Source organism: Euleptes europaea, chromosome 10 (genome assembly GCF_029931775.1).
Source record: "Euleptes europaea isolate rEulEur1 chromosome 10, rEulEur1.hap1, whole genome shotgun sequence".
Classification (NCBI taxonomy): Eukaryota; Metazoa; Chordata; class Lepidosauria; order Squamata; family Sphaerodactylidae; genus Euleptes; species Euleptes europaea.
In genome coordinates, this window is record NC_079321.1 from 70,793,639 (window position 1) to 70,937,817 (window position 144,179).

Below are 144,179 nucleotides of genomic sequence, written 5' to 3' on the forward strand. Positions count from 1 at the left end.
TACTTTCTTTACAGGAGGCCAGCAACACAATTAGTAGGCTGTATGTACTGATGGAGGAGATACATGTATCTTTTAGGACTGGCTGACCAGAGCTTAGTTTCAGAAGTAACTGAACTACACACTGCTTTAATACATCTCCCTCCAAAACCACATGGTTTCCCTGGTGCATCCAGCATTTCTGAAAAATTTACCTTTTCAGCAACACAATCTATTTCTATTCTGCTTTGTATCTGGGAAGTTAGCTGTTAACGAATGACTGATCACAGTAAATCACTGTATGCCTATCATCATTCAAGCCACTTTGCTCCCAGAAGGTATCTTATTGGTGACCAGGGAAAAAAACCCTGTGCCTTCCCTCACTTTGACCTTGATCAGTCTGTTAAACAGATTTCCTATAAAAAAAACTTTATCATTGCTGTTATTCTGATTAGCAAGGACACAGAAAATAGATTTATACAAAGCAAAGCATTTAAAGCACTAACTTCCACCTCTCAAAAGTAAATAAAGCTGAACATGAATGTCTGAAGCATGGTACCTTTGAAATATTATGCTCTTCCCATTTTCACAGCATTACTTCTGATATCTATCAAGTCTTATAGTGCTAAATGAAATGTCTGAAATGGCATCCATCTTAAGGAACTGGTCTCCTCCAATCTCTAAACAGGATAAAGGCACAAAAGCACAAAGGACTCCACACATCAACCCATATTGCAATATGGAATTAAAGATATAACAGGGGAGTGATTTGTGCCTTCTGGTGCAAACTCACCAGAACTCCATTTGCACTGAGGAAACTGCAGGTTCATCAAATTCAAGGGCATGTCTAGAAGTCAGTTTCTATGGCAGGGGTGTTAAACATAACGCCTGCAGGCTAAATCTGTAAAGCTCTTATCCAGCCCGCAAGCCAGCCCCCAGCCCCAATCTGGGCTGGCAAGGCATGGCCCGGCCCAACCAAGTGACATTTATGTCATATCTGTCCCTCGTAACAAATGAGTTCAACACCCCTGTTCTATGGTTTTGGTTTGGTGGGTACTGGTGAAACTAAAAGTACAGGAACTAAAAAAGGAGGTATCAAATCTGTCTGTTGGTAGCATAGAGTTATGATCTAAATCAAAATTAGAAGTAGGTTTCAATTCTCAGGCTATGCAAGTTCACTTCAATACAAGCTGCAGTTTAATACAATAGTGACTGCAGACGAGATGAAAATATTTCTTCTGTAGTTTTCCTGAACAGTACATCTTCTTAAATATTCAAATTACCAATTAATGATAGACCCGCATAAGAAAAGGCTGTCACAGTTACGAGATTTGTCTCTAGTGATCCGTCAAACCACATTAAAAAAAGAATAAAAGAAAAAAGCTCTTCATACTTAATTCTTTATGGCTTTTTGCAACACAGCAAAGTATTACAGCTTAAAGCAGACATCTCCTCATAGAGGAGGAAAGAATTTTGCAGTCAAAAATAAAACTGGGAAAAAGTAACATGCTAACCTCTCTATTCTATTTGGTCTGATGCATATTGCACCCTAACAAAATACAGAGAGGACAAATCACTTTACTCCCCCTCCCTCGTCAGAACATAAATAAGATTAATTATCATTAATGCATATTTCAGTCCCCTGTTAAATAGTATATGGGTAAACATTAGACTGCAAAAAACTGGATCGAAACTCAAAAAATTACCCAGGTTTTCATAAATCTATAATGTGCTGGCCTAATCATGATTATTTTATCTACTTTCTTTTTTCCTTTTCCTCTTCTTCTTTGGAGAGAACTGGTAGCGGGTGTGCCTCAGTGTTAAAGACCCAGTGTTCAAATGGAAGAAGATCATCTTCAGAGAACAACAGGTATAAGTACCTAGGAAAGCAAACAAAAACCCAACGTAACATACCAAAAAAATAACCTCCGAACTACAAAGTTCACACAGGGATAGCAGGAGAGTCATTTGTACCTATTATTTCCCGAACTCTGTTATTAATCTATAACAGTAACCTATATTTACTTTAAAAAGGGGAAGTAAATACCTGGGTATGTTCCCAGCTGCATCTATGCTTGAAAATAAATGAAACTAAATGCTGAAGGAAATGAGCGCATAATCTGTCATTTTGAGCCAAGAATATGGAAAGACAGAAGGGACTTCATTTCATGGGGAAATGAATGTATCTGAAAAACATTAATTCTCAATGGCCAAACATTTCTGTTGCTAAGAAAACTCATACTCTTACAACTAGGACCATTGCAAGGGTTGCCCCAGTTCCTCCTTTTCTCTGTACCACAAAAGGTTGCGGGTGATCTGGAGCCAGTCACACACAGTCTCCCCATTTACTTTCCTCTCCTGTGAAAACTATCCATTTACTTTCCCTGTCCATTTTCCAATCTATAAGAGGTTACATTTTACTATTGCGCAATTGTTAAGTTTTTAAAAGCGCTTTTGATAAAGGGAATTTTGGTCTCATCACATTAAACTTCTCTTGACAGCACACATGCAGATATCGATGACTGTTGTCCAGTGTTTGGGGGTTAAAAAGTAGCTTCTCAACACGCAGCTCTGCTGGCTGTCCATTATGTAGATGATTGGGTCAGTTGATGTTCCCCTCAGTGGGTGTCCTAGCAATGCACGCTCTCTCCTAAGATGAGAGCAGTGTACATGCATGCGTTTCCCCCAAAGAATCTAATCATTAGTTAGGCAATAGTTATGCAATTTACCCTTAACTAGACATTATAAGTGGAAAAGTGGAAAACACTGAAAATAATAGACATAGGGAAAGTGAAAATGGCTAAATTTATGAGATGGCTAAGATTGAATTATTTACTTATGTTATTTAGAGTCCACCTTCCTTGGTGAGACTCAAGGCAGATTACACAGAATAAATCAATACTAAACAAGGTGGGACATCTAATAGACAATGCAGTAAGATTATTTAAATTTATTATTTAAATTTAGGCAAAAAGAATTTGAACTCCCTGGACATAAGAGAAACCTAAAAAAACAGAAGTATATAAGTTCAACATCTAATAGCAAAGACTTGCCCCCATCTGCGGATATCTAAATTCGCAGATTGAGGCCACATTGATAATAAACATATTTTTCTGCACACATAGGGGACCCCCTGGGTTTGCATAAAAATCTGAAATGTTAAAAAAATACATTGGGGTTTTAAATTGTCTGAAATTTAAAAAGTGTTCTCTGTGCATGCTAAGACAACACACATAGTGCTGGGAGCTGGAGATGGGCTTACTGGCATCTGAGGCAGAATACAGGTAGCCCAGCTGAGGGGCCACAGCAGCCAAGCCACAGCACACGCTGCAGCAGTGGAGCCTGGCTGCATCGGTACAGCCCAGGAGCTGATGCTGAGCCTAGCATTGACAGAACCCAGGAGCCACTGCTGGGTCTGTCCGCTGCTGTTGTGGACACCAGGAGCCGCTCTGGGCCTGGCCACGGCGTAGGATGCCAGGAATCGCTCCGGGCTTGCAGTGGTTTTTAGGCAATGCTGCTGCCAGGCTCAAAGGTGGGTGGTGGGGCCTGGAGCCATGCTAGGCTCAGCAATGGGGAGGGGATCCCCCCTGTGGCCCTGCCACTGCCACCAACACCACAGCTCCCAAGGAAGAGGGGGTGGAGAGAAAGAGAAAAAGAGGGGGGAGACTGTCTGGGGGAGAAAGAGAGGAGCAGACTGAGAAGGGGTAGGGGGAAAGAGAGGAGGGAAGACTGCAAGGGGTGAGGGAAGATTGATAGATAAGGGGTGAAGGCAGAATGAGAGAGGGAGGAACTTTGACAGGGGGAGAGGGAAGGAAGCAAAAGTCCCTCTTCGCAGGTTTCTTGCAGGTCCCCACTTGCATATTCTAATAGCCAAGTCATCCAAATTTGAGGATACTTAAATCTGGTGACTGGAACTGTGAATGGGCAGGACAGATCTTTCTACAAACCTGAAAAAATCCCCGTTTGCAGAAAAATGTGACATCTAAAATAATACAATGGGGGGTGGGGAGGCTTAAAAACCCTAAAATGATAAAAGGAGTGCCTGTAGCATTAAGAAACAGATTCCCTCCGTGGCCATTGCTAGGAAGCCATAGCATTCCAGGCTGTACATTGTGAAGAGCTGTGCTGGTCTATGACTGTTTTTAATAAAGATTAAGATTAAGCATTCCAGGCTTGGTTTCTCTAAGTAAAAGGTGAGGGGGGGGCGGCACCCTTTCCACGGCTGTTTTTGCCTTGAGGGAGAGCTCCTTGGGGCCAGGCCTGCACCCTGCAGCAATGATGACTTGATACTACCCAACTTGCATCACTCATCTAAGCCTGGCTTCTTGCCGAAGAGCTGTGCTGGTCTATGACTGTTTTTAATAAAGATTGAGATTGGCTGCTTGCCACTGTTCAACAGGTGCCACCCTATGAAAGCCAGTGTATTAGGGTTGCCATTTTCCAGGTAGGGCTTGGAATTCTCCCAGAATTATAAGTCATCTTCAAACAAGAGAGATTACTTCCCTTGAAGAAAATGGCAGCTTCAAAGGGCAAATGCTATCGTTTACCAAAGACTCTAGGCAAAATCCCTCCCAAACTCCCCCCCATAGGCTGCCCCCAAATCCACAGGAATTCTATAGACTGGAGCTGGCAACCCTACAGGGTGTTTAAGCAGTTAGAGGTTCACAGCAGGGCCTGGAAGCCCGAGGTTCAAATTCCCATCTTGCTGTGGAAACTTACTGGGTGATTTGGGCCAGTCACATACTTTCAGCCTAACCTATCTCACAGGGTTGTTGTGAGGATAAAAAGGGAGGACAATGTAAGCTGCTTTGGTCCCTACTGTAGAGAAAGGTAGGGTATAAACTCAACAAATAAATAATAAATATAGCTGAAGATGGGAGGCAGATGAAAGAATGTTGGTAAATGGCTGAGAAGTACAGAATGATGTAAGGAAAAGGGAAAAGATATAGGGGTTGCCAGGAGAATGGAAAGAGGAAATAATGCGGGGTTGGGGATACAGGGGAAAGTGAGATGTCCCTCACAAGTCCTAGAGGGTTTGTATCATGCAACTAGTCCTGGCCCTGTGGCCAGCACCACACAACTGGGCCATAGTTTTCCTGGGTAGAGACTGCTGGTGGGGTGGTGGGGGGAGAGGAAAAGCTGAAGACAGAAAGGCAGATAAATGGTTTGCTGTTGAGTGGGAAGGAGAGAAGGATGCAGGAAAAGGGCTATGGGAGGCTTCCGGAAAAAGGAAATAGTGGGGGAAGGAGAAATAAGATGCCCCCCGCAAAGTTCCCATTTGTGCATCATTAATGATGGCTAAGTTTTATCATAATTTTATATAGAGTGAAGGTCTTAAAATTCAACTTACTTGAGTGTTTCTGAAAGGAAGAAACTCTGCTGCACATCATCATGGCTTTGATGGCTGCTGTAAACATCTCTGACACCACTATAGCCACCATCTAATCTGCAGTATTTTTCCAATGCCTGAGTTACAAAGGAAAAAAGTTTGATAAAAATATGCATTTCTTACTGGTAAAACACTTATTACATATCTTCAGTAATTTATAACCTAGCATCTGAATGATATATATTGTTTTATTAAGTGTCTTTATAAAGTTAATCTTGTTTAAAACCTATTCTGCTTGCCAGTCTGAAGAATTAAAGAAATCATGACTATCTTAAGTCTATTAATTTCAGTCTCTGCAACAGATGAAGAGATTCTAACTTTTATAGTGTTCATAAAATATAAAAAGTCCTAAAAAGGATTCAAAATGAACTAATCCTATATCAAATGATATAGGATTAGATCAATTTTTTTACAAATGGAGCAAATCTGCGGAAGCCTTGGGTCCAACCTATGTTCTTAGATTTGTCTATTATAAGACAAATCATTTGAACTTCATTTAAACATCATCTCAGTTAAATGATGATGTTAAATAAATGATATCTACATTTCAATCTCCTGCACCACAAAAATTAAGTCAACCATTCTATTTTTGTAATTATCAGTTTTTTGCCATTCTTTCCTTGCAAGTGTACCTCTTAATTTATTTTACAGCAGTTTTGTTAAATGTATGTTTGCAGCTACAAATTAACTAGAAAACGTTATTCCTTTATTTTTCACATAGACACCATCCCAGTATCTTTTTTTAAATTTCAGTGCACAGCTACCATAAATGAAAGAAATGCGGATTTTCAGGATTAATCCATCCATTCCATGCATCTTGTTCAATTTAGGTCAAGTGTGCATAACTTAGATAAATCTTCATATTGACACTTGTTCAAATTTGAGCAATGTCCCTGAAAAACTTATTTATCGTGTTTAACAGGAAATGCACCTAACACAAAAATGATTTGGGTTTTTATGTGCTTTTATGTACTGGGTTTTTAATGGTTTTATTATATCAATACTGCATGTTTAAGACTTATTCTTTTTTATATTGTGAGCTGCCTCAAGCAGGTCTCTGAATTTGTTTTAAATAAATAAAACAACTCATTTCACCTTTCTAGTGGAGGAAGCAGCACCAGATCAATTGGTGAGGGGAATCAGAGAGGTAAGCAGGGCTTCCTCCCCTCTGCTCACTTGTCATTGAACAATCCAGCAATCACATTTTGAATTTACATTTGCATTGATGGGAACCATTTCTAGATGTAATTTACATCTAATCTGGATGAAACTGTAAAAGATTGCTCATCCAAGGGATCCTTCCTGTCATATTAGAGGGGGAGGAATGGGTTCCAGTTTTGTAGGCAATTAAAAGGCAGCGTACATATCAGAAAGAAGCAAAAGTTCGCCAAAATTGAATGCAAAATACAGACAAAAATGTGTTATTTTCCTTTCTTTAAGCAGCATGCTACTGGAAAAAAATTCAAGTTGTACAACTGCCTAAAGGCAATTTTGAAATTTAGCTTTGTCAAGTTCAAGACTTTAAAGACCCTCCCCAAAATCCATTTTACCTCTACAGCTTCCCAACCCCATTGCCGATATTTTGGGTCATGGGTGAATCTCCACATATACATGTAGGTTTCTATAACTTCAGGTCGCAAGATGTAGTATTTCTCATTCTGCCTTGTAGCAATTGCCTCAACTCCACCATCAAATCTAAAGGCTTCTGGTCCCAGCTTCATGCCTAGACACAATAATCAATATCAAACAGGATCAATACTCAGCATGCAGAAGAACCATCCTGAATTATTTGTGTTAGCTTATTACTACACTGCAGAAACATTTTTTTGCAGTTTCCCAACTCTAACTGGTAATGTGTGTTTCTACTATACAAACTTCTGTGCCTCAATGGAGAAAGTACCACTATTTGGAAAAAACATAGCAGGACCTACCCTTAATTTACTGACATTTTTGAGAGGACATAATTCAGGATGCAAATAAAGTATTTCCATAGCAAACATTAATAAGGCAAATTGTGGCCAAAACACATAGCAAATTCTTGTAACGGTGATGAACCATATTTGCTGGTTGAGTATTCTCCCAATCCATCTACTACATCTCCCACTTAAAGGTCTTCTCTTAACAGAGAAAAATATATTTGAGTTTTTTTTAAGCTGGGACATATGAAGCACTTATTTTGCTGAATACATTAATTGGTTGAACAGAGTTATCAACCCTTTTCAGACAGCTGACATTTAATTTTTCCAGCATTTCCACTGCCCCACGTCTGCAACTGCAAACTTTGCTGACTGGTCCTATGTATAGAGAGCTTATGAGCCAATGTTTATTTACATTATTTCTTAGCTGATTCTGCACATATGTGCCCTAAGTTTTTTCTTAGTTGAGAAGATTTATATGTTGACTCTCCAGAGACATCTTCCAAATGGTTCAAGACTAAAATACAACAGAACCAATTCATTAAAACAAGCCGGGGCATAAAGGCAGCTTAAAAGAAACACTGATCATCCTAAAGTGATAGTCATAGAACAGTCCTTAGCCTAGAAGCAGACCATAAAGTCTCTAAAAAAAGAGATGTAAAAATCCAGGGGAAAAACAAATATTTTGGCCTGGTGCCTAAAGGAAAATACCATAGGTGCCAGATGAACCTGAAAGGGGTGGGGGGGGGGCATTCCAAAGGCAAGATCATACCACTGAAATTATACCACTGTTGGTCCCTACCTCCCTCCTCTTTGCAAGCAGGGGCATAGACAGAAGCACCTGAGAAGAGGATCTTAACTGACAGGCTGGATGGTACAGGCATATAACAGTGCACACAAAAGTTGTAAGTGCATATCTATTTCCATGATCTCCCTTCCACACAACGAACATCCCAGCACTTTGAAGGTCTGAAAAGAACTTCTGTGCCATTAATTCTGGTCTCCCAATCTATGCACAATTTGTGTTTGAAATACTCTGTGTGTGAGTGCCATCAAGTCATAGCTGACTTACGGCAACCCCTGACGGGGTTTTCAAGGCAAGAGACCTTGGGAGGTGGTTTGCCATTGCCTGTCTCCATGTGGGCTGAGGGAGTTCTGAGACAACTGTGACTGGCCCAAGGTCACCCAGCAGGCTTCATGTGGAGGAGTGGGGAATCGAACCTGGTTTTCCATATTAGAGTCTGTTGTTCTTAACCACTACAACAAACTGGCAACTTACTCTTAAATTATAGTATAATGATATTACCTTTCCCTTCTGACTGACAGATGTTGCATATGCCTACAATGTACAGACAGAAGGTAGTTTATTACAGTGTTGTTTATTTACATATTTATTCTGCCCTTCCTCCAAGCATCTCAGGTCAGCATACATGGCCCTCTCCATTGTATTTTAATATCACCTTGAGGGGTAGATTAGGGTGAGAAGGGGTAACTGGCCTAAGGTATTCCAGTCAACTTTAAGGCACAGTGGGGGTATGAACCTGGATAGCTGGCACTAACCATTATACAAAACTGCCCCTAGAATCTGAAGATACTATTCCAACCCTACTGAAACACCAATACTAGTCATCAGTAAATGCAGAAAACATCTGAACATAGAAATGAAGAAATACTGTTAGAGAGTATGTGGCACCTATAAAATCCCTGTTGTAAAAATAAAAACTTCTAAAGAAATATGTCTGACAATATAAATGAGCTTTAGAACACTGCCTACGCTCTCTATGGATCCTGTTTTAACGGGGACATAAACAGGGGTACCTGCAAGTACTTGCAGGTTTTCAAATAACTTTTGGTGTGGGAGTTCTCTCCAGCTTTTCACGCATGCCTGTCAAAACATTGCAGGCACACAATTTCTATTGAAGCTGCTACAAATTTTGCAATCAATTAAAAATGATGACTTGCTAGTTGTGAGAACAGATTTTAGACTGTTATACAGCAGCTCTACTAGAGAAAACACTTTTTAGGATACTTTGTTAAAATTATGCAAGACTTTTTGTTCACACATGTTCACTATTGGTATTCTCAGTTTGCTTGTTTCTTATATAGCTTTTTCACACTGTTTATGTTATATACCCAACTGATGCAAAAATAATGTTAAAAATCACATACACTTAAGAGCTAGTGTGGTGTAGTGGTTAAGAGCGGTGGTTTGGTGTAGTGGACTCTGATCTGGAGAACTGGGTTTGATTCCCACTCCATCACATGAACGGTGGAGGCTAATCTGGTGAACTAGATTTGTTTCCCCATTCCTACACATGAAGCCAGCTGGGTGACCTTGGGCTAGTCACACTCTCTCAGCCCACCTACCTCACAGGGTGTCTGTTGTGGGGAGGGGAAGGTGATTGTAAGCCGGTTTGATTCTTCCTTAAGTGGTAGAGAAAATCGGCATATAAAAACCAAGTCTTCTTCTTAATGGGAAAAACGTGGCACAAGGAAACAGAAAATAGCTTGAAAAATAAAGACTCATAGGTTTGAATGGCAAAAGGAAAAAGCAAACACAAGATGGGGATCTTTGACTCAAAACAGCCGGACTGTAAAATTTGGTAACGTTGCCAAAAATTACTTATAAAAGCTCCAGACTGCTTCAGCTGGGTGGCTTACTACTGAGAAGGCATGAAAATGTTGCCTGCTAGTGAGTGGGTTGAACATATTTTTCCATTATCACAGCATTCCTATGACTTTCCCCCAAGAGCACAAAGCATGCGTCTTCTGGGTCCTTCTTCTCTTGAAGGAGTTCTGAACTCTTCCCATCCCATAACATATTATGTTAGGAATTACATGGTCTGCTTTGAATTTGTCACAAGTCCCATGGTATTAGGTGAAAGAAGAAAAATCCTCAAAAGCACTATCCATATATAGAGAAACAGGCAAGTCTGAAATAATATTCTGGAATAGAACTACTCAAAAGTTTATAATGCTTACTTGTGCGATCATAAGACTCATGACATGTGCGGGCAATTTCAGCTCCAAGTTCAATGTGACGTTCAGTTTTATCAGCAGGGGCTCCATCTGCACCCAGAACAAACATCCCTCCTGCAAAACAAGTCAGGTGGCCCATTTTGTGTTCAAGCAGGCCACCCTTCCACTCAGCAATGTACATCAAACCAGTGTTGGATTTCCTGATCAAATGGGTCTCTATGGACTGGAAAAGTTAAACATTATTGTATATTAGTATGCAGTTAATATAAAATAGATACCTAAAAACCCTTGGCTTGGATCTTGTATAAAATTTACACTGAAATGGAGTTCCATTCATGGAATAGGACTTCCTAGCCTGTCTCTTATGCAGTAGCCCCAAATGTCAACCATTATATTCCTGGTTGTCATGAGATACCCCCGCCCCAGGACAGCGGGAGGGGAGGAACTGGAGGTCTTCAGCATGAGGGGAGATTAGTGAAGTTTCCCTTCCTCTGCTAATGTTAATTTTCCACTGGATCTAACCTTTTCAGTCTAGCGCTACTTCAGCCACTTCTGTGTGGGTTAATAATTCGAGATCAGGAAGAGCAAAATCCTATCTTGATAATATCATAAGAGATTTTTGTTTCTTATTATATCTCAACTGGAATATGTAGTTTTTTAGTACAGTAGCCCTCAAATGGAGAATCCGGATATTTAGAACTGGATAATAATCCTGGGGATACAGACTTAAAAACATAATAATTTGATTAATGACTGTTTTATACATATGCACCCATGTTTTGACCCATGGTAGGATTTCTAGTAAGCCAGCAGGCTGCTAGCCTCTATTCCAACACAATTGGTTTGTGCAGATACTCCTTCCTGTTAATACTCCTTCCTGTCAAGAGTCTCTTACCCCATCCCTAAGAGGCTCAGTGGACTCAGAGTCCATGAGACACACTGGCTGAGGGAACTTTCTAATCAAGTGGAAGGTGCTTCACTAAACTTCCCTTCTACCTGGGACAAAGTAAGAATTGGAAAGAATCCTGACCAGCCCAAAGGCGAGCAAAGTGCACATTACTAATCTCCAGCAGCTGAATGAGCTGGAGGGGATTTGAGACTCAGATAGAGCAATCCTGAAGGGGAGCCGAAAGAAGTTTGGAGCCAGCATGACCCTTGTGCCAGCATTAGCACCACTTGCGCTGGCTGAACTGGCACTAGCACCAGCTCAGGGGTACTTGTGCCAGTGCCAGGAAGCTGTGTGATAGTGCCATGAATGGGTGCTGGCCCAGCCACTGCCACAGCATTTCTCTGGAGCAAGAGCTCACGTCAGCGCCAAAGGGGCATTCCCAGGGCAAAGATGACTTTAGTTAGCTCCCTGAGCCCTTTCGCCCTGGGAATGCCCCTTTTGGCTGGCCTGAACATGTGTCAGCAGAAATGGTGGTGCAGCCCTGTGAAACTGAATGGAGCAGTTTCATGTGGTTTAGGGAAAATAACATTTTCTGTTTGCTATGCCGGGGCAGCAAGCCACTCAGGAGGCGGTGAGACTGTGCTGTCCCTGGGCCCTCTGCAAATACCCCCCCCCCCCAGGATTGCTCTGTAACTCAAATGGCAACAAAGAACCATGCAGGGGGAGATGGATTCTGTCCGGGTGGGAAAACTTCGACAAAATATATGCTTCTTTGCTTTGTGAAAATTCAGGCTTAGATCTAGTGGTGGATTTCTGTGGATGGAAGGATTTTTACCCATCAAGTAGAACTTTCTTGCCTCCCTGATCCTGCTGAAGTTGAACATGCTCCCTACATTTCAGGAAGATGGAAGGCGAGAAAGTTGTGTTCCACAGGTGAAAATCCTTCTGTCCAAGAAAACTCTCTATGGGATCCAAATCTCAGAACAGGGAATGAAAGTAGGGGTGAGCATTTCAAACAATCCATTTTAATCTTAATTATTTCAGAAAGGGCATAATTATTCTTTTCCTGAAATTTTGGGAGTATTGGTATCATTTATGAAATCCACTTTCACTAATTTTTCCAGTTTCAGTAATGTTAGGTACTGGTAAACCTGGTGCCTGGATTCCAGTGGAAGGAAACCTGGCCTATTTTTCAACGGGAGTTAAATTGTAGAATTTGACCTGGCTTCTGGACTCTGGAAGCCACATATACAGAAAATAGCTGAATCAATCCCCAAAGTCCTAATTTTTTTGCAATAAATTTTGGGAATCCCAAAATTTCAGGAGTGCCTTGCTTCATTTCAGGTACTTTCAAAATGAAACAGAAAGTTTTGGGCATTGTTTTGGATCACCCCTAAGCAAAGGCAATGAACAGCTTCCTGAAAATTCCTTTCTGGACTTAAGATGGTAGCAGGAGGACAGGTCCGGCACAGAAGATGATGCCTCTGTGAATGTTACTTTGACACAGTATGGTGATAGAGCAATGTGGAGATTTCACTGGTGAACCGGGGTTTGGCAAATGGACAATCTAATTACTATCCTGAGCCATTCACTCTACATTTAGGTTGAACCCTTCTGTAAGGGTGTCTTTTGGGCGAGCCCAGAATTGAGGGGTATTTCGATTTCTGAATGTCATCTCTCACAAGCAAAGTGAGAACAAAGTGAGGAAAGATTATTGCTGCAGGTTTTGGAGCAGTTCTTTGGAAACACAACCACAAAATTAATGTTCACATATTTGTAATTCAACAGTAGGAGGAAGCCATTAACTATGCTTCAGTAGATGTCTGAACTGGAGAGGGCATAATATCCCTAAGCACTTTCCTCATTGCTGTACATTTGTCCTCATAAACAGGGTTCAGTGATCTCAGTGTTATATGAATAACTTGTACAGTACCCTGTAGGAACAGAGATAGGACTAGCAGGAGAGGCTGGTGAACTTGTGAATTTTGTTAAGGGTACCCTACCCTTTCCCCCCATAATTCTGGCATTGAGCCCAGCCATAGTTGATCAATTTGATTGTAACTGCTTAAAGAAATAAAGCCCTATTTAATATGCTTCCTTTTATTTGAGGATGAGAGCGGCATTAGTACATCATTTCAAATTATTATGTGTTTTTCTTGCTTAACCATAATGATATATCTTCATTAAACAAGTACAACCATAAAATATATATCTTAGACAACAGCCAGAGAGAGCTGAGTTTCAAAGACATAGATTTTTAGTATTCGGTAATTTCTGTTCACATAGCCATATGGGAAACAATGCTGCAAAGTCAATCTTAATTTTAATATACGAGATGTTGAAAGAGTTGTGCCATCAGAATGTCCTTAAGCAGAATCTTAATTGATAATTTTTTACACTTCCTCTAATTTACAGAAAGTCTCGTTTGCAAAGCAACATTGAGGAAAGAGTTATACATTTTGTGAGTTTTGCATTTCTCTCAGTAGATTGCTATGCTTAGATTAATGTTACAGTTTTATAGAAACTAAAAATCAGGCATCTGGACATAGGTTCATGTGAGAGGTACAGACTAAAGAAAGTTAGGAGCAAGTCATTCTTAGTGCAACTCTTTATTCTTAATTTATAAATGGAGAATTAGTTAACACTTGCATATGAACCTATTTTTAAAAACATTTAGAGGATAATAAATACAAAAGCTATTCTATGATTGAGATAATATGTTCCAGTTCTTAAACCTTCTCAGGCAGTCCCAATTATAATTTTTCTAGCTGTGGCTAATAACTTTTCAAATAAATTAGTCTCTTAAAACTACTTTACTGTTATGGAAACAAAAGTATACACACATTTTTAACCAAAGTCTTTTTCATTGGATTCATTAGGTGATGATCATAAATTGATTTATATCTCATTTACCTGAACAGCATCATAATACATTTGCTTGCCTTCTTCATCAGTCTTATCTGACATCAGCCATGCCTTAAGCAAATATTCATAGAAACTGTCTCCAAGCCCTCCAACTGAGACATGATCTGAAAAGCAAAAGAAGAGGATCAATTGTAATTCCACTTTTAGTTTAACCAAACACAGCTACTTGTGATGTATGGTAGATTAACGGTAATATAACTTCCTGTACCTGCAACATAACTTCTTGTAACAATTCTTTAGCAGAGATTGAAGCCTCAGAAAATTCTGTTACTTGGTTCTATCATAAACCACCCACTCGTCTTCTCCTGCCTCCCAGCCTCAGGCAGATCAAGAGGGACCAGTCCAAGTTTTCTTTGAGACCCAAACTGCAACCTATGAGACATCCCCCGCCCCCAATCCCAGTAGCTGCTTTTGGACAATAACTTCCCTTCTTGGTGACTTGTGACCAATTCTTGGGACTTGTATTTATGTCCCCCCCCTTGTGACAAAGAGCCACAATGGGCTTCCCTTTCCTTGCAACTAACCCTGTGACAGCATCCCCGAATGGCTGGAGCCATTCTGGAGCTTGTTTCTGGTTTCAGCCATTTGTCAGACTAATGGGATGCATTTCATGAGCCAAACCATAAGATCAGATGCATAGTACAGTATCTGGTGAGAGTCAAACAAGCCTGATCTCAGGAGCACCACCATGATTTACCTCAGGGGCGGCTAGCTATAAATAATGCTAAGCACTGGAAGGCCAATAACCAAATATTTCTTTGGCCTCTTTCACAGCAGTGTGGTGATATGATGGGGAAGTATTGTGTGGGCAGAATAGCTCTCAGTTAATCACAAAACAAAAAATGATGGACACTGGCATGGGACTGACTGGTGGTTTACCCCCCAAAAAATGTTTTGGCGCTTGCTCTTGCACCCCAGCTCATCACAGTGAGGTGTGCTATTTCCCCAACAGCACAAGATCTAGGAACATATGATATGGTACAAGTTTTTCCCCCATGAACACACTGATCTCCCCGTGGCATTAGCTATACTTTTTATAGATGGAAGACCTATACAGTTATCCCTTGTGGGGGGGGGGCGCTCTCTTGGATTACAAATAAGCACTTTGATTTCTTCTGCTATCCTTAAAATTATTTTTTAAAACTTGCTTTTCCATGTTGAAACCAAGTGAGCACAGAATCTTCCTCTCTTAAAGGTCTCAACCTTCCAATATGCTTTTTTCAATATCCTGTGACCTGGTATTTAGGTCTCTTAAATGTTAACTTTGCTGACCCTTTCAAAGAAACACACCGATGGCAAAATAGGATTATGATGGGCTAATAAAATAGAACACTTAAAAAAATAAAGAAATACCTCATTAATAACATGAGTGTTTGCAATACATAAAGGAAAGTAGCTTTCTCAAAAGAATGAGAATGCTCTGTGATGGAAGGCTGATCTCTGAATAGCAGCATTTAAATGACCTTTACAGTTTCCTAAATGAATTACCTCAGAAACTCTTGACATTTGCAGACTAAATAGCACAAGCAGAGTCTCATCAATAATAAGTCCTGCTATTATATCCATTATTGCTAGAGACAAATCTAATTGACCCACTATGTTGCAAATCACTTTCAATTTACTGCAAAAATAACAAAGACTAAAGAAATGCACAGGAACAATAGTAACAGTCCAGTGGTGACCTTCAGGAATTATAGTGCTGCTTATTTAAGGTTGCAATCCTACACATATTTACTTGGCAGTAAATGCCACTGAAGCCACAAGGATTTACTTTTGAGTAAAAATGCTTAGGATTGTACTGGAGCAGTAATAAAAGATATTTGCCCACTTGCAGTTTGTATTTGTATATTACTGTCCCTTTAAAATGTTCAAAGTGGTTTACATAAAACATATTCAGTATATAATAAAGTCAATATTGAAATCAAAGGCCCTCCTGAAAAAATCTGCCGTGCACCTTTTTCTAAATTGTAAAAAGATATAGCCACCATTTCAAAAGTACAGCACTTTCCATAAAGATGAGGCTTCCACAAAAAACGCTCTTGATGGAGCTACAGCTGTCCCAATCTCTTTTCAATAAGGGAATCAAAATCAGGCCTGGGGGAGGGGGGGAGACAGTAGGGTCCGTGTGGTGAGAATTCTTTAGTATTAAAACATTTTTTTTTGTTTGTGTTAAGAAAGAACCAATTCTATATAGCCTAGAAGCCTCACCTCTGCCTTAAAGGGTGGCATTTAGTAGGAGCTGACTAAAACAAAGCACACGAGTTGCTTGCAATTATGTTTTAAGGGGGAAATGGACATTTAGACCGGTAACAAGCTATCTGTTAGATTGAGGGAATTTACTTGGGCACACAGGCTTCACAAGCAGACAATTGACAGAGACTCTTTTAAACTAATTAACTTATTTAGGAACAGGAAAAACCAAGCAAGATAAAACCATGATTTGTGGAAAGCTCATCCTCGGGAGAATTCGCAAGGAGGGGCTGTTTTAAACCCTCTCTCTCACAGTTTAGCCTATAAAACGTCTTCCAAGATTCCAGTTCGGGGTCCTTCTAAGAGAGACCCCCATTTTCTGTCTCTTCCTTGGAACGACCTCAGAGATCTCTGACTAACTGTTTGTCTGTCAGTGTGTGTGCTGTCATATATATCCAGTTAAGTATTGTTTTCTCCTTTGCTTTATATTCTTTTGTAAGTATAATAAAACTGCATGGTTTACCTTTATAAAAGTTTTGTGTTCTAGGTAAGAGTGTCCCTTTGTACATGGCCTGTGTTTCCCTATCACCTTCTCTGGCCATTGCTTTTGGTGAGTAGAGCAGGCAGGGAAATTCCAATTCAAGAACCCAGGGGACAACTAAAAATTCTCCCGTCAGTCCGCACAAGCTGACACAGGAAGAGACAGATCGAAAGTCATAAGCTAGCTCCCTGAATTGAAGCCAGAAGCAAACTGGTACCCAGGGGCCTGTAAAATTTAACTTCTTGGTCCAGTCATTTGAAATTTGGGTGGGGTCTTTTGTGGACATGCAGGACTAGGTTCCCTGCAATGGCATCACTTGACTGATAAACAGCCACTCCAGCCCCACTAAATAAATACCCCACAGGGAATAATGGAACACAAATAATTCTGGAGTCCCAGAAAACACCAAAGCTGAAACAGTATCAGGGGACCCCAATACTGGTATTTATGCCCTTCCCAAAATGTGAAAAATACCGGTTTTTTTAAAGGTGCACATCCATATGTACTTTACTACAACTTTGCTGCCCACACTGCCATGTCTTCTCTGCCCATGGGCAATCAAAATATCATTGTGATCTACCACCCATAGACCTCACAACAGAGCCCAGTTCATCCTCCTCAATCACCAGCAGCCCGCTCCATTTATTCCTTCTGGAACTTTACACACCTTCCACTCATCAACAGTGCAAACAAAAAACAAACAGGGCCAGAATGCTAGAGTTCCCCGCTAGAGGGACAATATTCTCTGGTGTTGCTTTGGTGGCTTTTTCCAGGGGAATAAGGAAGCCCAATCACAATGGATGTCTCATAGGACCAACCCGGAACATTCAAAGCTGGTTCTGGACTCAGGCAGAAGGTAGTGGCAAGTGTCAGCCAAAAACACACGCAGCCTGAAAGGGAAGTCACAGGTCCACAAAGGAGAGAAAAAGATAGCACCAAAGACCTTTCTCACTATCTCACAAGCTACAAAACTAACTTTCTCATTATTTCACAAGCCACAAAACTAACTTTGGAGAGTATTTACATTGCAATCCTAAGGAGAGTTACTCCAGACTAAGCCCATTCATTTCAATAGGTTTAGACTGGAGTAACTGTGCATAGGATTGCACTGTTAATCTAATGAATTTCAACACCTGTTAGAATTAAAACCTATATTTAGAGAAAACACATGAGCAGGAAGCAAACGTGTCCTTAGGTTACATCCACTGCACTGAAAATTAGGAAACAATGTACTTTTTGGTACAAAGTACACCATTATTTAATTTTGGCATTAACTCAAAGACAAGCATATGAAAAGTTCACCAGCTGAAGTTATAATTCATTTCCTTCATCAAGTATAATAAATGTATACTCTTATTCTTTGAAATAATCAAGCATTTGTTAACAAGAATGACAAAATGAACTGATGTACTTACGTTGTCCCCACTGGCCACTATTAGGATTTAAGTAGTTCGGATAAAGGCCTTCTGGTTTATCTAGCTGATTTAAAACTCTTCGAATGTTCATCACCTATAACAAAACACATCCATTCTTTGTTGGAAACATATAATTATGAAAGCAAGGCTTTTCAAGCTTATACAAAATCTAATTATTTCAAGATTCTTATAACTGCAATATAATTGCAGATACCTAGAGTGACAAGAGTTTTTTTTTGGATGCTTTAGTCTATTGCTTTTAAACGGTAACTTTTAAAAATTATGATACACAAGCCACCTTGAGCCATGAAGAAAGACAGGATGTAAGTTTGTAATAAAATACTTTTCCCACACTTACTTTTAAAAGACTGCCACTCTACACTAGGGTGGACACTACCCCAAACACACTTGTCTATGGCCTCTTTCTAGAAAGTTCCTTTTTCATAAGACAGAGTTTGGATTCTATTGTCAGGCTCCAGTACTCAGCGGTTAAGCCAGATGGTATTTCAAGGTCGAACTGTTATTCGGATCTAAGGTTGTTGTGTCTTGCCCTACCCTGGGAAGAGCAAGTGTTATCAGGGGTTTGCTGTAGCAACCAGGAATCCTCCAGAATGTTCACTCTCCAGAATGTTCACTCTTACTATATATATTCTGTACCCTTAGAGTTTCCCCCCATTAGTGTCCTTGCTTATTTACACATCAATTTCTGCATCTCGCTGTATATTTCTCAATAAATCATCTTTCTATGGAAGACCTGCCTAGAGGTTGATTTGTGGGATTTGTCAAGTGGGCCCAGAGCTGACATCTATCTATCATTGCTACAAGTGGTAAACAAATATGGCTACATACATTAATGCCCGAGAACCTGTTTCTTTTTTTAAAATAATTTTTATTGTTTTTTCAAAAATACAGAAAAGAAAAGGGATAATAGGTAAAAGGGAAACATAATATGATATGATAACATTTTGTGTGTGTCCTGTGACCCTGACATTACTCATTTTTGTAATCAAGTATTTTCTTTATCATTGATGAGTCATTATATCACTATATTTCTTCTGAATTAAAAAAAAATACTTTCCATCATTATATTTCTACACATAATTCTACACCGTATTTCAATATATGATTCTTATATACACAAGTCTTGTTAATTACCAAATTAGAATAAAATCACCTAAATATAAACAATCTTAACCATACTTATTGTAGAAGGGTTGCCATTTCAGTTGATGTTCTTCATGTTGTCTTCCTTGTAACTGATTAGTAAGCTTTGCCATAGTAGCGAATTCCGTCATTTTTGTAATCCATTCTGTCAGACTGGGTATCTTTGTTTTTCCAATATCTTGCGTAAACAATTCTCGCTGCGGTGGTCGCATATTGAAAAAATTCTTTTTGTACAGCTCGTAACTGAGCTGGGATCATCCCCAAGAGCATAAATTTAGGATTTAAGTCAAAATTCGTCTGAAGAGTTGTCATGATCTCATTATGTATTTGCTTCCAGTATCCCTGAGCATTTTTACAAGTCCACCATTGATGAAAGAAAGTTCCTTCTGTCTCTGAGCATTTACAACAATTCGCTTGGTTAGATTTATACATCTTTTGTATGTCTTTTGGCGCAAAGTATAATCTGTAAAACATCTTGTACCAATTTTCTCAGACATGGAGAATTTTATTTCAGATTTCCACATTTTCTCCCACTCAGCCACTGGAATCATTTCACCGAAATTTTGCATCCATTTAACCATACATGTTTTTACTTGTTCCTCCACCGTCTCCATGGTTAATAACATCTTGCGATTTCGTTATTATTTGTTCAAAGTTTGTCAAATTGTCGACTGGGTGATAATCAGATTTTAACCCATGTACCACTTGATGATATGCCAGCCATGATATTTTGATATTTTCTTCTTTCAATTCTGCAAGAGATTTGATCTGACCATTCTTTTTTATTAAGTCTCCATATCTCAAAAAGTCATTGGATTTCCGACTCTCAAAGTCCATATATGCTTCTGTTGGAGACATTAGTCTAGGAGCTTTCGGGCTAAGAGATGGTTTCAATAAACTCCATGTTTTAATCAAATCGTAAAAAGTAGATTCCCGAGACACGTTCTTTGGTAAATTCTTGGTGTCTTTAGACCAAAGCCAGTAATGGAATCCTTTTTCCAGGGAGGCTTTCTCCAATTTAATTGTTCTACTTTCAGGTTGGATTATCTGTCACGGCCAATAGTGCAGCGGGGCTTGATAGTACGGAAATAAATTCGGTGAGAGTCCTCTTTCTTTAGCATTTTGTAAAACTGTAAATTTACCTCTATATTTTTTTCCAAACAAACTTATTGATACTTCTTTGCCATTTTGTTATCGTTGCTTTATTGATGTCAATTGGTAATGTCTGAAATAAAAAATCCATTCTTGGTAACACATTTATTTTGTTGAAATTCGGCCTAGCCAAGATATTTGAAGTCTGTCCCATCGTTCCAAGTCCTTCTCTATTTTCATCCAAGTCTCTTTGTAATTTAAATCTAACAGTGAGTCATTGCCAACTGGGATTTTGATTCCTAAATCCTTAACACTTTTTTTGGAATTGGGCATTGTAAAATCTCAGATAATTCTGATTTTTCTTTATTTGACAAATTGAAGGAAATATATCAGTTTTTTGTTAATTTAATTTGTATCCCGAGTAGTAGTTGAATTGATCAATTTGATGTTTTATTTCAGCCATAGACTGCGTTGGATCTTGGCATATCAGTACTACATCATCAGTGTAACTCCTGAGTTTGTACTCCTGATCTTCATATTTAAATCTTTAATTTTACCATTGAGTCTTATTTTATTGGCTAGAACTTCCATCGCCAAGTTAAACAGCAAAGGTGATAGGGGGCAACCTTGTCTTGTTCCTTTCTTGATTTCAAATTTATCTGTTAACATTCCATTAATCAATAGTCTTGCGTTCTGTGTTTGATAAATTGCCTTTATCCCCGTCATAAATTCTTTCCCATAGTAAAAATAGGGTAATACTGCAGTTAAGAAATTCCAAGACACGTTATCAAATGCCTTCTCTGCATCCAAGAATAACATAACAGCCTTTTTCCGGGTCATTTTGATGAAATTAATGGCAGCAAGTACCACTCTTACATTGTCCTTTAGTTGCCTTTTCGGGATGAAACCTGTCTGACAGGATGTATTATTTTTTGAACACATTTTTGAAGTCTCTCAGTTAAAATGGATGTTAAAATTTTATAATCCACATTGAGCAAGGATATCGGCCTTCGGGGAGTGTTTCTCTTTTTCGTCTTTAGGAATTAAGGAGATGTGTGCTTCTTCCCAAGAACCTGGTATCTGACCCTCCGTGATTATGTCGTTGTAGACTTTTTAAAGAGGTGGAATCAAAATATATCTTGAAATAATGGCAGTCAATCCGTCTGGACCAGGAGCTTTATCTAGATCAGTGGTTTTTTTTGACCAGGGACCACTAGGACTTTTTTGTTTGGTGCAGGGTCCCCAAAGTTCAAAATAAAAATTCCGAGAATTTGAAAATAAACTTTAATCATAACTGTTAGTTAAACATTAAACTTAGAATAATATTTGAATATATATTTTATAATAGAGAACTTTTAATTGAAAATATTAATTTATTATGGGTTTATAACTTTGTTTCGCAGACCTTAATTTAATTCTCGCGGACCCCTGGGGGTCCATGGACCCCCGGTTCGGAACCAGTGATCTAGATTCAGTTTTCTGAAAGCATCAACTAGTTCTTGGGTTGAAATCTTTTAATTCAAAATTTTTCGGTCATCATCAGAGAATTTTTGCAAATGTGCAGATTGAATTTTTGCAAATGTGCAGTCTTCTAAACCAATTTGATTGGTGTCAGTGTTTTGATAAAGTTCTGAGTAAAAATTCTGGAAAACCTCTTGTATGTCTTCTTTATTGGATAAGCCATTTTCTTTTAGAACTTCAACAATTCTTTTTTCAGATTCTCTCTTCAGTGTATTCGCTAGCAATTTACCAGGTTTATTAGCTTGTTCAAAGTATTTTTGTTTTACGAATCTCAACTTCTCTTGTAAGTCTTCAGATTCCTTTGTGGCAATGCTAAATTTTAACTTAGAAATTTCTTGAAGGGTCTGTGGGTCACCTGAAACATGATGTTTCTCTTCTAACTGATGTAATTGTTGGTATAAGTCATTTAGTGTTTGTTCTCTCTCTTTTTTCAATTTAGATGTTATTGCGATTAGTTTTCCTCTTATGTAAGCTTTACTCGTGTCCCATATGGTTCTGTGCTTAACTTCAGAAGTCGTATTTGTCTCAAAAAAGAATTTCAAGTCCTTTTCACATTGCTCCAGTACATCTTTTCTTTGCAAAATATTATCATTCATCCTCCATCTTCTCAGTCCAATCCTAGGACTCAGCAAACTAAATTCCATAGGATTGTGATCTGCGTATGTTGCAGGCAAAATGTTGATTGCTCCTATTCGATTAAGGAGCTAGAAATCCAAATCATATCAATTCTCGAATATGTCTTGTGTCGATGTGAATAGTAAGTATAGTCTTTTTCTTTTTGATGCATGTATCTCCAGGCGTCTATGAGTTTCCAATCTTCCATATATTGAATAACCACTTTTGGTAATTTTCCTCCTTTTGTGGAACAGATTTGTCTAATTTGATATTCATCACTCCATTCATGTCTCCAGCAATTAATAATTCTCCTTGTTGAAAATGATTGAGTTCTTGAAAAAATGTGATGAAGAACTTTTCTTTGGCTTGATTTGGTGCATAAATATTGGCTACAGTGAATTTCTGTCCATTAACGCCTTGCACAAGTAAGATCAAATATCTGCCTTTATCATCTTCAATTGAGTCTATTACTGACAGCTTGTTAGTTTTGATATATATGGCTACTTCTCGCTTTTTGATTGGTGAAGATGATGTATACAAAGTTCCTAATTTTTTACATTTTAAAAATCCAATGTGTGGTTGTTTGATGTGTGTCTCTTGAAGACAAATTATGTCTGAGGCAGTTTTGAGAAGTTTATGAAATATTTTCTTCCTTTTGGATGGAGAGTTTAACCTGTTGTTTCCATGGAATACATACATAAACTACTGTGGAAAGAAAATGAATCTGCTAGACACTTCCACATGATATTTTGTAGATATTCTTTCTGATCCAGAAGAGTGTTGTGGCAGTTACAATGGAAGCATGGCATGTGTAAGACATGGCCTCTAATTGTTGATACAGCTCTGCATTGCATTTTGCCATTAGGTTGTACTTGTACTATAAACAAGGCAAATTCATTTAATTTTGCAGTGGAAGCAGGATGCTTGGACAGGAGGGGGCAGCAGCTGAAGAGCCATTTCTAGGCCAAGGATTTGGCTTCTAAGCCCTGATCCCTACCTTCAGAAGTGAGTTGGGTGGCAACTAGGGATAGGGCATTTTTAGTGATAACACTTCGTCCTTTGAATGCCCTTCCATTGAGGCTGATCTGGCACATACCAGGCTGTCTTTGAGGTGCCAGGACAAAATATTTCTTTTTTTAAAAAGGTAAAGATCCCCTGTTGCAAGCACCAGGTCATTCCTGACCCATGGGGTGATGTCACATCCCGACGTTTCCTAGGCAGACTTTGTTTACGGGGTGGTTTGCCAGTGCCTTCCCCAGTCATCTTCCCTTTACCCCCAGCAAGCTGGGTACTCATTTTACCGACCTCGGAAGGATGGAAGGCTGAGTCAACATTGAGCCGGCTACCTGAAACCAACTTCTGTTGGGATCGAACTCAGGTCGTGAGCAGAGCTTGGATTGCAGTACTGCAGCTTACCATTCTGCGCCACAGGGCTCACTATTTCTTTTTTTACTCAGGCTTTAATCTTTTTAGTTGTTTCATGGTCTGAGGTCAGTTTTGTGGATTTTTAGGTTGTTCAATGTTATATGATGTTTTTCTGTCAATGGCTTGTTTTGTTTTTATATTGACTTTGGGTCCCTATTGGGGAGAAGAGGAGGATAAAAAATGCTAAATACATAAAATATATGCACAGATAAGTTGTTTAGCTCAACTGGAAGAGATACAGCTGCTAACCTGGAATTTCAACAGTGTGCGCACTCAGCAAAAAGCAATGGCCAAAATTAAACAAACATTGGGAAAATGATTTACAAGGTAGTTAGGCAAAGTACAGCAACAGAAAACTCCCTAACATAACTAAAATTGAGCTTGTCCCTAGTTCACTGGGAAACCTGTAAATCTGTTCCTTGGATTCAGCTAGCAGGGAACATGCTTCTTGTATAGGGGCAGAAACTGCACTGGCAGCAGTTGTGACTAACGCTTTCCCATATAGGCCCTGCACTGTGCTACCTGTTCCCATTCGTGCCAAAATGTGAGCACTTGTCCCCGTGGTAATCCCACAAATAGCATCCACAGACAAGGAGTCCAAAAGAGAGCTGATTTATTGGAAAACATACAGGTTTGCAGAGCTTACAGGTACATTGGCACGAATGGGAACAGGTAGCACAGTGCAGGGCCTATATAGTCACAACGAGTCACGGCAACCCCCCTCCCAACGAGGAGCCGTTCCCACGGGAGATAGCGCTGGAACAGGAATTCAACAGTTAGCAGTCTCGACCTTGAGAGGCACCTGGTGGAATCGAAACTAAAACATTCTCAATCTGACAGGCTGCTGAGAGCAGAGGAAAGCAAGCCTGACAGTAGAGTTGCCAACCTCCTGGTAGTGGCTGGAGATCTCCTGCTATTATCACTGATCTCCAGCCGATAGAGATCAGATCACCTGGAGAAAATGGCTGCTTTGGCAATTGGACTCTATGGCATTGAAGTCCCTCTCCTCCCCAAACCCCACCCTCCTCAGGCCCCACCCCAAAAACCTCACGCTGGTGGCGAAGAGGGACCTGGCAGCCCTATGTATGGGCAGGGAGCTAATCATGAGGTTTGAATTTTACATGAGAGGTTGAGGGCAAAAAAGAAGGATTAACAAGTATTCCACAAAAATCTTAATTAAGTACAGTGCTGCTGGGTTGTGGCTTATGCACCAGAGAGGCTGTTTTGAGTGTCTAAGAAGGTCACTCCATGAAGGAAATTGGTGCAGGTGGCCAGAAAACAACAACAGTAATCATCATAATGAATTGATGTCATCCATGCACATAGTTCATGGTAAAGTAAATGAAGTCTCTAGCATATGGTCATCCTTTATACAGCTAGACAAATAAACAATTAAGAATAATGCTAGGAAATCATTTGTACTTGGCAAGTTATATTTTGAGATGATCAAAACAGGTTAAAAGGAACAAAAACTGGCAATATTTCAGGCACTTTGCAATCACTTGTCATATTTCCAGAAGTGTTGTGCTAAGTGCTTCATGACAAGCTCAAGTTTTGAATCTAACCTTTTCAGTAAATACTGGATTTCCAGATAAGTAGCTTAGATGCATGAACTCCAAATGCAGAGTTCCAAATTCCGCCAAAATACTGCTTCCTCCTGAAGCCCAAGGCCAGTTTCGACCTCTGCGACTGAAAATGAAGAAAAATAAAGTGAGATTATGATGCATAAAACTATTCCAATATCATGAAACAGCTTGACAAGAAAATAATAAATCCTGAAAAACTAGTTAACCTATACTAGGAGGAAGACCAGCTAAATGTTGTCTCATTAGAGCAGTCCAGTGGTCATTGGCTTCCATTCCCTAACAATGCTGTTAAATAATCAGACACAATGGCACTAGGTTAAGAGTAGGCCTAATTCAAAATCCTCAAAGTTGCATCACCAAATTGTTTTCCAATGATCAGTGATAAAGCCATTAGCAAAATACTGTCACTTCAATGGGGCTGTTAAATTGTCACTGACAACCACCCTATTTGTGGCTGAAACAAAGCAAGACAACAATTAGAATGCTATAAACTCAAATTATGAAGTTTCAGTCCTGAAGACACTTGATTGAATTTTTCAATTCTGTCGATGTAGTTTATAAACCTGCAAATATCTCAAGATTTTCTTCAAGTTGTCTACAGGTGTGTTTTCTTTTTTTATATATACATTTTTATTATTTTTATAATAAGAAAAAAAACAAATTAAACAAATCATAAAAAAGAAAACAGAAAAAAACATAAAAAATACAGAAATACAAAAAGAGCACTTATACAACCGTCAAAATTACACCATATAATATAAATTGTAAAATACACAGTGCTCTAATACCCACCACCCACCTTAATAGTGTGTCCCACCACCAATAGACCTCCGGAGAAGTGTTTTGACAGTATTTAAAATTACCTTATACTATTATTATTATTATTATAAAAAACATTACATTTTATCTATAATTCATTAACTATACTTATAAAATTCATTTTCGACAGTTTATCCCAAAATGCGATGGCCTTTAACCATGTTTTTTTAAACTCTTCCATATCTTTACCGTGTAAAGAATCTGTAAATTTGGCCATCCGCATATACATCCATAATTTCTCTCTCCAGTCCTTAATTGAAGGTTTATTTACTTGCTTCCAGGTTTTTGCTATTATAATTCTTGCTGCCGCAAAGCTGTATTGACATATAACTCTATCACATCTATCCATACTGTCTTTAGGGATTCCCAATAGACAAAAAGCAGGATCTTTTTTTTACTTTTATATTAATCAAATTATTAGTTTCCTTTAATATTAGTCTCCAAAATCTCTTAATTTTTTTACAAAACCACCATGCATGCATAAACGTGCCTTTTTCGGTTCCACACTTCCAACATAAACCCATATCGTCTTTCTTCATTTTACTTAGCAGTACCGGGGTTATGTACCATCTAAAAAACATCTTATATAAGTTTTCTCTTATTTCAGTAGTAATTGTAAATTTATATTCCCTCTTCCACAAGTTTTCCCATATTTCCAAATCAATATTATAACCTAACTCCTTCATCCATTCCACCATCACTGGTTTTATCCTTTCTTGTTCTAAATTCACTTCAATTAGTAACTTATAAATTCTTCCTATCAGTCCTTTATTTCCCTTAGTTAATATAATTTCTAGTTTAGATTTATTTTGATTAAATCCCCTCAAATTATCTTTATTAAATATATCCCTTAGTTTATAATACATAAACCAGTCATTAATTTTTAGCTCTTCTCTACTCTTCAACATCCAGACCCCTTCTTTACATTCCATGATTTCTCTATAAATATCGATATCCAGATTTAGTTGTACACCTCTCTTCATAAAAGCTTCTACAGGGTTAATCCAGCCAGGGGTTTTACATTCCAAAAATCCTTTATATTTCTTCCACGTTTGACGTAGACCACCTCTAATAATATGGGAGTTAAATTCTTTGATTACTTTCTCCTTTTCATACCATAAATATGCATGCCACCCGAAGCGTAAATTAAACCCCTCTAATTCTAATATTTTAGGATTCTCTAATAGAATCCAGTTTTTTAGCCAGGTGAAGCAAGCTGCTTGATAATACATTCTCAAATCTGGTAATCCCAGACCTCAAGTTTCTTTTAGTTCAACTAAGTTATTATATGCTATTCTATGTCTTTCCGTACCCCATAAAATATTTAAAATATCTTTCTTCCAACTTTTAAATATCTGTGCTCCTTTCAAAATTGGTAGGTTTTGAAATTAAAAAAGCATCTTAGGCAATACCATCATTTTAATAACTGAAATTCTACCCCATAGTGATAATGGTATTTCCCCCCAGTTTTTAAGATCTGTTACTATCTGTTGCCATTGTTTAATATAATTAATCTGAAATAAATTAAGATTATTTGGTGATAACCATATGCCCAAATATTTTACTTTGTGTTCAATATTAAACCCTGTCTTTTTGGTTAATACTTGTTGTTGTGAGAGAGTCATATTTTTAACCAATAGCTTAGTTTTATTTTTATTTATTTTAAAACCTGCAAGCTTTCCATAAACCTCCAAAATTCTATTCCAATTATCAATTTGCTCAGTAGGATCCGTCAAAAAACATACAAGGTCATCTGCATATGCTTTAATTTTACACACTACAGGTGTGTTTTCTGACAGTATAATTTGTATATTGATCAGAAATGGTAGGAAAACTGGATGGATTCAGCCTCCTGTGGGGCCTGCAGTACATGTCCATGCTCTGTAACTTGTGTCCACTACAAACATATGAAAGATAAAGTTCTGATTGTTGACAGAAGTGCGCATGTTTGCTGCTTAAAGAATACTTTTCCTTGCGAGCCTCCATTACTACTACTAAGGCTGCAATTCTGAGGGGACTCTCCATAGGAGTGGGTGTGTCACAGGATAAAGTGGCAAACAAGTTGGCGCTGGGGCATACACACTGGCATCTGGGAGCAACAGAGCTCTGCCGGCCCCCACTGCCAGCACAGCCAGTCCAGGAACTAATCCCAGAAGAGAATGGCTGTGCCAGCGTGGGGAAGGTGTTCCCGGAGGTGGAGCTGCCTTTAGGTAGCTTCTACAGCCCTTTCGGCCCAGGAATACAATTTTTGGTGATGCAGCCTAACATTTTTCAATGGGGAATTTCCCTTTTCTTTTTTTATTATTTAATCCCTCCCCACCCTCCATAGTGGACAGGAAGCTTCAGAGGAGGCGGTGCAGCTCCGCTGTTCCCGGCTGCCACAGATCTACCCCCCTTTAGGAATGGGCTATAATTCTACCAACCAAATTACCTTTGATAGAAATATCTTTATTTATTCTAACAGATTTTTGGCTAGGTAGTGGTTAAAGCATACAATATGTTCAATCATACAATTTGCCTCTACATTTTCAGTACCCACAATCATCCTAGGTAAATAACTGGGTTCTTTGGTGGAGGTCGAAAAAATGGCCGCCGGGAGGACGCGAGTGTCTGCTGCTTGAGATAAGAGCTGGTTTTTCTTTCTGTTGAGTGGGCAAATTTTATAGTTTTATACCTGAAAGGTGGGAGTTCATACTGTGGAAAAGGCTTGGAGTTAGCAGCTGCTAATTATATCTTGCTATGTCGAACACGAGAAAGAGAAATAGGGGATGTTTAACTGCTAATTCAGCTGACTCCCCCCCCCGAGGATTTTCGTGCTAACAACTTTGAAGTTAATGGGGACTATCTTAATCCTTGTTCCAACAATAGATATGAGGTGTTGGAACATCAGGGCATTGCTCACTCTCCTTCACCTTCTCTACAGCTGCAGGCAGAGACTAATTTACTGTCGGTAGCAGAGGAAGTCAGTGAAAACATACCTTCTTCTACTGCTTCTCTCTCTCCCAAGGTTTCTGTTGACTACTCCTTTGGGCACTTGACTAGAGCCAACCTTGTGAAGCTAATTGCTGAACATAGTATATTAACAGCTGAAACAGTTTCCAAAATTTGGGACTACTTGAATAAGATACTTGACAGGCTGCAATCACTTGAGGAGTGGCTGCTGATTAGCGAAGACCCGTCAAACTCAAGCAAACCCTTAGTGAGTGCGGGGGGAAGCTGTCCTCTGATGTTAAACTCAACTACAATCACTCCTGCAGCTACAGGGAACGATACTGCTAGAGCTGATCCCGTCTGTTCCAGGAGAGTACTATTGAGTAAAAGGATTGCTCTCTCTAAAGCAACAAGGCCTGTTAATTTTGCCAGGTGCGAAAGTAGAAACTCTATTTTACAATCATTGGCCTCTATTTTGAAACTTGACAAGAAATTCATTGATTTAGTAAAGGTTGAGCACCTCCCTTTTTCCTCTATGGGGAAAAGATTAATTTTATCTTTCAAGAACTCAAGCATTCCAGTAAAACTTATACGTCAGAAACAGCTTTTGGCCAAATTTGGAATCCAGCTCTCAAGAGTGTTTAATGATCCAGTGATCCAACCGCTTTTAAAGTCTTATGGGAGAAGGAAAGCATCTGTTACTGGTCTGAGCTCCACGATACCAACAGACAGAAACCAGGATGTTCCAATGGAGACAGGCAAAGTCATGTCCTTAATGGATACTTTTGTTCCTCCTCAACTGTCATTAAGTGCTCCTCTTAACCCTAATTTAGTTTCTCCACCCCCAGCTCAGTCTGTAATGCCAAAGGATATGATGCTACCAGGGGATTGTGATTTTAAGGATGACTCTTATTTCCTTACCTTTCGGAATCTTTTACCCATGGAACAGCAGGATGTTATCGACAGATTGGAAAATACAGTTCAACGTCTGCGAGAGTATAAAGCCTCCTCTACTTCGTCTATTCCCTTGTCTCCTAAAGAGACTGGTTTAACTGCAGTGTCTGCCCTATCCACCCAAACTTCTCTGCCACAGGCAAGTGTGGATCAAATGGACAATTCTTCTCTGGGTCACACCCTTCCAGTGCCTTCAGGTCCCACTGTTGTTTTATCAGTTCCAGAGTCCCCTCCAAGTGCAAATGGCTGTATCTTCCAAGACACATAAGAGGCTGGATATTATCGAGGAAAGGGATTGACTATTTAATTCTCACTCTGCCTGTTATGTTCAAATCGCCTCTTAGAATATCGCGGGCTGGAACAAGAAAAAAGATGATCTTGACTTTATCAATTACTTAGGAGCCTTTGATTGTGTGTGTTTAAGGGTTTTAACTCCTATTCTCTTCCAGCTCATCGAGAAAATCCGAGGGGTTGCTGTAAAGCAGGTTTAGCAATATTAATTAAACAAAAAGTATTTTTGAAATCTGAGCTACTTGGGAACTATAATCATATTGCACATGCAATCCTCTTGTCTTTCTCCTCACCATGTCCTTTTTTTTTGGTAATGACAACTTTTTAGATACCAACTGGTTAAATTTGTCTAATTTTGTTTCTGATATTGTCCATAAACACCCTGAGATTCCTGTGTTTCTTTTGGGTGATTTTAATGCAAGAATTGGTTCCAACCCTTTGTTTTGGGCTTCTACTCTGGTTCTGATGACTCTGAACCTTTACCCCCCCCCCAGCTAGGTTTCCCCTGCTACTCACAGGATACACGCTCTAATAATGTGGGGTACAAACTAATTGAGTTCTGTATTGCTCAGAATTTGTTAACTCTTAATGACTTGATACAATTTCCATCCTCTCATTTTTTCACATTTAACTCCCGTCAAGGGAGAAGTGTGATCGACTGTGGTATTTGGCATCCCTGTTTTTTATCCCTTGTTAAATCTGTTATTGTTGATTTCTGCCCGGAAAGTGATCACTCTCCGCTTTTGCTTTCCTTGGGCCGTTTACATAAAAATGCTTATTCTCAAGAACCATTAGTTGATTCACAGTCATATATGATTCTTAAAAGAATCAAGTGGTCTGAATCCTTGAAGGAATCTTTTTTCTCTCTTCTCTATTCTGAGACACTTCTTACTCAGAAAAATATGATTTTGAATTCTGATTCTCACTCTAAGATACTTTTGTCATTTGCCCAGACTGAGCTGCTTTGCTCTTCACTGGCAGAGCCTGTACGGACCGGCTCTCCCAAGCAATGTCCATGATTTGACAAAGAGTGCTTAGAACTTAAAAGATAACTCAGAGTTTTGTTTAAGGATCTTTGTTTTGATACACCTTATGACAGACTAGGTAGTTTTTTCTCCTTTAAAAAGCAATTTCAAGATTTAGTTACGAGGAAGAAGAAAGCCTATTTCCATCATTTATGGTCTCAGATGCTTCCTTCTCTTAAATCTCAGGATAGTAAGACTTTTTGGAGGAAGATTGTAAATTCATCCAAAAACAATTCCCTATTTGAAGCTGATATAGCCCCTCAAATTTGGGTGGACCATTTTTCAAAACTTTTAAACTCATATAGCAATGATGCACCCTCTCCTGAAATAATTATACCCCCTCACATCCCCAGATGGCCTCCCATTAGAGAGGAGGAAATTATTGACTTGATAGGTGGTTTGAAATCTTGTAAAGCCCCTGGCCCTGCTGGTCTTTCTGCAGATGTTTTTAAGGAGTTTATTGACTGGTGGGCTCCTGTTCTTGCCAAACTTTTTACATCTATTGATTTATATGGCATTTTGCCAGATTCATGGCTAAACTCAATAATAATTCCACTCTACAAGAAAGGGGATCCTAAAATACCAGACAACTATTGCCCTATTAGTCTCTTATCCGTAACTGGCAAACTATATGCGAAACATCTAGAACAGCGCTTGTGCAGCTGGGTAAAGGACAACAATATTATTGGACTTGAACAGATTGGATTCTCTAAAAATAAATCAACCTTTAACTTTACTAACACTGGCTGAGAAGTATATGAAAATTGGCATGAAGAAACTTTATGTTGCCTTAAAAAGTGCATTTGATTCAGTTATAAGAGACAAACTTTGGGCTAGGAATAGATCAGCGCCTTTTAATCCTTTTGAGGAAACTTCACATTGGTACTTCGTGCCGGGTCAAATTTTCTTCAAATGGTTTTCTTACTGACAAAATCCCATCCAACAAGGGTCTAAAACAAGGGTGTGTTCTTGCCCCCCTTCTTTTTAATTTATTTATTTCTGATCTGCCTGGAGCGTTGGAGTCTGTGGACGGCCACCCTCCCAAATTAGGTGGCAGAGCAGTGCCTTGCCTTCTATACGCAGATGATACGGCAATTCTATCTTTTACCAAAGTTGGCCTTCAGCATTATTTGATGGCCTTTGAGAAATACTGCAACCTTAATGAGCTCAAAATTAATTATTCCAAGTCCAATGTCATGGTTTTCAATAGAAAGTGGTCTCCTATAGATGGCATATTGGTAAAAATAAGATCCAACAAGTTAAGTGTTATAAATATTTGGGTGTTACATTTAATTTTAACCTTCAATGGGCAACTCATAGGAGAAGGTCTATTAATTTGGGGAAATTGTCTTCCAATCAATTAAAAGCCTTCTTTTTTTCCAAAGGAAATCAATTTGTTCCTGCCGCTGTTAAAGTTTTTAAGTCTAAAATTTTACCTCAGGTTCTTTATGGGGTTCCTATATGGTTTAACGCTTTTAATCATGAAGTGGAGGTGATTCAAGCATCCTTTTTTAGACAAATTATGGGCTTCCCAAACTGTGTTTCTTATTATGCATTGTGTTCTGAATTAGGATTAAATTTAATTGAAACTAAGGCATGGATGTTAATTATTCGTTATTGGCTTAAACTGTATTTTAATACTGATGATGGTTCGCTTCTGTTTTTTTATTAAAGGAAATTTATAATACCTCTTGGGATCATAAAATTCGATCTAAAATAAGATCCATTGGCATTTCCCTGGAGGAATTAACTTTCTCCTTGGAAGTTTATATCTTTAAGACGATTAAACAGAGGCTTTTAGATATTGAACTTCGAAAAATACAGCCGTCTCAACCCCGTCTGTTCATCAGCTATACTAAAACTTAAGAATGTTGCGGGATGTATCCCCCATTATCTATACAATCTTGATAGTCCTAGCCATTGCAGAGTTTTTTCTCTTGCGCGAGTAAATGCCTTCCCATTGAAAGTTGTTATATGGAAGGTTTCAAAATATTCCTAAACATGAACGGAAATGTGAATGTGGCTCCAACTCTTTGGACTCAATCAAGCACATATTGCTAGATTGCTCATTATACGCATCCGCTAGGAAGAAATGGTTAAATACTTGGATACATTCTAAATATTATCTTCCTAATAAAATAAAATGTCAAATTTTATTGAACGATACAACAGTAGAGATCACTGTGGCGGTGGCCAATTTCTTAGTCGATGTGTTAACAATGAAAAATTTGGGAAACTCTGTGTTATGATTTTATGTTTGTTTTAGCTTTTTTAGCTGATAGTTGTATTTATACTGTTTTTTCTTCTTTGTAATATTGGATATGCCATTAAAGGTTTATTGATTGATTAACTGGGTTCTTTGTATAATTAAAAGGGCTCTCTTAACATTAGAAAACGCGTGAAAATGTTATTAAAAAGCCCTGAAGATGCATCCAAAGCATAAGGAGGGGTATCAGCACTAGCAATGTTTGCTGAACAGTAAGAAGGATAACTTAATATAACTGTTCGTGTTTTACTGTCAACTTTGCGTATTACAAGGTGTATTACATTAGAACAGTTGTCCTGTCATCAGTATGATAGTGCACACATTTTGAAAACTTGACCGAGGATCCACATCCAGCTGAGTTTTGAGGAAAAGTCAGCTACGAAGAAAACCCAAATATTTAAAGGGCATTTAGCATAACTAACATCTTTATCCATTTCTAAAATAGACTTTTATTCAGTCTTCCTCTGTATCGGCAGAGGAGTAAAACACTGTTTTTTCCCCCCATTTCATATGAATAATAAGTTATAGGCAACTGTGCAGCTATGTTGCAATGTAGTCCTAAGCAGTGTTATGCCAGTCTAAGTCTACTGATGTCAACAAGTATTGTTAGTCTACGGCAATGAATACACATGAGTCTTGGAGTATCTTAAAAACTAATAATTGTATTCCATTGTTAGTCTTTACAGTGCAACAAGCTTCCTTTTAAATATAAGCAATACATTCCAATATATTTTTATTTTAATCTTTACTTGGAAAAGAAATGGTTATTTGCATAAATTTGTGGATGCAGTTTTTGTGCGTATAATCTTATAAATTGGTTTACTACTTGTTGGGGAGGAATGGAACCAGAATAGAAACTCAAATTATAGAAAATCAAAATTTGAGAAATACTGAGCCAATCTAGAGTATTGTTATGGTCAATTTTTCTATGTTAAAGTAAATTTTGAAAACAGCAGTTCTGAAATGAATGAACTTCCATTATAAGGAAAAAAACTCATTTCAAGAAATGGGGAAATTAATAATGCTTTGCCTATCCTGTAGCAAAACTTTATCTTAAGAAACCAGGAAGCTGGTAAGACAGCTGCATGACTACCTAGATCAATATATAAAGCATACCATTATTTCACAATTGTTACACACTTCTGTTTATTTAGCATATTTATATTCCACTTTTCTCCTAGAACACAGGACTCGTTAAGGGCATAAAATATAAAGAAGTTAGTTCATTTTTACCTTTTGATATTCAACAATGCCCAAGGAATTCCTGTGGGAGTATTAAAGGCTGGAAGCAACTTCTTTCCTAGTTCCACTGCTTTCTTTCGAAATACCTGTAAAATTAAAACAAGCAAAAATCAAGTAAGGAACAAGCCACTTAGAATGTCACAATGAGCTATGGTATGGCAAACCATGAGAGGGAGAAAATACTCTGGGTGCAAGATGGGATAATGAAACAGAGTGCATAATCTTGCAGCATGTTCCTGATTCTCCAAACTATGTTTTGGATGACTGCTAATATGATGTGTGAATTGAGCCACAGTTCTTAACTTTTTTTTAATACCAGAGAACAAGGTGAATTGACTTAAGTCTTAAACAATGCTTATTTAAATCATTGGCTTGGGTTCACTGAAACATTTCTGTGGGCAGAAGGAGGTGGTCCACAGGCAGAAATCCTTCCTTCTACTGCAGCTCATGGCAACCATTTTGGGGCTGCTGCAGGAGGGAGAAGGTGAGAAATGCACACTCTTTCCTCCTGCAGAAACCCTCTAATAAATCTAAGCAAAATGATTTTCCATTCAAAATACATTCCATCAAAATTTCCATTTGTTATTTTAATGTTTCCTGAATAAAGTTACATACTAATTGGTTGTTGATTGATTGCTATTGATTTAAAAAGAATAGGGCCTTAATACAAGGTCAGAGGATACTCAACAGAAATCTTGACTATCTGAGAAATAATTAAAATCTTCACTTTTTCTTTTGTCTTGCCTTTCATTACAGCATAATAAATAGCAACCAGAAGCAAGGGCTAGTAGTAGTTAACTGGTCAGATCACTGCTCTCCAAGAGACAGAAGGTAAATGTTCATGTTGTTAAGTAGGAAGAGTTATCAATATTTATAATTAATAGCATTGAGCCAATTGCAGAGCATAAAACAGGGAAATTCCATGAAATTCCTACGGGGTGCCACAAGTCAGCTGTGACTTGATGACACTTTCTGCCACCCAAAGGGTCACTTGTCTGCCACTGGCACCAAGCAATATGTGCTTGTGTATTATGTGCCATCAAGTTGCTTTCAACACGTGGCGACCCTATGAATTAATGATCTCAAAAATGTCCTATCATTAACAGCCATGCTCAGGTGTTGCAAACTGAGGGCCATGGCTTCCTTGAGTGAGTCAATCCATCTCATGTTGGGTCGACCTACTTTCCCCAGCATTATTGTCTTTTCCAATGAGTCTTGTCTTCTCATATTGTAACCAAAATATAATAGCCTCAGTTTGGTCATTTTAGCTTCTAAGGAGAGTCCAGGCTTGATTTGATCTAGCACCCACTTATTTGTCTTTTTGGCAGTCCACGGTATCCATAAAACTCTGCTCCAACATCACATTTCAAAGGAATCTACTTTCTTCCTGTCAGCTTTCTTCATTGTCCAACTTTCACACCAAAAACATACTATTGGTGAACATTATAGTATGAATTACCTTGATCTTGGTTGCCAGTGTCACTTAAGGATCTTTTCTAGCTCCATGGCTGACATATGGGACCTTACTTTGGCCACCTTCATCTACTTTTGTCCCACTGGAGCGGGTTCAATCTAAATTCTTGAGAGCAGCCCTCCATTTACCTTGTTGCGTATCAAATGCTACTGCTAGACTGGAGGCAGGATTGGTGAGGCAAGGGTTTGTACTGCTTCCATTACTCTTTGGCTTAAATTAAATCTTATTCCTCAAGGACTGCTACCCCTGCTTCTACAGGATAAGTTCCAGTCAACATGGCTAAAGACAGTCCTTAATAAAATGGTCTGCCTGGGCCTTTCTCCACCTACCCTGTTAGCCATGGGCATAGACCAAGCATCAAGTCTCTTGAAGCAAAGGGTAGAAGACACTGAACGCTAGGCAGACCTTGGAAAATCACCATTTTCCCTAGTACCTGATAAATCTAGATACTTAGTCTCACCTGCACCTTATTTTTATCATCTTGAGTCTATTAATTATAGGAAGGCCTTCACCCTTGTCAGATGCCAGGCCCTACCATTGGCTGTTTTAGAGTGAAATATCAGAAGATCCCTTGATCAGAGAGGTTATGTCCTTGTGGAACCAGGGACACTGACCATCGAACATGCACTGATAAATTGCCCATTCTACCACGAAGTTAGTTCAAAGCTTATTTCTCCCATACTTGGGTAAATTCCCTGAAGAGTCAGTTGAGCTTTCGGCAAAGAAGCTCCTATTAGGAGAAGACCCTCAGCTTACGCTCCAAACTGCCAAGTTCTGCTCTGTTGCTATTAAAATACGCAGAACTTTATTAGAAAATGATTGCTAGACTATTTCACTATTTTATCAATTTTAAGATGATAATTTTATCCAGGGGCTGCTTTTATTGATCTTATACCTTTATATGTACGGGCAATCTGTGATTCTGTGGTGCAAAACTATTGAGTCTGGAATTTTTGATGTGTTGGCATGTGATTGGTCAGTCGACCGTATTAATAAATTTGAATTTGAATAGCTCCTTCATGGCTGCCCTTCCCAATCTTAATCTCCTTCTGATTTCTTAGTTGCAGTCTCCCTTTTGGTTGATGATTGAACCAAGGAAGAGAAAACGTTTAAAAGTTTCAATTTCTCCATTGTCAACCTTTAAATTGTATAATTCCCCAGTAGTAATCACTTTTTGTCTTCTTGATGTTCAGCTGTAATCCTGCTTTAGCACTTTCTGCTGTAACCTTCATCAGGGGTTATTTCAAGTCTTCACTGTTTTCTGCCAGTAACGTGGTGTCATCAGCATATTTCAAACTGTTAATTGTCCTCCCACCAATTTTCACTCCATCTTCATCTAAATCTAATCCAGTTTTCCTTATGATGTGATCTGCATATAGATTAGGAGATAAAAATACATCCTTGCCTGACCCTTTTGCCACTGGAAACCATTCTGTTTCTCCATATTCTGTCCTAAAAGTAGCCTCTTTTCCAGAGTATAGGTTGTACATCAAAACAATCAGATATTGTGGCACACCCATTTCTAAAACCAGCCATAACTTTTCATGATCCACAGAGTCAAAAGCTTTGCTGTAATCTATTAAATTTCTTCTGAAATACTCTTGTATGCTCCAGAAACCAACATAAATTTGCAATAAGATTTCCAGGGCCTCTTCGTTTTCTGAATCCAGCACTAACATCTGGAATTTCTCGTTCCATATATGGTAACAATCTTTGTTGTAAGATCTTGAGCATCATTTTATTTGTGTGAGAAATTAATGCCCAATAGTTGCTGCAATCTTCGACGACTCATTTTTTAAAATTGGAATGTAAAGTGACCATTTCCAGTCTGTGGGCCATTTGTTTTCCATATTTGTTGGCAAATCTTTTAAAGATTTTGATGGAGTTCATTTCTGTGGCTTGGATTAGCTCTACTGATATCCCGTCTACTCCTAGTGATTTGTTTCTCCAATAGCTGTGAGTGCAGCTTTTGCTTCACTTTCTAAAACTGTAGGTTCTTCTTCAAAATCTTCTTCTTGGAGGGAATCTGTCATCCCTTCATCTCTTGTTTACAGTTCTTCAGTGTATTGTTCCCATCTTTTCAGCATGCCTAACCATGCCTTAAATTTCCTTTCGATTTCTTGGCTCTTGTGGAACAGATCCCTTATTCTTCCTTTTTTGTTCTTCTCTTCTGTTTCTTTGCACTCATTTATAATAGTTCTCTTTGTCTCTACGCACCAGTCCCTGGAACACTGCATTTAGACTTCTGATTCTATTTGTCACCTTTTACTTTTGCTTCTCATGTATCTTTAGCAATTTTAAAAGTTTCATCAGCCACCCATTGAAGCTTTTAATTTCTTTTGGCTACAGGAATAGTCTCTGCACATTCTTCCTTGATAATATCTCTGATTTCAACCCATAATTCTTCTGGTTCATGTTCACTTGAACTTAGTAGTGCAAATCTGTTCTTTACATAGTTTTTAAACTCTTCAGGAACGTTGTTTAGATTGTATTTTGGCGCCATGAATGTTTTTCTTCAGCTTTATTCTAATTTTCGATATTAAGAGTTCATGGTCTGTACCACAATCAACTCCTGGCCTTGTTTTAGAAAACAGAATTGAGCTTCTCCAACTTCTGCTTCCAATTATTTAACCTATTTGATTTCTGTCTAGCTATCCAGTTATGTCCACGTATATAATCATCTCTTTGGCTGCCTGAAACCTGTGTTCACAATGAACAAACTGTTGTCTTCAAAGACAACATAACATAGCCATAATATAGCAGCATATATTATTTTTAAGTTCAAATTTCATTTAAATCAAGTTACTCTACTGTCAGATAGGCTTTCTGTCTGCCCGGGATATGAAACAAGATGGTTCCCCCGACAGACAAAATGGAGTTTTTTGTGCACTCCATTCCTCCCCGTTTGCACCTGGTCTCCTGCCCTAGATCTGCACCTCAATGGAGACCCGCCCAAGTAATCGCTGATCTGATACCGGGTCCTGCAAAACAATGCTGGAAGATCAGCCAGTTAACGCACGCATTTATTTCCTATATGCGTTGCCTTAAGTCTTTACTGGTAGTTAATTTCTGCATTGTTTCTTTGTCTTCGAAACCTAATCAGCCCCATTCTATTTACCCTATATATGCACTGATGCTTCCCCATGCCTGTATTCTAGCCTTAAGTTTCTATGATCTGCTGAACTCGCTGACTTTCTGAAATAAAACTTTTAACTCGCTGCACTGTCTGGAGAGAAGTCTTTATTACCAGGAATGCAACGTGTTGCTGAGACCTGACATCTACAAGCAAAAATTGTCGTTTAATTTTAAAAGTCCAGATGGAATTGGGAAAGTAACACTGGGGTGTGTGTGTGTAATATCTCTACATAGCAATTTTCTTGCAGCTTCTATTAAATATTTTAAAAGGGAGATATACATTCACAAATTCCCCCAAGTTAATCTGCTCTAAATGCAGGGAAAGCCCCTGATTTTGGGGACTTTACCTCTTTAAGCGCAGCCCCAGAAGTCAGTTTTTCTATAGGGTTGAGTTTCTGAGCTTTGAGGCTAAGTACCATGGTGATGTTCATGAAGCCAGAAAACAGCGACTTGAATCTTTGCGAACAGAAACAGTCTACTGGGGATGCAAACCTCTGGCTGCAGGCACAAGCCAAGCTATTGAGATATCTTTCAGACCACAAGCCAGTGCTCTGGGTTGGGGGACGGGAGACAAAGATAAAGAATGGGTTGCTGGATGTTATCAAGGCACTGCCACTTGCTGATAGATGGCTGCAAAGCCAAAGTGTGGATGTTACTAGAAGCAGCACTATGGCTGGTGGGCTGTAAAGGAATTATTGTCAGGCACTCTGCAAGCATGGCAGTCACTGCTGTACAAGTTCATTACCACTATAACAGTTCCTTTAATTTGCTGTTAGGGGAGCGTAGGATGCAAAGAAATTTCAGTGTAAATTCAGACTTAGTACTGAGCATTTTAGGCAAGACAACTGAACTGCTCAGCACGTTATAAGAATAGCTTCTTAACGGTATGACAAAGTAACATTTTTAGACAAAATGGCCTGTATCCAACTGAGCAGTCCTGAAGATCAAGGGCACTTGTCTGTGGAAGAGTGAGCAGCAATTTCTCTCAATTCCGCTGTCCCACTGCAGATCCCCAATGCTGTTCTGAGAGCTTGCTGATCTCCAGGAATAAAATCTCTTAGAATTGCAGTGAGAGGGAGGAGTAGGAGAGTCCAACTCTGTAAAGTCTGCAGATGGTTGGATATATCCCACAGGCTTTGGGTAGTTCCAACCCTACCAGAAGGATATGGGAGGGGACGCAGCTCACATATGTACTTCAGTAGCTTACTTTCACTCTTTAGAACCCACTGTGTATTTAGGGCGTATATATAATGTATCATTTTCACATATTTGATATACTGGAATCCACAGATTATTTGAAAGAACTTACTGCAAAAAAGGATTTAACATTAATTGAGGTGACAAACCTTAATAAACACACAAGTTTTAGAAATTATTTTACAACATTTGCAGCTCATGCAGGTGTAAATCAGAGTTAAGAGTTCTGAAGCACTTATCTGCAAATTTCTCCCTTCCTTTTTACCATAGTTTGTTGTTTAACCATGTATATAATAATATACATACATGCATATGTAGGTAGGTAGGATTTAAGACAAATTTAGAGGCCTAGGTGAGAAGTGCTCCCAGATTTGTGTTAACCATAAATGATGTTAGCCAGGTATAATGGCAAAACATAAGGAAGTGGGAGAGTTTTCAGGCAAGTACTGTAGGAATGAAACGTGTAACCCCACAGTCTGCTCTCCCAGCTCTGTCAGGGCTAATGTTACACAGTGCTGCTGCAGCAGAACGAAACACACTTACCACCCTTCTCACAGAAATCCAATGATGGTCATGGTGGAGGAAAATGCCATCAAGTCACAGCTGAGTTATGGAGACTCTGTATGGTTTTCAAAGCAAGAGACAAACCGAGGTGGCTTGCAACGGCCTGCCTCTGCATAGCAACCCTGGCCTTCCTCGGTTATCTCCCATCCAAGTACTAAGTAGGGCCAACCCTGCTTAACTTCTGAGATCTGATGAGATCAGGTAAGCCTGGGCCATCCAGGTCAGGGTAATCCTATGTTAGCCGATTCAAGTGTTCAATAGTATCCTTCACTCAAGAGAACTATATCATTTTAGAATGCAGCTGGCAAGATGTCTGAATTGTCTTTAGTGAGAGTGGACAATTATTCTATACCCACTGAATCTGTAGTTGTGTTTTGAATCCTGGTGGTTTAAGAGTTGGGTTACAGATTTCTATTTAAGCCTTTCCAGGTAGATGACACAGTCAGAGCTACACATGAATCACAGACATCTTTCTTTCAGTACCCAGATGCTCAGTTATAGGTGACCTTTTAAGAAAGAGACATATACCCAATTATAACTAATCCCAGGGGATCAGATATTCCTCTGATTGGTCAAGATGATGTTACTGAACTATATCCTGTCATTTGAGCAGAACTTTGAACTTAAACTTGTAACTCTAGAATTGTATCTTTCAAATGACAATCCTACCTCTTCTCCAGAAAGATAGTATGCTGAAAGCAGCCCACCAACAAAACGGATGTTTACTTCGAAAACAGAGACTTCTGCATCCTAGAAATACAAATAAAACATTTTAAATCTCAAATTTAATTGATGGCATGAATAACATGATTTAAACAGTACCTGATTGCTTCTAGAACCTTCAGCTTTAGTTTATACAAGATACCAATATTAAGATATTAGGTTTCCCTCTTAATGACTTATCAGCTTGGTTCAGTATTCAAGTAAACAAGCTAGTTGTCATTAAGTCTTCTTTACCTCAAGGACCCATATTTTTTTTGCTTTCCATTTCCCACACTGTATGGAAGGTACATCTGCCCTGTCTGCAGCTTAGAGTCTTTGGGACTGGATATATTAGGATTGTGCAAATCATGTTTCATCCAATTCCAATCAGTTCTTAGTTTATTGCGTCCTGGACTTGGGGAAAGGGAGGAAATACTATGGAATCCCCAAACTTCAGTTTTTCTCTCCACGATACAATAAATGTCAGAAACCCAAGCAGGCCTACTGGCCCAGTTTATCAGCATCTTCTTTAAACTGATTCTCAACTAACCTCAACTCTTTATCACTCCTGTAGGTCAGAGCACATTCAGTGCATGTCAGGCTACTTGGGAATGGGAAAGGGCTTTTAACTTTTTATTCAGTGTACTTGGAAACCTTCCAACCATGAAGAAACCCCTATCTTGTTACTTTTTGACAGACAGCAACTTAATGGTTCCATGTCTGTTAAGAGGTATTTCAACACAGGTGTGCTTGGCTACCTAACACTAATCTGAGCACCAGTTATTTTTTCAAAAAGTTCAAAATTAACTACAAGTTGCAGTGGAGAACAAATATGAGAGGGGAAGTCATCAAGTTAATGATGTATTTATTTGAAAGGAAGATGACCCTGAATACAAGTCAACCCACCCTATAAATGCAAAGGACACACACAAAATAATTACTGGACATAACTGTAACTAGTATACTAATGTAGGATGACCCCCTTTTTTTTTTCTTTGATGGCATACCTGGAAGGAAAAAACTTAGTCTTGCATTTGAGAAAATACCATATATCACCATAGCACTGTAACACACCATTGCTACAATATACTAGTTCCCAAAAGTACTAGTTGCACTAGTACTAGTTGCACATTTTCTCTTTAGAGCTCCAAAATCAAAAGAGCTAGATACTTTTTTTTAATGGATGATGGGAACTAATGCGCTTTTGCAATATATGGTTACATTACAATACTTTCCTAACACAGGGAAAGCCCTGTGTTAACTGGGAGCAGCTCCGGAAGGCTGAGGCAAGAAACATGCAGGAAACACTTCTGTGTGGATGCTCTATTGCTAATGTGAATGCTACTATGAATGCAGAGGCATTCAGTGAGAGCTACAAGGAGAACTAACCCCTTCTCTTGCAAGTTATTGGAAGAGATTGTGTAGGTTTCACAGTGGTGTTATAGACCTGTACCTATATATATTCTATACAACTCAATTGTTTTGTTCTTTGGAAGGCAATGTGTATTAAAATCACAAACCCTGTATTTACATTTTAGCTTAATCTTTATACTATTCATCAACTATATTAAATCAGATGTTCCAGCTTTACAAATTGAACATGCTAAATGCTTAGTTTGCTTACAAAGCTGAGAAGATAATATTTAAGAATCTGTTCAAATACTTCGATTTATGAAACCATTAATTAGTTATCCACTTATAAATAATCAGACGTAGCCTTCAATAATTTCTCCCCCCCGCCCCCAGTCTGATGGAGTTTAGTTTCTTGACAGTGAAATAAAACTTCTTCAGCTGTTCTTCAAACCTTCTTCTATTTGAATGCTTTTCCAGGTTAGTGCTAGCTTGTTATAATAGCATTATGGATAACTATCACTTTAAAGAGAGAGCTTTCAAAACTACATCAAATATGATCTCTTGATTCATTTCTTCCACAGGCCTCACTGGATTTAATAACATAACTTTGAGGGTGGTAGGTTTTACAGATTTTTTAAGTCTTTAAAGAATCTGCTGGAAGCTTATCAGTTGAAATTAAAATAGAATCCTCAGGTGGCTTGATAGTTAACGTAATTTAATAGATTAACTCATAAGAAATTATACCTTCTAGTTGCACCTCTTCCAGTTCTGGGAAAGGTAATTTTTTAAAAAAAAATCTCGGGGAGTGACACTGTCTGGCAAAGACTAGTGGTATGTAGGGGTTTCCTTTTATAACTGAAGTCAGGCTCCGTCAATCAGCCACTAATTTAACAGAAATGTAATTAATCCTAATACTAAAAGCTAACAAATCATGTTACTTGCTGTACTTTAGAGACAGCATAATAAAATTCAGCAGGCTCTTTCTTCAAATATTTTCATTCAGTATTCTCAAAGGGAGAATACATGCAAAATATGTGTTAATGGAGAAGCAAGTTTTTACTTATATTTATTTGTTAATTAACATGTGATGTAAGCTAAGTTGAATAGTGTGAGTTTTGGCACACTGCTTGCCAAGGGAACTTTGAGATCATGAACACATGAAGTTGCCTTATACTGATCAGACCCTTGGTCCATCAACGTCAGTATCTATAATGCAGAAGAGCACAAGTGAGTTCTTCTGAAATATAAAAAGGAAAAACATATACACTTCCAACAACAGCCTTTTGCCAAAATGTTTGAAAAACTGTTTTAAGGTACACAGAGGTCAATTTTGAAGGGCCTTCTACTATTTCTATGTTATAAAACATTGCAATGATGCTTTGTGTTTCACAAACATTTTTTTTTTTTAGTTTCAGCACATAAACTGTTAGGTTTGAAGAAGTCTGCATCTGATCGTACCAATCCCATCTTGTTCACTTAGAGTTTGTTTAGAGCCCTAAAACTCTTTATCCCCTGGAAAAAAACAACAGTATTTTTTAGTTGTTTTGAGCTATGCCCAACACACAGGGAGAGCAGGTATGGGTGTGCTGTCCCTGCCCCCTCCCCACATGATTGCCTGGTCATCTGCAGAGTGCAACTGCACAGAGGAAGCAGCCATGAGTATGTCCCCACCCTGTGAACAGCTGCTTTCCAAATGTCACTGATCCCGGGAAGGGAGCTTCATGCAGCCATTTCCTCCTCACAGTCTCACACTACAGATGACTAAACAATTGTGTGGAAGCAGGCATGACCAGCATGCTCATGCCTGCTTTCCCTCCCTGGGCATTCAGTCAATGTACACTGATAGTTGCTTAATGCTTACCACAAGGTGACTGTAACAAGCGTTAAGTCACCTGCACCCTTTGCCCACACAGTTAACACAGAACTGTTATCCCACTGCAGCTGCTTAGAAATGTAGGGAAGTGGAGAGGTAGCTAATGCTGATCTTACTTACATGTTGGATCCTACAGATGGCTACTACTAAAGGAGGCTATAGGGCAGTGATGGCGAACCTTTAGAGACCGAGTGCCCAAACTGCAACCCAAAACGCACTTATTTATCGCAAAGTGCCAACACAGCTAGAAGTCCACATGGGGTTGCCAGGTCCCTCTTTGCTACCTGCGGGAGGTTTTTGGGGCGGAGCCTGAGGATGGTGGGGTTTGGCGAGGGACTTCAATGCCATAGAGTCCAATTGCCAAAACGGCCATTTTCTCTAGGTGAACTGAAATAGCAGATCTCTTGCTACTACCTGGAGGTTCAGTACAGGAGCGAAGAATACTTATAAGTGCAAACAAATATTTATATGCTACCGTGTCTAATACAATACGCACTTCATAAATATACAAAGAGAACCATTCATACAGTTGTATCACACATACACAAAACCATCTCTAGGATGGTAGTGAATAGAAACAGTTCAATAAAGAGGTGCAGTGAATGTTACCCTTCGTGGGAATTGATCTGTATCCAGCACTTTGTAATTTATTAACAAGAAGTGCAATATAAGAGGGAAATGCTTGAAGGACTGATGAAGAATTCAAATTGCCAAGAATTTGAAACGGCCGTATCCTCCATGAAGTTATTCCTCCTGAATTAATATTTATCACCTCTGCTTACTTACCTGCATGGGATGAATACAGAAGATTGTTGAGCATATCTTGAGAGAAACTGCACCTCTTTATTGAACTGTTTCTATTCACTAACATCCTAGAGATGGTTTTGTGTATGTGTGATACAACTGTATGAATGGTTCTCTTTGTATATTTATGAAGTGCGTATTGTATTAGACATGGTAGCATATAAATATTTGTTTGCACTTATAAGTATTCTTCGCTCCTGTACTGAATTTCTTATCATTTGATACTAGTACAGTGGTGTCTATTTTCTCCTCCACTACCTGGAGGTTGGCAACCCTGCATGGGTGGCCAAGCGGGGGAAGTAAAGCAGCTGGAGCATAGCCCCCACCCCTTCTGTTTGGCTCTTTTCCCAACTGTTCATACAAATTAAATAAGACTGTTATGCAGGGGGGCTGATGGTGGGGCCAGCCCTCTGCATGCGCTCAGAGGCACCTTCGGTTGCATGAACGAGCAGAGTGGAAACCCGAGCTAAGCAAAGGGCTTGGCTCCAGCACAAACGCCAGGCGGGCCCCCGTTCGGCCCTCACCGCCAACCCCCTACGCTGCAGTCACCAACCAGCCTGCTGCAGACGGCCGCCCAGGCGTCCCACTCCCGGTCCAGCCCCATCCCAGCTCCACCTCTTCCAGTTCTCGGCAGAAGGCTCATTGTTGTCTTCACTTCCGGAGCGCGCAGCCGGCGACTGCGGAGAAGGCACTGGGAAGGAGCCCGGCGCTTCCCGGAGGAGCCGGGAAGGCACCGCTGGTCCCCAGCCTCCTCAGCCAGGGAAATGAACTCAGGCAAACTGTGCTGGGGCGACGGCTCGCGTGCCCTCAGCGAGGGCTCTGAGTGCCACCTCTGGCACCCGTGCCATAGGTTCGCCACCACTGCTATAGGGGAAAAGGAAGCAGCTTTCACAGGGTTTCTGGTCACTTGAACCCACCCTTTCACAAAATAAGTGTCAGATTTTACCCTATTGTAACAAAAGTAGAAAAGGGCACCCTCATACCCACAGGTAGGAGTAATTGTCTCAAGTTTGTAGGCCGATAATCTGAAGTTCCAAATCCCTCTTCACAATATAGTCTGCCCCAGCAACACAATCCCAAACATGGGGAATGGCATTAAGCTACTGCTGAGCCTTTGTTGAACCAGCCTGAGCCTGCCTGCTACTTAGGTGTAGTTTTGAAGGGGTTTCTACTATTTCTGTGTTATAGAACAGTGCATTGCACCAGTGTGCTGTAGTGGATAGAGCAGCGGACCCAGGTCTGAATCCCCACTTCTGCCATGGAAGCTTACTTCGTGACCTTGGACCCATCACAAACTTTCAGCCTGGGCTACATCAAAGGACGGTTGTGGTGGGAAAATGGAGGAGGGGAAAATGATATTTTAAAAGCTGCCTTGAGTCCGAACTGAGGATAAAAGTGGGATACAAAAAAATAAATGCAAATGAACCTGGTAACTCAACCATCCTGCCTGAACCTTGACCTTTCACATAGCATGCCTATATTTGAACTTCCAGTTTCACCTGCCCTTTACTCACCCAAAATTCAAACACATCAGTAGTAACAAATAACCTCTCTTGATCCAATCCCACCATATATACTAAACTCCGCATGGAATAGTGCCAATATCAGATTTTGCATTGAAGTTTAGCTACTTCAGATCATATAAACAGAGCAGCTGGAGACTTCCAGCTTTGTAACTGGTTCTCCATACAAGCCTCTTTCCCCAACTTTGCAGTTGGTTTACTTTCTGTACTTTCACCCACCCTTGCTTAATCACAAAACCGCTTCCTCCTACTTCTGTACTTTTGTTCTCTGCCTGGATCCCCAACTCCATAGTTCAGTGATGGCGAACCTTTTAGAGACCGAGTGCCCAAACTGCAACCCAAAACCCACTTATTTATCGCCAAGTGCCAATACAGCAATTTAACCTGAATACTGGACATTATTGCTAGGGTTGCCAGGTCTCCAGCCACCACCTGGAGGTTGGCAGCCCTAGTAGGGGAAGGGGGAGGGATGGAGAAAGGAAGGAACTGGGAGAGGAAAGAGAATGAAGGAACTGGGGAAGGAAGGAAGAAAGGGGGGAGGGACAGAGAAAGAGAGAAAGAGAGAAAGAGAGAGAGAAAGAGAAAGAAAGAGAGAAAGAGAAAGAAAGAGAAAGAGAGAGAAAGAGAGAGAAAGAGAGAGAAAGAGAGAGAGAGAAAGAAAGAAAGAAAGAAAGAAAGAAAGAAAGAAAGAAAGAAAGAAAGAGGAAGGAAGGTAGGAAGGAACTGGAAAAGGAAAAGGAAAAGGAAAGAGAAGGAAGGAACTGGGGAAGAAAGGATGTAAGGAATGCACACCCGAAGTTCTCCCCCCCCCCTTACTGGCAGCTCTGGGGAGGCAGCGAGGTGACAGCGCGGGACGGCGGAGACGTTGGGCCCCGGCGCGGCAGTATTGGGCACTTGCTGTCGGGGGCAGGGGAGGAGGGGGCGGCGAGAGCGAGGGCGAGTGCGCCAACACTTGTGACCCCGCCAGCCTGCGGGTGACCTTAGGGGGCGGGGAGGGAGAAGGCAGAGGCCACGCAGCCACGCCCAAGCCGGAGGACTCGAGGGTGGCTCCGGCTACCCCACAAGCTTACCACAGGAGTCAGGGACGAGCGTGAACGGGAGAGAGGGGGAGGATGGCGGGAGATGGCAGGCCTTTCTCCGGCGGACGCGTGGCTGTTGAGGGGCCGCCTGGTCCTCCGCAAGCGCCCGGAGGAGGAGGAGGAGGCAGGCGAAAACGGCAGGGGGAGAGGCGCCTGAGGAGGAGGACGATGGCGGCGGCAGCCTGGAGCTGGACTGCTGGGAGCCGCCTGAGGGGGACAAGGAGGAGGAAGGCGGTGAGGAGGAGCTGCTGCTGGAGCCTAGAGGAGGAGGCCCCGCCTCGTTGCTGCTGGCCTCCCCGCCGCCTATCAGCTGTTGCGGGGCAAGAGGGGGGGAAGAGGAAGAAGCCAGCCGCGTGCGTGCGATGCAGGAAGCTGACCTGCCGCCGCACGCACGGTGGGGGGGGGGAACTCAGCTGAGAGAGGGAGGGGCACAGATGACCCAGGAGGCCTTTTGGAGCTCACCCACGCGTGCCGGCAAAGAGGGCTACGCGTGCCGGAAGTGGCACACGTGCCATAGGTTCGCCAACACGGCCATAGTTGGTTATAGTTCTGGACATTTTTCTCTGTCCCACAAATTCCCATCCCAGACCAGTTTTCTCCTTTTCCTGACCCAGATCTCAGCACATCAAACTCTTCTCTTTAGGGCAGGAAATGTATGATTTCCCTTTATTTCTCCCTAGCGCCTCCAGTTGCATGATTAGGCAGCAACCAAGGGCACCACTGATCGGATTGTGCTACTGGGTTGCAATGTTTCATACTCATACTTCCCCTTGCATTTCAGATTCTAGGTTTGTATCTCAGAGTGAAATAAAGACTTGCTTGTCTGATATTCTTTCCACCTTGTCTTGTCTAAGTGTGCTGTGCTAGAAAGGAATCTATGTTTACAACAGACTGCAATGACTCCAAAACTGCCTTGGAATATCTACATTGTTCTACACAGGCAGAGGATGCTGTGCATATGAAGACCTGGCATGGGGACCAATTTCATTAGCAGAGTTCTTACCCCAAAATGGCTACATAAAATTCTATATAAAATTACATCTTCAACTTAAGTGAATTACAGTGTTTTCTGTCTCAGGGTGACAATATTTAGAAAGCCTCCAACAAAAAAGATACAACATGCAGAGTACTTGAGCTGTAGAAGGAATGCCTAATGATTCCTTTTTACCTTCAAGTGGCCAGATACATGCAAGTCATAACAACCAACAGAAGGATCAGATCTAGGGCTCATCTAGTCCAGAATTCTATTGTTAACCATAGCCAGCTAGATACTCTCTATAACCATGGACAGATCTTTCCCCTTTCTAATATGCTGAGCACTGAGAAAGAGGACCACAAACAACACAAGAAGTATCAAGATGATCTGCATCCAGGTGTTTTGGACTACCAGCTTTAGTTCTGACAAGATGATCACCTGCAAGGATTCAAAAGGAAGGGGAAAATCCTATTCCATCCCACATTGGCCACCCCCTCCTCTTGTTGCAGCTCTGTTTACCTGTTCTTCCTCTGTTCCCCACCTGCCTATCAAAGTAATTCCCCTTTTTAGGAAATGGGTAGGTCAAGTTAAGCCTGAACTGCAGTAGCTATTTAAGCCTATGTATAACTTTCTATTTTTTCTGCTCAGGTAGGCCATAATTATTTTTTGTGGTCCTTATGTATTAGTGCTAGCTTAATGATATGCTTTTTGAGAAGTCCAGTGATGCACAAGCAGAAACAGATAGACTTAGCACAGTTCTGCTTGCCCAAGATCTTGTTCAACATCTAGCACATTCTTATTTAATTATAGTGCCCAGAAACTGAATGCACAAGATCTTGCACAAGGGGAAATGCAAGCAGGGATGCAATAAGCTTGACTTAGCTCAAGCAGTTACTGCAGTCTGTTTCTTGGGCTGGATCCCACCCAGGAACTTCACACAGTACTGTCAATGCAGTGGCAGTCTCTCAAACTACAATACTTGAGATATGAAGGCTGGGCAAAAATTGTTATCTCCCCCCTCACACACCCAAAGACTTTTATTTTTTCCAACAGGGAGCAGTGAAACAAAACTCTTGTGGAAAAAAACTATCACATAGCATTTCACTCATTCCAAGCTTCTATGGGGGCATTTTTGGAGAGATAGTCACCAAATTTGCAGCAAGGCTACAAGGAACCCACCTTAGTCAGTCAATGAAGTATGGTAAACTTTGGGACAGCGGGTCCAATTTTATGGGCCAGCAAAGGGGTCACCCCCATCCTCCAGGCATTTGTGAGCCAAGCTGTCCATCGATTTTCAGGTTCAGAATGTCAGGTCCTCACTGAAGTCAGGCTCTTGACATGAGTTCAGGCCAAGTTCTGGCCACAAGTCAAGTCCTTGGTTCTCAGGGCTTTGAAGCTCCTGTGTATACTTTTGTACTGATTGTTTGTACTGATTCTCACAGCTGCAGCGTGTTTTGTCTTCACTCATGGGAATCGCTTATCTCGCTGTTGCCTAGCAATGTTTATCTTACTCTTTTGGACTAGTGTTTTTAAGCAAGTAACCTGTAAGGGGTCTCTATTGCTAACCTCGTCTGCCTGTGTGCAGCCAGTTCTTTTATTTGCCTTTTAGTTCCTAATAAAGTATTACTGCTTCAGATCTACCTGTCTGGATGAGTTTGCTTGAGGGATACTAGAGGCAGAAGCCTGAGACTGACATTAGGTTAGCAATCCTATTTTTGGGCTGAGGCACTGTATTCTCCCCAGCACCATGGGTGATGAGCCGGAGATGAAAGAGCCCGACACCACGAAACTGGTTATCCCTGATAGGGAACCAAGGGAGCCTGATTTGCCGTTGGAGGAACCGAAACCTTTGGGCACGGAAGGAGGAGTGCCCAAGCTTCCAGACGTTCATCTGCGACCATGGTTGGAGTCTCCCCGACCGTGGGTATCTTCACGTGTGAATACCCAGTGTCGTCAGGGAGCGGGCTCCGTCCAGCTGGAGGAAGACTGAGATTTTCCCTTCGACACTTGGATGGGAGTGGTGGGAGGTTCAGAGGAGCCGCCGCTGTGGGGCACGGAACTTCACCAGACGCAGAGGTGGCGGGAGAGAGACGAGGACTATCAACTCCAGGCGCAGAGGTGGCGGGGGAGAGACGAGGACCATCAACGCCTCCAGCACCAAAACCATGAACTGGTCGAACAGGTAACTACGTTGTGGGGCTTGCTGGAGGGATTATGGCAAGAGGTGGACGAGCTACATTGAGCACGCCCTGCTTAACCGGGTGGGGGACCTGGTGTTCCTGTGGGGGGACAGGTCCCACAGGCTCCGCTCTTGCCCCAACTAGTCTCTGTATATATATCCTAGGCACATATGGACAACTTTTACTATCCATTTATAGCTACCTGCTCCTTGCTATTTATTAAGAAATTACTGAGGCTGCCTTTTCAATTCACTATTAGCTTAACACTTGGCATTAATTCTGATCTACTTCTCTCCCCCCATAAAACTTTTGATACATCAAAATTCTTAAACATTCCTCCAGTCACAGCATAACATCCATGTATTTTTATTGTCTAAATTAGTAGAACAGACTAATACTCACCACATCAAAATCTAGATTTTTCTCCACCCACTCTTTGGCTTCTTTAAATTCATCTTTCATCTCCATGATATATAGTGTATCCAAGGCATCTACAATTGTTGCTCCTTGAATATTACCTGAAAAGACACAGCAATTTAACTAGTGATGATTTCTAGATACAGCAACCAGATATCTAATTATACAACTGAGAGTTCTAGTCTTCTTAGACTACCATTTTATTGTAATTATAAAGGTGAATTTACATTTTTTTTATTAGATTATTAGATTTTTTTTAATTCCCAGTTTTCAGTATGCTAGAAACATGCCTCTCAAGCAGCACTGAAATTCTTTTGTCATGCTATAATTGCATCCATTTTACAGTCAATTTCACCTCCTTAAGCCTGTAAATCTAAAGACAAGGAAATTTCATGAAAAAATGCTTGTAATTTCTATATAAACATGCTGTTATGGAGCCTTTCCTTTTAGATTTTCAATCTAAGTTAACATTCACCTTCTTATTTTGTATACAAATATATTGCATGTCATCATAATGATTAAGAGGGGTGTCATATCATAATGATAAAGCTAGCTGTAAGTAAACAAAATAAATGTACAGCATTCCAGTTCTCTAGGGTTGCCAACCTCAAGGTGGAGCCTGGAGATGTCCCAAAATTACAAGTGATCTCCAGATGAGCAAGCTCACTTTCCCTGGAGAAAATGGCTGCTTTCAAGGGTGGATTCCACTGTACTACATCCCTCCCCTCCCCAAATTCCCCCCTCAAATCTCCAGGCATTTCCCAACCCAGGGTTGGTAACCCTATCCCAGTTCTTAAGATTTCTCCTCTAAGTGACCAATTGTGTGTGTTAAGTGCCGTCAAGTTGTTTCCGACTCATGGCGACCCTATGAATCAATGATCTCCAAAATGTCCTATCTTTGACAGTCTTGCTCAGATCTTGCAAATTGAGGACTGTGGCTTCCTTTATTGCGTCAATCCATCTCTTGTTGGGTCTTCCTCTTTTCCTACCATGATTGTCTTTTCCAGTGACTCTTGTCTTCTCATAATGTGACCAAAATACGATAGCCTCAGTTTAGTCATTTTAGCTTCTAGGGTCAGTTCAGGCTTGGTTTGATCTATAACCCACTGATTTTTTTTTTTTTTTTTGGTGGTCCACGGTATCGCTCCTCCAACACCACATTTCAAAGGAATCTATTTTCTTCCTATCGACTTTCTTCATTGTCCAGCTCTCACACCCATACATAGTAATAGGGAATACGATGGCATGAATGAACTTAATCTTGGTGGCCAGTGACACATCCTTACACTTCAGAATCTTTTCTAGCTCCTTCATGGCTGCCCTTCCCAGTCTCAATCTCCTTCTGATTTCTTGGCTGCAGTCTCCCTTTTTGTTGATGATGGAACCAAGGAATAGAAAGTCTTCAACAATTTCAATTTCTTCATTGTCAACCTTAAAGTTGTGTAATTCTCCTGCAGTAATTATTTTTGTCTTCTTGATGTTCAGCTGTAGTCCTGCTTTGGCACTTTCTCTTTTAACTTTCAGCAGTAGTCGTTTCAAGTCTTTGCTATTTTCTGCCAGTAACGTAGTATCATCGGTATATCTCAAATTGTTAATGTTCCTCCCTCCAATTTTCACTCCACCTTAATCTAAATCTAATTCAGCTTTCCTAATTATATGTTCTGTATATAGATTGAAGAGATAGGGAGATAAAACACATCCTTGTCTAACACCTTTGCCAACTGGAAACCATTCCGTTTCTCCATATTCTGTTCTAACTGTGGCCTCTTGTCCAGAGTACAGGTTGCGCATCAAAATGGTCAGATGTAGTGGCGCACCCATTTCCTTTAAAACCAACCATAGCTTTTCATGATCCACACAGTCAAAAGCTTTGCTGTAATCTATGAAACACAAGTTGATTTTCTTCTGAAATTCTCTAGTATGCTCCAGTAACCAAGGGAAATTTGCAATATGATCTCTAGTGCCTCTTCCTTTTCTGAATCCAGCTTGAACATCAGGCATTTCTCATTCCATATACGGTAACAGCCTTTGCTGTAAGATTTTGAGCATCACTTTACATGGTGAGAAATTAATGTGATGGTCCGATAGTTGCTGCATACAGTAACTCAAATATAAATGATCAAGGAGTGCTTGTTATTTGTTCACTGTTGAGTTGTCCTGGTCATGAACAATCCTGAATACTAAATTTTACCAAAACATATGAATAACAAATTTTACCAAAACATATGAACCTTAGAAACACATTAACAGATATTAAAAATGAATGTTTATGCAGAAAATTTCTAATCTGGTACCACTTAAATTATCCTCATCTCTTGAAGTCACAGTAATCAATATAATTGACCTTTTTGTTCATTTTCTGCAGTTCTATCACAAATAAAGGATTTGCCTGACATGCCATGCCCAAACTGTATGAATAAGTGATGCAACTTGCATTATGAGACATTTCAATACACTGAATTTAGGTAAGTAAAAAACTGGAAGGACCTCATGTGCTCAATTTTTAGCTGGGAAGCAACTAAAATATCAATTGACAGCTCTCAATTCTTGGCAAATCTTAAATTCTTAAAATAAAGGGGAAAAAGCATAACCCTAAAGCTCTAGAACACTGAGCACGTGTTCTCTTTTTAAAGAGTGCTATCTTGCTAAGAAAAGCTGATACAGTTTGCTGTACTAGAGATGTCAGGCTCCTGAAATGCACGTTATGCTTTCCAGTCCAAATCACTGCATTTTTCTGACTGCCACCAAAGGATAAAAACCATTAAAAACCAACATCTTTTTATAGTCTTGCATTATTAATGAATAAGCTTTGATAAAATAACTAGAGTAGTCTCCACGTAGGTGGATGGAATGTTAGACCACTGGCACAGTCTCATACTCAAGAAATGAACACTATTACAAAAGGCAAACCAGAAATTTAAGTGGTGCTTATAAAGCAGGGATGGGGAACCTTTTTTCTGCCAAGGGCCATTTGGATATTTATAATATCATTCGTGGGCCATACAAAATTATCAACTTAAAAATTAGCCTGCTATATTCTTGGGTGGTCCTAGCAGCTCCATAGCTAATGACTCTTCTGCAAGGGAAAAAAGGTTCCTTTTCTCAGCAAAACAAACTCACATCCACCTTGAATAGAGGCTATTCCTGTCCACGGGAGGGGGTAGATCACCAGTCTTAGATCCTTCTGAGCTAGAGATCTGCCAGGACCCACGAAGGGCCAGACCAAATGATTTTGCGGGCCTTAAACGGCCCCCGGGCCTGACATTCCCCACCCCTGTTATAAAGGTAGAAAGCAGGAATGTTCCAAAGGGTATGGTAATAAAAAGGAAGATACTCAAACATTCTAATAGTGACTAGTGCTAGATATAAATCCAGGCAAGGATTTGTTCCACAGCATGGCTAAGAATGGAGTTCAGAGAGACAGCGCTCAAACAGAGAAGAAGCATGACATGTTTAAGGAGTTCTAGGAGACTCAGAGGACAACTTTAGGACTTCAGCAACTAATTGTGAACTCCTTCAATGAAAGAGCCAAACCTATTCAATCTTCCAGGGGGATTGAAATCTTACAGATAATACTAGCTATCAAGCATCCTCTTTTAGAGAAATAGTTAAGACAGCCAAACAGAAAGAGCAATGCAGCAAAGGCAGTACTAACCAGGCACCTGCAAATAACTATTTGATTGCTATTGACTATTCCCACTAAGGGATTTCCCAGCAGGAAACAAAGATACACTTTCAGTAAATCTTAACACTCTATAGTAAGATCTGAATAAAGTCTCTCCAAATGTAAACTAATGGCCAAACACCCTCAAAGACCTTATATTTGTTGTGCAACTGCAACCAGAGAGTGAAATAAATAAGTGTGGTGCAATGGTTAAGAGTATCGACTAGTATCTTCCAGATACTATTCGTATACTCACAGCCTAACCTACCTCACAGGGTTGGTTGTGGGGATAAAATGGAAGAGTGGAGAGTGATGTAAGCTGCTTTAGGTCTCCATTGGGGAGTAAGGTGGGGTATAAATGAATTAAATCAATGAATGAATTAAATCAATAAATAAAATAGAAAATAGATTATCAAATGGTACACAAGTTAATGGAGCCAATTTACCCAAAAGGAAGGCAAACTTGAATGTAAGATAAACCCACTAAAAAGCATGAATTTCTGTACAGAACTAACTTGTATACAAAAGATAACCCCTTTTTATGGCATACCTGGAAAACCCCTAGCCTCACTTTTGAATAAATTGTTCTTATTCTGTAGATCTCTTGAATTGTCTTTCACTACATTCTTCTCCAAAACATACCCAAAGTCCTCCAAGAGAAATATGCAAGCTGGCATCATTTAAAGGTCAAAACAAGGTAATCTAATTTTAAAGGAACATAGCACTAATTGGATAAAGCTATTTCATTTACCAATAAATCTTGGAACTGGTTAAGTTGCCAGAAGAAACTGTTATTGGATTTCAAAGAGTTTATCATATTAAATCAGCAGAAGCTATAAATACAAACTACAGTTTATGGTTCTACAATGACATTAAAGTAGCCTATTTCATAATAGCCCTGTGACAAACAAGAGGCTGTCCTGCCCCTGAAAGGAAAAAGCATCCACTCAGCTGTTTCATCTGTGAACCTATGGGAGTGCTGCTCCAGCAACCTATAACCTTTCAAAGTGGGGATGTTATGTTGGAGGGAAGCACAGGATGTAGTTCAGGACCGCATCAGGGAAAGTACAGGTAACAGGTTCTGGTTTTTTTTTTAATTGGCCCTGATTTTTTTTTATAAACCTGCAATAAGCCAAATACCCAAACTGGTAAATATCAGTATTTGGTACTTCATAGAGCATTTTGAAGAGCCATTTGATGCTTGGCAACATCACAACATTTGGGTTAGAATGAACACCAAGCAGACCATGGTTCACTTGCGAATTCCACAAAAGAACTGTATATTGTTGCTTAACACAGAGGTAACACTTAGGCCATAAAAGTGATTCTGCTACTTATTTGCTAGTGATAATTATGAAATCAAAACACGCAGTCATCAGTTTGCACATACTGCCGGAATAAGAATATGGAAAGGAAAATAGCTTTGAAGCATTGTAATAGCTTAAACGAATCCAGCTCCTACTGCCGAAGGTTAATCATGTCCAGCTGCTACTAAACCCTACAGATGGTACAGTTACCAGTGTTCTGGTGTTCACATAGCAGAGCTGTGCTCACCAACAAAACAAGGAGGCAGAAAGCAGAATCTTCTAGTTATCCAAAGAGAAACTTTGAGCCAGTTGAAACATGGTGCGGCACCTAATGTTCCTCTCTCAAATTTCCATGATCAAATCTATGTGTAGTTTGCAATTTCTGTTGCCAATTTCAGTACTTATTAACATGGGCTGAAGTCCAAGAGTGCAAGGCCCCACTGATAAGTTGATTTTTTTTTCAACCTTGACATTTCAGACTACAATTTTTTCAAAGCCTGAGCTGCTAATGAGAAATCCAACAATCAAGATTTCTCTTTGAGTAGCTATATTTAACAATTCAACCAAAAAGCTAATCAAAGAGAGATCTTTTAGGTGACAAAGTTCTGCAAAGGTGTCTTCTGTCATTATGCACACAACTATAAATTTTGATCCTTCTATGCAACAGCCAGCAAGACTTTCAGCTTATGTTTTTTTCAACAGAATTTGCAGAAGGCTTTACTTTGTCTAGCTCTGTGTCAGAGTAGTCTCATAGGACTTGGTTGAAGATTGAGAACAACCACCTTAAAGAGAAAGGTAATGCTTTGTACATGATCATTCAAATCACCACTAATTTGCTGAAAAGTGCTGTGTACAGTAGACCATCGCCATTAGCAGATTTGTAATTTGTGATCCATTTAGTCATAGCCTGATCACATGATGCAGTCTCCAATCTATTTTATTTCTACTGTGTCTCCACCATTATCATTGCATTTTGCAGGAAATTTGGTGGTTTTCTTTCAGGAGCCAGCAGAACCCTGCCTCCTAGCATTTGTGGATTTTGCCATTTAGGGTTATCCCAGGAACAGATCCCCTAAGAATGGCAAAAGTCTACTGCATATAATTTTACATAGGCCCACTGAGGAGGAAGAAACAAGTATGAAAGAGTGAGATGGAAACATGGTTTAGAATTAGGAGCAATGGTCTACCTAGAGTTAATGGGAATAAAACAATTGTATAGAAAACAGACCTGCCACTGATAATAGCCCTATATCATCTTTGTGCTCATAAAGTCTATAGTTGATTAAGTGGGGTGCCATATTGCTACGCTTAAAGCTTTGGGGATTATAAATTTTGGGGATTATAAAGGCAGATTATAAGTATGATAAAAGCTTTCAATCAACCAGTAAGTGGATTAAAAAAATATGATAACATATTTCGCCAGTAAGACAAAAGAAAACAGTTGGGGCTGAAACTGTTGGACAGAAGAAAGAAACAGGCAAAAAGACAGAATGCATGCAAACATCATTGTTTAAGGCAGCAAACAGTGTAAGGAAGTATTTATCCCTAATGAAAGTCACCTCCTGAACTGATCCACGCAACAAGGAAGGGGTTCTGTTGTTGTTGCTGTTGTAATGATCCAAAATTGACCTACCATTTATGGTCCACCAGATACTGAGAATATTCCCCATCAGAGGCCATTTTCCATTTGGAAACACAGTATGGACATTGAAAGCCAAAAATAACAGAACTGAATAATTTCTAACTGTCAAAGCTAGAGGGCACTCTGTACTTACCTTTGCTATACAGATTTGGTATGCTACTATTAGAGTAAGTTACAGAGTTTACCAATTTGTCACTGAATTCTATACTCAAAGTTTTTTAAAGGTGAAATGATATATTTTACTTTACGCTACCTTGAGGGCCCTATAGACCTAAATTAGTGGGATAAAATCCATAATACAATATAATAGCACATCTGGTATTATAGGAATGGTAGCCTCTGTAACTGGGGAACAAAACTGCAATAAGGCAATGGTGCTGCTTTCTTTACATTCAACAATCAACAATTTAAAGAAAGCCCATGTCAAAACAGCTGTTTAAAAGCACATATGCTTCCAATGTGATCTCTAATTTCAAAGCAGTAAATCAGCTCATGTCATTAAGCGCATACTACTTACCAAATAGATTGCTTGAATGTCCTTGTTTTGATATGGGTTTCAGTTCATTTAATCCCCATGCGTAATGTTTATAATTATCCCAGGCATGTTTCATCATCTGGTGGGAAATGAAAGCAGGATTATAATGTTGATTTAACAAGAAACTACTGCAGTAAATAGTATCAAATTTGTACTGTACGCTAAAGAATAATGTGTTTAATTCAATGGGTAATTAAATTCACATCACATTATAGACATAATACCTTAACATTAAACATTATATCATCGTATTGCTGAAATGGTCTTTTAGTTGTAGCATTGAGTCTGTTTTATTCAATTTCATTCCATATTGTTAATTAGGAATTTGTAATGCACACCCATTAATTCTCATTAAGAAGTTTAGCATACAGGATGCTGGTCCAGTTAAAAACTTTCTTCTAAGACAACAAGATTCTGAAGCTAAGATACTACAGCAAAGGTATTTTTATTCATCTGCAACATATTTGCAAAGTTGTGATTGTGTGTGTTAAGTGTCGTCAAGTTGCTTCTGACTCATGAATCAATGACCTCCAAACGTCCTATCATTAACAGCTGTGTCCAGGTCTTGCAAACTGAGGACCAAAAGGTTATCCGGGCTGTGTGACCGTGGTCTTGGTATTTTCTTTCCTGACGTTTCGCCAGCAGCTGTGGCAGGCATCTTCAGAGGAGTAACACTGAAGGACAGTGTCTCTCAGTGTCAAGTGTGTAAGAAGAGTAATATATAATCAGAAAGGGGTTGGGTTTGAGCTGAATCATTATCCTGCAAAAAGTATCAAAGGTAATGTGCTAATTATTGTCCTGTAAGTATCAAGATAATGTGCTAATGAGGGTGTGGTATGCTAATATGGAACCATTGTATCCTGAAGTGATCTGTTAATGTGTGAAATCCAAGGCTAATCTGCATGGCTATTGTGAACTGCAGATTAGCCTTGGATTTCACACATTAACAGATCACTTCAGGATACAGTGGTTCCATATTAACATACCACACCCTCATTAGCACATTATCTTGATACTTACAGGACAATGATTAGCACATTACCTTTGATACTTTTTGCAGAACAATGATTCAGCTCAAACCTCCCCTTTCTGACTATATATTACTCTTCCTACACACTTGACACTGAGAGACACTGTCCTTCAGTGTTACTCCTCTGAAGATGCCTGCCACAGCTGCTGGCGAAACGTCAGGAAAGAAAATACCAAGACTATGGTCACACAGCCCGGATAACCTACAAGAACCAATGAACTCTGACCGTGAAAGCCTTCGACAATATTTTGAGGACCAAAACTTCCTTTATAGAGTCAATCCATCTCATATTGGGTCTTCCTCTTTTCCGGCTGCCATCAACTTTTCTTACCATTATTGTCTTTTCCAGTGACTCTTGCCTTCTCATAATGTGACCATATGATAGCTTCACTTTAGTCATTTTAGCTTCAAGGAAGAGTTCAGGCTCGATTTTAACTAGAACCCACTTGTCTTTTTGGTGGTCCACAGTATCCATAAAACACTCCTCCAACACCACATTTCAAAGGAATCTACTTTCTTCCTGTCAGCTTTCTTCATTGTTCAACCTTCACACCCATACATAGCAATACTATGGCATTAATTAACTTGATCTTAGTTGCCAGTGACACATCCTTACACTTAAGAATCTTTTCTAGCTCCTTCATAGACCAAAGCTAATGTTTGGCAGAGGCATCACTTTGGTTAGCACCTCACTGTTTAAAACTTGAGTATGTGCAGGAAAGGTTAAATGAAAAACAAAGCAATGATTCAGCATATCACTATTAAAGTGAAGGGCAGCTTAAACTCTGGATTTAATCCACACATGTCAGCAAGTTGTAGTGTACCATACTTAAGGCTCTATGATCAGACCTTGGAGTTAGAACAACCAGGAACTACGCACCCTGCAACATTTCAAATGTTTAAATGGAGTTTTTTTCTTGAGTACACCCCCACACATACACAATCGGGGCCCGTTTTCCAAGAGAAGGAGCAGAAAGGAGCTAATTTTTAAAACTTATTCATTGGACAGATGTGATCTATGATGCCTAGACCAAGGCTTTGTTTCATTAGAAATTTCCAACTGACATAAAGAGTTGTCATCAATGGAGCACAACTTTCTTGGCTGCTTCCTCCTGCTGCAGCCCAAAATGCCTCCAAAAACAGCATTTCATGGGGACAGGTGACCCCCCCTTCCAGAAAAGCACTGAGGGATTTAGCCTGCAATGAGGGGTGAACCTGAAGCAAACCCTCCACTGCATCCAATCCCAAGTAAAAATTTGAGAGCAATAACCACGTACAAGATGGCACTTCTAGCCTCCACCATAACTATGTATCTAATAGCCACATGTGGCCCTATCTGTAATATCTAAATCGGGGCCACAGTGACAGAACAGAGACTTTTCTCCAAACTTGGGATAACCCCCAGGCTTGCAGAAAAATCCTACAGCTGCTAAAGGGGGCGGGGGCGGGAGTGACGGAAAGGGGGTTAATCTGCAGCAAGCTCACAGAAACCAAGAATGGGCAGAGCCAAAAAGCTGACACACTGAGGGAGAGAAGGGATTCGAAGCTTGGTCACCAGCCTGAGAGGAAGCTGAGATAGCTTCTGAGCTGGGGAGAGAGACTGAGAAGAAGTGTGACTGTACTCTGTGAACCTCAGGGGTTCCATAAAGCCTATTCCGGATGCAGGGTGGTGTGGAGGATTACTGCCACTGGTGGTGGGGTAGTCAGTGAGAACTGGAAGAGGGATCTTTGGGTATTTCCCCATACTTCTGGGAGTTCTCGGAGGAGAAAGGGGTTTCAAAGACCCTTCACTCCTGTTAGCCAGGCTGGGAACAGAGTCTGTGGAACGGAGTTCTGAGTAACAGTTCTGAGGGACAGAACAAAGCTTGAAAACTAAGAACTGAAGGGACTTAACTTGAGAAACATCTAAACTAAAGACCATCTGAGTAAAATCTGAACTAACCTATCTCTCTGAAGTAATCTTGTGTAAATATACGTGACTTTGAGTTCTCCCTACAATTCTGCCTTTTCCTTAAAACCCATCTTGTGAGTTCTGTTCAATAAACTTCCCTGTTCTGTTTGTTAAAGTTAAGAAGCCTCTTGTGTCAAATTTCTCTCTGAGGTGAATACAGAGTGTGGGACTAGAGGAGAAGAAAAATAATCTCCTCACAATACGCTCAGGCCAACGCTTTCCCTCAGCATATTCAGTCAGGCAGATATGAAAGAGGGTAAAAAGAGGGGTGCGTCATAGGGGTTAACAAAAAAGTAACCCCAAAACAGAGAACAGGTGACTGTGCAAGTGCAGAGAAGTTGTCAGCGAGGGCATCCAGTCGGGCCTCGGATAAGCGAGCCTCGTCTCCTTCCCACCCACCCCCGTTCTCATTCCTTTGCTCGCCAGGCATTAGCTCTTCAATAGAGATCCGCTGTGAGATCTCTGGCGCCACGGAACAATGCCTGGGAGCCCAAGAGATCACCCGGTCGTTTGCTAGTCAATTTCACCAGGAGGTTTAGTTGAGGGTAATCACCAGCGAACACTTCCTTATTGACACCTTGTATCCTTTCACATTCAAAGCAACTCTGCTACTCCTCACCCTTTCATGTCCTACCTTTGATGTAATCAATTGTATTGTATGTTCCCTATAAATATGACCAGTGTTTCCCCCATCTGTATTCTGGCCATAAGTCTGTATAGACCTACTGAACCCGTTTGCTTTCTTAATAAAACTTTAAACGTCTGGAGTGAAGTTTACTATTGCTGAAATGCAACGAGGTACTGAAGTGCTCTCTGAATGCAGGCAGGCACACGAGGAGGAGGGTGGGAGGAAAAGACAGACTATCACATGCTGCCAGGCTGCTGCGGGCAATGATGATGAGGAAGATGGCGATGAGGCTGCCAGCAGCTCTTGTTGCTGCCATCCCCCTTGCCCATGTTTCAGGTAAGCAGAGAAGAGTCTCGGCTCACCCCCACTGGAGGAGGTAAGGGGGAGGAGCAGCCATGGTGGTTCACCCCTCCTCAGGCAACAATGACACAGCCGGGCAGAACCCACTGCAGCTGCCCTCCTTCACCTTGCAGCTCAGGCAAGTGGGGAAGGAGGCGGCGGGGGGGGGGAGCCACAGCCACCTCCAACCGCCCTTCCACTGATGCAACGAAGAATCACCCCCCACAGCTTCCCAGCAAACAACACTCCTCCACTGGCTGGATGCAAGCAGGGGAGGGGGAGGTCAATATGGTTGGTCTAAGCCTGGGCTAGAAGGGGGAAGGATGGCAAGGGGACTGATGAGGGAGACAGAAGCAAGGGGGCATGAGTGACAGGGAAGAAGGGGTAGAGGGAGACACAAAGTGAGGGGGGCATGACTGAAAGAAAAGTGTGGGGAGGGGGAGGAATTAAAGGTAGGGGGAATGGTATGTCCCCTCCCCACAAGTACCTTTCAGGTCCCCACTTGTCCTTTCCTAATTGCAGACTAGATATTAGGCTACTGCCTTAGCATGACAGCCATATTTGTTTTTTAAGAACTCTGGTGGGGTAGAAAGTGCTTTGTTCATTTTTTCTTGCTTCTAAATGCTTTGAAAATCCTCACATTCTTTGAAAGCTTTTGACTCCTCTTTTATGACTGCCATCGCAGGGCCAAACTGCACATTTTGCTGGGGATCCATGATCAGATTACCCAAACCATAATATAGTCTTTTAAAGCACCTATGTGCTCCACCCCATCCACCACATTGGGGCTGTAAACATTTAACCACATCTGTACTCAAAACGTTTGTACTCTTCCTCTTCCCAAACCAATTAACCACCTGATGTTCTTCTAACATAACATTTAGAAGAAGTATACCATTTAAAAGAAAGTATGCCATTTAAAAGAAAGTATGCCATTTAAAAGAAAGTATGCCATTTAAAAGAAAGTATGCCATTTAAAAGAAAGTATGCCATTTAAAAGAAGCTGTTTCAAGACCATGCATTGTAGAAAACAGATACACTTATTAAAAGCTATTTCCCAAAATCAATGCTACATACTTACACTATGCAACATATTTACCTATTCTTTGAACACTCTGTCATTTTAAGTTTCAGGTATCGTATGACAACACAACAGACAGAAGTTCTCTTAAGCCAGGATGGTAAGCAGTATATGCATTTTATCTGAAAGAGTTTAAGAACTACTCTTTGTTATATGTTCATCCAATTCTGGAAATGAGATCTGGACAGAGGTTTACAATATCCATAGGGGTTCTCTCTGCTGGACAAAAATACTAGTTCGGTAAATCTTCAGCACTCTCCCATTTTAGGATTTAGTAAAACACATGTGTGTGAAAAATTTGACTGAAGAGCTGTTTACAAGACAAGTTCCGATTTGTGAATGCCAGTCTTCCATCATAATTCCCTGAAACACATCAAAAACTAGACCTGGACCACATATGGGTTGAACATTCCCATGGTAATATAATTCCTGGCCTGTTTAGAATGACAGCTGTTAGCAGTCAAATGCCAAGTTCACACCTGTCAAACAGGGAGCAGACTGAGACCAGCTTTTCACATATGCTAAATTAAACAATTTTGAGGGGGTGACTGATTATGGCTGAAGTCTAAAGATCGATTAAACAAAAATACTTGCTTAAGTGGTCTGAGGAGCAACCCGAAACAGGTGATACAGTATATTTTAATATATCCCATGGTACCGGGGATCCAGTTCTGAGAGCTCCCTCCACCTAGTTACTAATTGCTACTCCTGAGGCTACAGAGAGAAAAGGAAGCAGGCAGGCATTTTTGTCTACTAAACTTGGATCTGGATCCAGCTAAGATATCTGTCTTACAGTAGCTAGACCCTCCTACTGTGCCTGGACTGAGGAGTGATGCCAGCACGGGGTAGTGTTTAGGGCTGTCAGACTAGGATCTGGAAGACCCACATTTGAATGTCGCCTCAGCAGTGGAAGCTTGCTGGGTGACTTTGGGCCAGTCACACACACTCAGCCTAAACTACCCACATGGTCGTTGCGAGGATAAAATGAAGGAGAGGAGAACAATGTAAGCTGTTTCAGGTCCCCATTGGGGAGAAAGGCAGGTTATAAGTGAATAAATGTCAAAGTCCTTTTGACTGCCACAAGAACTTTGGATCAGACACACACTAAGAGGACTATGATTCCCTAGTGCATGTGGGCCTGATTTTGAGGGGGACCAGAATGCATGAAGATGGGAGCAGTGGCAGAAGCCACTTCTCATGAACCACAGCCCAGTTCCTCATTAAGTCCATGAAAGCCTGGGGAGCATGCAAATCCCAGAGCACGCCGGTTCCAGTCCTCAAACTTTGATGTGTGAATCAAACCTCACTATTTTATCAACTGCTTTAAACTGCTATAAGCCACCTGAAAAACCTCGGGAGGGGGGAGAGAGACCAGTATAAATTAATATAGATACGGAAAGCTATGTTATTCATCTCCCCCTCTCTCACACACACAAAACCGGCAGTCTTTCACTGAGATCTTACAGGCTATCCATTTCAATACTTTGGGGTTTTTTACTAGAAAAAAAGCCAGTTTATCACCCGTTTCAGTAAAAAAAAAAAAGGCATTGGTGGTGAGAGTCATGAAAAATGCATCTGTTGCAAGCAGAGTCCACTGCTTTCTCAACAGTTAAAATGCAAACTAACCCCCCCAAGAGCCACTGTGACTCAACTGACAAGAGACGCAGATCTATGATCAGATACAAGCAGTACAACAGCAATTTTGTTACAGTTCCACTGCAAGAACACTGCAAAAAATCCAAGTTTACTTTGTGAAATAAAGTATAAGAACTAAAGAGCTCCAAATGTAGCCATATAATTATGGCTATGTCATTTAGTAAAAATTGTGTACTTGGTCAAGAAAAAAAAATGTTTCAGCAAAATCTGCATTCGAAAGACCTGAATTTTCTACAGAGTGGAGTAGAGGGTGTTCAATACAAGGGTTCATGCACTTCCTTTAAAAAATACCCATAGGAAACCTTGCTGTACAATCAAGTCCATTTGATAAGGATCCAAGGTCAGCAACAGCTCTACAGTCATTTTCATACGTCATGTAAGTACGTGTACTTAAGTATCAGACCTACTTGCTGAGGTCAATCACAGTTAAACAAGGCATGTTAAAGTTATGCATTTGCTGTTGCAACCATGTACTTATTTTAATAAAAATGTGCTCCACTAGCACAGCTGTACTACAAATACAACCAGAGCCTGTTCAGCTGATTGCAGTTGAGCCAAAACCCGATTTAGTAGTTTAAGATTTCATATGGTTATTGCATAGGTCTGATGATGATACATGTTTCACAATGCAATGTGTTAACGATAAACTCTGAATTTATTGTTAGCCATGCTAATACTGAAACTACTTTGTTTTTAATCTTGAAGGGTTACATACGGAGTGCATTTCTCAGAGCTGCAGATGGGTGGTGAACAAGAACCACATAAGCAAGTCCCTCCTTTCATGCAACAGAACCAGCTAAACAATATTTTAATAATTATTCAGCAGTTATCCATGCAGAAATTAAAAAGCTGTGTCAGAGTGTTTGCATGTATGTATGTATGGATGTATGTGGATTTTAGTCAGCAAAACACTAATTCATTAACCACTGTTAATTTCTTAATGCAACATTCACTTCTGAAATCATGCAGTTGTAAGGCTGCCAGATAGAAGCCTTTAATGTCGGATTCTGACTCTTAAATCAGTGGATCAAGAACAATGTGAAGTACTGCAGCATGTCTCTAAAAAAGAATGCTGAAGAATCTCTCATGCTAGGTATTACCATATTTTTACTAAACAGTTATATTCCTAGACTTCCATGCAATTAAAACAATACCATATTATAACACTGTTCCTAAATGATTTTAAACTTGAATTATTTTTGGTGGAGTAGCCAGTAAGTGGTAATTCAATTCTGCTACTTTATAACTAGATACTGCAGAATCAATTTTCCTCTGCATACATACACCTGGAAAAACACCCTGTACAATTCAAGTCTACAAAGTGCTTCCGTTCCTATTACAAAGCTGAGTACCAGGAAGCTGTTTTTATTTATAATGTATTTGCTCCTATAACCTGAAATTTGGTGTTTTAATTCCCAGCAGAAAGCCAGCCTATTGAGAAAACATACGTAAAAAAATCCAGCATTTTGTATACAAGATGTGTTATCATGCATGGTAAATAATTTGGATTTTTTAAAAATTATGGTGCAATAATAAGTAATAATACTTGGGCCAGAACAAACTCCAGGAAGACATAGTAAATACTTGATGCTGTTGTAGGAAAGATGGCCAGACTTTAAAGACTGAGTAAATCCACTGATAAATTATGCCACGAAGTAACCAAGCCTTGGAAAAGCGTAACTGTTGAACTGTGGCCACTGCTCAGCATTTGGCATATATGTTGTTTTGGTATTCTTTGGAACACAATGCCCTTTTAGCACCTTGATTTTTTTCAGTGTTTTCATGACAACCAAATATATCTATCACTAGAGAATGGGTTCTCTACAACAATCATAGGTTCATTTACTTATAAGTCTCACAAAATCCAGTGAGACCGATTTCCAAGTATACACAGCCACACCCTTTAGACAGTTATATATAAAATTTTTTAGAATCATTAAGCTATATTTAAGATGTTTTGACTATCATTTATTCATGAGTTTTATCAAACCAGATCTGTACCACGTGTCTTGTGCCACACAGTTGGCCAAAAGTAAACTTCCCTAGAGTGCTTTGCTCTTCCCACCTGCAACACTCATCTATGTCTTTAGATTATGCATTTTACAACATTATGCTTTGGCTGCAATTCTAAGTTTTGTTTGTTTAAACTAAGAAGTCCTATTGAACTCAGTGGTGACACGAACAGAATGAGGCTTTCAAGGCACTTTCATTATGTGTTTCAGGTGTTTAAATGGTATATTTGAAAGAAAAGGCACAAAAAAGCATTCTATAGACGTGTTGGTAAGATGCAGTCAAGAAAAAGCAGAAAGTTGCTTGAGCAGTTATCCACAGTGCAAGAAACTTCACATTTTATGATGAAGTTGAAGCTCAAAGCAATGGTTTATAAATTAGAAGTTGCCATAAAAAAGGTACAGACCTACAATTTAGTATGTTTGCAGGAAACATTAAAGACAAGCTACATACAAAAGCAAGGAATACGACTCCAACAGAAATACCATTACCATAGACATGCACAAAAAAGGAGAGAAAAGCCTGTTAACAATGCTATTCTAAAAATAAAAGATAGTTTGAAACTTGTCTCTGTCAGTATAAGACTTGAGAACAGAAAATGAAGGGACATGTGAGGATCTCTAGAAATAGGAAACCTGAGACAATCTCTTAACATTCTGACAGAGCTGTAATCCATAGTAAAGCAACAACTTTATACACATGATCACACATAGCATTGGGCTGTAGTCCTTGCAAACTGCGGCACAAGAAAAGTTCCATTTTAAATCCCTTTAAGCTCACCAGGTCTTATTGCATATGAAGTTGTTTTATTGAGTCAGACTCTCAGTTCATCTAGTCCAGTACTGTGTACTTTGATGTAATAGCTTTCCAAGGTCTTTCCTTTACTTCCAAGCTGAGGAGTAGGCTGTAAGGTAGCTGTTGTACTGCATTTCTTTCGTCACCATCTAAACTAAGTATATTAATCGCACGCTCTCAACCTTTGAAAGAGCAGTTTTCACTCACTTCAAGGCCACCACCAGAAATTAGCTCAGCTGCATCTTAATTTCATGCTTCTCCTGATTCCACAACCTCTAGGGTAGATATGGCAGAAAGAATAGCCTGGAGGTCACTATGGAAATTCAACAAGTGCTAAATAATGATTTCTTCAACATTGGACTGACTACCTATATCACCTGTAAGTCATAGAAATCTTCCTAGGTTCCATGCAAACATGCACAAAAGATGACCCAAAGAAGCAGACATAAATAGGTGAGCTGCTGCCAGGCAGCAAACACCTTGGGGAATCTCCTGTCAGATATTTGATAGTTCGGTTACACTTCATAGTCAACACACTATGGATACTGTGTAATTTTATTATTCTTTTGTTTTAGTGCTCACCTCCCTTTCTTCCTTTTTTCTCTTGCTACAAATATATTCAATATCAATGATAGTGTTACATTGCTTGCAAAGTATCTAATTGTACATATGATGCTGTTTCTATTAAAGTGTTTGATGATTAGGTATGAAGAACAAATTGTTACAACAATACTCAGGGCATAATTTCAGAATATTTGGTAACACATTCCTGAGGTAGTGCTTGGGCTTGCGGACATCTGCATACAAAAGTGTATGTTGATCAAAGGATTACTATACTAAATATCAAAGGATTAAATACTAAATATCAGAAAAAAGTACAACAGGTACGATGCTTTGTACCACTGTCATCTTGGAGATGAACTTAAGGCTAAAGCATTGAGTCTATTCCACAAACAATTTGGAATGAGGCTAAAGAGCCATTTTGCCCTCATCACACAAGAATGAAGAACAGGTAAAACACAGATGTGTGAAATCATACCCTGGTAATTACAAGCCTGATGTGTCACCTAAATAGACACTGATAACAGTAGCTGTTTTGATCTTAAATGTAATTAGATGATTTACTGAGAGAATCATACCTGTAACAGGGAAGCCTAGTGTAGAGATCTGAATAGCATGATCTAACCATATTTTAACAAAACATAACTTTAAAATCTGATTAGGTATACATATTACCAGATTGCCTTTCATGAAAATACTTTCAAGAGGGTAGCCATGTTGGTCTGCAGTACAAGAGCACAGTTTTGAGTCCAGCAGAACGTTAAAGAGCAACAAGATTTCCATGGTGTAAAGCTTACAAGTATCAAAGCTCACTTCCTCAGATACCTGACAAATTGAGCTTTCACTCTTGAAAGCTATACCCCAGAAATCTTGGTCTCTTAAGGTGCTACTGGACTTGAATGTTGCTTATGTTACTAGGGGTGGATGGAACAGGCCACTACTGCTGTATGTAGCTACCAGAATATTTTAATCAGAACTGCTATTACTAGTATGAGATCTGGAACTCTCTTCTCTAGAATCAGAGAGTAAAGCACTCTGCAAAGAATACTACTGGATCACACAAAGTTTACACAAACCACCAACCTTTCACCACCAAGCAGAAATCAAAATATTGTCAAAGGCTTTCACGGTCAGAGTTCATTGGTTCTTGTAAGTTATCCAGGCTGTGTGACCGTGGTCTTGGTATTTTCTTTCCTGACGTTTTGCCAGCAGCTGTGGCAGGCATCTTCAGAGGAGTAACACTGAAGGACAGTGTCTCTCAGTGTCAAGTGTGTAGGAAGAGTAATATATACTCTTGACTAACAAAGACTACAGTCCACAATAGCCATGCAGATTAGTTTTGGATTTCACACATTAACAGATCACTTCAGGATACAATAGTTCCATATTAACATACCACACCCTCATTAGCACATTATCTTGATACTTACAGAACAATGATTAGCACATTGCCTTTGATACTTTTTGCAGGACAATGATTCAGCTCAAACTCCCCCCCTTTCTGACTATATATTACTCTTCCTACACACTTGACACTGATAGACACTGTCCTTCAGTGTTACTCCTCTGAAGATGCCTGCCACAGCTGCTGGCGAAATGTCAGGAAAGAAAATACCAAGACCACAGTCACACAGCCCAGATAACCTACAAGAACCAAAAAAGCAGAAATCTTTCTCCTTCATGTCAATTTTATGGACCACTTCACATGCTATACAAGGAAATTCATACCACAATTAATTTGCAACAGTGTCTTCCCTCACTGAATACTCATGATGTTCCACATGCTTATTTTATAAGTTTCTACATACATGCTTTGCATGTAAGAATTATTACACATCAAGTTCTTTCTCTACATTTATAAAGTTTTTAAAAGTTTACTGGGTGAGACAGCAAGGTAGACTTCCATTCCACCCTCAATCAAGAATGTTTAAATAAATGGCATAAAGGTTACTCCACCATTAAAATCCAGTTACAGCAGTGAGTACATTTCCTGTTTTCTCCAGCATAGAAAAATACTGAATCTGAAGAAGTGAGCTGTGACTCACAAAAGCTCATACCCTGCCAGAAATTTTGTTAGTCTTTTAAGGTGCTACTGGACTCTTGCTCTTTTCCACTGCTATACAGAAATACTGTTACTGCAAAAAAAAGCTTCCAGGAGGAACTCTGAGAAAGAATGATCAGATCAAACACTGAGCACTGCAAAGGGGTATGCTTAACAGAGGACCACTAATATAATGAAGCCTAAGAGGTCCAGTGTTAATTACATCATTTTGTGACAATGGTTTCTAAATACAAAAACACAATAGCTAACTTGACAAGTCTTGTTATTCGCCTTGATAAGTAGAAGTAGTATTTCACTTAGGGAATTAAGTAACAGATTTCAGCAGGCTTTCATTCCAGTATGCTTTCAGCATCAGACTCTAAAGCGCCACTTGCTTGGGGGGGGGGGGGGGGGAAGCAGGCACATATCTTCTGGCAGAAAATGCAGAAATATTTTGCTGGCAAAAACATCAAAAGACGGTTTTCCCACCCTTGCAGTGTGTGCTTTCGTGAGTATTTCAAGTGCGCACGGCACCACCTTTCCCCTTATCTTTTTCTTAACGGTGGCTCTCCGAAACAAGGCTTAGGGAAGCAGAACTCTCCTCATTTGTCTTCACATTTTGGTTTTGCAGATAGATCTGGGACAGGGGTGGATCAGGCCACTTAAAAAAAAAAAACAAAACTGCCAACTGCTGCGGAGACCTTGCCATCAGAAGTGCAAAGCCATGGGTCGTGACACGTGTTCTCATCTCTCCCTTTAAGAAGTTTCCGCTGCCTGTCAAGCGCTGCCCTAACCACGTTTACAGAGCGGCTCCCGAGAAAGGCAGCGGCGAAAGCGCCGCAGAAAGGAACGCGGGATCGCGAAGGTCGCTCGGCTAAGCGGGAGGACAGCACTACTTTTCGTGCTCGTCGCGTCTGTTCATCCCAGTTCTTCGGAATACCCCCTCCATGTGGTCTGCCTGCCTATACATATTATCTGACAACTCCTCGTCTCTGTAGAGCTTTTTGCTTGGCTAGATTGAATGCTAACCCTTCTATGGTAATGCAGGGCAGAATTCTGAATATACCATACTCAGACAGGATTTGTCCTTGCACTTCTGGCTCTATTGACCCATTAGCCCAGGCCCTTTTGGAAGGCCGCTTTTACGAGGAACTTCGATCGCACTATATTTGCCCCCTTTTAATATACAAATCCAATGCCTCTGTGACTGACATAATGCCTTTTTTACTAAGCGACAGGGACCCCGAGGCTACATGGTCAGTGGCCAGATTTGTTTCAGTCCTTATGTCCCTCCAACACTAGATCAATGCTGCTCAAGATCAATGGATCAAGGAGCTTCTAAGGCACTGGTTCCCAACCAGGGGTCCGTGGACCCCCAGGGGTCCGCGAGAACTAAATTAAGGTCCGCGAAACAAAGTTATAAACCCATAATAAATTAATATTTTCAATTAAAAGTTCTCTATTATAAAATATATATATTAAAATATAATTCTAAGTTTAATGTTTAACTAACCGTTATGATTAAAGTTTATTTTTAAAATTCCCGAAATATTTATTTTGAACCTTGGGGTCCCTGCACTGAACAAAAAAGTCCTAGTGGTCCCTGGTCAAAAAAAGGTTGGGAACCCCTGTTCTAAGGGATAAAAGGAAGGCTAAGCGGGAGGGGTCGGGCGGGCGATGCACGTGAGGAGGCAACACGCGGAGGGAAAGAGGGGTGGGGGGAGACCCGCGCCCGGGTGCGGAAGGGCAGGGCAGGGCAGGGCAGGGCGGGCCACCAACCTCTCTGATCTTCGCCCGCTTCTGCCGGACGAGGGGGTCGGCGGGCTCCTCGCCGGCGGCTCCCGGGGGCTGGCGGAAAGGCCGGGGGGGCAGCTCCGCTTTCTGGCGAAAGCGGCTCTTGTCGCGGTCGATGTCGCTGCGGATCTTGCCGGGGGGCTTCCGGAGGGTCTCCTTGGCCTCCCGCAGCGCCCGCTCGTGGTCCTCGCGGATGCGGGCCAGGTGCGCCGCCGCCCAGCTGCTGCTGCTGGCGGCGGCGGGGGGCTGCGGGGCGCGCGGCTCCCCCGGGGCGGGCGGCGGAGGCGACGGCGGCTGCTGCTGCTGCTGGAGGGCGGCGGGGTGGAAGAAGACGTGGCTGAGCAGCTTGGGGGAGTCGGGCAGGAAGAAGATGGCCCCGAAGCAGAGCGTGATGAAGGCGCTGAAGACCAGCAGCAGCGCGAACTTCTCCGTCAGGCGGAAGGCGCCGCCGGGGCCGGGGCCCTTGCGCGGCCCCGACCCGCCCAGCGCAGCCCCCCCGCCTAGGGCGGCGACCCCCGAAGGGCCCGGCCCGGCGGGGCCGCTGAACAGCGGCAACAGGCTGCCGGCCGGCATGGGTCAGCGGCGCCGCTGCGGGGAGGCCCGGCCAGCGCCCCCCCCCCCCCGGGCCGGCCAACCAAGCTCCGCGGGCCGCCCAGGGGTGGCTGGAGGGGGGCGGCCGCAACCCGTGGGCCGGCCGGGCAAAGAAGGGAGCGGGGCGCCGGCTCGGTCAGCCGCTGCCCATGCCGGCGCCTCGGCAGGGAGGAAGGACGGCTGGCACCGCCGGAGCCAGCGACGACGACGACGCCGCGCAGGGAAGCCCCGTCCTCTCCGCTGCCGACGCGCCCCTCCTTCAGCCCGGGCGCCGCGCGGAGAACCCGGGGCGCTCGACGCGGGAGGAGCGGGCTGGGCCAATCACCGCGGGGGCGGGGCGGGGAGGAGAAGGGGCGGGGCCTGCTAATGAGAGACCGGCCCGCGGGGGGGGGGGGGTCGGCCGGCGCCAGGGCTCTTCCAGTTGGCAAGAGCGGGCGGGCGGGGCAGGCCGAGCAGAGGGAGCGCGCTAGGGGCGGGTGAGGAAACAGGCCTGCGCTCCTAGGTGTGGGTGGGTGGGTGGGTGTTAAGTGCCGTCGAGTCGCTTCCGACTCATGGCGACCCTAGGAATGAAAGTCCTCCAAAATGTCCTTTCTTTGGCAGCCCTGCTCAGATCCTGCAAACTGAAGGCTGTGGCTTCCTTTACTGAGCCCATCCATCTCTCGTTGGGTCTTCCTCTTTCCCTGCTGCCCTCAACCTTTCCTAACATGACAGACTAACACGGCTACCCACTGTGAACTATGAATGAAAGTCCTCCAAAATGTCCTTTCTTTGGCAGCCTTGCTCAGATCTTGCAAACGGAAGGCTGTGGCTTCCTTGATTGAGTCCATCCATCTCTTGTTGGAGTCAAAAAAAGGGCCAGAGTCCAAGAGCACCTGAAAGACTAACACAAATATTTTCTGGTAGGGTAGGAGCTTTCGTGAGCCGCAGTTCGCTTCTTCAGATACCACTGGGAATCATCTCTTGTTGGGTCTTCCCCTTTTCCTGCTGCCCTCAACGTTTCCTAGCATGACTGTCTTTTCCAGTGACTCTGGTCGTCTCATGACGTGACCAAAATACGACAGCCTCAGTTGAGTCATTCGAGCATCCAGGGTCAGTTCAGGCTTGGTTTGATCTAGAACCCACTGATTTGGTTTTTTTTGGCCGTCCACGGAATCCGTAACCCTCTCCTCCAACACCCCATTTCAAAGGAATCTACTTGCTTCCTATCAGCTTTCTTCACTGTCCAGCTTTCACACCCATACAGAGTAATAGGGAATACGATGGCATGAATTAATCTAGTCTTGGTGGCCAGTGACACATCCTTACACTTCAAAATCTTTTCTAGCTCCTTCATGGCTGCCCTTCCCAGTCTCAACCTCCTTCTGATTTCTTGGCTGCAGTCTCCCTTTTGGTTGATGGTGGAGCCAAGGGATAGAAAGTCTTGCTCCTATAGGCCAAGTTAAGTGTTTCTTCTCTCGTTTTCTTAGTATGGAATAATTATCCCTGTTGTACGATGCTGAGTAGTAGTACTGTAGTGTCTTTGCATTGGGTTGCACTGTTAAGAGTGTTTAATCAGAAACAAATCACACTGCGTATAGCAGAGTTTAATCTGTAGTTACCTGGGTATGGGAACACAACTTGGTAACAACCCCCCCCCCTCCTGGGACTTCTTTCCTGTTTCGAATCCACTTAGCAAAATTACTGGTGTGGGCTAAAATAGTTGTGAAACTCTTGTTTCACCCATAATCTGCATAGCTGTACTGGACCAGCTCAAGCGTTTTTGGAGCCCTAGGAGTCTATGACTTTAGCACTCACTCACATCCCTTTAACAGAGTAAAAACAAGTCTAGAAAGAACTTTTTCTTTCATTTACTTGGCATTTGAAATGAACATAATAATAACAGCTATTTTATTATGTTTCTTAAAACTTTTGAGTTTGCAGTAGGACAACAATTTGTGTCAATGTGTTGAACATTGCTTTATGGGTTTTTTGTTTTTTGTAAATTGGGTGATAAATTGAGAGAAAGCTATTTTGTATTCTGTTGAAATGGTGGCCAGTCCCAACAGTCTCTCTTGCAAAATGATACAAAACAGTGTGTAAGCTTTTGAGTTCTCCGGAACTCTTCAACATGCTTAGTTCATGAGCTTAAGCTTAATGAAGACTTTTGGAGAATGGAGAATTTGAAAGCTTACACACTAATTGTGTCATTTGGTTGGTACTAATAAAAGATTTTCTATTTTCAGAAGTGCTGTGGGATTATAATTTGTCTGCCCTAAATGTGACCTGTCATCAGAAAACAACAACAACAGAAAGCTTTGTGGAAATACCAGAAATACATACATAGAGCATTTAAACATTGGACTTTAAATATAAATACAATTTACATCCATTCTACATCAATCTGTTTTAGGGAGAGCTAGCCAGTTATGTCAGAAACCAATTGCCTCACTCAAAGTTAAGTCAAGTATATATTCTTTTGAATTATCAGGTCTTTCCTCTGTTGATCATTTGTATTTCATGTTCCCTGTTTCTAGCCCTTATAAATCTTTCTACTCTCTCTTGCATTCAGTAGCTAAGATTTCTATAGTAAGGATACTGTATAGGACAACTCAAGGGCTGCATTCCTAAGAACAGTTTCTTGGGTGTAAGCCCCATTAAATAAAATCAGACTAACTTCTGAGTAGACCTGATTGTTTCTGTTGTCACTCTTTGCTCATCCACCACCCTACCCACATGGTTTCAAACCAGAAAAAAATATTGACTCAGAATGCCTTTTTAATAAATAGAAAACCTTGAGCAAAGCATGGGGAGAGGGGTAAAAGTCAGTGCTGGATTTGGAGGCAGAGGAAAGGAGAAGTCCCCCCTCTGGAGCAAAGAAGTGAAGCCCACACAGAGGCAGCTATGTCCAAACACCCCTCCCCATTCCAATCTCTTCTTGCTGTTGGCCAGCACAAGGCGAGGGAACAGTCCTAAAGCAAGTCCTGTGCTTGTCTCTTCCCCTCACCTCTTCCTTGTAAAAGGAAAATAGGACAGAAGGATTAGCTTGATCAAGGTGAATTGGGTCTAACAGTTTATAATATCTTATATTTAAAGTGGAGGGTCAATAGGGTTGCCAACAGCCTGGGGGAAAATGCTGTGCCCCTTTAGTAGAGGTGTAATGTATAGAAATGGGCAGCTGAAGCTTTTCATGGCATGGAGGTAAATAAGATCATCTGTACACAACATCCCGTTGAGCCTTTATTGAAGGGACAGTAATTTTTTTTTTCCTCTAGGCTTTTAGCAACCTGTAAGATGTGCATATCCTTTCCACATCCCTGCCCTCACTATTGTATAATTCTAAGGGTCTTTGAAGCTAAATGGATCCAGGGGTCCTGGAAAAGCAGTTCATGCAGTGCTAATTAATTGCCCTTCCCCACACTCTTTAAACAACTGAAAAGTAATTTGGAATATTGTATGAGTAAGAGAGAGACAATAGAATTGGAACGTGTGCTGTGATGCGTGCTTCCCTGGATTCTAATATTTCTTCACAACCTTTCCATATAACATAAGGAAGGGGGAGATAAAAAATATCCTCTTTCCTGCTCAGTTTTGTAGCTAAATGAATAGTTTCCTATTCACCTAGCCACAAAGCTTCAGCATTCAGTGCTAGAGGTCAATTGTGCTAAACTGCTGAGGGCCAAGACAAGGCAAGTAGGAAGTTGCTCATAGAAGCCCAGACTTCAGTGTTCACTGTCTAGTGCTAAGCAGAATTTGCCAGTTATCTCCTCTTCCTTGTGTGCCTCAGGCTTCTAAATCAGAGTTTCCCAGTTGCCATCCCCTCCTTCGGAAGCGGGTCAGTATGTGGTTGGTGGGCCCCAAGTGTTGGGCCCATGGCAGCAGCCCCTGTTGCCCATTGGCTAAGATCACCTTAGGAACCTGGTCCTTTTTATTTATTGGATACCGAGCCGGCCTCATTCCACTAGGGGAAGGTAAGTGTGGGCTGAAGTCTGCTGCCTCTAGAGTGTCATCAAGGAGAATCCGACATTTATTTATTTGTTTCATTTATACCCTGTCTTTCTCCTCCCTGAGGACCCAAAATTGCATACATCGTTCTCCTCTCTGCCATTTTATCCTCACAACAACCCTGTGGGGTAGGTTAGGCTGAGAGGGTGTGACTGGCCCAAGCCCACCCAGCGAGTTTCCATGGCAGAGCAGGGATGTGAACCTAGTCCAGCACTCTAACCACTAAACCATGCTGGCTCTACATGAAACTGTAGCCACCCCAATTTTGCGATGCAACAGTTCTTTGGCACAGCTTTTGTGTTGCTGCTGTACTATTCTTAACGGTCAGATGAAGTGGGCTCTAGTCCACGAAAATTTATGCCACAGTAAATCGGTGTTTTTAAGGTGCTGTAAGACTCGGACCAGAACCAACGGGTTGAAATTAAATCAAAAGAGTTTCCGTCTAGACATTAGGAAGAATTTTCTGACAGCTAGAGCGGTTCCTCAGTGGAACAGGCTTCCTCGGGAGGTGGTGGGATCTCCTTCCCTGAAGATTTTTAAGAAGAGGTTAGATGGCCATCTGTCAGCAATGCTGATTCTGTGACCTTAGGCAGATGATGAGAGGGAGGGCATCTTGGCCATCTTCTGGTCACTAGGTGTGGGGGGAAGGTAGTTGTGAGTTTCCTGCATTGTGCAGGGCAGGGGGTTGGATTTGATGACCCTGGTGGTCCCTTCCAACTCTATGATTCTATGACTCCTCTTGGTTTATATTTAACCAGTACAACAGATATCCTTTTAGAGAAGAGGATCTCAAGAGCCCTTAAAGAAAGCATTGGCTGAGATTTGTATTTAGCAAGAAGGTTGTAGTTTGGGATTGATCTGTGAATGGAAGGGGTGATATTCCCAAGAAAACAGACAGGGCTGCCCAGGTTATAAAAGGTCAGGAGCATTTGAAAGAAAAGGCACTAATTCTCTGTTAGGTTATCAAAAAAGAAAAAAATGGAATGAAACCATTATTTAAATTAAAAATCTGCCCTAAGCAATGAATCAACATTTCACTCAAGTTACAATGATAAGTTTTTCTTTGAAAAGTTATGTAAAGCTATGCCTTTATTGTACATGGCTCTTTGCCCAAAGCCTATTGCAAAGTAGTAAATTATACAGTGGTGGCATAATGAACATAGAAATGAAAGGAACAGCTATAAAATGGTTTAACAATAGCCTGCAAAGTCTTTGACATTAAAACCACATTTATGGTGCTGTTACTCCAGAGCAGTTCTAGCAACTTCACGCGGCTACTTTCTACCAGAATATTAAGGAAGCATATTGTAAGGAACAAGAACCAGTCAGAATCCTATAGTAATGCCAATTTTTTTTTATCAAAGGAGAGGAGTATTTTTTTTAAAGAAAGCTTTATTTTTCTGGCCTTTCTTGAAACTCAAATATTGCTGTGCATCAACAGAACAGTATCCACAACTCTGAATAGAATCATGTATATTAATATTTTCTCTTAGGTCTGTTATTAAACTTCATTGTAATAGATAACACTGTTCTACTGCATTTTTTTGTGTGTGGACCTTATTTTTCTCCTGTTGTGGCTACCATGCAATTGGCTGCTTGAAAGGCTTCTGAATTATAGCTTCTTTGAGTTAATAATCTTTACATTAAACCATTTCCTTAGGTGAGTAGTCTGTTTTATTGTAAACATTATATTTCAACTTTCTACCACAATGTCTTCAAGGTGGCTTGCATCCTTCTTCAAAAAAATGTAAAGAAATGTGTTTACGAACATTTAGACTAAAAAACAATAAAGCCCAACTAGCAGCATTAGTCCATTTTTAGTTTTTTGGGTGCTTTCCAATGTGGTTTCATGCATGAAACATGACTGAAACCGATTGTCAAAACTTCCAGTGATCTTCTGGCCAAGTTTAAAGGTCTTTCCAGACGATCACTTCTGTGGTTGACTGCAATATTTAGTTACTAGAAAAATTCAGCTCTCTCACCAGATAGTGCTATAATTTAACATGCAACTACTGTGCAAAATGCAGCTGTGTAAATGTTATGTAGTGCTCATTTAACATTTTTTTTTTTAAAGGAAGGTCTGAGGCAGCTGGTAGCCGCCAGTCTCTACTATGGGGACTCCATCACTCTTGGAGAGAACGTGGTTGCCTGAGGTGAACTGCAGTAGTTTTCCTCTCTTTGTTTCCCCTTATCGGCGCTGAGCATAGTTCTATTTCAAAAAAAGGAGTGAAAAGTTACAGCAACTCTGTCTTCCGGCTGCTTACCCCACATCCTGTTTGTGCAATAGAGGAAGCTGGTATCATTGATTATGAAGAACTGCATCCTCCCTCAAAGAGGAAAATAAGATACATGCTAAAACATGCCCATTGCTGCTGGAAAGTCTGTAAGAGTTACCAACCTAAAAGTTGCCTGACCCTCTCTCTTCTGTCTCAATTAGAGATGGCACTGTAGATAGTACCGCCTGGGCAGTTGTTGGAAGTAGCTATACCTAATTCTATAGGGTGGAAATGTGGTTTCTCTATATAATACAGGAAAGGCAGAAGTCTTCCTGCAGCTGGCAAATGTCCATGTCACATGTCCATAAGGCAGGGTGCAAGCAGCGGCTATTTTCGTTTGAACACATCAAGAAGCTCCAGGGCTTCAGTCAGATTCAGACTTGCTAAACTTGTGAATGGATTTGCCCAGTAAGTGTTTGCACAGACTCGGTGTCACTCTCCACAGCAAGTTTCTGTTCCTTAAAACTCTCCATACTGACTGTTTTTCACTATGTACTCAGTCCACCTCATTTGTTATCTGCTGCATTTGTCCTCTCCGCCTCCTTCCCTGCCGCTGGGCTGCTTGCTGTGTCTGTGAAAAAGCCCCCCCTTTCTTGAAGCTGCATCCCTTTCCTTATACAATCTATGCAAGACCCATTTATTCAGTAAAGTATTTCCATACACTGTGTTGTCGACACCCCTCTTAACACGGGATGAGTGTGTCTCTACCTCTTCCTATTGTCTGCCAATATTTCTCATCAAGTATCTAGCACATTATTGGCAATAAATGTTTAACGGCAGGAGTACCAGATGCAGTAAGATGTTTTGAACCAATTTTTGGAGAGTGTAATGGACTGCATGAAGATGATATTCGGACAGGTCAGAGCCAATGATGTTGGGCAGTTTGGTGGACTAGTTGGCTGAGGAAATAGCCTGCACTGTTTGAAATTATAGTCTCCTTGAAAGATCAGATTGGGAGGGAGTTCAAGGGTGCTCCAACTCTGCCACTGCTCCATGATGGTAAGTGCCTTTTACCAAGTTTGACTGATTTGCTAAATGTGTTTGCTACCTGGACAAAGAAATCTGGGTGCTGCAATCTATAGGTTGGTTATTTCCAGATTAGACTATTGTAATCCATCCTTTATGAGGCTGCTTTGGAAGGCAGATAGGAAACCAGAACTGGTGCTGTTTATCTTTTGATAGGAGTGAGCAAAAGGGAGCACGTATATCTAACAACTCCACTAACTTCCAATTTGTTACCAGGGTTTATTGAAAAGGCTGGTTTTAATTTTTTAAAGCCTTAAATAGCTAGGGTCCAGAATACCAGAGGATCCTCTTCTCCCATAAATTTCTTCCTACTCCTCAAGATCCTCCAGTGAGACTTTGCTCAGGATTGCATCACAGATGGATGCCATATTGGTGTCTACTCAAGGCAAGGCCTTTTCTGTGGATATTCCTGTGTTGTGGTATTGGCTTCTCCTGGCATCTCATATAGTTATTTCCTGTAAGAGACATGCAAATATGTTTCTTTTCACTAGATTTGAAATGTAGGTTCTTAATGTTGCCTTTTAATACTGGTATTTAATGATAGTTCTTTCTCTGTTCATCTGATGGCTTTTTAACTGTGGTGAAACTCAAACAATATTACATTATTTATAGTGATTGTTTAATTTTTAACCTTGTTACCCTTGTTTTCTTTAAAACAATTTTATAAACCATCCCTAATATCTGTAATATAAGTGTTAAAAAAATCAGCGAATAAAAAAAATAACATTTCAAGGCTATATTTTTAGTTGGGGCTTCAGCTCCCCCCCCTTATTTGAATTACAAGCAACAATTTCCCAACAAATTCTGCAGTGCTGATAAACAGTACCAAGTTAAACTCTGCACCTTACCTGGGTGATACAAAGGTCTTCACACTTATGGCTGATGCCTAAGATATTTATGCACAATTAGTTATTTTTCATTGATATGTCCTTTAATTCCATTTATACCTGATGCAGTGTTTCAGGATGAATTCTACTTGGTAGGTGACTTTGGTGCATATAATGGAGCAATAAAAGGATTAATAAGAAGGATCAGTAGTAATCAGGGCTTGTAGGTATGTTATACCTCTGTTAAATCTGGATGTATTTCCTGACTTCAATTCAATGCTAATACCTTTAAATGAGATATTTACAGTGCAGACCAATGTACAATTTCTGCAGTCTAAACCCATTGATTTCAACATGCTTAGTGGTAGATTGCACTGTAAATTAAGGATCTTCTCCCCCCCTTTTGCTGGATTCTTTAAAATGGCTTTCTGGTCAGCTGGTCCTTGCTGACTTGATTAAAAGCGTACGGGCTATACAGGATCAAGCAGTACTGTTGGAGAAGAAAGTTAATGCAGCTTCAAAACATGTTTTTTCCAGCTTAATCTAGCCCAGAAGATGGACCTTACCTTGATTTAGCTGATACAGTCACCTGGATCCATGCCATGGTAACTTTGTATTGTAACACACACTACATGAGGTCAGCTCAGAGACTCCAGTTGGTAGAGAATGCTGAAGCTTGTTTATTATCAGGAGCTTGGTGGAGCATGCACTTTACACCCATTCTGCCATCATTCCATTGACGGCCCATCAGTTACTGGGTTCATTTCACAATACTGGTTATCACAGACAAAAGCATGGCCTTGGACTCTCATCATCAACAGAACCACCTATCCTCCCCCATGACAGATTGGCTCATCTGAGCAGGGCCTTCAGCAGTGCAACCTTGCAAATGGTAAGATCAAGAACCATTCATCCATTCTCTTTTGTGCCTCCACCTTGTGAAATGGCCTGCCTGAGGAGGTCAGGAAGTCTCCCATGCCTCTGTCATTCTACAAACTATGTAAAACGGATTAGTTCAGGAGGACATTTTTATACAGGTAGTAGGAAACTTGCCAGCACCTCAGTGGTGCTCATTTTCTGCCATATGTCTGGGTACCCAGGTCACCAGGCAGTAAGTGTGGTCCATGGCACAGTCCAGGGTCAGCACACAAGTAGTTAAGAGTTCAAGCATAAAAACTGGAAGGCAAATCCAGAAAGCACAAGCCAGATCACAGTCCAAGGTCAGGAGTAAATCCAAGCAACAAAGTCTAAATCAATGTCCAAAGGTCAAGCACACAGAGTTCTAAGCAGCACAGCAACAGCAGGTGTACAAGGGTTGTGGACAGGTTGCCTCCATGCTGGTTCATCTTGATCAGGAGCAGGTGCAACTCCTCAACCTGCTGAGTCATCCACAGACGAGTGCTACTCATCAGTGTCTGGGCCACCTCTATGACTGTCAGCCCTGATCCTGTGGTGACTCCAGCTCACAGGCAGAGATTGACTGGTGCTGAGCTGCCAACTGCGTGCTATGGTGCTGCTCCTGCACCTCCCTCTGGGCCTGCCTTCTCTGGTGTTCCAAGGCAATTCCCTTGATATGCTAGTGGAGGACTGGCATGACCAGCTCTCCGCGGCAGAAATTGCAACCCGATGCCCTCTTCGCACCCATTGAAACTGGGCCCCTTGGTATACTGAGGGGCTCCAATAGTATGAAGTAGGAGCTGAGATGACAAGAGCGAGTTTGGTGGTGAGCTTGCAATGAAGCTATAAGAGCATCTTATAGGACACTTATTAAAGCCTGTGAGAAGGCACTGAAGGCTGCTAAGAAGGAATGGTAGTTATTCTGGCACCTCACTGTCTGGTTTAGTTTTTCCAAACAATGGAAGCTGGAATTATGGGGCTATTCAATGGGAAGATTCTTTTATTTGCCCCACTTGCTGTTTTTGTGCTAATTTCTGCCAATCATTGAACCCCGTCCCTGGATAAAGAAGAACTTTGTATATACCACTGGGTTTTCCAGAGTTATTCCATTGTCTGAGACTCTGTGGGGTATTCTTCACGGAGATTTGCTGCTGTTTCGACGCTGATTTGCGTCGGAGTCAAATTTTGGTTATTCACTGCAGATCCGTGTTTCCCCCCCCGAGCAAAATAAGCCGGGTTAAAAGAGAGGCAATCCAAACCACTTTTGAGACGATCTTTCCTGCGGAAGCGTGGTTTGTTGTGCAGATGCCCATGAAAAAATGTTTGCTTCGCTCCCCGGGACGTCTTCTTTCACCAAGAACGGTGATTGGCTGGGGGAGTTCTTCGCTTGGACAAGAATACCGCCCCTTTGGCTGCCTGGCTGCCTGCCTAGAATCCTGGCACTTCTATCCCTCTGTCCCCGCACGCCTTCCCCTCCCCTCGCCCGGGATGGGCCTTGGAGCTGGGCCCACACCTCCAAGCCCAGGGGGACGTCGGACGGACGGCTCCAGGGGGAGACCGGCGGGGCCACACCATGTGCTCCTCGTGCGCTGGGGGTGGTGGTGGTGGCAGCTCAGTCTAGGGCAGCTGGACCCATGGGGGGATGTTCAAGGGAAGGGGCTGTTGGCCCCTCTGCCCCAGAGGGGAGGTGTTTTTTTTGAGAAATCGGATGGGAAAAATGTGCATCCTGAGAGTGGAAAACCCAAGGTGAAACTCCCTCCCATCACTCTTCTGAAGAGGGGCGGCCAGCCTCCTCTTATCCCCCTCCTCTCTCTCGATGGACTGTGGCCGGATCATGGCTGGTGCGCAATCCAGGGGCCTTCTTTCCTCTCCCTCCCCCCCGCCATGCACACTGGCTGGATTGGGGCTGGCGCGCAAGCTAGGAGACCCTCCTGTCTCTCACGATGCAATGTGGCCGGATCATGGCCAGTGCGCAATCCAGGGGCCTTCTTTCCTCTCCCCCCCCGCCATGCACACTGGCTGGATCGGGGCTGGTGCGCAAGCTAGGATCCCTCCTGTCTCTCTCGATGGACTGTGGCCGGATCATGGCCGGCGCACAATCCAGGGGCCTTCTTTCCTCTTCCCCCCGCCATTCCCACTTTCAGCTAAACACTTCTCTGGGCACATGGATTCCCTGCCCCCCCCCCAATCCTGTCTATCATTAAAGGGCCATGGGTTCCGCACCTATAGAAAATAGAGGGAAGCTTTGAGGAAAGCGCTGCCTTCCCCCCCCCCCCCAATTTGGAATCTGACTGTTCCAAAAGCAGAACAGAGTGAGGGTGGAAGAAAAATGGAGGAGACCAGAGGGACTGGTGCTTGTTTTTTGCACTGGGGCTGGTGAACCGCACGAGGTAATCTGCTGGGCAGAGTTGGGGCGGAGTTGGGGGCAGGCATAAACAATGAGCGTGTTGGAAGGGGAGGCCTCCTGCAAAAGGGACAGACCAAACCGTTGTCAAATACAGCGTACTTTGTTCCCATGAAAAACCAAAACTACAGATAATTGACGGGGATAAATCGCGGCCATGAAAACAACATTTAAATCGTGTTGTTGTTTTTAGTCCGTGGCAAAACAGAAGCAAAATCTACCGTGAAAAACCCCCCTATACTTACTAGGCAGAAAGAGGAAATATGCCATTTATATTCACTGTTAGGCCAAGCAAAGGGGTGGTGTGGCTATGCACCTGAACCTCTCCCCTACGACCATTGCCTGTGCATGCCTTGCAGGTAACAGGAGAAAATGGTTTATATGAGATGGCAGGTAGGAGACAAGGCAGAGATAAGTCGCAGACATTTAGGCCCCCCCTTCCCAGACCTAGGCAGCCTGTCTCCTCTCAGGGGACAGTATGGAACATGTTGCTTGAACACACTGTTCACCTGCTCTGTAGAAAGAATTGGGGGAGGGCGGTTATTTTCTTTCTTTCTTTCTTTCTTTCTTTCTTTCTTTCTTTCTTTCTTTCTTTCTTTCTTTCTTTCTTTCTTTCTTTCTTTCTTTCTTTCTTTCTTTCTTTCTTTCTTTCTGTACTGGATTTACAAACCACACAGAAGCATAAGCTAAGACGTTGCCACTTCAACAGTAAACACCCCCCCACAACCCAAATCAAACCTGATGAAAGGCACAAGATCAGTGCTGAAGAATGATCAGATTGTCTCTCTACGTAAGAGAGAACTGCCAGAATTGGTGATCTCTTAATGTAGGTACTTTCAGGTAAACAGCCACACCCTTTTGCCGATGTAAATTGCACTACCATGACCCACAGCCCTGTTGGGGGGGGGGGGAAAGGCAGGCAGCCCTTCCCACGTACATGTATTGCATGCAGTTTGTGTGTATGTTAAAACAAAACTGAAATGAAGGATTAAAGGAGCTAAGCTGTCTCTTATATGGGAATTCAACTGGGCTGAGAGAAAAATGCTAAAAGACTGAATACCAAGAGAGATGAAGTTGGAATAGGGGTGGAAGGTTTAGTTCTCATCTGTGTTTTGGAAATAAATAAAAAGCAAAGCACAAGACTGCCCCACCTGCTGCTTAAGACTTGGGAAAAGAGGGAAGAGGCTCACCTCACATGCCAGGTGTGCCCACACTGCAAATAAGAAGTACCGTAGTTTTCCATCTGCCTTAATTTTGGAAGGGAGACTCCCTTGACTGAGTCATACAGTCTCACAGGATTTTATCCCAGTTGGATGGTGGTGGGGAGTCATTCCTGGAAACATGTTTCCCATTGAAATCAATGGAAACAACTATTGGATTGATTTCCTAGTATGGCTAGTTTTAATTCTGATACTGAGAAATCTGACTCAAGTTTTTAAAATGACACACAGCCCTACTGTGTGTACAACTGTTTTTTTAAATCTTCCTGTAATCTTCAATCAGTAATTCCAGTCATATCTGTAATCTCTTGTTAAAATTCCTTTTTTATAAACATCTCAATTATGTTACATCTGTACTGGCACTCCATTTTCATAGCCAAGAAAAGTGACGGTGAAGAAAAAGTGTTCTCTCATACGACTCAGGAACAAATTCCACATTTTGAACAGAACATCTGCCACCAGTTGTGGCATTTCTGTCAAAGGGATCCTATTTTACACTTTAAAATCTTTGACTGTCAAAAATTTGAAAACGGTTTTGCAGATGTAACTGCCCTTGCAATCCGACTTACTTATGATGCTCTGTTATAATAGGTCATTGGTGTCCTGCAATCCTCAGTCTAGCCGCATGAATTTCAGTCAGGACAATCACTCACGCAGTGGCAGCTGGCGTGGTGGGGGTGGGTGGGGGGAGAGACTGCCACTGGATGATGAATGCCGGCTGGGATATCTGTGTTCAGGTCACACCATTATGCATATTTGTCTCTTTACCAGATGAAATCAAGGACTTTCACTCAGTTTTGCAGCTCTACTTTTCTTCCCTAAGGATGCTTTCCTGATTGATTTACTGTGTCAAGTTTCTTCCTGTATGGGGAAGAAAAATCTAGGCTTGTCTCTTCTTCTCTGGGACCATTTGGGTTGGGCAAGCCCAAATCTATTTGAAGTCCTAGATGAGGAACATTCCAGTGGGATACCATTGCTAGGCTGTTGCAGCAAAAACAAATCTTGTAGGACTTTGAAATATTTCTTATAGCTTAAGATTTTGTGGGTCAGAGCCCACTTTGTCAGATGTATGTTTGTCAGATGGAAAACAGAATTGTTCAACAGGGCATTTTTACAAAGGTCTGTATTATAACAGAATGGTTCAGGAAGATGCTTTTATAAAGGGAATGGAATTGTAGCCTATGCTACTGTGTATAGTATGTAATATTGGTTGCTTTCTATATTACACTACTCTCATTGTGATGTAATTCTTCTTATGTCATACCATTTTCTGCATTGTTTAATATGTCATTGTCAGGTTGATCAGGGTTGGTTAGTGTAATTAGGCTTTAGGCTCTTGCTTACCAAGTTAAAGAACAATATGTTTCTCCTCAGATCCAAACAGTGTTCTTTAATATTTAACACCAACTTATCAAGAACAATATAAAAAATGTAAAACTGGGTACAGGAGAACTGTCTTAATTCTTATTCTATATTAATTTAAACTTGCAGTTTTTTGAAGCCTTTTCTGCTAGCATTCTGATGGGGGGAGGGGAGGGTTCCCAAGTTCCTGGTATTGGTGGGCAATCGGCTGCCAATTGGCAAGGCTGCCCCCCCCCTCAGCTGGTTGCCGGGTGGAAGCAGGCCAGCTGAAGGGGGGAGCGATCCACACACCCAGCACAATGACATCACTTCTGCGTTGATGCAGAAGCGCCAGATCATGCCAGAGACGATCTAGCCCTCTCCCTCTAAAACTTGTTCTTGCTGACTAAGCTAGTTCTACTTACATTTTGAAGAGTGATTGAAGAGTCTAACTTTTGACTGGCTGTTATCAAAGTTTGCTAAAGAGGCCAATAGGAGTTAGACTTTTGCAAGTGATGAAATACCTTCCTTCTCTTATTGGGAGAATTTAAACCATTAACACTCCATGATAATACCTGTAACATAATAAGCTTTAATTAACCCCCTTTCTCATTTCCAAAATTATTACTCATATTTTTATTATAGCCCCCCTCCCACCCCCTGTTGTTCCCTTTAAATCCCTTTAATAAAAGTTCAGCCTTCTTTGCCATCTGACTGGGAGTCCTGCTTCATCAGGTGGATGTGTCCCTCCACTTGCTTCTGCCGCCTTATCCTCTTCAGGAAGATCTTTAGATGGATGTTGTTTTGTTGGTTTGCAGAGATCTTTATCATATCTTCTTAAAAATTGTTCAGCCTTGGCAACATCTATGATTTTAAATCTTTTAGCTTTGAAGAAAAAAGAGATGCCTTGTGGAAATTCCCATCTGTATTGGATCCCATTGAGTTTCAGTCTTTCAACAATCTCTGAAAAATCTTTTCTTTTTCTGAGTAGTCTTCCAGGAATCTCTCTAATCATTCCCATAGCTGTGCCTTCAATTGTAAGAGGGTTTTGGTAATGCTTGTTTAAAATAAGATCACGATAGGTTCTAGAAAAAAGCTGAATTAAACAGTCCCTTGGCACATTGTTTTTGGTTGCAAAAGCAGAGTTAATCCTGTAGGCTATTATAATTTGGGGGCTCGCTCCAAATTTTTTACCAGCCACGGCCAGGTTGTCCGTACAGTATCTACCCATTCCGCCACTTCAGTATCCCCCTCCTCTTTAGAGACATCCACATGGGCAATGGGTTTGAATTCCCTCCCATACACAATGAAAAATGGACTGAACCCTGTGGACTGATGCACAGAATTGTTGTAAGCATACTCAGCAAAAGGCAACAGGTCTACCCAATCATCCTGATGATAGTTAACATAGTATCGCAAATAACATTCCAAAACCGCATTCACCCGTTCGGTTTGTCCATCCGTCTGGGGGTGAAAGGCACTGGATAGTCCTTGTTCCGCCCCCACCAACTTGAGAAAAGCTCTCCAGAATTTAGTCACGAAGCTAGTCTCGTGGTCGCTGATCACCTTGCGTGGAAACGAATGATGTTTAAAGACATGTGACACAAAGAGGTGGCCAGTTTTGGGGCGGAGGGCACACCTGTACACAGTATGAGGTGTACCTGTTTAGAAAAAAGGTCTGTGATTACCCAAAGTACAGTTTTCCCCTGACTGGGAGGGAGGTCTGTTATAAAGACCATGGCAATTACTTCCCTTGGCCCTGCGGGGGTTTCCAAGGTTGGAGCAATCCGGGCGGTTTCCCTGGAGTATGTTTGGCAGTGGCAACTGCGGATAAAAGAGTCCACATTCAATTGCATCCCCATCCACCAAAACCGATGGTGTTGTAAGCTCTAGTCCCGTGATAATCCCATAAACAGACTTCAGCAGACAGACAGTCCAAAGAAAGCTGATTTATTAGAAAATCCACAGGTAACAGAAGCCAGGAGACAAAATGGACACTAGTAAAAGCTATGGGTACAGTACAGGGCATATATAGAAGAGCAAAGGGCAAAACTGGGTAGATCTGGATATCATGGCAACCCCCCTCCCTGGAGCTGTCAGGAGAGTTCCCACATAAACACACTGTTTACAGGACATGAGGCTGGCCTTGGCCGGCACCTGGAGAAACCACAACATTCCTTTTTCAGATCCATGCTTGACATTCTGCCCCCCCAAAGCCCCCCCTCATTTTCCTGGAGCTGGTTTGTGAGGATAGGCAGCATGGAATTCGCGGACTAAGCGGGGGGTGGAAACCATGAGAATGCACCCACTCATCCTGAGCAGAACTGAAGTGCTTCCAGCGAACCAGGTATTGGAGGGTACCATGACGGATACACGAGTCCAGGATTTTTGCTACTTCAAAATGCTCCTCCCCCCCACCATCACAGGCACTTCAGGCGGTTGTTCAGGATGCCAATCCGGGGAGGGAACATGTTGCTTTAACAGACTGACATGAAACACGGGATGAATTCTCCTCAGGGATTTGGGGAGGGAGAGTTCTACTGTCACCCGATTGATAATCCAGGAGATGGGGAATGAACCCACATATTTGGCACTGAGTTTGCCACACGGGCCGGTAGAGCGTAGATTCTTGGTAGATAAATACACCAGATCCCCCACCCTGTACTCCCATCCCGGTGAACGGTGTTTGTCAGCTTGAGCCTTGTATTTACGTTTGGCTCGTTCCAGATTCTTAATCAGCCACGGCCAGGCTGTTTGGACCGTGTGCACCCACGCGGTCACATCAGTGCCTCCCTCCTCCCCTGAAACATCAACATGGCCAATGGGGCCAAACTCTTTTCCATACATGACCTGAAAAGGGCTAAACCTAGTGGACTGGTGCACAGCATTATTGTAAGCATATTCAGCAAAGGGCAACAGCCCCACCCAATCATCCTGGTGGTAATTAACATAACAGCGTAAATAGCATTCCAACACAGCATTCACCCATTCCGTTTGGCCATCTGTTTGGGGATGAAAAGCACTTGACAATCCCTGTTCCACCCCAATGAATTTCAGGAAAGCTTTCCAAAACTTAGCCACATAGGTGCCCCCGCGGTCGCTCACTATCTTGCGTGGAAAACTGTGCAGTCTAAAGACATGTGACACAAAGAGGCGGGCCAATTTTGGGGCGGAAGGGATACCTGCGCAAGGTACAAGATGCGCCTGTTTCAAAAACAGATCCGTGATCACCCAAAGTACTGTTTTTCCCTCACTGAGGGGTAGATCAGTCATTAAGTCCATTGCAATTACTTCCCAGGGTCCAGTGGGGGTTTCCAAGGGTTGCAATAGTCCGGGAGGCTTGCCCTGGGGTCTCTTGGCAGCAGCACACACTGGGCAGCTGCGGATGAATGAATCCACGTCCGATCGCATGCCCGCCCACCAAAACTGCCTCCTCAGCAAATGCAACGTTTTGAAGAATCCAAAGTGTCCTGCTGTCTTGGCTCCATGAACCAGACCCAAAACCTTCCCCCGCAACACTTTTGGAACATACAACTTAGAATCTTTGTACCAATAACCTCCGTGTTCCATTAGTGTAGCCGGGAGGGTCTGGGAGGAGAGCTCTGCTTGGCAACTGCAACGGAGAATTTCCTTGAAGGAATCAGTAAGCCCCTCCACTCCCTGCACTTTGGGAACCATGTTAGCGGGCATCTCGGGTGGAGAAGGGGCCAGCGCAATCGAAGGGAGTGGGGTGGACAGCTTGACTGGGAGTTCGGGTCACTGCACCTCGGGAATCACGCCGGTAGACTGTATGGGCAAGGAGTCAGTGCCGGCAAGGGGGCGAGGGGAGCGGGGCGGACAGCCTGGACGGCGTGGTCGGGCGTTGGGCTTCCCCCTCTTCAAAAGTGGCGGTGTTGGGGGTCGGGTCTGCGACCGGGTTTGAACTGCCAGGGTGGGTAATAAACCTCTTTGGGCAGGGGTGAAGAGAGACTCTGTGGGGCGATCAATCTTGGTAGGATATTGGGGAAGCCTGGACAAAGCATCGGCCAGTAAATTTTGCTTCCCTGGCACATGTTTCAGTACGAAGCGGAATTGGGCAAAGAAGTCCGCCCAGCGCACCTGTTTTGCAGACAACTTGCGAGCCCCCGTTAAAGCTTCCAAGTTTTTGTGATCACTCCAAACTTAAAAGGCACTTTAGATCCTTCTAAAAACTGCCTCCACACTGTGAGGGCATGCTGAACCGCTGCAGCCTCCTTTTCCCAGATTGGCCAATTGAGCTGAGATTGAGTGAACTTCTTGGAGAAGTAAGCACACGGATGCAATTGACAGTCTCCCCCGCCCCCGCTGCAGCAGCGCACCTCCCATTGCTATCTCAGAAGCATCTACTTGGACTATGAACATTTGTTCACAATCGGTGCTGTAGACCCGGCTCGGAGGTAAACAGTCGTTTGAGGCTGTCAAAAGCAGTTTGACACTGGGGGGTCCAATTTACTCTGGCCATAGGCAAGGTGGCCGCACTTCCCTTTCCTTTAGTTTTTAGGAGGTCTGTGATGAGCAGCGCAATCTGAGCGAAGTTGGGGAGGAAATTTCTGTAGAAATTTGCGAACCCGAGAAAACTCTGAACTTGCCTACGTGTTGTGGGTGGTTCCCAATTGGTCACGGCTTGCACCTTTTCTGGGTCCATAGTCAGTCCTTGGTGTGAGATTATATAGCTCAGGAAAGTCAATTGTTTTTGGTGGAACTTGCACTTGGACACCTTAGCATAAAGCTGATTGTCTCTGAGACGTTGCAATACTTCCTTAACCAAGGCGACAAGTTCATCAAAGGTTTCTGAATAAATGAGAATGTCATCTAGATAAACTACCACCCCCTTGAACAGCAAGTCATGTAGGATCTCATTAATGAGTTGCATGAAGACCCCCGGGGCCCCTTTTAATCCAAAAGGCATCACCAGAAACGCAAACATTCCAAAGCAACTGGAGAAGGCTGTTAGGGGCTCATCTCCTTCTCGAATCCTGATTCTGTAATAGGCTTCGACTAAGTCCAATTTGGTAAAAATGCGTCCCTCCTTTAGTTGCCCCAAAAGATCCGAGATTAAAGGAATATGGTAGGCATACGTTTGGGTAACCACATTGAGTTTTCGAAAGTCAATGCATAAATGTAAATCACCAGTTTTCTTATGCACGAAGAATGCTGGGGCCGAATAAGGCGTGGTAGAGGGTCAGATGAAACCTCGAGCCAGATTCTTGTCTAAGAATTCACGGAGCACTGTTCTTTCAGTAGAGCTCATGGGATAGATTTTGCTTTTTGGCAGTTTTCCATCCCCCACCACCTCAATCGCACAGTCTGTCCGGCGGTGTGTGTGGGGGTAACACATCACATTCCTGCACATTAAAGACATCCGTAAAGTCCTGATATTCGGGAGGCAGTTGGGACGGACTCGAAGCATCTGAGGCCAAGGCAGGAGTTGATTGGATTACGGTCTTAACAGCTATTTCATACTGGTGCTGTTCACATAGTGGGCTAGTAAACGTTAAAGTCTTGACCTTCCAGTCTATGGTGGGACTGTGTCCCCTAAGCCAATTTATTCCCAACACCACAACGTACCGAACATTGGGGGCTATAGTGAAGTTGATTTGTTCCCAATGGTGGCCAATTCCCATTGCCACTTCATCAGTGTGACGATCAACCGACCCACCCCTGAAATCACTGCCATCCATCAGGTGCCGGTAAAGGCACTGACTTAACTTTAAGTGCCTTAAAAGTGGCTTCATTGATCAAAGAGTGGGCTCATCCAGAGTCTATTAAACTTTAACTTGTAACCGGGGACCCTTTCTATAATGCTGCAGTACTACATCCACATACACAGTCTCTACCACTTCACTCATCATTAAGGGAGCCTTGGGTTTCGCAGAGGCACCTGCGGAGGTCTGCGGTGTCACTCCATTCACCGCAGACCCAGTCCGTTTTTTGGTTGATTGAGGGGAGACTCCAGGGAGTCCCAGTGGCCGCCTTCCTCGGATGAAGCGGAGCTGTCCCCCTCCGGGGAAATTGTAATCTGAATTTAAGTATTCACATATTTGACCACATTATTTTCAATTGTACAAACACTGATGTATGAATAAATCCTGTGCAAATTATTTATAAGAATCATACAACATGCATTGATTATATAAATTAATCTACGAAACCAACAGTAGAAATCAGAGAACTGAAACAGTTCACACACATAATTTATTCATTCTTAATGCCAGCCACTGATTGTTTCAAGTTTCCTTAGTGACTTTCTTTTTGTAGTGAATGAAAGGCAAAACATCTTCCCAGCATACATAAAACGGTGCTGCTGAGCATGTATAATGGAAGTTAATCACCAATTGTACATGGACTCAAAATGACAGCCTTAACTGGAGCAGTACCAAGGAATAAACTGTTGTCCTTAATAAGGCCATCCATTAAATCCTGGATTTACCTTGTCAGCTGTGGGTACTGAATTCTTGTCAGTGGAAGAGGTACATTGTGAAGTTCTGGATACAAAAGAGACTTGCATATGGCAAGTCTTGTGGAGTTTTCTTTTAACAATCTCTTTATTTGTGAACACCCTTATGGCATTTGTTGTTTTGCATGTTTTTTGAACTGGAACAATAAATCCATTGTACTTGATGTATAAATAGGAAATCTGTTAAATCTTGCCTTCCTATAACTTGAATAAAAGTTGGATGGCATTTTTGGTAACATGCCTATCTTGAATGTTTCCTCATTCTTGCTATGGAAATTATGAGTTCCCATAGAATTTGCCATTGTTTTAGTGGGTTCTGTTATTATAGAGGTGCACAGATAGGCATATTTCAGTGAAAAAGTATGCATTAAAAGACCTGAAAATAACCCAAGCACACTGTGTAAGTAAGGCAAGGGTTTCAAAATAGAATATAATCAATTGCACAATATACCTTTCTCTGACAAACTGAAATAAAGATAATGAATCAAAATCTAGATATCAGTTTTTGGCCCATAGGCAACTCAAAGCTTTAAAAACAGGTAAATTCCCTTTTTTCAGACCAAATAATGTTTGTAAAGTGAAAGAAATGTATTAGATGTCTTGGTGACCCTGATGAGAGCAGAAAGGTAGGTTATAAAATTCATAAATAAATAAGAAAACCTTTTGAGCTTAACAGAAGTTCAACAAACCTCTTCTTCAGGTGGAAGTGTTCAGAGAAAATAGTATCAGGCAAAAAAGGGATTACATTGCATCTAAACACTGATGTCAGTGCTGTACAAAATAAATAAAAAAGAGAAGGTGATAGATAAAATAAATAATACATTGCTCAAAATCTAGGATTTTGTAAAATACTAAATACTATTCATGACAGGAAGGCAGGGTATGAAACACAGGATATGAAAACTGTGTCTATGAATGGAAACTGCTGAACTTCATCCTTTAATGCCCTAGGGAACAGAGTACTGATGTTGCATAATCACCATTTATTTCAATGGAACGTCTGCAGAAGCCCTATATAAATATGTAACAATGGTGCTTTATGTAGTGCACATTTCCCCCCAGCTAGAAAGATTTGTTTTCAGGGAATCTGTCAATAATTAACATAATTAACTTTGCAATCTGAGACCGTTCCACACTGGGGAATTTGAGGTATTCTCCTGTTATTAAACGGATAAAACATTCATCATAGGAAAATGTAACAGCAATGAAAAAGCTGTATTATTTTGCTTAATGAAACCCTAGGAAGTACACATTAACTCATAAAGTTTTGCTGCTTCTTCTGTATGAGCAGAGGATTTAATTGCAAGCAAATTGTTTTTACTGCACCATTTTTTTATCGCATTATCTAAGTAAAAGCCTCATGCGAGTGCAGCTGGTCAGTAGTTAACATTTCTCTCTTGTAACATCTGGGCAACCTGGCAAAAGCCCTGCTAAATATTCCCTCTAGAAGAAAAATAGCTACAAAAAACCATGTTTTACATAAAGTATTTAACCAGCATGATTAGGGTTGTCAGGTCTGAGTTGGGAAATACCTGGAGATTTGGTGGATCCTGAGGAGGGCAGGGTTTGGGGACAGGAGGGACTTCATTGGGGCATAATACCATAGAGTCCACCTTTCCAAAACGGCAATTTTCACCAGGTGAACTGTTCTCTATCGCATGGAGATCAGTTGTAATAGTGGGAGATTTCCAGTCACCACCTGGTGGTTGGCAACCCTAAGCATGATCTAAAGAGTTTTTTTTTGTTTTGCTAAATTAATTAAAAAAAGTTTAAGACAAAATAAATCTTCCTGCTTGGACCTTTGTAAAGTGCATCTGACAACTTATGCTAATTTGTTCTTTTGAAAAGTTTTCTCTGAACTTTATTGCTGGAACAAAAGAAGATTAAAATTAAAGGACGTTAGGAGAATCATTAATAGAGTAACATTATATTATGGAAAGGCCCTGTGTTGTATCAAAAATATAATGTACAAACAGGGGACCATCAAGGACTCTCTGGAGATGGGACATTCAGTTCTCCCCTCCGGTGGTGATCCCTGGGGCCCCTGTTATGATAAGCTTAGGATATAAAGTGTGCATATGGTACCTTTTTCCACTCTGTCCCTCTGACTCTGCTGGCCAGTTGATGAGAGGTCTGGGCTCAGAGCAGAAAGCATGCCAGGCGTGCATTCCACTTCAAGCTTTCCCTCAGACCTCTGCTGGCCAGCTGATGGGGGTGGGTGGGTGGGGGGCTTGGAGATAAAGTGCATCTGGTATGTCCAGACACCTTGATCAGCTAGTTGGTGGTGTTTTTGCTGGGGGAGGAAGGCTTTCAGTGGAAAGCAAGTGTTGAAGAAAATGCACTCACCTTAGGGTTGCCAACTTCCAGGTGGTTAAATCTAAGCAAAAGTTACGTATGCTGAATAAACACTAGTTGACGAGAAAAACAGCACCAGCTCTGCAAATCAATGCCAAAAATACAATCCACCACTAGGAAATTCAAAAAGGTAAGAGTGAAACAATTTAAGCAAAAAGATGTATTAAAGCACACCTAGGAATTATATACAATCAAAACAAGAATATATAAAGAAATGTATGGTTACTACACCAATAATGAAGGCATACAAGCCTTAAATAAGATCCATGTGATTCTATCCAGGAAAATCTTAATGGTCCAAATGAATCAAATTAAATCGTCCATCTACCGTGGTTTACAGTACAAAGTCCAAGTTCCAAAATAATCCAACAATTGTGAGAAAATCAGGCTCCTTCAGAAGTTCCTCCAAGAGTTCAAAATGCCACCTCCGGATTTGTGTGCGTTTCGCCAAAGGCTTCTTCAGTTGATTCACAGCTCATACGGGTACAAAGACCTCTATAGAAATTGAACCAAAGCCCAAATAAAATGGTGGTGGCTGGTGATCTTCTGGGAGTACAACTGATCTCCTGGTGATAGAGATCAGTTCACTGTATTAGCAGCTCAAGGGGGACATATTTCTTTTGGCCAGTTTCTCTGGGCTGCCTGTACCTCCACAGAACTTCTCATACCTGCTACTTTTCCTGTCCTAATTTGCAACATGGCCTGATCTTGGGGGTGAGTAGATATCATGATGGGCACACTCCTGATGTGAGGAGAAAGAGATCTGGAAGTTTGTTGGGTGTATAGTTATTGGGATGAGAACCAGTGGGAGTGGTGGTTAAGAGCGGCAGACTCTAATCTGGAGAACAAGATTCCCCCACTCCCCCACATGAAGCCTGCTGGGTGACCTTGGGCCAGTCACCGTTCTCTCAGAACTCTCTCAGCCCATGTGGAGGCAGGCAATGGCAAACCATCTCTGAACATGTCTTGCCTTGAAAAACCATGGGGTCACCGTAAGTCATCTTGATGGCGCGCGCGCGCACACACACACACACAGTTCTTGAGACTTGGTTGATACATGTTCTACTGTTACTGAAATGTTTACTTCTAAGAAACACCAAGAATTTAAAACTAGAGTGTGAGTCTATTTCTACAAGAGCAGCAAGGTATGCATTTGTTTTCTTCAGTTGGAAAACATAATCTACTGGTAGCCACATAATTTTGCTTTCCACTACTGCTCCCTCAGAGGTGAAAATGACAGCCCAGTACATTTTCCTAATGTGTTTTGTCAAGGTAGCAATTTTGTAATGGTGTCATGCAAAAAGAAGAAAATGACACAAAATGTTTGTGTTTCCTATTGATCTTTAAAATGACCCCAGTCTTTTTCAGTGTAAGTGACTGACAATTATTTGGCAGATAACACATGCAGACACTGACCTTGAAGAATTAGAGGTAATCTGTTCCATGGATGAAGTGTTCTTGAACAATTTCTCTGAAGAATTGCACACAAAAGTGCTTTCCTCTGATATCATTCATGCATGCCCTCTTGTTCCACTTTCTGGTTATGGGACAAATGTGTTGCTGAAGTCAATGCTGGAAAAAATAGTTTATACCTCACTTCATTTACATTGGATGAGATGGCATTACATTATTATTATATATTTTTTGCTGTCAAATCACAGCTGACTTATGCTTCAACCTGTGTTAAAATCTCTACCGTCAGGTCTATAGCTAGGGTTTCCAACAGGCATGGAGACAAAATGTCTTCAGTCTTTAACAGAGGCTATATGGCATATTATTAACCAAGTGAGATTATTAACCTTAGTGCCCTGAAAAGCTTCAGCTGCCCATTCCCACACATTAAGCTTCTATTAAAAAGAGAGGACATTTTTCTGCAGGTCTGTTGGCAACCCCATATGTGTGTGTGTGTGTTAAGTGCCGTCAAGTTGTTTCCGACTCATGGCGACCCTATGAATCAATGTCCTCCAAAGTGCCCTATCCTTAACAGCCTTGCTCAGATCTTGCAAATTGAGGGCCGTGGCTTCCTTTATAGAGTCAATCCATCTCTTGTTGGGTTTTCCTCTTTTCCTGCTGCCTTCAACTTTTCCTAGCATGATTGTCTTTTCCAGTGACTCTTGTCTTCTCATATAACCCCATATAGTCAACCAGTAAGGTGAGAAGTTGCTAAGAGGTAGTTTTTCCACAATAGGGTTTTGGAGATCATTTTTGTGAATATCAGAATTACTTAATTAATCACCATTTACAAACCTAAAATAATTGTTACAAAAAAAGTTTCTTCCCTTTTTTTTTTTAAAGATGAGGCATGCATCTTTTGTAGCAAGGCATCAACTTAACAGAGGCATCCCCTCCCATGTGAGAAAGGAAGAATATCTTTTACATATGATGCCTGTTGCCTAATGGCCTCAAGGAAAGGATCAGATCCCTGCTCACATTTATTTTGAAAGGAAATCCCATTAAAATTAAGGGAAAACACATTACTAATATACATTCACATTGTTCATAACTGATACATGTATATATATTTTGTACTAGACTGCAAAACCTGTGATCAGATGTGGCCATATACCTTTCTGATGCATTTAGAACAATTGGTTCTTGTGGGTTATCCGGGCTGTGTAACTGTGGTCTTGGTATTTTCTTTCCTGACGTTTCGCCAGCAGCTGTGGCAGGCATCTTCAGAGGAGTAACACTGAAGGACAGTGTCTCTCAGTGTCAAGTGTGTAGGAAGAGTAATATATAGTCAGAAAGGGGTTGGGTTGAGCTGAATCATTGTCCTGCCAAAAGTATCAAAGGTAATGTGCTAATCATTGTCCTGTAAGTATCAAGATAATGTGCTAATGAGGGTGTGGTATGTTAATATGGAACCATTGTATCCTGAAGTGAACTATTAATGTGTGAAATCCAAAACTAATCTGCATGGCTATTGTTGACTGTAGTCTTTGTTAGGAGGTTTTCAGGACAGGAAGCCAAGCCTTATTCATTCTTAAACTCTCTTCTTTTCTGTTAAAGTTGTGCTGATGTTTATGAATTTCAATGGCTTCTCTGTGCAATCTGACAAAATAGTTGGTAGAATTGTCCAGTCTTTCAGTGTCTTGGAATAAGACCCGGTGTCCTGTTTGTGTCCATGTTCAGCCACTGCTGATTTCTCAGGTTGGCCAAGTCTGCAGTATCTTTCATGTTCTTTTATTCTTGTTTGTATGCTGCATTTTGTTCAGTGGCTGAACATGGACTGACACAAACAGGACACAGGGTCTTATTCCAAAACACTGAAAGACTGGACAATTCTGCCAACTATTTTGTCAGATTGCACAGAGAAGCCACTGAAATTCATAAACATCAGCACAACTTTAGCAGAAAAGGAGAGAGTTTAAGAATGAATAAGGCTTGGCTTCTTGTCCTGAAAAACTCAAAACTAACAAAGACTACAGTCAACAATAGCCATGCAGATTAGCTTTGGATTTCACACATTAACAGATCACTTCAGGATACAATGGTTCCATATTAACATACCACACCCTCATTAGCACATTACCTTTGATACTTTTTGCAGGACAATGATTCAACTCAACCCAACCCCTTTCTGACTATATATTACTCTTCCTACACACTTGACACTGAGAGACACTGTCCTTCAGTGTTAATTCTCTGAAGATGCCTGCCACAGCTGCTGGCGAAATGTCAGGAAAGAAAATACCAAGACCACGGTTACACAGCCCGGATAACCCACAAGAACCAATGAACTCTGACAGTGAAAGCCTTCGACAACATTTAGAACAATGTTATGAACTTTTATATCGGCTGCTAATCACAAGAAAATGTAGTGTCCTTCAGGTGATAAATGGTAAGCTGTGCTGTTTATCAGTCATTCATCACTTATTAGATTGTAGGAAGTGGTTTGAAATTTTCAATTTTGGTCTCCATCATTCCTCCAAAGATACTTTACTTAGTGGTCAGTCTTTACAGACCACTATCATATTGCCTAGAATTGCCATTGATTAATTTAACATAGATCAATGGACTCTGAAGACAGTTGGCAAGATAGTACAACAAAAAACAAATGCTAAGTCTCTAATAGAATCTCTACATTGTATTGTGTCTGTGGCCTTGAATCCTCTGACACTGGATGAATAAGTGGGATAGTATGTTTGTTCTTGGACAACTCAGGAAATAAAGCTGGCTGCATACTTGCAGTCCAGTTTCTTCTAAACTGAGCTTAAAACCTAACACAGAACTGAGTGAGTTACAAGAGGGGGCAGAGGGAGAACTGGGAAATGGTTCTATGAGAGTGTCCCTTACAAGACTTGCTACCTGTATGCAAGCATAAGGACCTGGAATAAGTCTTCTTGAAATTCCACATTTTGTAAATTAGACTAAGGATGGATTAATTTGTATCTTTTAACCAGTTCATCAATCAGAAGAAATTGGGTCAGGTACAAGCATTTTAGCAATACGCACTATTTGGTGATATTTCTTTTGGTTTGTTCTTAATTTGTGTATAAAGGATGTTTTCATAATTTTTGACCTGTTTTTTGTTGCATCTTAGACTTTTACCTCCTGTTTTATGGAGTCCCTGACTCTGGCTAGTATTTGGATGGGAGACCTCCAAGGAACAGCAGGGTTGTGACAAGGAGGCAGGCAATGGCAAACTGACAAAGCACCCCCAAACGCCTCTTGCATTGAAAACCCTATGGGATCGCCATAAGTCAGATGTGACTCGATGGCAAAAAATCTTTTATGGAGTCAGGATATGGGGTTACTAGGGCTTTCCCTATATTTTGTCCTACCCTTTCCCAGGTTTATCCCAGCCCCAGTCTCTCTCTAACTGGAAAGTCTGCACCTCTAGTCCCCTCAGATTTGTTGTAAGGATTACACCATACAATATATGTGACATCCACTGAACAATTGAAAACCCTATGCAAATTGATAGGTAGTATTACCGATTATTTGATTTTGTGTTCCTTATAGCAGTGTGGGCCCTGACCTGGATGGCCCAGGCTAGCCTGATCTCATCAGATCTCAGAAACTCAGCAGGGTTAGCCCTGGTTAGTACTTGGATGGGAGACCACCAAGGAATACTAGGGTTGCTATGCAGACAAAGGCAATGGCAAACCATCTCTGTTAGTCTCTTGCTTTGAAGACCCTACTGGGTTGCCATAAGTCAGTTGTGACTTGACGGCACTTTACATACATTGTGTGATGATGATACACTGACTTCTATCACACATATCCAGATGTTCATGAAATAGTGACCTAAAATAGTGACACATCTCATTGGCCACTTCCTAAGGAATTTGGCTGGCCACTATTTGAAAAACAATAGCATATTTGATAGGCATGACTGAGCTAGCGGCACTACTCTTACATTCTTGTGAGAGTGTGGGTGCTCCATTTCTTTGGCAAAAATGGCAAATGTTGAGGAATAATACAATCATTTATGTGGCTTTGCAGAACTGACAATCTCCATCCATCAGATATCCAAAATTAATAGTCACATTTCTAGGGACCATCATAAAATTTTAAACGAGCTGTTTCATAAGTTACATGGAACACAAACAATATTCAGAAATTTGAAGCATTGCTCAATCCCATGTCAGATACAAAGAAAGAAAGAAGGAAAGAAAGAAAGAAAAAAAGAAAGAAAGAAAACAATTTGCTCCCCTGCAAAGTAGCCTCAAGGCCACCTAAGGAGATCCATGAATTGCAATGCAATCCTAAACAGAAATAGCAATGTAGGTTTAGAAGGGGGTAACTCTTAAGTTTGTGCTTTGGATCTCCTTCCCTCTCAGATTTAAAACAACTAATCTGGTAACAGCCAGATGAATAGGATTCAGCCTTGGGGAAGTCATTTCCCATCCTCGTCAGAATTCCCAGCCAGAGTTTGCCTAGGTGGCTGGAGTCTGGATTGACACTTGGTACCTGCAGGGGGGAATCACAGATCCAAGGAACCACAAGGTGGGAGGATGTGCATCCTGTTTTCCATGTCAGTTCAACACCTGTGTATGCAGTTACTGGGCATTGGTGTGGTTCCTGCCTCTTCCATTTGGGTGGGGGCCATGGCTCAGTGGTAGAGCATTTGCTTGGCATGCAGAAGGTCCCAAGTTCAATCTCTGGCATCTCCAGTTAAAAAGGACCAGGCAGTAGGTGATGTTTAGGACCTCAGCCTGATACCCTGGAGAGCCGCTGCCAGTCTGAGTAGACAATACTGACTCTGATGGACCAAGGGTCTGATTCAGTATAAGGCATATTAATGTGTTCACAGGTAGTTTTATCCTAAGTATTTGCTGAATATTGAACTATAGTAATTGTCTAAGTGGTATCAGACTTATGGCCATAATGCTCTTGTAGATATGATAGGCCACAGTATTTTGATTTCAAACAGAAGAATAAAAATGGGTGAAAAATCATTATGTGTGTGTACACATTCACACCCACACAAACATACAGGCTATTTAAATGATGGACTGCTGCAGAAATCCTTTCATTTGCAAGTCTTCTTCAGACAGTAAAATATAAAGCCTTTTGCTACATGAAATGTTAATATTCTTGTCATTTATGACAACAGAGATGACTGTAGGTGTGAGGTTTTTGATGGAACATCAAATTCCCTTTTGCCGACTGATTCATACAGTTTAATAAAGGTTATGGGTTGCTATAGAACTTTCTGGTTGGAATGTGTCTCAGTTGTAAATAAATTCTAGACAAAATGAAATATAAAAATATAAAATACAAAAGCTTTGTTAAAGCATATGAACTTGAAGCATTTAATTATATCTTTCTCTTTGCATTCAGAATGTTCAATCTTTTATTTGTAAACATCATCTGAATTAGCTATGTATTGCAGCAAAATGTGAAGTTGTTTCTAACTAAGCCATTAATATATTTTAAGTATGAATCCATTTCTAAAAAACATAAAAAATATTTCCCTGCAAAGGAATGATGTTAAAGTTATAGCTTTGATAAAGCCCATCCAGTATTATAGCAGTATTCTGCTAATTGTGATGGAACATCTGCTTTTTGGACAATGCACCATGCCATTTTGTGATTCCTACCATGAAACTACTAATTGCTTACAGTGGGAAAAACTAGAACCATTATGAAATGCTTTAGGCTGGGGTGGGGAACGTCAGGCCCAGGGGCCGTTTAAGGCCCACAAAATCATTTGGTCTGACCCTTCATGGGTCCTGGCAGATCTCTGTCAGAAGGATCTAAGACTGGTGATCCGCCCCCTCCCACGGACAGGAATAGCCTCTATTCAAGGCGGATGTGAGTTTGTTTTGCCAAGAAAAGGAACCTTTTTTCCCCCTTGCAGTAGAGTCAGCTATGGAGCCGCTAGGAGTGCCCAAGAAACTGTGTTATACCACCCGGGCTGTGGAGAAACGTATTCTCTCTGTACTACAAGAAGGCTGGGGGCAGAAGTGGAGGGGTTAATGGGGCAGGACCAGAATGCGCGGCGGGGGGAGTTCTTAGCCAGTGTGTCCTCATTTCATCCCTGCAGGTGGAGGTAGCAGGTGCCGGCAGTAGAATCTGGCTTCGACCGTGCAGAGCAGAAGCAACTCCAGTGTGCGGCTGGATGGCTACGCCTGGCTGGTGCAACAGACCATCCTGTGTCACCAGGTGGGCGAGTGTGCCACCGGTTGGATGCCTGCCTGCTTGCCAGGGGGGGTCATCTGGGGCAGCTGCCTGCTTGGGGCTTGGTCGGCTAATTTTTAAGTTGATAATTTTGTATGGCTCACGAATTATGTTATAAATATCCAAATGCCCCTTGGCAGAAAAAAGGTTCCCCACCTCTGCTTTAGGCCATGCCCCCAGTAGAAATGCTTATTGGAAACAATGATTAAGTCTTTAATCCATCTCATGGTCCTCTGATTCTAGAATTATTTGTTTCCAAGCCCACTCCAGAGATACAAAGAAGAGCTGGAGCGTTTCAACTAAAATCCCAAGGAGCCTTTGACACAGCTGCCTCCCTTTTCAGACATCCCTGCATTAGCTGCATTACCATGGGATGTAAGAATGAGTGTTAACATTCTGTCACCTGAAGAGCAATCCTAAGCAGGTCTACTCAGAATCCTTCCCAAGTCTGTTCAATGGGATTTACTTACAGGAAAGTATTGTTAGGCTGGCACTGCTATTCAGTGCCATACAATCAATTAAGCTGGTAGAGTGATATGACATATTCTGCTATATTCTGCTAAATGATTCATATTGAGAAATGACATCCTCCCATTGAAGAGATGCAAAATCAAGGGAAGTAAGTACTAGAGGGAGGGAGGAGCAATTGTTCCTCTCAAAATGTTTTTGCCCCCATCTTTAGAAAAGAACCTGTTTCAGGTTTCCTCTTTTCATTTGCCCTGTATTTAAATATTTTATATACATTAATGTCTGTATGAATTAGTAAATATTTTATGTATCTGAAACTTTAATTGTCTGAAATGTGAAAACCATAGAGTTTTTGGAGGAATGTGCTAGAGCATCCCCATCACTTCTGGGGTAAACCAGGAAGCAACAGTGACACCTTAGCACATTCCTCCAAATCCTCTATGCTATGGTTTCCATAGAGTTTTTTAAGGGATGTGCTAGAATGTCCCCGTTGCTTCCAGGGTAAACCTGGAAGGGTGACAGAATATGCAAGTCTGTTCATATTAGCAATGACAGGTGGTTTTAGATTCAGGGGATCTAAGTGTCAAGCTAAGCTGATGCAATAACCTGGAAAGCCCCTAGAAGGCCTGAGACTGAGTTAATGAGTTGCATCTGTAGGGTGACTCAGCCTGAAGGTGATGAGTTGCACCTGAAGAGTGACTCAGCCAAGTAACACTAATTGCTGCCTGGAGATGGCATCTGTATATAAGTGTAAGACTCTGTGAGTCTAATTCGGGAGATAGTGGTGGAAAGAGTGTGTTTATAGCACTGTGAATAAATAACTGCATTTTCTACAAGCTCTACTGGTACTGGTGGTTATTCCTGGGTGTTGGCACAATCTGCCAGCTCCCGCAACAGGGTTATGGGCCCAGTTTGCTACGCCTCACGGGACTAGTGAGAGTAGCACAGCAGCATCCAGGATTCCAGAGGCCATAGAAGCTGTAGAAGCAGTGGGAGATTGAGTGGTGAGATGGCTCAATCTCAAATTCCCTTGGAGAAGCTGACCCAGGACAACTGTGCTACATGGTCGGTGAGATTGGAACATTATCTCAAGAGGGAGGCTCAGTGGGGAGCCATAGAGCATGTGCCTGTAACTGCACTGGAGTGGGAACGGGACAGTAAAGCTCTAGCTAATATAATTCTGTCAGTAGACAACAGACAATTAGTCTACGTGTCAGGAAAGGCAAATGCCTGGGAAGCGTGGGAGGCTTTGAAGCAGGTGCATCTTCGGACTTCAGCCGGGACTATCCTCTCATTAACGAGGAGGCTGTACCGAAGCCATAAATCACCCCACACGCCGGCAGCCGAGCACCTCAGGAATCTAGCGGAGATTTTCAGACAGCTAGAGCTGAGGGGAAAGACTTACACACCAGAAGACCGAATGCACATTATGCTAGGATCCCTAGATGAAAGTTACCATGTGCTGATAACATCTCTGGAGTGTATGGACGTGGCACGTTTAACGCCAGAGTACGTGTCGGGGAGAATCCTTGAAGATGAAGCAAGACGGTGGGAGAGCCAGGATGAGATGGCCGCAGCCCAGGCGAGACCGCATCCGGTGATAAGAGCAGCTCATCAATCATCGCGGCAGACAGCAGCCCAGCAGTGGGAGGGTCACCCGAGAGAGGGACATCCCAAATAGTCTACGCTGATGGCAACGCTGATGACAATGCGGATGACATCGCCGAAGACACCAGGATGGGAGGCGTTCGTCTACCCTGCGCAGAGTTTGCAGCAGAAGCAAGTGCGTGGAGCTGGTCAGAGGAGCGGTGGCTTCAAGGAGGAACTGGAGGAATGCGTGCTCTTTGTCAGGAAATGCTTCACCTGTGGCTCAACGAAGCACTTCAAAAGAGACTGCCCTAATGAGCTGGCCAAGAGACGTCAGCGTAAACAGACTGAACATTCCTCACATACCTCTGTAGTACTGGCAGAGGCTGGAGAAGCAAGCAGCCTCTGGCTAATTGACAGTGGAGCTTCCAAGGGTTTTGTTAACTCTGCTGCAATGTTAAATGCAAAGAAATGTTCTGCCAAGAGTCATGTAAGTTTGGCAGATGGGAAGCGTTTGGAGGTGGCATGTGAGGGGGAGGTGTTTTTTTCTGCGTTAAATCACACGTTCAAGTCTGTGCTGTGTGTCCCAGGGCTTGAGAATAATCTATTAAGTGTTTCAGCCCTCACCCAGGCTGGATATATGGTAATGTTTCAGGACAAAGCCTGCCTGATTAAAAAAAATGAGGCTGTATTGTTAAAGGGGCACATTAACAAAGATGTTTATGTGGTGCACAGTGGCTCAGAAGAGTCTAATGAGGTGGAAGCATTAAACCCTAAACCACATGATGGCTGCCAGCATCTCCTCCACAGGAGGCTTGGCCATACATCATATTCTACTCTTAGGAAAACCCTAGAGGCATTAGGGGGTGAACTGAAAGTAAATAAGTGCAACTCTTTCTTGGACTGCACAGTTTGCAAATCAGTGAAGAGTAGGAGGGGTCCAGTGGCAAAAGCCAGCAGCAGGGTTAGTAGCCAACCCCTAGAGCTCGTGCATATGGACCTGAGTGGCCCCTATCCGGACAGTGTGTCCAAGAATAAATATACATTATGTGTGGTTGATGACAGGACCCGTTTTGGATGGATTTATCTCTTGAAAAATAAGAGTGAGGCTTGTCAAACTATCAAATATTGGCTTGCCAGGTTTGAGAGGCAATTAAACTTCAAAGTAAAAAAAAATACAGTGTGATAGGGGTAGAGAATTCTTATCACATGCCCTGACTCAGTGGCTGGAAAGTAAAGGCATTGAGCAGAGACTTGCTAATCCCGGGGTGCCACAGGAGAATGGGGTCGCAGAGCACAGAAATCAATACTTGCACTCAATGATGCAAGCTCTGCTGGAAGACTCTCAGCTCAAACCTAGATTTTCGGGAGAGGCGATCAAGACTGCAAATTACTTGATCAACCGCTTGTGGACCTCAAGCATAAATGACATCCCCTATAAAGTGTTATATGGGAAGAACCCATCTTTAAAACATTTGAGGATTTTTGGGTCTAAAGCTTGGGTCAATATACCTTTGCATCAAAGAAGAAAGGGTGGCAAAAGGTCTAAACAATTACTTTTCCTAGGCTATCAGAATGCAGCCAAATCCTACAGGTTTGGAGATCCCCAAAATAAGATCACGTTCAGTAGATCAGCAAGCTTTGGGGAATCTTTAAACTGGCCAAGGCTGCATGGGGAGGAAAAGGAGCAGGAAACAGTGCAGTTGCCTTTAAGTGAACAGGCAGAAACCCAAGAGGTAAACTTTTCCCCACAGAGGACTCCCAGCAGGCAAGCTGCAAAGTCTGAAGATTCAGAAGGAGGGGAGGCGGGGGAAATGGTAGTCAGACGTTCTGACAGGACTACAAAGGGTGTAGCTCCTATAAGGTTTGGGTTTGATGAATACTGTGACTGTGCTAATTATGTGTCAATCCATGAACCTGCTAGTTACCAGGAAATTCTTTCTCTGGGAGATAAAGAGAAGAATGTATGGCTTGAAGCGATGGATGTGGAGATGGAAGCTCTGAAGGAGCATAAGGTGTTCACTCCCACATCCCTTCCAAGCGGGCAATCAGTAATAGGTTGCAGATGGATTTTCAAGGTTAAAAGGCTTGCAAATGGTGCTGTGCAAAGAAAGGCCAAGCTTGTTTGCAAGGGATATAGCCAAAGAAAATACCTAAACTATGATTAATGCTTCAGTCCGACGATTCGGGCTGAATCTGTTAGATCTGTGCTGGCAGTAGCAGGGTTAAAGAATCTAGAGGTATGGCATTATGATATCAAGACTGCATACCTCAACCCTCCATTAAAGGAAACAATTTTCATGGAGCAAATTCCCAGTTACAAGCTAAAAGACGGTGGCATGGTGTTAAAGTTAAACAAGGCTCTTTATGGTCTCCACCAATCTGCCAGGGAATGGTATAATTGCTCTGACAAAGCCATAAAGCAATTAGGTTTCACCCAGAGTGTGGCTGACTCCTGTCTGTATTCAAGAAGCACGGGGCAAAGCGTGTCATATCTGATTGTTTTTGTAGATGATATTTGTATGGTCACCAGTACAAAACAGGAACAATTGCAATTTCAGAAGGAGTTGAGCACAAAATTCAAGTTGAAATGTTTGGGACCAATCCAAAGTTATTTGGGGGTGAAAGTGACCAGAGACAAGGAGGGATTTTATTCTTTGTCTCAACCAAGAAAAATACCGCAATTGATGGAGAAGTTTAACTGTGCTGTGGATACCCCAATGGTCACAAGGTATGTGAAAGATGAGACAGAAGGGCAAGAGGAGTGTGACAGAGAGCTATATCAGTCTCTTGTCGGTAGCCTTCTGTACCTTGCTTGCTGGACAAGACCAGATATCTATCAAGCTGTACACTGTCTCACTAAATGAAATATGTCTCCAAAGCAAAGAGACTGGAAGGCTGCTAAGCGGGTTCTTAGGTATTTAAAGGGAACTGTGGATAAGCAGTTAAACCTGAGGGCAGAGGGAGGAAGTCTGACAGCGTATGCGGACGCATCCTGGGCAGATGAAAAAGATTCCAGATCAACAAGTGGGTACATCTTGTTTCTGGGGAAGGCACCAATTCACTGGAAGTCCCTTAAGCAAACATTTGTGGCTACTAGCTCATGTGAAGCAGAGTATAGCGCCATTAGCGAGTGTGGGACAAATAGAATGGTTTGTGTTCTTAATGAAGGAATTGGGTGTAAATGTATCTCTGCCGGTACAAGTGTTTTCAGATAACGAAGCAGCGCAAACTCTTGCTAACGAGCAGTCATTCCGTGGCAAGAGCAAGCATGTCAAGATAAGGTATCAAAATGTGTCGGCTGCAATAAACAATAATCTGATAACAGTAATGAAATGTGCAGGTGTAAACAATATTGCAAATCTGTTCACCAAGGTGGTGGATTGCAACAGATTCTTGCAACTGTCAAAGCAAATATGACAAACTTGAGAAGGAGTGACAGAATATGCAAGTCTGTTCATATTAGCAATGTCAGGTGGTTTTAGATTCAGGGGATCTAAGTGTCAAGCTAAGCTGATGTAATAACCTGGAAAGCCCCTAGAAGGCCTGAGACTGAGTTAATGAGTTGCACCTGTAGGGTGACTCAGCCTGAAGGTGATGAGTTGCACCTGGAGAGTGACTCAGCCAAGTAACACTAATTGCTGCCTGGAGATGGCATCTGTATATAAGTGTAAGACTCTGTGAGTCTAATGTCAGGAGATAGTGGTGGAAAGAGTGTGTTTATAGCACTGTGAATAAACAACTGCATTTTTCTACAAGCTCTACTGGTACTGGTGGTTATTCCTGGGTGTTGGCACAATCCGCCAGCTCCCGCAATAAAGGGATGTTTTTGCAAGCGCGAATTGCCCTCCCCCCACTAAAGTGCCCACCAGTGGAAAAGGGAGACATGGCAACCCTATGGAGCAGGGAGTTCCACATAGCTGTGCATTGTGTGAAGAAATACTTCCTTTTGTCTCTTTTGAATATCTCACACTCCAGCTTTGGCAGATGACCTCATATTCTAGTATTATGGGAGACAGAGAAAAGCTTCTCCATGTCCACTCTTTCCACACCATACATAATTTTATAGACCTCTATCATGTCTCCCCTTACCCACCTATAGCCCTAAGCGTTTTAACCACTCCTCATAGGGCAGTTGCTCTAGTTCCCTGATCATTTTGGTTGCTCTTTTCTGCGCCTTCTCAGGCTCTGCAATACCCTTTTTTAGGTGTGGTGACCAGAACTGTACACAGTATTCCAAGTGTGGTCTCACCATAGGGCAGTATGACAGCAGCAGTTTTATTCTCTGTTTCTTGTCTAATTATGGCCAGCATGGAATTTGCCTTTTTCACAGCAGCCTCACACTAGATTGACATCTTTATCGAGCTATCCATTACCACCCTAAGATCCCTTTCTTGGTTTGTCACTGTCAGCACAGATCCCATCAGTGTATATGTGAAGTTGGGATTTTTTGCCCTAATATGCATCACTTTACACTTGTTCATATTGAATCTGATTTGCCATTTTGATGCCCATTCCTCCAGTTTGGAGAGATCCTTTTGGAGCTCTTCACAATCCATTTTTGTTTTAATTGCCCTAAATAATTTGTTTTCATATGCAAACATGGCCACCTCGCTGTTCACCCCCAACTCCAGCTCATTGATGAACAGGTTAAAAAGCACCGGTCCCAATCTGTGGATTTAGATATCCACAGATAGGAGGCACACTTGGGAAATAGTATATAGATGATGATCATGATCATGGTGAAGCTGCCTTATACTGAATCAGACCAATGGTCCATCAAGGTCAGTATCTTTCCAGCATCGCAGGTGGGCTTTGATATCCCCTACTACCTGATCCTTTTAACTGTAGATGCTGGGGATTGAACCTGAGACTTTCTTCATGCCAAGCAGATACTCTACCACTAAGCCACAGCCCCCTTCACAAGACTTAAAAAGTAACCATGGGGAGGAGTTTGGATTGGAACTGTGGCACTGGGAAAGGAGGGAGTTTGCTCCTATATACTTTTACTGATTGAGACTGCACTCCCTGTCCACATCCCCCACTGTGATCTCTTGTTGTGAGCTCCAGGCCTGGGAGTGCAGCTGGCCTCCAAGGTTGTGTAACTCAAAAGGTTGTTATGTCTGCTCGCTCTCTGTTTGTGTGATAACTGTAATCTACCATGAGAACCAGGCTTGGTCTGGGATCCAACTGTGCCTTTGGTTTTCTGTATATGTTCCAACCTGCTCTTTCCCCCCCATTAGAGTCCTCATACCTTTCCCTGTAAGTATCTGCTACTCACCTCCTGCTTCCTCAATAAACCGGCTTCTTAGACTACTCTGTCTGGATGTTTGGTGATTGGGGTCTGACAGGTGAACTCTGACCTTACATTAGGACTCTAATCCTCGTTTTTGCTTTACGTTCTTTTCTTTTTTTCTTTTTTGTCTGGAATGTGGTTAGTATCCCATTCCTAACTTGTATGGCAACAGCACCTGACTTTACTGGCTCCTCTTTGGAAGGAGACGACCGCTGCACCCGGGAGGGACAGCCGAAGGCCGCTACCGCTCGAGAAATCCTCCGACAGCTCCTGCGGGAGGAGACCGGGGATCAAGTCCAGAGGGTGGCGAACCGGCAACGGTGCGAGGAAAGGAGGAAGGCCACCAGAGCTTACCTTTTGAGCCAGTATCGCCATTTAAGCAACGTTACCGGCGGGGATACGCCGGAGGGGGAGACCCGGCTAGCCCAGGAGGGAACTTCCCTACTAACGCAGCTGGTCGCGCGTACCTCGGCTCTCGAGGATTTGTTGGACAGTCCTTTTTTACAGCTGCTATGGCGGAGAGCACCAGGGGCAGCAACCGTTTTCAGTTGGAGGCAAGAAACGCTGCTGCCAAAATTGTGTTGCGCATCATGGAACTATCACCGCAATCGGTCACGGAAGCTCAAGTCCAGCAACTGTTACAACCAGACTTTTGTTCGGCTTCTGGGGGCTTGGCGTGGCAAGTGATGCCGCTTCTTACTAACCTGGATGAAGTGAGGGTGCTTCTCACTCCTCTTTTGGAGCAACTCTTCAGGGACACCGCCACGGCTCAAGCGGCAGAATTGAGTGCGGCGTTGGCTAAAGCAGAGGCCCGGATGGCGGAACTGATAGTGGAGCGGGCCAAGACGCTGAACGACATGCAGACAGCCGAAACAGCCCAAACCGCAACCGAAGCCTCTACGGGATTGACACGCCTCGGAGCATGGTCCAAAGACCTTGGGCGGCAAGGTTCGGGACCGGGACCAGGAGAGGAGGACTTTTTGTTTTCGCTCTCTTCCCATCGGTCCTTTTTAGCCCTTCCCAGACACCTAGCTCGTCGCCAACGAGCTACCGTTCACTACGCCCTGACACAGGACATTTGCAAATACCCGGGTGAGGAGGATTCAGACCGGGAGGATGCAGAGGACTGGCATGCCCCTGTGAATGTTTCTCAGGGTTGGTATGGAGGAGAAACTACCGAAGACTGGACTACTCAATTTGGTGTTTTTCAGGACCGACGCGGAGGGGGTGAAGTTTCTCGTCTGAGCTCCCAGAACCGGGAACTATAGCAACAAATGGCTCAAATGCAAGAGAGAATGGATGTTTTGTGCCGTGAATTGGGAAGGCGGCAACAGCCTCAAGTGCAGCCACAGGTGCAGCCCCAACCGCAGGTGCCGCCGCCTATTGTGCCACCGCCTATTGTGCCGCCACCAGTTATCCCTCCACCGGGGGACCCCAACCGGGTCATCCCGACATACCACCTGTAGGGCCCGGTCCACAAGTGCCTCCACCGGGTCCACCAGGGTGGCCAGGGGGACTTCCTCAACCGTGGCAGTACCCACCGCCTCGTCCGCATGCTTCTCTGAAGGACCTACGAGTGACTTTTAACGGCTCTGCAGAAGTCCTACCCTACTTTATGCACCAGGTAGACAGCTTTATGAGAGAGCGAAGTCAGTGGTTCCCCACTGAAGATAGTCGTGTAAGATATGTGTCCTCCCTTCTGCAGGGAGAGGCAGCAGATTGGATGATCCAACAGTTTGATTCGTGGGCCAGATCCATACGAACCCTAAATGGCTTTATGTGGGCACTGCGAAGACGATTTGAGGACCCCTTTTGAAGTGAGAAAGCTAAAGCTACCATTCTTCAATTGCGCCAAGGCACCAAGTCTGTTCGGGAATATGCCGGCGAGTTTCAATGCCAAGCCAGCCGAATTACGGACTGGAGTGAGGCCACCTGAGTGCAATACTTCCGTGAAGGACTGCATCCTGAAGTTCTATACTGGGCATATATGCAAAGGGATCCACCTAACCTTGAGGAGTGGATTTTGCTTGCTGAGGAAGTGGAAAGCCCCCGGCAATCCCTTTCCCTCTTCAGATGCAGAGCGAAAGAAGCGGGCCCACAGCAGGAACGAGCCGCCCCACTACCATGGAGACCCACTGCCCCTGTTTCAGACCGAGCCAGACGTTTTCAGAAAGGAGCATGTCTCGTTTGTGGTAAGATGGGCCACTTCACTGCAACTTGTCCTTCGAGTCCTGCACGTCCTAGTCCCGACCCATGGTTGGAAGATCACCCCCAGACCAGTGGGGATAGCCGTTGCAAAAGCTTGGTGCCAAGCGGGCGCAAGCCTCCTCCCGCCCTTTGTATGGATGACGACGTTGCTCTTAAAGAGCCATCAACCTTTTGTAACTCAAAAGGTTGTTATGTCTGCTCGCTCTCTGTTTGCGTGATAACTGTAATCTACCATGAGAACCAGGCTTGGCCTGGGATCCAACATTTGCCTTTGGTTTTCTGTATATGTTCCAACCTGCTCTTCCCCCCCCATTAGAGTCCTCATACCTTTCCCTGTAAGTTTCTGCTACTCACCTCCTGCTTCCTGAGTAAACCGGCTTTTTAGACTACCCTGTCTGGACATTTGGTGATTGGGGTCTGACAGGTGAACTCGGACCTTACACTTGTATGGAAAAAAGACAGGCACCCACACCACATTCATAATTTTACTGGTGTATCATAGACAAACCTCGTTCTCCCACTGATGATTAAAGCCTGTGCACAGTACAATGAGCCATCAATAGGAACAAGAAGCTTCAGAAAACCCAGACACTCGAGAATTGCAAATATGTGGAAATCATCATTGAATGACTTCATTGTTACAAATCAGCAAAAAGACACCAGAGAAACAGAAAACTAAACAGTCTGAGTCTGAATTTTTTCTAATCACAGGATATGTGCTGCTGTAAACACTGAATCTATGCCAGAGTGATTATTGGATGGCTTTACTACACACCCACCTCATTGATCTCTACTCAACCCATTTTCAGAAGTTTTGCATGGGATGTGCAAAGAACTTGGAAGAGAGGGATTTTTTGTTTTGAAAAATATTTATCCTGCCTGAAGCAATGGATTGCTATGGATCTAACTGGTTTTTCAGGTTCCAGCTATTTCTGTGACCCTTGTTTAGTAAACTGTTTGCTTCATTTAAAGGTCCTTGATACTTTTGCACTTATCTATTTCAGACAAAGGTACACTGCACCACAGGTTTTGTGGCTTTAAGGCTGCATGGCTTGTGGTCATTGTGCATAAGGTAGGTTGGAGTGAAATGGATAACATAGGATTAAAGTTATACTGAGAATACAAAATGCTTATTGGTCTGGTCCTGGTGCTAAAACTGATTGAGCAATTCCTGTAGTCAGTTTTCCAAAAGCAGTGTAGATTTTAGTATTCTTTCCTGCTTTGAGAGAATCCCAAAGTTCAGTATGAATTCCAATATCTGTATACTTCTAAATGTACTATTGGTTTTATTTGTATGCAAATGAGCAGATCACATGAGGAAATGATTGTATCAGATGCAACATTTTCTTTTCCTTAGCAAATACACAGGGTAGCTTAACAAACAAGCTTGATGATACAATTAATCAAATTGGCCAAGTTATCACAATATGAACTCATTTGTTTCCTACTGTGAATATGATGTGTCAGGCACATTGCAAACAAAACTGATAGTCCAAATCTAGTTCTGAAGAGCTTAGAAATGGTATTGTTCATTTCTAACTCACTGTGCTGTAGAAAAGTGATTGCATCACTGTTTTCAGTTGTTTCTACAAAATTATGAAGTCATTTATAACACAGTCGTTATTGTGACTCTACAGCACCAAGATTTTTGTCATACTAAATCCCTTTCCCCTCTACCCTTCTTTCATACGTGTGTTTTAGTACTGCTTAACAAATCATATAAAGTGGAGAGTAAATTGGAAAATAAGATATTTCTGAATGAGATTAAAAAGTCAATATTTTCTGCATTGCTGTCTCAAACCAATTGCTTGGGTTTGCTATAAAAGATTAAGGTCTGTTTTGTTCTACTGATGAGCACATCCCACCAATGAAAGCAACAGAGAATTAATCAGTCCCTGTTTCTTTGTATCTTTATTTTTTATACGCTTATACATTTTAAAGAAGAAAAAAATCTCAATTTGCAGTATGTCAAACATAATATTAAGTGAGATGACCAAACCATAAATAACAATACAGAAACTGTCAATCAGCAAATTATAAATTAAATTTAAATTATAGTCTCACTAAGTTATCATTTGACAACTTAGCCCATCTCTGTATTCTTACAAATAAGATCATAGAACTCTGAAACATAAATTGTCAACACATTTCCAAAATTATAAATAATACATGCTAACCATGAAACTACAACTACCTGTTACCAAACTATGTAAAGTTACCAGTGACATAACAGAAACTATATCTCTAAAGACCTGTTACTTGTTTTTTGTGTAACGTGGAGCAGTCCATTGCAAAATGGATTTATCCCTCAAACCTGGAAACATATATAGTATATAGTATTAATACCAAATATAGTATTAATATAGTATTAATACCAAAAGAGAATTCGGATTTATTGGAAGTAAAAAACTATAGACCTAGTTCATTATTGAATAATGATTACAAATTATTTGTTGCGATCTTAGCAACTAGATTAAAAAAGGTATTAAACCAAACTATACATGAAGATCAAGCAGGATTTTTACCTGGAAGATTGATTAGCCAAAATGTAAGAGTGGTAATAGATCTTTTAGAATATGCTGAACAAACTACAACTCCGGTAGCCATGATATTTTTGGACGCTGAAAAAGCATTTGACAATGTGAATTGGAAGTTTATGAAAAAATATTAGAATGTATGGATTTTGGAGTAAATTTTAAGACAGCTATAGAAAATGTATATACTTATCAGACGGCTAGTTTGTTGATAAATGGAATATTATCATCACAATTTGAAATTCAAAGGGGAACGAGACAAGGTTGTCCTCTTTCCCCTTTGTTGTTTATTTTAGTATTAGAAGTCCTATTACTAAAGATTAGACAATCTACTGAATTAATTGGATTTCGAATTAGGAGAAATCACTATAAAATTAAAGCATATGCAGATGACCTTGTATGTTTTTTGACGGATCCTATTGAGCAAATTAATAATTGGAATAGAATTTTGGAGGTTTATGGAAAGCTTGCAGGTTTTAAAATAAATAAAAATAAAAAAAAGCTATTGGTTAAAAACATGACTCTCTCACAACAACAAGTATTAACCAAAAAGACAGGGTTTAATATTGAACATAAAGTAAAATATTTGGGTATATGGTTATCACTGAATAATCTTAATTTATTTCAGAATAATTATATTAAACAATGGCAACAGATAGTAATAGATCTCAAAAACTGGGGGAAAATACCATTATCACTATGGGGTAGAATTTCAGTTATTAAAATGATGGTATTGCCTAAGATGCTTTTTTTATTTCAAAATCTACCAATTTTGAAAGGAGCATAGATTTTTAAAAGTTGGAAGAAAGATATTTTAAATTTTCTATGAGGTAAGGAAAGACATAGGATAGCATATAATAACTTAGTTGAACTAAAAGAAACAGGATGCCTGGGATTACCAGATTTGAGAATGTATTATCAAGCAGCTTGCTTCACCTGGCTAAAAAACTGGATTCTATTAGAGAATCCTAAAATATTAGAATTAGAGGGGTTTAATTTATGTTTTGGGTGGCACGCATATTTATGGTATGAAAAGGAGAAAGTAAACAAAGAATTTAATTCCCATATTATTAGAGGTGGTCTACTTCAAACTTGGAAGAAATATTAAGGATTTTTGGAATGTAAACCACCTGGCTGGATTAACCCTGTAGAAGCTTTTATGAAGAGAGGTGTACAACTAAATCTGGATATCGATATTTATAGAGAAATCACGGAATGTAGGATGTTGAAGAGTAGAGAAGAGCTAAAATTAATGACTGGTTTATGTATTATAAACTAAGGGATATATTTAATAAAGATAATTTGAGGAGATTTAATCAAAATAAATCTAAACTAGAAATTATATTAACTAAGGGAAATAAAGGACTGAGAGGAAGAATTTATAAGTTATTAATTGAAGTGAATTTAGAACAAGAAAGGATAAAACCAGTGATGGTGAAATGGATGAAGGAGTTAGGTTATAATATTGATTTGGAAATATGGGAAAACCCGTGGAAGAGGGAATATAAATTTACAATCACTAATGAAATAAGAGAAAACTTATATAAGATGTTTTATAGATGGTACATAACCCCGGTACTGCTAAGTAAAATGAAGAAAGACGATATGGGTTTATGTTGGAAGTGTGGAACCGAAAAAGGCACGTTTATGTATGGTGGTTTTGTAAAAAAATCAAGAGATTTTGGAGACTAATATTAAGGGAAATAATTTGATTAATATAAAATTTGATTAATATAAAAGTAAAAAAAGATCCTGCTTTTTGTTTATTGGGAATCCTTAAAGATAATATGGATAGAGGTGATAGAGTTATATGTCAATACAGCTTTGCGGCAGCAAGAATTATAATAGCAAAAAACTGGAAGCAAGTAAATAAACCTTCAATTAAGGACTGGAGAGAGAAATTGTGGATGTATATGCGGATGGCCAAACTTACAGATTCTTTACATGGTAAAGATATGGAAGAGTTTAAAAAAACATGGTTAAAGGCCGTCACATTTTGGGATAAACTGGCGAAAATGAATTTTACAAGTATAGTTAATGAATTATAGATAAAATTTAATGTTATTTATAATAACAATAGTATAAGGTAATTTTAAATACTGTCAAAACACTTCTCCGGATGTTTTTTGGGTGATGGGACACACTGTTAAGGTGGGTGGTGGGCATAGAGCACTGTGTATTTTACAATTTATATTATATGGTGTAATTTTTGATGGTTGTGTAAGTGCTCTTTTTGTATCTCTGTATCTTTTATGTTTTTTTCCTGTTTTTCTTTTTATGATTTTTATAATTTGTTTTGTTTTTCTTATTATAAAAATAATAAAAATTTATATATAGATAAAAAAAGAAATGTACCAAAACACGGTTCTTTGGGCTGGTGTCAATCACTATAGTTACATTTTTTTCTCAAGTTCAGCGCAATGTTAATGCAATGTTTTCAAAGTGTCATTCTGTCCTGAAAAGTAGTGATGAGAAGAGGAGTCACTATCTTGTTTTGATTATATCTGCTCTTTGTTTACACCAAGAGTCAGGTTTGCTGATTTTTAATCACAAAAGTAGTACTTTTTAATTCAAATATGCAGCAGACTCAAATGCAGCAAAGTGAAAAAGCAGAATTTTCATTCTCTTGAAACTATCCATGAAATAAGTTTAGCAAATACATGCATACATATGAAAGTGCATCTGACACTAAAGGCTAATTAATGTATTACATTTTGAAAATAATCATTGATATATCTATTTCTCAAGTGTGGTCCCAATCTGCAGGTATCTAAATCCATGGATCAGGGCCACAATGACACTAAACAGATTTTCACGCAAACTTGGGAGACCCCACAGGTTTGCAGAAAAATCTGAAATCTTTATATATATATTTGGGGGGTATAAATCCCCCCCAAATAAAAAAGCATCTGCACGTGCACACACAACGCACTTACCTTTCTTCTTTGGAGCTGGCAGCATCAGCGTCCAGGAGCCACTCTGGGCCGGTCCAGAGCCACTCTGGGCTTGGCTGCAGCGGAGGTGGTGTCCAGAGCCACTCAGGGCCCAGAGCAGCTTCCAGATCCTGCTGCTGCCATGGCTGGGCCTGGATGCCTGGAACTGCACCTGGCTCGGCAACAGGGGAGCTGCTCCGGACCTCAAGCAGCTTCCAGAAACCACAGCTGCTGCGACCGGTAAGGTGAGGAGAGGGGAGAAAGAGAGATGGGAATATTGACAAGAAGAGGAGGGAGGAAAAAAGAAGAGGGATTGTCAGACAAGAGGGAGAGTGGAGAAATAAAGAGAGGGTAGGTTGACAGAGAAGGGAAGGGTGAGATTGATGGAGAAGGGGCATGGGGGCAAAAGAGAGAAAGGGTTCACATCAAAAAGTGATGACTTTTTGGGTACTGCTCAAAACATTTGCTCAAATCAGAGAGTGATTTTGGTTCAGCCATAGTTAGAAATAGTAACACACACTAACGAAATGATGGGTGTAGTGTGCCTTTTTTTTGAACAAAGAATGAGATGTATTATGCTAGATGGTAGTAAACCTGTGTATTAGAAAAAAGCTACAGGTACTGTCCAGGTGGAATTGGGAATATCTGTCCACCACCACCCAGTTCTACCCAGCAGTCACACTGGATGAGGAAAACTTGTTGCAGTAGGCCTGACCACTGTAAAATCTTCTGAGTCCCATGTTCATGGATCTGGGCAATAAGAACCTCTACTCTCACTGATAATAACCCCTCTCTCAGTTGCATGAGCCAAGTTTGACAGCAATCTGGAATAAATTGGATGGACAATTAGCACAGCAGTAAATGGTTAGGGTTCAACAAAGTGCTTTGGGGCTGCAATTATTTGAGTAAGAGAAAGGAACGCAGGGCACCTTGGTGTCCCTGTTTGCTGCAGTTCATGAGAATGTACATAGCAGTTGCTAGTTGTCAAGATAAAATCTTCAATTTGGCCCAGAGAAAATGACAAATCAATATGAAAACAATGCCCTTTGCAGTAGAACCAGCAGATGCTCTCAATTATTGGCAACAATTACCATAGTTGGAGAATGGGAAGGCTCCGGTACCACTTAACAAATACCAAATAAGCTGTAAAAACTTCATGATCCTAATAGTGCTCTGTTACAGGACCACAAATGATTTTCTCAATCTAGTGTAATGTACTTATAAATATGTATGTAATCTCAAAGGTACCTTAATAATGATAGTCATTTAATATAAAATAATTTAAAAGCCCATGACAGTGATATATCAGCCTATTATAGTCTAGAGGCAGTTGTTGCTTTGTGCATTAGAGACCATAGATATCTACAACCAAGGTTCATACAACACAGAAATAATTCCGCCATTTGTGGGGAGGGAAGATTGGAAGAGCATTTTATGGAAATCTGTTACTCTGACCGTCTGCCTGTGGCTGCTGAAATTAAGAAACCCATTTGCAACCTGTTTCTGTTTAATTTTACCAGCTTCTATCATTCTGGGTCCCCAGGAGCTGTAGTGACATTATCACAAATGTCATTACAGTAGGGACAAAGGCACAGAGCTGAGGACTAAGTGGTCTGCCACCTGCAAATATTAAAGCTGTGGGAAGAATTCAAAGGAATCGGGGTGGGGGCAGCAAACACAGTGGATTCAGCCCAGACGATCTTGCTGGCCCATGATCTTTGTAAACTGTGAATACTCTGGTTTCTAGGGACTGCAGCCATATTCCTCTTAGGTTTGCAAATAAGATTTTGTCTTAATGTTTGCAACTCTCACTGAAGGAAGTGGCACCTTCTCCATTGACACTTGTTTTCTTAGAATCATAGAATCACAGAGTTGGAAGGGGCATAAGGCCATCTAGTCCAACCCCCTGCTCAGTGCAGGATCAGTCTAGAGCATCCGTGACAAATGTTTGTCCGGCCCCTGCTTAAAGACTGCCAGTGAGGGGGAGCTCACCACCTCTCTAGGTAGCTGATTCCATTGATGAACAACTCTGACTGTAAAAATTTTCCCCCCCTAATATCCAGCCAGTACCTTTTCTCCCGCAATTTAAACCCATTATTGTGAGTCCTATCCTCTAATGCCACAGGAACAGCTCCCTGCCCTCCTCTAAGTGACAGCTCTTCAAATACTTAAGAGAGCAATCATGTCTCCCCTCAACCTCCTCTTCTCCAGACTAAACATGCAAAGAGCACAGTTAAGTTAGCTTCCCCCCCGTCCTTAAGAGCAGTGGAATTTTAATTTTTTTTATACCACAGCAGGATGTAAGAGCCTGAAAACCATTTGCAAAACACCAAGAACTGCTTTGTGCATGTGCTGAGCAGATGGAATGTCCTTATTTAATATATGTGGTGCATTCGGGTGTGTATCCTGGTGAAGTCATTTCTGTAATATGCTTAAAAATAGTATGCCACAGCTCTGCACCTGCTAGATGTTTGTTCATCTTTCAGGGTGTTTGAGAAAATAATTGGAAATAACCACCTGTGCTTATGCAGTGCACAGAATCGGATACAGAAAAGTGATGCCGCTGAACATGCTTACCACAATCTGCAGAACAACCCTTCCTTCGGAACTACTTTTTAAAAAGTCTGCATGGGGTGTCAGCTGGAAAAGCCTTGCCTGCGTCCACTCCCAGGTGCTTCAGCCCTTGGCAAGGTGATTGTGTAAAGAATAGACACTGCCCTGCACAGGATGGAGCAACTGACACCTGTTTGTGGTGGCATGCTAAATGTACATTCTGTGCCATCTTGCCTTCGAATGATGCAGCTGGGAATCAACAAGAACAAAGCTTTGCACCATTAATGATGCTGCTAAAGTTGCCAGCTCTGGGTTGGAAATTACCTGGGAGGTGGAGCCTGGGGAGAATGGGGTTTGGAGAGGTGAAGCATATAATGCCATACAATCCACTTTCCAAAGCAGCCATTTTCTCCAGGGGAACTGCCGCATGATCCGGGCCTTCCGGGCCCCATAACTCGGGACCCCCTGCCCCAATCGTCACAAAAATTGGGGGTTCTTGCAAGAAGGGTCCCCTCAAGCTACACTGAAATTTGGGACCTCTAACTCCAAAAATGTCCCCCCCCGGAGTCGTGGAAAGGCGCGAATGTGTTCTTATTCACTTTATTCAAATGGGCAATTTTGGGGGGGACCCCTTCCGGGCCCCATATCTCGAGACCCCCTGACTCAATCTTCACAAAACTTGGGGGTTCTTGCAAGAAGGGTCCCTTGAACCTACACTGAAATTTTGGGACCTCTACCTCCAGAAATGCCCCCCGGAGCCGCTGAAAGTTGCAAATGTGTTTTTAATGGCTTTATTCGGCCGAATTTTTCCCCGAATTCAGAATTGCGTGCCGAATTCCACGGATCCGAATCGGTGGAGTTCGGACTTCAGCATTTCCTGAATCAAAATGGGCTGAATTTTGCCGAATCCGAATTTTACCGAATTTTTTTTCAACAGCCCTAGTCCCTGTCCTCCCCAGGCCCCATGCACAAATCTCTAGGAGTTTCCCAACCTAGATCTGGCAACCCTACCCCTCCATCCCCTGCCACTTTAGCTACAGCTAAAGTTAGTGAAGTGTTTTCTTGTCTGCCTGTTTACATGGACCAATTCCCTGACCTTTACTAAATCTGGAGTCACAGGGCTTTCCCAAAGGGATCCTGACCCAGCACTAATACCACCCCCTGAGCCAACAGGGCCCACAGGCCTGGAGGTTCCAGCATGGACCTGCCTGCAACCAGACTTGCCATGGTCTCCCAAAGCACCCCAGGAGCAAAGGAGGCAAATGGATTAGGGCTGAGACATGGACCAGGTGTGGGAATGAACGCCTGGCAGCCTGTGGCCATCCAAACAAACATTTTATTACAGCCTTGCCAGAAAAATACATATAGTTAGTTCAACGGGCAAAGATACTCATAAACATACTATATGCTGTTACAACATAATCCTTCTTTCTGGAAACTCAGTCCTAAATAGTCTGAATACATAATTACATAACCTATGGACGCCCTTTTGAGGTTAATCCTTCACTCCTTAGGAATACTCTTAGACTGACGAATTTTAATCTCTACTGTGCAGAACCTGGCAGTAGAGGATGTAACCTGCTTGTTTTCCCCCAATAACAACATCTGCAATAAATCTGCTTGCGGTACCCCTGTGATACCTTTTATTAGGGGGAAAATGAGCTGGCCACAAGCCTCATTATACCAGGGACAACCAAATAAACCATGTGCCACTGATTCCAGCTCCCCTGACCCACAGGGGCAGAGACTCTCTGATATTGGTATCTTCTCAAAACGGCCCTCCAACATAGCTGAAGGGAGAGCCTGGACACGTGCTAAAGTAAATGTTCTCCTATGGCTTCCTCCTTCCAACTGAAACAATTAGGATGCTGGGGCTACTTTGTACCTTTTATTCTCTGTTGATATGAAGGCAGAACACCTCCCCACATCCTCCTGTCTTTCTATGTCCCAGATCCTCTGTTTAATTAGACTTTTAGCCTGTTTGTATCCCATCTGAGACACAACCTGTGGTACAGGCCTATTCTAACCAGCTTCCTAAAGACTGCCTAAAGCCATGATGATTTGAAATTATCCTTTAGAATCAGAGCGGAAAATCCCATTGGGTTGGTGATCATTTTAAGCCACATTAAGATAGATGCCAGGCTCACTCTGGCCTCCACCCTCACCATCCCCGTCTCCAGGCAGATGTTAGCATTTGACACAGAACTAGGGACGGAGGGCTGTTCTTAGAAATTTAGATTGTACCCTTTCTAGAGGTGCAAATTGTGATGAAGGGGCACCCAGCCATGACCCATACAGGAGCTATGTCAGGGATTTCGCCCTAAATAGTTTGAGGGCTGCGGGGACGTAATGACCACCTTTTACCCGCAAAAACTTTATCATATTATTAGCAGACCTCTGGCCTTCGGCTGCCACCCCTTTCAAATGCTCAGCCCTCGAACCCGAAGCCTGCATCCTGACACCTAGATATTTGAAGCACTTCACTTGCTCTATGTTCTGACCATTTAGACTCCACTTTTGTATCTTTGGCCTTCTGCCAAAAACCATATTTTAGTCTTTTGAAAATTCACCCTAAGCTGCTCGGTCTGACAGAAATTGACAAGTTCCTGCATTGCCCTATTCAGGCCAACTAGCATTCTAGATAGTATCACCGCGTCGTCGGCATACAGAAGAATCAGAATGTGTCTAAGTGCTACTCTCGGGGGGGTGAAAGTCTGGGTTGTTCAGCTGACTGACTAACCTATTGATATAGAAAATAAATAACATAGGGGCCAAAATACAGCCCTGTTTGACTCCTCTTGTGGTATGCACCACCCTGGATAAGCGCCCTAGACTACTGCATTTCACCCTAAGGGAGGTGTTGTCATATAAGGCTCCTCCTATCCACTGTGGACTCTTTCAGTTTCATCCATAACCTGCCTCTGGATATTGAGTCAAATGCCGCCTCAAGATCAATAAAGGCAGCAAACAATTAGGCTGACCCTGATTTGGAAAACTTCTCACTCAGGTGTTGCAGAATCAAACAGTGGTAAATCGTAGCTCTTCCTCCCCTAAACCCGGCCTGCTCCTGGGCAATGATCTGTTCATCTTCTAGCCAGCTTTTAAATTTCTCTGCAAGATGTTTGGTGTATAATTTGCTAATTATGCTCAGAAGACTAATTGGCCTATAATTTGCAGGGTCATCTCTTTTGCCCTTTTTGTAAAGTGGAACAACCACCGATGTGCCCCACTCCTTAGGAATATTACCTGTTGAGTCTAAATATGTAAAGAATGCTGCCAAATATGGGGCCCACCATTCCACATTATTTTTCAACAACTCTGGTGGAATGCAATCGATCCCTGGGGCCTTTCCTCTCTTCAGCTGTTCAATCAATGACTTAACTTCCCTGGTAGACACTGGGGGCCATTGTGGTAAATTGGCAATCTCTATCTTAGATCTGTCAGGCAAGGAGTCTTCATACATTCCTTGAAAATGGGTGGCCCAAGAGTAGGGTTAAATCAAATGGTCCACTGGAGAGAAATGTCTCCTGCTGGAACCTGTAGTTAATTTCCAAAAAAGGCTCGAGTTCTTTTCTTTTGCTGCTTGTATCACCCTTTTCCACAAGGCCTTCACCTCCTTTCTTTTCTTTTTTACTATCAGTCTCTTATATCTATACTTGAGAGAGGAGAGGGACTGGAGTATCACTGGTCTGTCTGCCCCTTTGGCTTTCCTAAGGATGTTATATGCTTCTCTTAACTCTCTTTTTGCCTCAAGGCACTCCCTGTCAAACCAGGGTTTTGAAGTGTTGCACGACCTTTGCCTCTTGGGCCCTTTGTTCTTAACTAAATGCATTTTTAGTTTTTGAATCAAGCTTTCATAAAGAGCGGCATCTGGAGCCAAAAATACTGACATAATGTAATCTAAATTTTCCTTCTCTAGAACCCCCTTTAAATTTGACTCTAGCATCGGAGACAACTTTTCTCTGCACCCCATCTGTTTCGGAGTTTGCAATGTTACAGGAAATTTCATATCAAGATATGTAGGCCCAAAGGGCGTTCCGATTTGTAACAGTAATGGTAAATGGTCCCCCTCCAAATGGGGCAGAATGTAAAGGCTCTTAACTAGAGGTAATACAGGGCTGCTTACTAAAATATAATCAATACAATTAGCCCTGTTACCAGTTCTCCGGGATGATCTCTGGCAGTAGCTCCATTTAGTACATATAAATTTGTCCTGAATGCCATGTGGCCCAAACAGCAACCTGCATAGTTGATCTCACTGTCCTTAGAGTTCCGTGCAAACTGAGTACCTGCAGGCCCATCCTCCCCATCTTCCAATACCAATTTAAATTTTGCACAAAAAGAAGCATCATCTCTCCCTATTCTTGCATTACAGTCCCCCCCTACAATAGCCAAGGCCTCTGGATTATCCAAAGTGGAGGTCACATAACCCTCTAGGGCTGACCAAATTTCCTTGATTTCATTTTTCCGTTTCTTGGGAGGTAGATATGTGTTAATAAGCAAGACTGATTTTGTTGGGTGTTGAATCAAAACTGCCGTGGCTATCTGCTCCAGGGGGGATACGTCTATAGTTTTGACTTCCAGGGAGTTGGCCACTAAAATTCCCAACCCCCCCCCCTTCATTCTCCCTGGACCCACACCCCGCACTGCCTTCAACTTATAAGAGTGGTACCCATTCAATTCCAAATCTTCCGAAGTCCAGGTTTCCTGCACCATAATAATATCGGGGTTCAGGCTCCGCAGGGGATTGTCCTGGGATCTTGCAAAGCACGGGAACCATCCCGCTATATTCCAAGATATTACATTAAGAATATTATTAGGTCTTTTTGCTTTGATCTCTGATTGCCAGTCCTGTCTCCTCTGTACTGGGGGCACTAGTTGTCAGTCTGAGCTAATTTGGTCCAGGCCCCCCTCCATATCATAAAAGATGCACCCGTTACACTGTGGCTCTGTTTGAGCCGTTAGAGGATAATTATGCAAGCTTGGTTCCTTAGGAGTCAAGCTTGCGCTCCCTTTTAGTCCAGGAACGTCCTCTTTTACTTTGAGATCTTGGACGTTCTTTCTTTGTCCATCTATGGGTTTCTCTTCGGTGGGGCCCACCAGTTCCAAAGGTCCTTTCGCATTCACATTCGCTCCCTGTCTCTGTCTCCCTCCCTCTACAGGACTCTTCAGTGCTGTGGCCATCCCTCTGCTAAGGAAATTCGGGAAGAGTCCAATAAGTCACCACAGGATCTGGACCCCAGTACTTCTTGTGAGTAGAGGAGCTGACTCAGCTTGTAGTGAAGAGTCTAACATGGGAAGCACTGGTGCCTGTAGGGAAATTCCCTATATAAGGCAGCAGAGAGGCTGCAGCCAGTGTGGAGTTGACTTGTCTGAATGGCTGTGTAGCCATTCTTGTTACCTGATCCTTGGGCTGCTTTTGAAATATGTAACTTGACCTTGGACTGCATTCTGATTTTGCCTTTGATTGTGTTATTGGACCCTGGATTGTGACATTTAGACTGTGACTGAAGAACCCCTGCTGTCAGACCCTGTGGTTACTGGCACTTGCTTTCCCCCTGGTGGCTAGGACACTAGTGCAGAGTCAAAATGATGTCCATGTTTCGCAAATATTTTCACCCCTGTGGAATGTGCCCACGTTGGTTGATTTTTTTTGATGTTTTGATGTTCACAAAGGGCAGATGAAATGAAGAGGATTGCATCCTGATCACTGAGGCAATTGGGCGGATGCTGTCTTGCATTTGCATGGGTAACTGAATGTGTATCTGCTAGAGCTAATATTATGTGAAACTAGAGCTGATTGATCGAGTCGTATGTGTGATTAGAGCTGACTGAGGGAAACAGTGTCACAGAATTCTGGTGTACAGTGAAAATGCCATTACAACCTGGACTGGCAAGGTGGCCTGGAGAATGGGGACATGTTCTGGTTCAGATGACTGTGAGACTGCCACACAGTCAAATCTGATGATCAACATAGTGCCATGGTGTTCACTGCATGATCTTTGGTTGCTTGGGATCCTGGAATGAAGAAGCCCTTTCATGTGAAATAAAATAGTGTTGATACTATTCATGATACCTTGTTTGATGTTATGTTAATTTTACCATAGGAATGTTCAGATGTTTCAGTGACAAAAAAAGTCACCTTTTTTAAACTTCCTTCTTCACAACACTTCAAGGTTTCTTCAGTCTGCCCCACAAATGTGTCTTAACACTGACCTGAAAGTGGTATCTGGTGTGTGAGAAGATTAGTTCATATTCTTCATCCATGCAATTGTTGAGTGGCATGCTGAAGCTGCATTCAGAATGCCAGGTATGGAAGAGGCATTTTCTTTCATCTTTTTTTAATTTAAAAGGAGTTTAGCCAGAGAACCAGCCATCTCTCCATCCTACTGACCTATACGAGTCAGCAAATTGCTTGCTGCATCTCAGAAAGCTTTGGGTTACTTAACTAATGCCCTATAAGCATGTGTGAAGATGATGAGATTTGTTGCGGTCCTAGGTGCATAAGCAGTTCCACTTTGGAAATGACAACAGAAATAAAAACACAACACAACAGAGATGGGAGCAAAAATGTCCACAGCTTTATTGTTTACAGCAGATGGGTGCATTGGCAAGGCATAGGGCACAGATCCAGCATCAGGCAACCATTTTGTTGGCTGATGAACAGTCCCCAACCCAAATGTTGAGGGGCAAACCAAAGTGACGAAACCAGTGGTTCCACTAGGACATAAATCTCTGAGTGGTTCCTTCACCACCTGGGAGTGGAGCCACATGACAGCCCCTGAGCTGGGCATCTGTGGTAGGACTCCACCCCAAGACCCCTTATGGGGATCCCCAAAAGGGGGAAGGCAGGCATGCAGGCGCATCTTCCCCAAATTGGATCCCGCCCAATGCCAAAACTGCTAGTGAACGGGGCTGCTGCCCTTCTCCTGCCAAAGCCCCTACTGCTGCAACCAATAAAGGAGAGAATCCCAATTTCCTTGAAGCCACAGGTCTTGTCCCCAGCTGGACAAGGGAATGCCATCCTGGCGGTACAACACCGTTTGCCTGAAAGAAATGTCTGGGTGATGGATGACCATATCACCAACCGATTCCACAGAATGACTGACAGCCCTGCACACCGTCTTCCTGGTGAAGTCAACCCATGCCAGGGCGTCGGTGTCCCACCTAGGGCTGTTGATTCGGTTCGGCCCGAACTGAAAAGCTGCTGAATTTCCCCTGATTCGGTGGTTTTTAGTTCGGGACGAACCGAACTCAAAAATGGAGGGCAACTGGGTGGGGGGGGCGAATTCAGCGAGTTCGGGAGTTCACGAATAAATCCGGCAAATTCGGCCGTCAGTAAGCAGCATAACCGTCAGTAAGCAGCATTCTCCTCCCCCGGCCAATCGGTGGCCAAGCTGGGTCTTCTTCTGGCCAATCAGTCAGGACTGAGTACTGGAGGAATCAGCTGATGTGTGGCCCGGCCGGGGGGAGAGAGAGAGAGAGAGGGAAATCTTCGTGTGTGTGTGTGGGGTGCTTGTGCACATTCGCTCCTTTCTGTGGCTGCAGGGAGCGTATTTTTTGGGGTACAGACACAAAACTTTCAGCAGAGATTCAGACAAGCCTTCTTAAGAGACCACCCAAGTTTTGTAAACATTGGGTCAGGGGGTCCCGAGATATGGGCTTTCCCCTTTCCCCTTTTCCCTATTGGGATGAATGGGATCCTGTATGCATCTCCTCCAGAGCAAAATGTCCTGTGCCTAAATGGAAACGTCTTGGATTACCCAGTCCTCCCCAGCCCCTCCTGATGGAACAGAAAGCCACAGTAAGACCCCTTTGGGGGCTTTAATCTATAATTTTTCTCCTGTGTGTGTGTGTGTGTGGGGGGAAAGCAGAGTCTGTGTGTGTGTGGGGAGGGAGCAGTTTCTGTGGGTGGGTGGGGGGAAGCCAAAGGGGGCTTTTGCCTGTTCTGCCTGGGGTGTGTGTTCCCCCTCGAGTCTCTTTCTCCCTGGTTTGAGGGGGGTTTCAGTTGTGTGTCTTCAGGTTTTCCCTCATTCATAAAAAACTTCTCAGCTGATTGTCGGGGCTGGGAGCTTTGTGCGTGGGCGGCAAGCTCTGCTCAGACATGCACATTAAGGTTGGGGGGACCCCTTTCGGGGCCAATATCTCAGCCCCCCCTGACCCAATCTTTACAAAATTTGGGGGGTCTTGCAAGAAGGGTCCTTTGAAGCTCCGCTGAAAGTTTGGGACCTCTACCCCCAAAAATGCCCCCCTGGAGCCGCAGAAAGGTGTGGTTGTGTTTTTAATGGCTTTATTTGGCCGAATTTTTTCCCCGAACTTTGAATTCCCGCCGAATTGCACGGACCCGAAGTGGGGGAGTTCGGACTTCGGCATATGCCGAATCCAAACGGGCCGAATTCAGCCGAATCCAAACTATACCGAATTTTTTTTAATTCAACAGCCCTAGTTCCACCACACTCATCTTTCCAGTAGTTGGGACCAGTAAACACGCATGCCCAGCAGCCTGGAGTACAGCTCCCACAGGTTAGCTAACACAACAAGTGAAAGATCAATCCCCTTACAGCCCAGCAGGTCATTCTCTCCCATTTGAATTACAATGGCATCGGGGGGGGCAGAGTCATCCCAATGTGTCATCCCAATTGCAGACCAATCCACTTGATGCACAGGTGGTGATCCAGGACCAGAGAGGTGCACCACCCAGAGGAAGAAGCATATAAGCCGGCCCAGTGGACTTACCTGAGCTCCAAAATCCACACCGTCTTTAGTAATCCTGGAGCAAAAACAAGGAAACAGTATGACAGCCAAGAATCTTAAAATCACAAAATCACACAAGGTTGGAAGAGACCACAAGGGCCATCCAGTCAAACCCCCTGCCATGCAGGATCCCACAATCAAAGCGCTCCTGACAGATGGCCATCCAACCTCTGCTTAAAGACCTCCAAAGACAGGGACTCTACCCCCCCCCCCGAGGCAGCGCATCCCACCGTCGAACACCCCTCACTGTCAGAAAGTTCTTCCTAATGTTTAGGTGGAATCGCTTTTCTATTAGTTTAAATCCATTACTCTGTGTCCAAGTCTCTGAAGCAACAGAGAACAAGCTAGTTCCCTCATTAACATTGCGTCCCTTCAAATATTTAAACATGGCTATCATGCCACCCCTTAACCTTCTCTTCTCCAGACTAAACAAACCTAGCTCCTTAAGTCTTTCCTCATAGGGCATAGATTCCAGACCTTTGACCACTCTGGTCACTCTCCTCTGGACACGCTCCAACTTGTCAACATACTTCTTAAACTGTGGAGCCCAAAACTGGACACAGTATTCCAAGTGAGGTCTGACCAATGCAGAATACAGCGGTAGTATTACTTCCCTTGATCTACACACAATACTCCTATTGATGCAGCCCAGAATTGCATTGACCTTCTTAGCCGCCATATCACCCTGTTGACTCATGTTCAGTTTGTGGTCCACTAAGACTCCCAGATCTCTTTCACATGTACTGTTGTCAAGTCAACTATCTCCCATCCTGTACCTGCGCCTTATGTTGTTTCTGCCTAGGTGAAGTATTTTACACGTCTCCCTACTGAAATCCATTTAATTGCTTATGGCCCAGCTCTCCAGTCTATATGGGTCATTCTGAACTCTGACCCTGTCCTCTGGCGTATTAACTACCCCTCCCAACTTGGTGTCATCTGCAAATTTGATTAGCATGTCCTCTATTTTATCATCCAAGTCATTTATAAAAATATTAAATAGTACCAGTCCCAGGACAGACCCCTGTGGCACCCCACTGGTCACTCCTTACCAGGATGAAGTTGTGCCGATAATGGGCACCCTTTGGGTTCGGTTGGTCAACCAATTACCAATCCACCTAACAGTAGCAGTGTCCAGCCCACATTTTACTATCTTTGCTTCAAGAAGTTCATGGGGGACTTTATCAAAGGCTTTACTGAAATCAAGGTACACTACATCTACAGCATTCCAACTACCATACTTGTCACTCTTTCAAAAAAAGATAATGAGATTAGTTTGGCATGACCTGTTTTTGAGAAACCCATGTTGACTCTCAGTGAACACAGCATTTCTTTCTAAGTGCTTACAGACCGTCTGTTTAATTATCTGCTCTAGCATCTTACCTGGATGTCAAGCTGACTGGGCGATAATTGTTTGGGATTGCTTCCCCCCCTTTTAAATATGGGGACCACATTTGCCCTCCTCCAGTCTGCTGGGACTTTTCCTGTTCTCCAGGAATTCTCAAAGATTATTGCCAGTGGTTCTGAGATCACTTCGCCCAGCTCTTTTAACACTCTTGGATGCAGTTCATCCGGCGTCGGAGACTTGAATTCATTAAGAGTAGCCAAGTATTCCCGTACAATCCCAGTGTCTATACTATGCTGTAATTCCCCTACTGCATCCTCTACTCCATTATTCCCAGGTTGAACACTATTTCCCTTTGGGAGAAGACTGAGACAAAGAAGGTGTTAAGTAATTCTGCCTTTTCTGCCTTTCCTGTTATTAATTCACCGTCCTCTCCATGCAATGACCCGATCGTTACCTTAATCTTCCTTTTGCTATGGACATAACCAAAAAACCCTTTGTTGTTGTTTTTAACTTCCCTGGCTAGCTGGAGCTCATTCTGCGCTTTAGCCTTCCTGACTTTCTCCCTACATGTGCCGGCTACTTGTTTGAATTCCTCTTTGTTGATTTCCCCCCTTTTCCACTTCTTGTACATGCCCTTCTTAAATCCTATCTCAACCAAAAGTTCTTTAGACATCCACTCTGGTTTCTTCCAACCTCTACCATTTTTCTCCTTATTGGAACTGATTCCAATAAACTGGAAATTGCGCCTTCAATATCTCACTTTTAATAAATATCCATCCTTCATGCACTCCCTTCTCTTTCAGTATTCTTATCCATGGGATCACACCCAGTAGTTTCCTAAATTTATTGAAATCAGCTTTCTTAAAGTCTAGAATACATGTCTTACTACTCCTTGCTTCTCCTTTTTGCTGTATAACAAAGTCCAGGAGAATATGGTCACTCCCACCTAAGGATCCCACTCCTTCCACCCCATAAACCAGGTCATCATTATTGGTTAAGATCAGATCCAAAATGGCTGTTCCCCTTGTTGCTTCTTCCACTTTTTGGACAATGAAGTTGTCTGCAAGGGAAGTGAGGAATTTATTGGACCTTATTGTCGTGGCAGAGTTTGTCTTCCAACAGATGTCAGGATAATTGAAATCTCCTGTCACTACTATATCTCTCTCTTTTGAATGTTTGGACATCTGTTCCAGGAAGGCATCATCTAACTCTTCAGTCTGGCTTGGGGATCTATAGTATACCCCCACAATGACATCACTGTTTTTCTCCCCCTTAATTTTTACCCAGATGCAAGTATTACATTCCAATCATGAGATTAATCCCACCAGGTTTCCATAATGCCTATTATATCATATTTGCTTTGCTAAGAGTTCTAGTTCATCTTGCTTATTTCCCATGCTCTGTGCATTAGTGTAGAGACATCTTAGACCACGGGTCCTTCTTCTTGGCAGCTTACTTAAGATTTTTTCCCTCCCATTCATGAGTTTTTGAACTGTCTTTCCTTGCATATGTGCTACCCTCCGCAAATCCTTCATATCTATATCTCCAGTTATTGTCCTTATGTGAGGCTTTAAATTTACGTCTCGCTCCCCCGGAAGATTTAGTTTAAAGCCTTCCTTATCAGTCTTGCAAGGCTCTGGCCAAACACATCCCCCCCCCCATTTTTGTGAGGTGCAAGCAATCTCCCGATATAAGAGCATCATCTAGGTAGAGTAAGCCATGGTCCAAAAAACCAAACCTTTCCTGGCAACACCATCGATGCAGCCACTCATTTATTTCCAGAATTTTTCCTTCCCTTCCCAAGCCACGGCCTACTACAGGAAGGACTGACGAAAACACAACCTGTGCTCCCAGTTCCTTCACCTTTTTACCCAGAGCTGTATAGTCCTTTTTAATACTTTCTGGGCTGTGCTGGGCAGTATTGTTTGTTCCCACATTGGATAAGCAGAGAGCATTCAGTTCCGAATGTAGGTCTTATAACCTAAAGACTTCCAGCGCCCAATTGAGTGAATATTGCTAGGGTACAACCTGCATGCTGCTGCTGTGGTAGCAGCCCCAATCTGAAAGGCATAAGCCCCGAATTTGCTAGGCTGAAAGCTGCCAGCTGTGAGGCTGGACCTCAAAATGCTTACAAGTTGGTACCTAGTGAGAAAAGATCCATTGCTGTGCACCAAAAATGGACCTGCACCTGCAGGGCATATATGTAAGTAGACCCTAATTCCTGTAATTGGACAAGGCTCATTTTAAAATGTTTATCCCTGCTATTGCATTATGGAACTGCTGCATTTCTGCTGGCTAAGATTTGGCAGGGCCAGGCTGTTAAGCTATTTGCAAAGAGTATTTGTAGGAAGTGAGTAAATACCATTTTTTGTCAAAAGTGCTGGTTTAGGAGATAATTAAATGAATTTCTTTATGGATGAGAGTGTTGTCAAATGATGAGACTAGTGTGCAAATAACTCTGAGATGAGTGGGAGATGTAATTTCTTGGATGTTTTCCTGGTAATTAAAATTTAAATGCAAGCTATGGATATGGAACTCTTAAAATATTTAAAACTGTATTTTTATCTGGATGGATCACAATTCCAAAGTTGATGAACATCTCCCATCAAACACAGCACATGCTGAGGATAACATTCCCAGACTTTGGGCACATTCCTGAGGGGGGCAAAGCTCCTTAGGAGCTGGCGTGACCCCACACCAGCACAAGTGCCCACTTATGCTGTGATAAGGGGCAGCTAAACTAGCATGGAGGGCATTTATGCCAGTGCCTGGGTGGCGTGGAGCTGCGCCAGCCTCCCCTGCCAGTGCCACCACTCCGGGAACTAAATTCTGGAAGAGGCAGCATATGGCAGCATGGGGGGCATTCCTGGAGCATTCCCAGGGGTGGAGCTGCCTTTAGGTAGCTTTCTTACCCCTTTCAGCCCAGGAAAGCCCCTCAGTGCAGTGACACGGCTACACCTCCTTTTTTTGGTGGTGTAGACCTGCTGAAGTCAATGGGGCCTTCTTTGCCCTTTTTCTATTTTATCATTTTTTAAAACAGGTTTTTATTCTCTGCAGTGGCTGGGCAGCCTCTTTGGCTGCCTAGTGTGACTTTACCACTCCCAGCTGCCATGTACTCCCCCCCCCCCAATAATGGGCTGTCTGGGGTAAAAGTCATATCTACAAGTTGAAAATACACCATAAAGACTGTAATACGTTTCTAACGAATATTTGTTTCAAGGATGTACTTAACTGTCAGTGAGCTCAACTGTATAGTTGAAAGTCATAGAATCATAGAGTTGGAAGGGACCACCAGGGTCATACAACCCCCTGCCCAATGCAGGAAATTAACAACTACCTCCCCTCACATCCCCAGTGATCCCGACCCTCCCCCTGCCATGCAGGATCCCACAATCAAAGCACTCCCGACAGATGGCCATCTAGCCTCTGTTTAAAGACCTCCAAAGACGGAGACTCCACCACCCTCCAAGGCAGCACATTCCACTGTTGAACAGCCCTCACTGTCAGAAAGTCCTTCCTAATGTTTAGGTGGAATCGCTTTTCTATTAGTTTAAATCCATTACTCAGTGTCCTAGTCTCTGGAGCAACAAAGATCAAGCTAGTTCCCTCATCAACATGACATCCCTTCAAATATTTAAACATGGCTATCATGTCTCTCCTCAACCTTCTCTTCTCCAAACTAAACAAACCCAACTTCCTAAGTCTCTCCTCATAGGGCATGGATTCCAGACCTTTGACCATTCTGGTCGCTCTCCTCTGGACACACTCCAGCTTGTCAACATCCTTCTTAAATTGTGGAGCCCAAAACTGGACACAGTATTCCAAGTGAGATCTGACCAATGCAGAATACAGTGGTAGTATTACTTCCCTTGATCTCGACACAATACTCCTATTGATGCAGCCCAGAATTGCACTGGCCTTCTTAGCTGCCATATCACACTGTTGACTCATGTTCAGTTTGTGGTCCACTAAGACTCCCAGATCTCTTTCACATGTACTGTTGTCAAGCCAACTCTCTCCCATCCTGTACCTGTGCCTTATGTTGTTTCTGCCTAGGTGAAGTATTTTACACTTCTCCCTATTGAAATCCATTTTATTGCTTATGGCCCAGCTCTCCAGTCTATTGACATCATTCTGAACTCTGACCCTATCCTCCGGGGTATTAACGACCCCTCCTAACTTGGTGTCATCTGCAAATTTGATTAGCATGCTCTCTATCCCATCATCCAAGTCATTTATAAAAATATTAAATACTACCGGTCCCAGGACAGACCCCTGTGGTACCCCACTGGTCACTCCTCTCCAGGATGAAGTTGTGCCATTAATGAGCACCCTTTGGGTTCGGTTGGTCAACCAATTACCAATCCACCTAACAGTAGCAGTGTCCAGCCCACATTTTACTAGCTTTGTTTCAAGAAGATCATGTCTGAGCAGTAGTGTGTGTGAAAAGGATCTTGGGGTCTTAGTAGACCAAACACTGAACATTAGTCAGCAGTGAGACGCGGTAGCTAACAAGGCAAATGTAGTCTTGGACTGCATCAACAGAAGTATAGTGTCCAGATCACGCAAAGTGATGGTATCGCTTACTCCGCTCTGGTTAGACCTCAACAAGAGTACTGTGTTCAGTTTTGGGCACCACAATTTAAAAAAGATGTAGACAAGCTGGAACGTGTCCAGAGGAGGGCAACAAAGATGGTGAGGGGTCTGGAGACCAAGTCTATGAGGAAAGGTTGAAGGAGCTGGGTATGTTTAGCCTGAAGAGGAGAAGACTGAGAGGGGATATGATAACCATGTTCAAGTCATATTGAGGATGGTGCCAAGTTGTTTTCTGTTGCCCAAGAAGGTCGGACCAGAACCAACAGGTTGAAATTAAATCAAAAGAGTTTCCGTCTAGACATTAAGAAGAATTTTCTAACAGTTAGAGTGGTTCCTCAGTGGAACAGGCTTCCTCGGGAGGTGGTAAGCTCTCCTTCCCTGAAGGTTTTTAAGAAGAGGTTAGATGGCCATCTGTCAGCAATGCTGATTCTGTGACCTTAGGCAGATGATGAGAGGGAGAGCATCTTGGCCATCTTCTGGTCACTAGGTGTGTGGGGGGGGAGGTAGTTGTGAATTTCCTGCATTGTGCAGGGGGGTGGACTTGATGACCCTGGTGGTCCCTTCCAACTCTATGATTCTATGATTTTATGGGGGACTTTATCAAAGGCTTTACTGAAATCAAGGTACACTACATCTGCAGCATTCCCTTCATCTACCATACTTGTCACTCTTTCAAAAAAAGATATGAGATTAGTTTGGCATGACCTGTTTTTGAGAAACCCATGTTGACTGTTAGTGATCATGGCATTTCTTTCTAAGTGCTTACAGACCATGTGTTTAATTATCTGCTCTGGTATTTTACCTGGTATTGATATCAGGCTGACTGCCCATAATGCTTACCTTTATTAATATCATGTTATATTTACAGCTGAATTCTACTGTCTGCTTTTCTGCTACAGTTTCAGGTTCTAGGATAGAACCTGGCACCAATTAAAACCCCTGGTTCTATATAGTTTCACTTACAGAAGGGAAAGGGGACTTTTTACAGTAAGGATTCTTCCTAAAAAGTCCAAATACGTTTAATTCAACTTATAGTAGCGAATAAAAGTCTGCTGAATCCATTGCTGCCCTTCCATTCACTGAAGTCCTTCCACTTCTACAGCCTTTGGGTGTAGTTTGGCCCGGGATATATTCCCACAATATTTTAACACTTTTATAGCATACCCCTTTGTCCCAAACAATGTAACCTCATTTGCCCATCTCTCTTGCTGTGTTCTTCATTTTTAAAAGCCTACATTTTTACTTGGTTACAGTTGCTGAATTACAGAAAAACAAATTGTCTAGTAGTTTCTGTGCACTTTCGATGTTAACTGAGCAAACTGCAAAGCGTAGAGGAAAGCATAGAGCAAAGCATATAGCCACTTTAGATTCCCATGCATAATGTTATGTTTATTATGCCACTACGTTTTTAATCTTTTTTCTATTATGGCTGATCTCTTTTGCTACTCTATCCATCACAAGCAACTTTTCTGTTCCTAATCTCATTAATCATGAGTTCCAATCAACAAAATCCATTAACACATTCCACTTTCTATTGCCAGAACATTGATGAAAATCTTGAATAAAGTGGGACCTTATCTCTGAATAGCACCCTTTCTCTCAATTGAATGTATCTTTGTCTTACCTTTATGCAGCTGCTTGCTTATCTTCCAGTACTTGCATCAATCCCCATGTTCTCCAGCATAACTATTAATTTCCCATGTGGTGCTGCTTCAGATGGTTTACCAAAATCCAAATAGACTAGATCATCAGCCTTGCCACAGTCGAGAAAACCCATTATCTTACATTAGAAAGATCAGATTAAATTGTGAGGATCCATAGCAGACCCTTTGCATGTACCCCCAACAGAGTTTCTTTTATCGTCCTTGCCCAAGGTGAACTTAGCTCACACACAAATTCTGTTTCTTCCATCTTGTCAGTCCTTGATTCTTCACCATCAGTCTTATTGATACATAAATGTATTGTGTATTTTCCCCTCCATGATAACCTATTATTCTCAATACCTTTATTTCAGTCATGATTGCTATTCTTCATATGCAAGCTATGCAATATTTCAGTTCCACATCCTAGCATAGTCCTCTAAAAAAGTAGTCTTTACATTAGCATATGTGTATTAGGGCTGTTGAAAAATAATTCGGTAAAATTCGGATTGGGCAAAATTAGGCCCGTTTTGATTCAGGAAATGCCGAAGTCCGAACTCCCCCAATTTGGATTCGGAGTTCGGGGAAAAATTCGGCTGTTTAAAGCCATTAAAAACACATTCGTGCCTTTCTGTGGCTCTGAGGGGGGCATGTTTGGAGGTAGACGTCCCAAAATTTCAGCATAGCTTCAGGGAACCCTTATTGCAAGAACCCGCAAGTTTTGTAAAGGTTTGGTCAGGGGGTCCCGAGATATGGGGCTTGGAAGGGGTCCCCCCAAAATTGCCTATTGGAATAAAGCAAATAAGAACACATTCGTGCCTTTCCATGGCTCCGGGGGGGCATTTTTGGAGGTAGAGGTCCCAAAATTTCAGCATAGCTTGAGGGGACCCTTCTTGCAAGAACCCCCAAGTTTTGTAAAGATTGGGGCAGGGGGTCCCAACTTATGGGGCCCAGAAAGGGTCCCCCCCTCTGCCCATTGGAATGAATAGAATTAAATAAACCGTTGGACCCGGAGTTTGCAAAACCATGCAAAGCAACCCGTGACGTGACCTTGGGAGTTTGAAAACCATGGAAAGGGGCAGAGGCACGTTAGCTATGCATAAGGAGTAGGTGGGGGTGGAATTTCCTCTTTTGCATCGGATTCGGGAGTCGGGAGTCTTGGGAACGGGCAAATGCATTGTTTAAGTCACAATTTGAAAACTAGTTTTGAGCGAGCATCAAAATAGACCTAACCGATCTTATGAATGAAGGAAAACCTGAGGACACACAACTGAAGCTCCCCCTCAAACCAGGGAGAGAGAGATGCGAGGCACCCCCCCCCCAGGCAGAACAGGCGAAACCCCCTCTCAAACCAGTATGGCTCAGTCCCAAACGGGAAAAAAACTAAGGAGGAGGAGGCGCGGTTGCCGAGTGGCGCCGGGGAGAGACTCATGCAAGCCGCACCGTCGCACTCAACCCCAGGCTAGGGGCAAAATCAGAAGCAAAGCACTGCACACACTCCCGCAAAGGCAAGCAGGCACACACACCTTGGCAGACTGGGCGAAAGCCCCCTTTGGCTTCCCCCCCACCCACAGAAACTGTTTCCCCCCCCCCACACACACACAGGAGAAAAGGTATAGAGAAAAAAACCCAAAATCGCTCTCACTAGACTCGGCTTGTAAGGTCTGGGGCTCTGCTGGTAGATTCTGCCCTTCTGAATCCAGAGGCCTACTCCTGGCAATCACTTTCACTGATTTAACTTGTTCTAAGTCGTTCCCCAGTAAGATAGGCACTTCTATCTCATCCCAGACTCCCATTGTAAACTTTCCCTGTAAGTCCTTATAAACCTCTGCCAGTTTAACTTCGAACTCAGGCCCACTGATCCCTTTTATCCTATAGGATCGGCCTGTCAAATACTGATGTTTCTGGACTAGCTGGGGTTTACTCAAACAGACCTCAGCGCCAGTGTCTCTCAATCCCAAAACCTCCTCACTATCAATGGTTACAGCCTCCATATAATCTTTAGTCAGATCCTCTCTGACCCTCCAGACCTGCAAGACTTTAGCTGGTCTTTCATCTGACTAGCTTCATCTTGGTCAGGATTATCGGTCTGCTCTGTAACCTGGTCTGCCCTCTTAACAATCTTGATAGACTTGGCAGTTGTTGGTGTTCTGTTTTTGTTTAACTGTTGCCAGGGATACATGCTACAGAGTTTCTGGTTGAGCACAGACAAAATGACATCTTGTGTTGCGTACAGGCAGGTCTGAGTCTCTGCTTTCCGCACAGCAATGGATCGGTGCTGAAGGAAGCAGAGCCTGACGCGTATTTTACTCTTGCCGGGAGGGGCCGGCAGCTCCTTAATAAGGACAGAAACAGTATACTTACTATACAGGAACAAGGTCACAGACAGACACAAGCTCCTCGCCCTTAAGGTCTTGGCTGCAGGCCACGGCTTTCTTCCAAGATCAACAGCACGGCAAACCGGACTCCAAACGAAGCTTTCACAAGATAAGAGACAGACGGCATGCAATAACATTGCTCCCACGAGGCACTTAACGGTCAGTCTTGCTTATATTGCCTTCGTGACTCTCCAGGTGTATCAGCTCAACTGTCGGCTTCAGACTCTGATTCCTCCTGTGCCAACTTACGTCTTTTGTCCAAAAGCCGGGCCAACTTTCTCCTTTGCTGCAATGCCATTCTACCTTTTACTCTTCTTCTCTCCACTGGTGGAGGAGACCCTGAAGGTGAAAGGCTTTCTCTTCCCTGTTCCTGTTCTCTTGTTTCAGCCAGCCGGTCTTCTGGCTCAGAGGCTCCGTCTTGCTGTTCCAGTGTTATCTCTTCAGAGGGAGTGAGGGCTTGTTCTGCTGCCTCCTCTTCATCTGAAGAGTAACTCTCAGGCTGACTCACGACACCTTGGCAGAACTCTGGAGGCAGGCTGAAAGCTCTGCAGCAGAAGTGACTATAGACAATCCCTGCACTTTTACCATCATGAATCAAAGACTGTATTGTGTGGCCAGGAGGAAAAAGTACACTGTTCTCTGGGAAAGGAAACAACAGTTGGTCATTCCCAGAAAGTACAGGCTACAGATACTGAAGCTGGCTCATGAGACAGCACCAGCTGCTCATTTGAGCATTAAGAAAACCAGAGACAGGGTACAAGGGAGATTTTATTGGCTGGAATTGGGCAAGAGCGTTGGAGACTTTGGCAGATCCTGTGAGATGGGCCAGCTTGTGGGCAAGGCCCAGGACAAGACAAAAGGGCTCCTACAACCCATCCCTGTAGTGTCTGAAACATTCTCTAAGATTGGAGTAGACATTATGGGGCTGATCGCTAAGGTCACCAGGAGGGGAAATAAATACCTGCTGACTGATGTGGACTATGCCACAAAGTACCCTGAGGCAATGCCACAGAAAGACATCAAGGCGGTGGCTGATGTGTCGCTGAAAACCTGTGCCCACAAATATCCAAACAACTGGGGCCAGCGGCTGCAGCATTTCCTGTGTGGGTATCGAGAGTTCCAGAGTTAGTCGTTCTAAGATGCTCTGCAGACGACAACCTAGAGAGCCACTGGACATCCGGAGAGAGACATGGACGGGGCGAGACGACATTGGGAGCCAAGATGACATCTCCTGCCTACGGAAGCTCCAGGAGAACCTGAGGGTTCTGAGATCATCAGACAACGTGTACAGACCCCAGAAGAAGCGGAAGACCTGGGACCTGAAGGAGCCGAGATCTTCAACATCAGACAACATGCACAGTCCCAAGAAGAAGAAGAAGAAGAAGACCTGGCACGATGCCAAGACAAGAGACTTAAGTATTAAAGTGTTGAGACCATATTCCTCGAAAGGAATATGTGGTGTAAGATGTGCAGGTGGTGAGAAGGGATCCATCGCTTTTGCAGGGTGGGGGAAGCTTGCTCAGGAGAGTGCAGCAGATAAAGTACTCACATCCCCATCTCTGACCAAGGACCAGGTATGGCAGGACCAGGCGGTGTTGATGGAGCATAAGTCCATCTTTACGAACCTCCCCGGGAAAACCCAAGTAGCATTGCGCAGAGTTGACATGGGGGGGTTAGCACTACCTCTTCACCGGGACACTGGCCCAAATACCTATTATCAATAGGGGTAAGTGGTTAAAAGAAATAAAGAGCCTTGGTCTGAAATGTACTTTCTGAATGTCCTGGGGCCTCTCCTGAGATTTTGGTACGCAAGCCAGAATTGACATGGGGTTGGACTCAGACTCCTTCTTTGCTGTGTTACTGGCCCAACCGCCACTATCAATAGGGAAAAGGGGTTAAAAGTAGTAAGAGCCTTGGGCTAGGTCAGGATGTACTTTTTGAAAGTCCTTGGGCCTCACCTGAGATTTTGGTATGCAAGCCAGGCAAAACGGTTCAATTTTGGTGCAAACTACAGGTAATGGAAAAAGGTTATGAGAAAGTGTCAACAAAGGAACGGGTGATGGTAAGAATAAAAATATAATTGAAAGTATTGTCGAAGGCTTTCACGGTCAGAGTTCATTGGTTCTTGTAGGTTATCCGAGCTGTGTAACCGTGGTCTTGGTTACCAAGAAAATACCAAGACCACGGTTACACAGCCCGGATAACCTACAAGAACCAATAATTGAAAGTGTTGTAAATGTATAAATTACAGGTAATGGTAAGGATACATAAGTAAAACGGTTTTAATGTATGCCCATGTTGTTTATGGTTAAGTAAAATAAGAAATGTTTAGTAGAAAAATGTTTTATAGGATAACCCAGAGTGTTCATGTCTATTCATTGCCTAGGAGAGGTTTGTAAACCTCCCCAGAAGCAATGATCTCAGAAGGTGGGACATGTGACGGATAAGGGGTTAACCAGCTGCAAGAGCTGACAGAGCAAGAGTGGGCGGTGCCAGAGAGCTGACACTCTGGGGTATTTTTCACGGTGGATTTTGCTTCGGTTTCGAATCGGAGCAAACAATAAACCGATTTAAATAGCTTTTTCATGGCAGCGCAGATTCTCCCCCCATCCCGAGGCATTTTCAATTTTTCACGGGAGAAACAGTGCACTTCTCTGCTCTGCTTACGTCTGCTGCCGCTCATGACTCACCGCTCCAAATCCGCCTAATCCCGCCCACTCTTCCCATGATCCTGTGTGTGTGTGTTTGGGGGGGGCATCCTGAGAGCAGCAAATCCAAGCCAAAACTCCCATCACCCTTCTGAAGAGGGGCAGCCAGTCTGCTCTGGGTCTCCATCCTGCCGGTGCGATCCTGTGTGTGTGTGTGTGTGTGTGTGTGTGTTGGGGGGGGGGCATCCTGAGAGCGGCAAATCCAAGCCAAAACCCCCATCACCCTTCTAAGAGGGGCAGCCAGTCTGCTTTGGGTCTCCCTCCTGCTGGTGCGATGCTGTTAGAGTGGCAACTCCCCCAGCCAATCACCGTTCTTGGGGGAGGAGAAAGGAGACGTCCCGGGGAGCGAAGCAAACATTTTTTCATGGGCATCCGAGCAACAAAACGCTCTTCTACTGGAAAGTACGGCTCAGAAGTGGTTTGGATTGCCTCTCTTTTAACCCGGCTTATTTTGCTCAGTGGGGGAAAACACGGATCTGCAGTGAATAACCAAAATTTGCCTCCGACGCAAATCAGCATCGAAACAGCAGCAAATCTCCGTGAAGAATACCCCTAGGAGAGGTTTGTAAACCTCCCCAGAAGCAATGATCTCAGAAGGTGGGACATGTGACGGATAAGGGGTTAACCAGCTGCAAGAGCTGACAGAGCAAGAGTGGGCGCAGCCAGAGAGCTGACACTCTGAGCTCTCAGAGACA

At 42.2% G+C, this 144,179-nt stretch overlaps 1 protein-coding gene across 1 annotated transcript; it reads right to left on the reverse strand.

Annotated features, from left to right (window-relative positions):
• Positions 1–1,577: 1,577 nt before the first annotated feature.
• MAN1A1 (mannosidase alpha class 1A member 1) lies at positions 1,578–74,035 on the reverse strand. The gene is made up of 12 exons (XM_056856951.1): positions 73,448–74,035; positions 59,559–59,655; positions 52,414–52,529; positions 42,191–42,271; positions 35,143–35,237; positions 25,603–25,726; positions 18,221–18,314; positions 14,063–14,178; positions 10,264–10,483; positions 6,916–7,088; positions 5,327–5,442; positions 1,578–1,856 (listed from the first exon to the last, which is right to left on the reverse strand). The coding sequence occupies exons 1-12, from the start codon at positions 74,033–74,035 to the stop codon at positions 1,733–1,735; spliced, it is 1,944 nt and encodes a 647-aa protein (XP_056712929.1). The 3' UTR covers positions 1,578–1,732.
• Positions 74,036–144,179: the final 70,144 nt, after the last annotated feature.

What these genes read in the sequence shown, in the direction of transcription:
- MAN1A1 (XM_056856951.1), bottom strand. Translation starts at nt 74,035, where the DNA reads ATGCCGGCCGGCAGCCTGTTGCCGCTGTTCAGCGGCCCCGCCGGGCCG. An exon ending in ATCCAGTATTTACTGAAAAG is followed by an intron (nt 18,315 to 25,602) that starts GTTAGATTCAAA and finishes GTTTTGTTATAG; the next exon opens with GTGATGAACATTCGAAGAGT. An exon ending in TTCCTTTCAGAAACACTCAA is followed by an intron (nt 1,857 to 5,326) that starts GTAAGTTGAATT and finishes TTGCTTTCCTAG; the next exon opens with GTACTTATACCTGTTGTTCT.